Source organism: Microcebus murinus, chromosome 3 (assembly GCF_040939455.1).
Source record: "Microcebus murinus isolate Inina chromosome 3, M.murinus_Inina_mat1.0, whole genome shotgun sequence".
Lineage (NCBI taxonomy): Eukaryota > Metazoa > Chordata > Mammalia > Primates > Cheirogaleidae > Microcebus > Microcebus murinus.
In genome coordinates this window covers 19,952,573-20,095,869 of record NC_134106.1, presented here as the reverse complement: position 1 = coordinate 20,095,869, position 143,297 = coordinate 19,952,573, and the positions used below count along the sequence as shown (strand labels likewise).

The following is a 143,297-nucleotide window of genomic DNA, read 5'->3' as shown; positions in this document are numbered from 1 at the left end:
AGAGCAGCGCTCCCTGGACCTGGCCGGGCCTCTCCAGTGGGCATCTCTGGAAGGGCCTCCCAGGCCCTGGTTGTACTAGGCCTGCGACAAGCCTGGGGAGAGAGGCAACAGCGGGGCAACATGGAAGCGGGAAGGTCCAGAGACTTGGGAAGGCCGGGACAGGGACAAGGGACCTCTAGAAAGAGGGGAAGGCTGGCGGCAGCAGCAGGGGCCAGGGTCATGACACATGTCAGATGTGACACAGAACCCTGTCTGGCTGACATAAGGTGGCTTGGCAGAGCTTGGGGTAACTATGGAGGGTTGAGGGGTGGGAGGCAGAGATGCTTGGACTGACGTGGGGTTTATGAGAGAGACAGGTCCCAAGAACTGCCATTTGGATCTCTGTGTAGCTGGAGCCCGAACCAAGAAGGTCTGATAGGTGTCCCTGGTCTCCGGGTCTGGCTGTGTAGAATGTGCTGTCCACGTGCAAATTGCAGAGAGAGAGGACAGATCAAACGCTGGGTGGTAGAGCAGGGACTGTCCTAGTTTCCAGCATGAAGATGGGGCCGGCTGGCACCATGACAGAAACTTTCTGATCAGCTCATCCTCCACCACTGAACCCCAGGAGGTGAATCATGCTGCATTCGTCATGGTGACGTGTTACGGAACCACGTGCTTTACAAAAAGGAAATGGAGGCTCTCAGAGAGTTTGGAAGGATGCCAGGATTGTTCACAGAATTGAACAGACCCTAGGAACTGGAACTAATACTCGGTGCTTTCTCTCTCTTTCTCCTTACAGGTGGGGCAAGATGGCCATTGACAGCCCTGAATTTACATGCGCTTAGCTCACGCCCTCAGTGGAATTTCCACGATAGCCTTCTATCTGATCCAGAGACGAATTCTGATTGGTCCTGCTCAATCCCGTACCATCTCATCATGGGGTGTGCTGATTGGCCAGGCTAGAGTGATCTGGCATAAGCGTGGGAGGCTGCCTATTTCCAGGAGGAAATGGGATTGAAAGAGGCTGGCCGATTCAAAACAACAGCAGCCAGAGATCCTACACATGGTTGTCAGGATAAAGTAAAAAATTAAGAAGGCAGAGGCCCTGCATCAAAGAGCACAGGGTGTAGTCAGGGAGACAGACTTGTAAACAGCTGAGGTCGATAGAAAGTACTGGCGGCTGGCTACCCTCGGACTGCTCTGAGGCTGCTCAGCTCTTGGAAAAATTAGAATATAAACATTGACATCGAATTTCTACAAGGGTAATAAAACTTGAACATATTCAAGTGCTGATATGCTGATAAAAAAAACAAAACAAAACAAAAAAAACATTGACATCCTTGCTCTGCAACTGATTAACTTACATTTACAGGACCACAGCAGCTAGAGGACTCAGACGGGGGCATATGGATCTTAATTGTGGTAGTTCAGTGTGGCAAAGCAGAAAAAGCAGACAGGGCACAGTTCAAATCCTACCTCTTTACTAGCTCTGTGATAATCAACTCAACCTCTTTAAAGACTCAGTTTGTAAAATGGACCCAATTAATAGCCTCCCTCTGGCAGGCATAATGGCTCACACCTGTAATCCCAGCACTCTGGGAGGCTGAGGCCAGAGGATCACTTGTGGCCAGGAGTTCAAGACAGCCTGGGCAATATAGCAAGACCCTGTCTCTACAAAAAAAATTTAAAAATTAGCTGGGCATGGTGGCATGTGCCTGTAGTCCTAGCTACTCTGGAGGCTGAGGCAGGAGGAGGAATTCAAGGTTGCAGTGAGCCATGATTGTACCACTGTACTCCAGCCTGGGCAACAGAGTGAGACCCAGTCTTGAAAAAGAGAAAAAGCCTCCTTTCTAGGGTTGCTGTGTTGTGAGGATTAAGATATGTATATCAGGTGTCAATAGAGGACATATATGTGTCCTCAATAAACCAAATCCAGTATTTTAATTGAATTAGTACTCATTACTAATGACCTATTACTATTACCTGTGAAATTGCTAGAATCCCAGCCCCAGCTACCTCCCTATTTTTTTTTTTTTTTGGAGACAAAATCTCAATCTGTTGCCCCAGCTAGAGTGCAGTTGCATCATCATAGCTCACAGCAACCTCAAACTCCTAGGCTCAACGATCTTCCCACCTAGCCTCCTGAGTAGCTGGGACTTACAGGTGTGCACCACCATGCCCAGCCAATTTTTTCTATTTTTTTTGTAGAGACGTAGTCTCACTTTTGCTCAAGCTGTTCTCGAACTCCTGACCTCAGGTGATCCTCCCGCCTCAGCCTCCCAAAGTGCTAGGATTACAGGTGTGAGCCACCGTGCCTGGGCTCTCCCTTCCTATTTTCTGAGGGAGCCTTGCTTTCCAGAAGTCACCCCAGATGCCTTCTCCTGGGGAGAAGTAAGGAATCCCAGTCTGCAAAGCCAGGTGAGACCTCTTTGGATGGGCAAGATATTTTGAGGACCTACTTTGGGCTGGGTCCTTCCTGCCTTCCTATGAGCCTGCACCATGGCAGCTGGTTTGGCTGCAAGGCCCAGAAGCCCCACTAAGCTGCTTAGGTCACAGGGGACTTGGAATACCGATCAGGGCATTTCACGGAACCCAGCGTAGGAGGCAGGGCGGGCGCCAGAGTAAGCAAGGACTCCCAGACGGCTCTCTCTGTCCTTCCTTCCCTTCCAGGGCTCTGTACACTCTGCCTCTCCCCTTTTGCTTGTCTGGGTCCTTCCCTCGCCTCTGCACTCCCACGTCTACACGGCCCCCTCACAGCCGACGCCAAAGGTCTCGTGTCTCAGCCTTCATAATCCTCCAATCCCTACCCTGGCGCTGGCTGACTTGTCGCTGACTCTGCTCAAGTTTCTGGGACAGAGACTAGGTGCCCGGCTTGGCTCAGGGTCACCCGAGTTCAATGAGCTGTGAAGGGGACTGGCTCATGTGTCACTGAACCCTTGTAGCGGTGGGAGGAGGAAAGGCCAGAGAGCCCTCATTCCAGGAGCTGTCCTCGGCTGTGCTCAAGCCCTTGCTGGATCTGCAGGCTGCCTCGTGTTCCAGCCTGACCCATGACAGCGGGAGAATATTCAGTGACCTGTGAACGCGATATGAAATTGAAGTTTTAGTGTTGTATGAGTTTCCCAGGGCTGCTGTAACAAAGTACTACAAATTGGGTGGCTTAAAACCACAGAAATGTATTGCCTGTTGCTTACAAGTCCAAAACCAAGGTCATGGCCATCTTCCCTACATATCTGTGCCTTCATATGGTGTTCTCCTCTTTGCATGTGTCCATGTCTGAATTTCCCTCTTATGTGGACACCAGTCATGGGGACTATGGCCTCTAATGACTGCATCTTAACCTGATTACATCTGCAAAGACCCTGTTTCCAAATAAGATCACATTCACACTTATAGGACCTCCCCCTATATTTTGTCTTATTGTATCTTATTTATTTCTTTAGCTGTTGGAAAAATTCATTATTGCTAAACAGCATACATTTTCAAATTGTAGCACAATATTTATAGACAATGAAATATAAAAGGTCACTTATGTGATTAAATAACATTTACAAACCACTATCCTGACAATTATAGTTTGACAAATTTTTTTTCAAAGGATTACAGGAGTACAAATATTTTTGGTGACATAAATTCCTTTTATAATGGTTGAGACACAGTTAAGTGTACCCGTCACGCAGATAGTGTTCATTGTACCTGATGGGTTATCACCGACACCCCCACCCCCATTTGATTTCCATCAAGATTTGCTTCCCTCTGTGCACATGTGTGCTCATCAGTTAGTTCCAACTTAATAGTGACTCACCCTATATTTTAGGGGGACACAATTTGTCCCCTAACAAGTGTCCATAAATCAAATGCAATGGGGACACAGTCACACTCATTGTATGGTTAATTGTGACTAAGACTCTACACACAATTTAAAATATTTATTATTTGGCCCTTTACAGAAAAAGTTTGCCATCCCTTCCCTTAAAGAAACAGGTGGGAGGTCACAAGGCAGAGAAGGCCAAGGGCATCCTAGGCTAAGGGGACACCAAGGCTAAGCACCGTGCAGGTCAGGAATGCAGCTGGTGACAGCGGGCCTGAAGCTCTCACAAACAAGACTTGTCATGAGCTGGAGATAAAATCCAAGGCATCTGCAGTTGGAACACCCTTGGAAATGTGCCCTCGGTCTTTCTCCCTGCTGGAGAGGAGAGTGTGGGAAGTGACACCCCGCTGCACGTGCAGCCCAGGTGCACCCGGAAGGAGAGGCCTGGGAAGGAGCCCCAGCAGGCCCCACGGGAGGGAAACCAAGTCCGGCAGACTTTCTTTCTGTAGGTGCCAGAGGGGCCCAGCGAGCACTGTGTTATTTGCTCCTTTCCTATCTGGTGTGTTTGTCCCCAGCTGTCGCAGGAGACTCGATATTTGAGCCTGATGGTCCAATTCTAGAGACCAGGCCTCTTAGCTCCTTGTCACGACTCCTGCGTGGTGGAGAGATGTCCCTTTTTGGTAGTAGCTGGGCTGTGAGTGGTTAGGAGACTGTGAGAGACAGCATGGAGGGGTCCTCTTCCGCAGGGCGGTCAATTGTGCTCCGGGCCTGGATGATGACTTGGCCTGAGTTTGGCGAAAGTGACCTCATAGTAACCCTTCTTAACACATTTCTTTATATGCACGTGTGTTCTTTAAAAAACGACTCTGATAAAATTGTAATTTACGATTGTGATAAAATCGTATAGAACTAACACACATTATCAGTAAAATCAGGGCAATCTGAATGGCATGGCAGATCACATCACTGTCAACATGCCGGTGATGTGGTACTACAGTTCTGCAAGACGTTCCCATGGGGGGTGGGGGCTGGGCAGAGGTGAGGTCTCTCTCTATTATTTCTTATAACTGCATGTGAATCTGCAATTATCTACCTAAAATTTTCAATAAAAGAAAAAACAATTCTGGAGGATGTATTAATACCATCTCATGTTAAACCATTTTTCATTAAGATCACATTATAAACATACCCCGCACCCCCATGTTTCTGCAGACCTTGCAATAATCCACTTAATGACGGCTCAGCGTTCCATTCTGTGGGTGTAGAGTCGTTTACTCAATGTTGCTCCTTTTTCCTAGGTTGTTAGGTTGTTTCCAACTTTTAGCTCCTGCCAATAACGCCACAATGAAACTGGTTATGCACGGGGCACTTTTATTCTTTTGAACCATTTCATAAGGATACGTTCCCAGGCAGTGGGGTCCTGAGCACAAGGTTTTGGATCTTTATGACTGTATTATGTATTATTAATTTAGTATTATGATATTTTTATTATTGCCCTTTCTAAGGCACAGATTGGCTTTTCCCCAAGTGAGCAAAAGTTCTCTGCTGAGCCTTTCAGTATTCAGATTGTGGGGAAAAAACAAGGAGCCCCACCTGTTTCTGCCTACACAGTGTCATACCTGGGGTTTGAGTGGCAGAATGACAGGAGCAGCAGAGTACAGCTAGAGGAGCTGTCACGGGCGTCGCTCTCCCACGGGGCCCTGGCGAGCGTCCTGGGACCTCATGGGACACGAGTGGCGCCAGGGACCACCTCTGCAGCAAGACAGAGCAGCGGAGGACGGGAGGGGTGGTGAGAGGTGCAGCTCCATTGAAAACAGAGCCTACTCTGCTCCCTCTTCAGGTATTCCTTCTAGAGCCACAGAAAGCCATTTCTGAACACATCGGATTCGGTTAAAAAAGCAGTTTAGAAATCGCTATGTCCTTTAGGCGCCCAGTGGGAAGGGCCCTGGGGGACGGACAGACCCTCATTTCTCGCTGGCCATGGCAGCCAGGCAAGCCCTGGGCCCCGGCGCCTCCAGGGCTGTCTGCCGCTCTGTGCCCCTCTCCCTGTGTCCAGGTCCAGGGCGAGTGCAGCCATAGGATCCAGGGGTGCACGCTCTCTTTACCTGCTGGTGGCATTTAAAAAATATTTTAGGCCGGGCACGGTGGCTCACGCCTATAATCCTAGCACTCTGGGAGGCTGAGGCAGGCAGATCACTCAAGGTTAGGAGTTCAAAACCAGCCTGAGCAAGAGTGAGACCCTGTCTCTACTATAAGTAGAAAGAAATTAATTGGCCAACTAAAAATACATATAGAAAAAAATTAGCCGGGCATGGTGGCTCATGCCTGTAGTCCCAGCTACTCGGAAGGCGGAGGCAGGAGGATTGCTTGAGCCCAGGAGTTTGAGGTTGCTGTGAGCTAGGCTGACGCCATGACACTCTAGCCAGGGCAGCAGAGTGAGACTCTGTCACAAAAAAAAAAAAAAAAAAAATTTTAAATTTAATTTTTATCTTTGAAATTTAATATATTTCATTAATTAAATTTTAAATTTCATTATTTTAGGTTTTAAGTTTTTAATTATTTATTTATCTTAGAGACAGAGTCTCCCTCTGTCACTCAGGCTGGAGTGCGGCGGCAGGATCATAGCTTGCTGTGACCTGGACATCCTGGGCTCCATCCATCCTCCCACTTCAGCCTTAGTAGCTGGGACTGCAGGTGGGAGTCACCAGCCAGCAATTTTGTTTTTGTTTGTTTCCATGGGATTGCCAATTCAATTTGAACTTCAGATAAACAACGGATAATTTTTGAGCATATGTGTGCTCTGTTTAGGATGTGCGTCTCAAATGTTCTGCCCTGGGGTTTTTTTTGAGACAGAGTCTCGCTCTGTCACCCAGGCTAGAGTGCTGTGGCATCAGCGTAGCTCACAGCAACCTCCAATTCCTGGGCTAAAGTGATCCTCCTGCCTCAGTCTCCCAAGTAGCTGGGAATAGGCATGCACCACCATGCCTGGCTACTTTTTCTATTTTTAGTTGTCCAGCTAATTTCTTTCTATTTTTAGTAGAGACAGGGTCTCGCTGTTGCTGAGGCTGGTCTCGAACTCTTGACCTCAAGCCACTTCGGCCTCCCAGAGTGCTAGGATAACAGGCATGAGCCACTACACCCAGCCTGCCCTGGGATTTTATTTGCTGAATCTGGCAACCTTGTTTTCCATGTCACGCCTTCTTTGGAGGAACCCTAATACCTACCCCATGAAAGCAGGGGTGTCTGTGTGAATTAGGAGGGGCAGAAATGTGAGTGTCACCCAGTGTCTCCCAGACCAGCCTGAGGAGCCTGCTGAGCAAAACCTACCCACAGAACCTCTCCTGCAGGGGCTGAGCTCCCTGAGGGCAAGACAGAGCAGCCACAGCTGGGTGACCTCTGCACGGTGGCTTCTCCTAACCCTGACTGGCTCACGTTCTCTAAATGTCCTTCAGGCCCATATCCTGTGAACAACAAGCTCTGTGGGAGGGTCCCAGGCCTCCCACTATGGGATCTGGGCAAGTCACTGGCCTCAGTTTCTCCATCTGTCAAATGGGGCTATTGTTTAGGTTACAAGAGATAAGTGAGGTGAAAGTACCTGGGGAACCCAGGGATGCAACCGTGTGTTTTCTCTTGCTGGCTTTGCTGAAGCCACAAACAATGACATTCCCCAATTTTAAGTATATAGCTCAATGAATTTGACCTATGATTACAGCTGTGTGACCACCACAATTGCATATATATATATATATATATATATATATATTTTAAGATAAACACGCATCTGCTGGGCATCTGCTATACCTTATATCAGGGGTCCTCAAACTTTTTAAACAGGGGACCAGTTCACTGTCCCGCAGACCATTGGAGGGCTGGACTATAGTTGAAAAAAAACTATGAACAAATTCCTATGCACACTGCACATATCTTATTTTGAAGTAAAAAGACAAATGGGCAAAGACCCGCATGTGGCCCGAGGGCCGTAGTTTGAGGACGCCTGCCCTATATCCTGGGGTGTGCCAGGCACTGGGGCACAGAAATGAAGGCCATGGCCCTTCCTTGAGGAACTCAGAGTCTGGTGGAGAAGGCTGACCACACGGACTTGACAGCCACATACTTGTGTGGGCAGCATGTGAAGGAAGTGCACCATGGCACGGGAGCCAGTGAGGTGTGAGGTCACTCTTATGACTGTAACTCTCTAGAACGTTTCACAGTTTGCCTGCCTCTAACCCAGACACGCCAAGCTCTCAGTCTCACCCTGCAAGAAGCTTGCTGGGTTCAGCATACCCTATGCATACCCCCATCCTCTTTTTTCTTTTTATATTTGCTTATTTATTCATTAGAGATGGAGTCTTGCTCTGTGGCCCAGGCTGGAGTGCAGTGGCATCATCATAGCTCACTACAGCCCCCACCTCCTGGGCTCAAGTGATCCTCCTGCCTCAGCCTCCTGAGTAGCTGGGACTATAAGCACTAGCCACTGTGCCTAGCTCTTTCTTTTCCTTTTTTTATCTGGCAGAAGCTCATTCTTCTTCATGTTTCAAGGCCCAACTCAGATATTAGCTATTTTGAGAAGTTGTGCTGACTTCCCTCATTGTCCTGGGACAAATTTGTGGCTCCTGCTCATTTGATTTGGGCCTAAAGGGAGGCAGAGTCTATAGAAGGTGGTGGCCCAGCCAGAAGGAGCAGTGGGGTGGGCCAGGGAAGGATCACTTCCGATAAGCAGGAGTTGCAAATAGCAGGCAAGGTGCGGAGGGCAGGGGCAGGCAGGGAGTGTGGGCCAGCGCTCAGAGATGCAGACTCGGGTCTAAGCCGCCTTCCTTCTGGACCAGTCTGTCCAGCCAGGGGAATCTGCCAGTGCTTCCTGCTGCCCAGGGTTTGGGCAGGGAGAGGATGCAAGTGTGCACAGCAGGTGGTGCACCCGCCAGGAAGGAGCCCTGCATACCCTTCCGGATTAAGGTGTTAACAATCAGTTGCAAAATACCCATTCAAATACTGGTTCAGCAAGTGCCAAGCAGGATCCTACCTGTGTCAAGGTCCGTGCTGGAGGGTGGGTAGTGGGGGTTGATGGGTAGAGCTGGCTCAAGCCGGCTGTCACCTCTGGCATCCCCTCATGTTCTGTGCCTTTCCCTATGGGAGTCGACTCTGAGGCTGAGGTCTTAGAGAATGATGATTGTCATGAAGCAGAAAGGTGGGATGGAAAAGTGGCCGTGGGAACAGAAAATGGTTCTGTTTTTGCCACGCTTCCTGTCAGTTTTGCCTTTTAGGTAAATCTGGAATCCAGTCGTTTCTTTTTAGCCTGCAGTGCCACCATCCTAGCCGTGTGATGTCATACGTGGATGGCCACATGTCTCTCCACAACTCACTTATGCCCCTGTGGTCAGTTGGGGCCACTGCAGCCTGAGTGATTTTTTTTTTTTTTTTTTTTTTTGAGACAGAGTCTCACTCTGTTGTCCCGGCTAGAGTGCCATGGCGTCAGCCTAGCTCACAGCAACCTCAAACTCCCGGGCTCTAGCAATTCTTCTGCCTCAGCTTCCTGAGTAGCTGGGACTACAAGCGTGCGCCACCATGCCTGGCTAATTTTTTCTTTATATTTTTAGTTGGTCAATTAATTTCTTTCTATTTTTTAGTAGAGATGGGGGGGGGCGGTCTCACTCTTGCTCAGGCTGGTCTCGAACTCCTGAACTCAAATGATCGGCCCACCTCAGCCTCCCGGAGTGCTAGGATTACAGGCATGAGCCACCTACTAAAAAAAAAAATAGAAAGAAAATAGCTGGACCCCGTCCGTCCGGCTGAACCTGAGTGATCTGAACAGCATCAAAAGCAGCTTTGGGTACTATTACAAAGGTCATACATTCTTATGGTAAAAATTCAAATAGTCAAGGAGGATATTAGGTGAAAGTCAAAGACAGTCCTTTCTCCCTATCCTCAACCTCCAGGCCTCCTTCTCAGAGCCAGTCTCTTCTATATCCCTTCCAAATTTTTTCAAAGCATATATGTGCTTTCATATGTGTGTGCATATGTAACTGAATATATATGCATAATTATTACTATATAGGTATGTATGTAACCTTAAAAACCAAAAAATCCTCTTGTAGTTTTCACTTGAAAGTGCATGCTGGAGCTCTGTTCATATCACCAGCTCCAAGGGCTGCCACCCTTGTTCTCAGTGTTTTGCTCTCACAAATAATGCTGCAGTGAAATCAATCCTTAGAAGTGGAATTGCCAGCTTAAGGTGGATGTGCAGTGAGAGTGTTGATAGCTATTGCCAAATTGCCTCCCGTAATGGCTCTACAATTTCCGCTTCCACAAACAATCTGCTTTTTCTCCTCACCCTTACTAGCACTTCCCCATATCTTTGTCAATCTGATCAGTGAAAAACGGTATCTCGTTTAATTTGTATTTTAAAAATTAGGAGGTAAGCTGAGCTTTTAATATGCCTGCTATTCATGTGAATCTCTTTTTCTGCTATGTGTTGTCTTGCCTCTTCTGCTGGTTTCTCTATCTGTGGTTTATTGATTTCTAAGCATTCTTTGTAGATGAGGAAATTGGCACCTTGTCTCTCATACTGTTGCAAATATTCCTACCAATTTATCTATTGTCTTTATTTTTGCCGTGAAGGAGCTTTTCATTTTTTAGATTCAAATTACTAATATATTCATGCTTTCTTCTCATGCTTTGTGGTTCCATTTTTACATTTACATTTTTGATCCACCTATAATTTATTTTATTGTAAAGGAGAAAGGTATGGATCCACATTTAATTGTTTTCTAAGTGGCTAGCCATTTCCCCAATACTATTTACTGAATAATCGATTTCCCCAACTGATTTAGTGCCACCTTTATCATATTCTAAATTTCCACAGGCATTTGGGTCTATTTGGGGTCTCTCAATTTTATGCTATTGATCTCATTCCTACTTTTTTTTTTCTTTTGAGACAGAGTCTCATTCTGTCACCTGGCTAGAGTACAGTGGCATTAGCCTAGCTCACAGCAACCTCAAACTCCTGGGCTCAAGCAATCCTCCTGCCTCAGCCTCCTGAATAGCTGGGACTACAGGTGTGTACCACCACACCCGGATAATTTGTTTTTCTATTTTTAGTTGCCTGGCTAATTTTTTCTATTTTTAGTAGAGACGGGGTCTTGCTATTGCTCAGGCTGGTCTTGAATTCCTGACCTCAAGCTATCCTCCTGCCTCAGCCTCCCAGAGTGCTAGGATTATAGGCGTGAGCCACTGCACCTAGCTCATTGCCTACTTTTGTATGTGTGCCAAACTGCTTTATTTGCTCCAACGTTATAATATATTTTTACTGTGTAAGATTACAGTTCAGAGATTTACTGGCTATTTTCACTTATATATTTTCCAGATGAAGTTTAGTGTTATTTTATCAGTCTAGTGGGAAGGCAGCATGAAACATATAATTATAAAAATAATTTAGTCACATTGTTATACATACTATGGAGGGAATGTCCTGGGAGTCAGGAAAGGGAAAAACAGGGCTCCAGAAAATATAGAAGTAAATGTAAGGAAGCAGCATTTTTTTAAAAATTTCAGAATATTACAGGGTTACAAATGTTTTGGTTACATATATTGCTTTTGTACAATTGGAGTCAATATTATAAGTGCGCCCATCACCCAGATAGCACTGAACCCGTTACGTGTGAATTTACCCAACCCCTTCTCCCCGCTCCCACCTGCTTGATTTCCATTTAGTTTTACTTCCATATGTGCATATGTGTTGATCGATTGGTTCTAGTTTAATACTGAGTACGTGTGGTGTTTAGTTTTCTATTCTCACCATACTTCACTTAGAAGTATGGTCTCCAGTTTCATCCAGGTTATTACAAAAGGTATTAGTTCCCCATGTTTTTTTTATGACTGAGTAGAACTCACATATATCACATTTTATTAATCTACTCATGTATTGAGGGGCACTTGGGTTGATTCTACATCTTTGCGATTGTGAATTGTGCTGCAATAAACATTCTAGTGCAAGTATCTTTTTTATAAGATGCCCTTTTTTCTTTTGGGTAAATGCCCAATAATGGGATTGCTGGATCAAATGTATCTACTTTTAGTTCTTTGATGCTAGGAAACAACATTTTTACAATACTGATTAAGACAAAAACGTGTCTTTCCATTCAGTCTGGTCTTCTTTTATGTCCCTTGGTAAAGCTGACAACTTTTCTTTAGTGACGTATTGCATATTTCTTGATGAATCCATTTCTAAACAGTTTGTTCTTTGTGCTGCTTTATGAATGGGTCTTTTCTTCCAGTGTATTTTCTAACTGGTTATGTTTGTTACAGGAGATCTTTCCAAAAGGCCAGTGGAGACACTAGCTGGAAACCCTGCAGTGGCTTCCTGTTGTGCTGAGGATCAATTCCACACTTCCTAGCTGGCCGTGTCCCTCCTCCCCTGTCTTCCGTGCTCCAGGTCCCCTCACGGCCAGGCCAGGAAACTCCTACCCACCCCTGAGCTCTCAGCGAAAGGAGACTTCCTCAGGAACGTAGATTTAGCTGGGGCTCCTGTCTCATGCTTTAACGTATCGCAGTGTAATGGGTTATTTCTGCGGTTGTGGGTTTCACACCACCTCCCAACTAGCTTGTACCCCTAGAGGGCACAGGGCTCTGCCTAACTTTTTCACTGCTGTATCCCCAGCCCCCTAAAATCGCCTGGCAGGTGATGTTGCTGAGTAAAGTCACTGTGTTTGGAACAGAAGTTGGACACCTGTCTTCCTGTTGGGAGCTTCCTGGTATCTGGGACTGGGGACATTGGGGGGGGGGAGGGCGTGACAGCCCACCTGGTGGCAGGTCGGGGCCACTCAGTCAGCTTCCCTCCTTCTTGCAAAGAAAGAGTCCAAAAGCAAAAGTTCCTTATCCTGCCTCACTCTGGTTTGAAGAAGAAGCCACCGTAGCAGGAGGCTGAGGACGTTCACACAATGGGCTGCCGTGCGGCCACTGGCAATGATTTTTCCGAAGAGTATACAGCAACATAGGTTATGATACGGAGAGAAGACATCAGGACCAAACAGTAGAGACTGGTTACAGCTAGCATTTGAGCTGTGCAAACAGCGCACAGACGCTGTGATTTTTATTTGTTTTGCTCACGGCTGGTATCTGAGACACGGTAGGCGCTCTGCAGCTACTTCATTGAATGAATGAACTAGGTATAAAACAGGCACACGATTGGAGGCTCCAATAGCATCAAGGGTATTAAGGTGATGGTATTACTTTTTATTCCTGTATTTTATGTCTCCCAAGACGTCCGTAAGGGAGTTAGGGAACTTGGACAATGAAAAGAATTTTCCCCTAAGTTTTGGCAAAGCTTTCTGGCGACAGCACCGCACCACACCAGGTGGCCACCAGAGGGCAGGGCTGCCCCGCTGTCGGGACTTGTAACCACCAGCCCAAGTGCTTCTAAAGCCTTAAAAAATGCAGAGGTTTAGCTACAGGTCATGGATCCACCGGCCTGGGGACCTTCATGGTGACAAGAGCCAACCCCATTACTCCCTCACCCAAATCTCGGATTACCTGACTAGGGCAAGAGCATCTCTTTCGTGCTCTTGTGTGAAGGACACCACCTGTGTCATGGTGGCCACATTTTGTCTGAACCAGCTGTCTCTTGAGTGCTGAGCCCCTCTGAGTGCTCTCCCTGGGATCAGCACGAACAGGAGCTGGGCTCTGCCCTCACCGAGCTCGTCCCAGCCTCACTCACCTTCAGATTCACGCAGGAAAACTCAGGCCCCGAGACACGCCAAACCCTGCAAAGAAGTCGAGAGCTTACCTTAGGGAACAACCCAGCTTTCATTCACGGTGCATCCACTCAGAATCACCTGGTACTGACTCGTGTGGCTGGGACTTGTGCGAGGGGTCACGCACTCTCCCCAAATACGTCTTGAATGCCTGTTCTGAACGGTACCATCCAGGCCCTGGGAGGCAGCAGCCCCTATTCTCATAAAGCTCACAGTCAGAGGTGGATAGGGATTTGTTTCTTTGTTTAGTGTCCTTCCAACTTTTACCCACTTTTTTTTTTTAGTAGAGATGGGGTCTCGCTCTTGCTCAGGCTGGTGTCGAACTCCTGAGCTCAAGCGATCGTCCAACCTCGGCCTCCCAGAGTGCTAGGATTACAGGCGTGAGCCTCCGCGCCCGGCCTCCCACGTTTTGGCTATTAAGAATGATGTTGCTGTGAACATTCATGTACAAGTTTTCACATGAACAAGTGTTCAATTGTCTTGGGTACATACCTAGGAGCGCAATTGCTGGTCATATGGTGACTCCATGTTTTACTTTTTGAGGAACCACTGGACTGTTTTCTGTAGCGGCTACACGTTTGCATCCCTACCAGAGGCTTCCTGCAGTCCCCTCCCCCCCAGAGGTCCCGAGGCTCTCACTCTTCACGTGTCACTGTCCCAACAAACTTCTCTCCTTTGTCTTGGTGAGCAGCACACGGCTGTTCAAGCCAGACACTTGGGGTTCATTCTTCAAACCGCCTACATTCTTGACCCCTCCAGCTGTCAACAAGCCTCTCAATTCTATCTCCCAAATAAATCTCAAACCTGTCAATCTCTCCATCTCCACTGCTAATCCTGTCCAAGCTGCCAACATTACTTACTTGATCTACCTCAATAGTCTCCTGTGGGGCCCCCATTTCCAGAATTAATCCTACTAATCTACTCTACAGCAGTTATTTCTTTAAAATAAAGTTTAAAAAATTTAAATCAAAGTTATATATGAATATATATATATACACACACATATATATAGTGAAAAGAGTCAGCTATTCCCAGAAGGAGCAGTGGCCCACAGCCCCCCCTCACCCCCCACAGATCTGACAGCCAGTCACCTGCCTAACCTCGTCTCCTCCCTCTCCCTGGGTCACTCCACTCCAGCAGCACAGGCGTCCTCACTGCCTCACTGTTCTCAAACCCATCAGGACAGTCCTACCTCAGGGCCTTTGCACTTTCCATTCCCTCTGCTTGAATGCTCTTCTCTCAGACGTCCATGCAGCTCTCTCCTTTGCTTCCTTCATGTTTGTTTTGAGACAGAGTCTCACTCTGTTGCCCAGGCTAGAGTGAGTGCCGTGGCATCAGCCTAGCTCACAGCAACCTCAAACTCCTGGGCTCAAGCGATCCTCCTGCCTCAGCCTTCCAAGTAGCTGGGGCTATAGGCATGCACCACCATACCTGGCTAATTTTTTCTATATATATTTTCAGTTGGTCAATTAATTTATTTCTATTTTTTTTTTTTTAGTAGAGACAGGGTCTCACTCTTGCTCAGGCTGGTCTCGCACTCCTGAGTTCAAATGATCTGCCTGCCTCGGCCTCCCAGAATGCTAGGATTACAGGCGTGAGCCATCACACCCGGCCATCCTTCATGTTTTTACTCAAATGTTACTTACTCTGTGATGCCACCTCTGGCCCATCTATCTAAAATTATCACCCCTCCCCCTTATCCCATCCTTCTCTCTTGCCTTTTTTTTTTTTAATGTCACTTGCCACTCTGTAACAGCATGGATTTTACTCATTGCATTAATATTCATCATCTCCCCTTCTAGAACACAGGCCCCATCTTTTGACTGTTTTACTTCTGTATTCCTAGCTCCTAGAACAAGGCCTGGCATCAAAGTGCATCACCAAATATGTGTTGAATGAAAGAATGAATGAATGAAAAACAGCAGTGCCCTATTCATCTCTCTCTCAACCTCCAGTCTTCTTCCTCACAGGTGACCACTTTTCATTGTTTCTCTTGGGTTTTGAGACTCAATTTCTCTAAATAACATGTGATTGCTGCTTTGCTTTCTCCATTTTAAACATCTATTGTCTTGCTCTGACTTTACTACCCCTTTGTGTCACCCCAAAACTGATATTTTACATTAGTTAAATCATTAGGACTATGTAAATATTGTTCACTGCAAAGACAGATTTGTACTCTGATTGTATTTCCTTCCTCATACAGATTTTTCTCTCCCTAGAGCTTCTAATTGCCTGTTTCATCCTCTGCAATGCTTATTATTACCATCATAATCCTGATAATTTTCCAATGTGGCACCATATTAGAGATTCTTGGGAGTATTTTCCCCCCTCTATGGTACTTACCACAATTTGTAATTACATATTCATTTGGCTGTTTACTTTCTTAAATCTTTCTCTCTCTCTCTCTCTCTCTCTCTCTCTCTCTCTCTCTCTCTCTCTCTCTCTCTCTCTCTCTCTCTCTCTCGTTGGAACATAAGCTTTTAGAACAAAGCCTGCTTGCTTTACTGGAGCATTCCAGCACCTGGAACTTCTTTCTGTGCCTGGCATGTAGTGTGTCTTAATACATATTTATTGAATAAATGAAGAGTAAGAACTAGGAACATATCTGGCCATTAGTGGATAGTTGGTTGGACAAATTGTAGACTATCTCTACAGTGGAAAAGTATTCAGCATTTAGAAGTGGTGAGCGGCAAAGGCTGAATACTCTTCCATAGCATCGCTGTTTGGTTACAGTTACTGCTAATACCCCGAACTTAGCATCTTCAGAATAATCATTATATTTTGCTCAAGAATTCTATGGGTTGGGAATTTACCTCCACATCGTTGTTTTTAAAAATTAACATAACTTTGTGCTTTTCTTGTAAGATCAAAATGTGCTTATTGCAGAAAAGCCAAAAAATGTACACAAAAAGAATAGAAAAGACCCCACAATCTAATTCATCCAGCAATAAGCACTGTTCATGCCTGCAAAGTACCCTTTTCAAAACCTGTGGTTTTATTTTCATGTAAATTTTTCCAGGCTTAAACAAATGCGTATACAAGTCCACCCTACTGCGTTTGACCTGTATTTTCTCCTTAACAACATATTGTGGGTAACTTTCCTCATCAGTAGTACTAAATCTCAGCAGCATTCTTTGAAAGTGCTGCAAAACATTGCTTTCCTCTGTGTTCATTTGGCCCTTCCTTCCTTCTTTGAACAAATGCCTACTATGTGCCTGACACTGTCGTAGATGTTAGGTGTCGATGAAGTACCCCTGGGGCTTTATATTTATTTTAGCAAATGGAAGCATCACGATTTATTAAACTAATCCCCAGTTGGTGGATATTTATGTTGTTTCCATTTTTGTTGTTGTTGTTTTACAAATACAAGAACTCTTCTCCATATATCTTCAAGCACCTTTTCATGTTTCTTAGGATCAAGTTCTAGAATGGAGATACCTGGGTTAATGGACCATTGAAATCCAGATATGTAAATCCAGATTGCTACCAGCAGAGTCCGTTCGGTTTGTGTTCGCTGCGCCATACATGAGAGGGTCAGTTCTGTTGCCTCTTCCCTAGCCCTGGGCATTAGCACACTTAATGTTCTGTGTGCATCTGAAAGTTGGGAAGTGATTCTCTGGGAGTTGGCTTGTGTGTCTTGCGTGGGATGCAATGGCCAGGGCTCCTGAGGCATTTCCGACTCAGTGGGTGTGCCTGGTTCTGTTTTTGTTTTGCTGTCTGTCGTGGTGGTACTCAGTGGTGGTACTCACCAGTGCTTTGGTCTCCCTGGGCACTCACCATCCGACCCATTAGGGAGCAGACTGTCTTTCTGACCCCTCTAGCTGGGTGTTAGCAGAGAGCCTGGCCCGTGTGAAACACATGGCCTTGCCCTTTCCTCCCTGTTCCTTTCAGACTCTCCCTCTCTTGTAGGGCTTACTGTCACCTGTAGCCTTGAAGGCTGACATCATGTGGCACCCTCTCTTCAAGGTCATGTATAAAAGTGGTTCAAAGCCCCGTCCTCGAAGGGGCCCCAAAGAGCCCCACTGTTTACATTTCTCAAGGAACAAACACAATGCTGAGCCCTTTGATCTTACTGTCACACTGGTTCCCTGTAAATGACCAACCCCAGCCCCACACCCCCAGCCCAGTGACACCTTCTTGCAGAGGCACCTTTGGTAGCAAACCTACTTGTCAACATCGAAAGTATGAACAAATGGGACACTCAACTGCAGGGACACCGTTCCCTCAAAGCCTTGTCCTTTAGTCCCTAAGACACGGCCTTAACCTAAAGGATTGTTTTTGGGATGTGGGAGTTTCAGATACCGTGGCAGGATGGATGTAAGAGACAGAGATTTGTATTCCTTTATCATTCATTTAAAGCTTTATTATCAATAAAACATATTTTTCCTTACAAAAGGACTATATGCCTATTTTAGAAAATTTGGGAAATAGAGACAGGCAAAAAGAGAAAAACAAGAATCCCTGACAAGCACTGTTGACATACGGTGCGTTTCCTCCAGAATTTCCAACATTCTTATATTCAGTCTTTTATTATTTATTTATTTATTTATTTTTGAGACACAGTCTCTCTCTGTTGCCCAGGCTAGAGTGAGTGCTGTGGCGTCAGCCTAGCTCACAGCAACTTCAGACTCCTGGGCTCAAGCGATCCTCCTGCCTCAGCCTCCCGAGTAGCTGGGACTACAGGCATGCACCACCATGCCTGGCTACTTTTTTCTATATATTTTTAGTTGGCCAATTAATTTCTTTCTATTTATAGTAGAGACGGGTCTTGCTCTTGCCTGGGCTGGTCTCAAATTCCTGACCTCGAACAATCTGCCCTACTCGGCCTCCCAGAGTGCTGGGATTACAGGAGTGAGCCAACGCACCCATCCTATCCAGTCTTTTAAAACAGCAAAAATAGGATCATATAGATGCTGATTTACAACCCACTTTTTATCACACTGTGACAAACACAGTGTGAACGTCTTCCTGTGACATCACACATTTCTCTACAACATGGAGGTACCCAGTGCAATTAACCTGAGGGAGAGACTTCTGGGGGCCCATGTTGGCACTGGTCTCGGGGTGGCGAGTAGGAGAACCCCCTCTTTGTTCTTTTTTTTTTTTTTTTTTTTTTTTAGAGACGGGGTCTCGCTCTTGCTCAGGCTGGTTTCGAACTCCCGACCTCGAGCGATCCGCCCGCCTCGGCCTCCCAGAGAGCTAGGATTACAGGCGTGAGCCACCGCGCCCGGCCAGAACCCCCTCTTTGGCCCTGGCCTGGGCTGACCCCTCTGGGCCACGTCCTCTGGCCAGTCTCAGGACGGAGGGACCGTGCGTGTCCTTGCCCTTCCCTGACTGTGAAGGACGCAGCCCTGCCCACCGCCTGAGCCTTGGCATCTTCGGTCCGTCACTGCAGGTGGCGCAGCCGTCCCCAGCGGGCAGCGTGGGAGGCCGGTTGTGGGGGAGCGTCCTCAGGTCCCCTGAGAGTTTCTGGAAGGCGCCCCCACCCCCAGCCTCCCTCCGCCCCTTCTTCCTCCCCAGGGCCGCTCTCATCCCATTACCCTGGGCTGGCCGTCATTAGCGTCTAAAACACTGAGGGGCCCGAGCCGCTGGGCCCGGCGCCTTTGTGTTCCACCCACTTCAGCAGGAGCGCGGCGGGCTGAAGGCCGCGGGCACAATGGCAAATGGCCGCGCCGCCCGCGCTGCCGCCGGCTCCACCAGGGAAACCTGCCTCTTCAACCCCGCTCGGAACAAACATTTCCTCTCAGATCCTCAAGCTTTTTAAAAGCGGAGAGAGATGCGACCACCCGCTTCTGCTTCGACCTCCCTCCCCGCCCCTCCCCGCGGGGAAGCAGAGCCCCCACCCGCCTTCTCGCTTTTCTGTCCCCGCTTGGCTGAAAAGGCGACCCCCTCCCCCATCGGTATTGTGTCCTCTCAATGACTATTCCAGGCAACCGGTCCTCCAGGCCAGGCCACCAGGCGCCCTGGGACCAGTCACCTCCGGCCATTGGTGGGGGTGGGCTGGGTGTGGTGGTGGGCAAAGCTTCTCTGCCCTGCGGAGGCCGCCGAAGAAAGCAGCTTGTGGAGGCAAATGAGGGAAGGATCCACTTCTTTTCAAAATTAGGGTCTAATTTGCACACAGTGAATTGTACGTGTGGTAAGGCTACCTTTTGTTCACTTTTGACACATGCATACACCTGTGTACTCCATACCCCTATCAAGATATGGGACATCTGGCTCCCGTGGTGCTCCTAGTCCCAAGATTTTGGGAGGTGGCAGGCAGAGGATCACTTGAGGCTGGGAGTCTGAGAACAGCCTGGGCAATGTAGTAAGATCCACCTCCCGCATCCTCTCTGGAAAAATAAAAAGATACTGAAAATAAAAAGATACTGAACATTTTTCTGATCCCAGGAAGTTCCCTTATGTCTCTTCGCAGTCAATCTCCCTCAGTGTCCCCAGAGGTACCTACTCATCTGATTTCCTTCATCATGCACGAATGTTGCCTGTCCTAGGATGTTATGTAAATGGAATCTATGTGTGAACTTTTCTGACTTCTTCCACTCAATATAATTTTTTTCCTTTTTAGTCCCTTTCTGTCTGATCAATATGTCTCTGAGAGTCACCTGTGTTACTGCATGCATCAGTGGTTTGCTTCTTTTTTTATTGCTGAGTAGTGTTCTGTTGTGTAAATACACCAGAGCTTATCCACTCACAGGCTAAGGGACATTTGTTTCCAATTCATGACTATTGTAAGTAAAATTGCTATAAACTTTCCTAGACAAGGCTTTTGTGGCCATAGAGTTTTCATTTCTTTTGAATAAATGCCTAGGAATAGAATTACTAAATCATATCATAAGAGTATGTTTAAATTTTTAACACATTAAATTCTATGTGACTTGTATTTAACTCACACTAGTTTTGAGCCCAGGGCCTCGTGAAGCACATGTAACTCATACGTGCACCCACATGGTGCACAGGAAACTCACACTGTTGTGCTGTAGCGTGCATGTTACGTGATAGGTGGCCCCCTGGGGAAAGCCCTGAAGTTGGTTTGTGAAAATCTTACTTTTTGATGTTCTTATTGTTACAATTAATATTGACAATTTTATTCTAAAAACGTGGATTAAATAAATAGAAGTTAATAAATTTTGTTTTTCTATTTATGTTTACTTTTAAATTATACTTAAGCCTGACAAGTCAAGAAAACACTTTACCCTTATGAGCTATTGTTTTAAGTTTTCTTTCTTTCTTTTTTTTTTTTTTTTGAGATAGTGTCTCTGTTGCCCTGAGTAGAGTGCCCTGGCATCAGCCTAGCTCACAGCAACCTCAAACTCCTGGGCTCAAGCGATCCTCCTGCCTCAGCCTCCCGAGTAGCTGGAACTACAGGCATGTGCTATGACACCTGGTTAATTTTTCTATTTTTAGTAAAGGCAGGGTCTCATTCTTGCTCAGGCTGGTCTTGAACTCTTGACATCAAGCCATCCTCCTGCCTTGGCCTCCCAGAGTACTAGGATTACAGGCATGAGCCACCGTGCCCAACCCACATTACTTTTTACATTACTAATTTTCAAGTTTTGATATTACTTTTTAATTGAAAAAACACAGAAAACAATAAAAATGACAAATTTTTCATTAAATTAAAAAGGATAATTTTGTTTTTGAAGTTTTTATTCTATTTTTGTAATAACACACCGTGGCCCTAAGGAAAAAAATTTTTCTAGTGTGGCAGTCAACATGTTAAGAAACTGCCAATCAAGGCCGGGCGCTGTGGCTCACGCCTGTAATCCTAGCTCTTGGGAGGCCGAGGCGGGCGGATTGCTCAAGGTCAGGAGTTCAAAACCAGCCTGAGCAAGAGCGAGACCCCGTCTCTACTATAAATAGAAAGAAATTAATTGGCCAACTGATATATATATAAAAAATTAGCCGGGCATGGTGGCGCATGCCTGTAGTCCCAGCTACTCGGGAGGCTGAGGCAGGAGGATCGCTTGAGCCCAGGAGTTTGAGGTTGCTGTGAGCTAGGCTGACGCCACGGCACTCACTCTAGCCTGGACAACAAAGTGAGACTCTGTCTCAAAAAAAAAAAAAAAAAAAAAAAAAAAAAAAAAAAGAAACTGCCAATCTGTTTTCCATAACACCATGTGATTTAACATTTCTACCATCAGGGTATGAGACTTTCAATTTCTCCATATCCTTGTCAACACTCATTGTTTTCTGGTTTTTTGTTTTGTTTTGGGGTTTTTCACTTATCATCTAGTGGTTTTGATTTGCATTTCCCTGATGACTGATAGTGTTGAGCATCTTTTCACTAGCTGACTGACCAGTTGTCAGTCTTCTGGAAAATGTTTATTCAGATCTTTTGCCTATTTTTAAAATAGGTTGTCTTTTTATTGTAAAAGTGGCTTATATATTCAGGATACTAGACTCTTACCAGCTACATGATTTATAAATATCTTCTCTCATCCTGTGAGTTGTCTTTTCACTTTCTTAATGTTGTGCTTTGGCAAGTGAAAAGTTTTTAATTTTGATGAAGTCCAATTTCTCTGTTTTTAATTTGTTGCTTGTGGTTTTTTTTTTTTTTTTTTTTTTTTTTGAGACAGAATCTCGCTTTGTTGCCCAGGCTAGAGTGAGTGCCGTGGCGTCAGCCCAGCTCACAGCAACCTCAAACTCCTGGGCTCAAGCGATCCTCTTGCCTCAGCCTACTGAGTAGCTGGGACTACAGGCATGTACCACCAGGCCCAGCTAATTTTTTCTATATATATTAGTTGGCCAATTAATTTCTTTGTATTTATAGTAGAGACGGGGTCTCGCTCTTGCTCATGCTGGTTTCGAACTCATGACCTCGAACAATCTGCCCACTTTGGCCTCCCAGAGTGCTAGGATTACAGGTGTGAGCCACCACATCCAGCCTGTTGCTTGTGTTTTTGGTGTCATCACTAAGAAATTATTGCCTAATCCAAGGTTGCGAAGATTTACCCTGGTGTTTCCTTCTAAGAGTTTTAGTTCTTAAATTTACGTCTTTGATACATTTTGGGCTGTTTTGGGTTTTTTGGTGTATGGGAGGTGTCCAGATTCATTCTTTTGCCTGTGGATATCCAGTTGTCCTGGCATGATTTGTTGAAAAGATTAATGATGTCTTTGGGTGAGCAAAAGTTTTTAATTTTAATGAATTCCAATTTATTACTTTTTTCTTCTTGGATTAGTGCCCTGTGTGCCTTCTCTAGGAAATCTTTGCCTACTCCAAGCAATGATTCAATTCTTTATAATCTGCTTTATTCCTGACCTTCCACTCCCTGACACTCTAAGGCGAACCCACCTTACCTATCCAGACTCCGTTCCTAAACCAGCATGATGCCCTCAATGGGAAACAGGCTTTGGAGACATATGGACCTGGGTTTGAACCCTACTTTGTCACTCACCAGCTGTGTGTGCTTGAGCAAGCTACTTAACCTCTCTGTGCCACTGTTTCCAAATATGGAAAATGTGATAATATTCATTTCTGTCATAGGCAGGATAATCATTCCCCAAAGATGTCCATGTCTCAGAACCTGTGAATATATCCTCTTACATTGCAAAAAGGACTTTGCAGATGTAAGTAAGGTTATAGATCTTAAAATAGGGAGATTATCCTAATTATCCAGGTGGGCCAATGTAATCATGTGAGCCCTTAAAGGCAGAGAACTTTGGAGTCAGAGATGAGGAGTACGAAGAGGGAAGAAAAACGCAGCTGTATTAGTTTGGCAGGGCTGCCATAACAAAATACCACAGGCTGGGAGGCTTTAACAACAGAAAATTATTTTATCACGGTCCAAGATCAAGGTGTTGGCAGGTTTGTTTTCTCCTGGGGGCTCTTGCCTTGGCTTGTAGGTGGCTGCCTTCTTCCTGTGTTCTCATATGGCCTTTCCATTGTGCACACAAATCCCAGGTGTCTTGTCTTATAAGAACACCAGTCAGATTGGATTAGGCCCAGTGACCTCATTTAGCCTTAATTACCTCTTTAAAGGCCCTATTTCCAAATGCAGTTACATTCTGAGGCATTGGGGGCCTAGAACGTCACCATAAGAATTTTGGAAAACCATAATTCAGGCCATAACTGCGGCAGAAGGGGAGTCAGAGAGATTTTAAGCATAAAAGGGATTCTGGTTGGCTTCAAAATGTAGGGGCCAATGTGCAAGGACTTGAGAGTGGTTTCTAGGAGTTTAGGGTGGCCCCCAGCTGATAGCCAGAAAGAAAACTGCGGCCTCAGTCCTATAACTGCAAGAAGCTGGATTCTGTTACCGACCTGGATGAGTTTAGAAGTGGATTTTTCCTAGAGCTTCCAAATAAGAGCCCAGCTGGCCAACACCTTGACTTTGGCCTTGTGAAACCCAGTTCAAAGAAACCAGTTGAGCCAATCTAGACTTCTGACCTACAGAATTGTGATATAATAAATGGGAGTTGTTTTGAGCTTCTAAGTTGGTGGTAATTAGTTAATAACCACAATAGAAAATTAACCACTACCTTATAGGGATTCTCTCCTCTTCAGCTGAGCTTCTGTGCACAGCTCGGCCACATCTGTCCTCAAGCTCTCCAGAAGTACCTTCTGGGCTTTTTCCTTGGAGCCACAGTGGTCCCCCAAGTTCCCACCGCATCCACCCTACCCTTCCCACCCCCAGCGCCTGGTTAAGGAGCAGCTCATAAGTAGCCAGCCTTTATACCATGTGATCCTGACTTCTCTGGCTCCATCTGTCGATTAGAGCAAGGGTGCGTGCCTCCCCAAGGGGAGCCCTGGTCTGTCGAGGACCTATGACCCGACCTAGTGATTGGCAGATTCTCTGTTAGGAATCTGTGCAGAAAGCATGAGGTGTCAGCAGGGGGAACTGAAGTTGAAATATCTGTGGGTGCAGATGAGGCCACAAGGGGAGCAAACCCAAGAGTGAGTGAGCAGACTCACTTTAATGTGCATTAAAACCATAATGAGAGACTACACTCACCAGAATGGCTAAAATGAAGGAGCCTGACAACACTAAGTGTTGGCAAGAACATGAGCAACTGGGTCTTTTATCCACTGCTGGTGGGAGTGTAAATTGATACAAACACTCTAGAAAATTGCTTGGCAGAATCTACAGAAACTGAACATGAGCATGTAGGATTAATTCCACTCTTAGGTAGACACCCAATAGAAATGTGTACATGAGTGTACGGAAAGGCATGTATCAGGATGTTCATAGAAGCAGTATTCATAATAGCTCAAAATTAGAAACCATCCAAATGCCCTTCAACAGTAGAATGTATAAATAAATTATGATATGTTCATACAATGGAATAAACATAGAAATGATAATAAGGGAGATAAAACTGCAAGAAACAACATAGATGAATTCACAAATAATATTGAGTGAAAGAAGCCAAAACAAACAACAACAAAAAAGGACCATATCAAGTGATTATATAAGACTCAAAAACAAGCAATACTAATCTGTGGTGCTGGAAGTCAGGATATGGGTTACCCTTGGGGGTGAGAGCAAAAGGAGGCTTGAGAGTGTGTGGTGGGCAGAGTTCTAAGAAAACTCCCTGTAGTGGTTCAAGCACAGACTATTTTAGATACTTCTGTGAAGGGATTTTGCAGACGTAATTAAGATCCTAAATCAGTTGACTTTAAGAAAGGGAGACTACCCAGGGTGAGCCTGACCTTATGCAGTGGCCCCTTTACAAGGGGCTGGGCTTTTCCTAGTGATAGAGATTTGAAGCACGAGCCTGATCCAGTGTGCGAGTCTCCACCTGGTCTAAGGTGGAGGAGGCCCTGTGCCAAGGAATGCAGGCAGCCCCTGATAGCAGAGAGCCACCCCTACCTGACAGCCAGCAGGGAAACAGGAAGCTCAGTCCTAGACTGCAAGGAAGTGAACTTGGCTAAGGCTTTCAATGAGGTTGGAAGTGGAGTCTTCTCCAGACCCTCCACAGAAGAGCCTGGCCCGGCCGACACCTTGATTTCGGCCTCTTGAGACCCTGAGCAGAGAACTCGAGGTTATGCTGGGCCTGGATTTCTGACCTACAGAACTATGAGCTAATCAGGGGGTGTTGTTTTAAGTTACTACATTTGTGGTCATTTGGTATCCAGCAGTAGAAACTAGTATAGGAAGCTTTTGGGCGCTGGTCACATTCTTTTTGTTGATGTGGGTGCTGGTGACATGGATGTGTTCAGTGAGCTACATGCTTCTGATCTGTGTGCTTTTTAAATAATTATGCGTATGTCAATAAAAATTGTATATAATAAGTTATATAAAATCAAGAGAGGAAAGAAAACCTTTACTAATTAGGTTGGTTGCAAATGAAATTTCATTGTAGTTTTAATCTGCATTTCTTTCATCACCCCCCTAAGGCTTCTACATCTGGATGTCCATTCTGTCCTGGGCTTTGAGTCTGGATGCCAAGGTAACTGGGACCCTGTTCCTCATTCTGGCTACCCTGGGGCAATCACTTTCCCTCTGGGGAGGGAACAAACGATGACTTTCTTAGAGGTGTCACCAGAACTTTCTTCTCCCAAGGATCGTGTATTCCTCAGGGAGCTGAGCGTGGGGTGGGCTCACTCTCTGTTGCCAGCCACCAGGAATAAGGAAAGAATGAGCCTCAGCTGCCATCCTTCTGGAATTTACATTTGAGTTGGGAAAAGATACACTTGGGCCATAAGAAATAGAATGTGGCTTTGGTTTGCAGGAGACATTTTTTTCTTTTTTTTAAAGGTATAGCTTTGTTTTTCTAGAGAGGAATTCTGGTCCTAACCTAGGATCCACAAGAGTTAGGAACATACCTGGCAAGAACTTCAGAAGTGCTAAGGAAAGGACATGAGCCAGGCTAATATTCTGAGCTGCTGGAAGAACAGGAGTGAGGAACACAGACAGGGAAGTTCTGGAGAGAGACAAGAACTAACATTTAATGCATCAAGTGTTTATTGTGTAACAGGCATTTTACAAAATCTACCTCATTTAATTCTCAGGAGAGAAAAATAGCATCATATTAAGTGTCCACACTCTTAACTGCTATACTAGGTTACCTGTCTATCACAGAATGAACAGGAGCCAAAGATACACAGAGAAGGAGAAATATAAAGAGAGGGCAGAATCTCATTAATTAAAAGGGTGACTGAGGTTAATTGTAAATTGGGTGTGAAGTCCTAAATCCCACTTGGTCAAATTAAGTGGTAAAGAGCTATGCAAAAGGTCACAGTTAAAAGTAGCTGGAGGCCAGGTGCGGTGGCTCACGCCTATAATCCTAGCACTTTGAGAGCTCGAGGTGGGAGGATCACTTGAGGCTAGGAGTTCAAAACCAGCCTGAGCAACATAGTCAGACCTCATCTCTACAAAAAATAGGAAAATGCCTAGCACTCTGGGTGGCTGAGGCGGGCGGATTGCTCTAGGTCAGGAGTTGAAACCAGCCTGAGCAAGAGCGAGACCCGTCTCTACTATAAATAGAAAGAAATTAATTGGCCAACTAATATACATAGAAAAAATTAGCTGGGCGTGGTGGTGCATGCCTGTACCTGTAGTCCCAGCTACTCAGGAGGCTGAGGCAGCAGGATTGCTTGAACCCAGGAGTTTGAGGTTGCTGTGAGCTAGGCTGATGCCAGGGCACTCACTCTAGCCTGGGCAACAAAGCGAGACTCTGTCTCAAAAAAAAAAAAGGAAAATGAGCCAGGTGTGTTGCTGTGTGTCTAGAGTCCCAGTTATTGGGGAGGCTGAGCCAGGAGGATGGCTTGAATCCAGGAATTTGAGGCTGCAATGAGCTATGGTGATGCCACTGCATTCCAGCCTAGATGACAGGGCAAGATTGTGTCTCAGAAAAAAAAACAGTTGCTGAAGACTTCACAGGAATACCTGTGCTAGAGGTTATGGAGACAATTAGATAAGAGAGAAACCCGAGGGTGCTATAGAAAACCATAAGGCCCAGAGTTCTGTGACTATGAAAAGGGGCCTAGGGTCATGAATGCCTGGATAGACTCCTCCTGGATCCTGGTCCAGAGTCTCTGATGATACCAACAGCCTCAGTTCCCAAAATGAATCTGGGGTCTCATCAAGTGAATAAAACTTAACAGGTGAGTAATATTAGTAACATCAGAATGAAGAAATGAATTTGATCTGTGATATGATGGTTTCAAACAATGGCTGCAAATTCTTTGGTGCTCCTTTCTTTGATATGTGGGGTTACATGTTCCTTCCTCTTGAATCCTGCTGGGCTTAGGACTTCTTTACCAAGTAAGAATGGCAGAAGTGATGCTACGTGACTTCCCAGGATGGGTTATTAAGCTTCCACCTTGCTTTCTGGAACACTCGTTCCTGGAACTCTGGGGTGTGTATATAATAAGTCCAATTACCCTGAGGATGCCATGCTTTGAGGAAGCCCAAGGCACAAGGAGAGGCTTGTGCTCTAATCCATAGACCCAGCTAAACCTGGTCTTTCTTGGATTTTTTTTTTTTTTTTTTTTGGGAACGGGGTCTCCTAATCTTGCTCCCAAAACTCACTCCTGTCTTTCTCATCTCAGTAAATGGAGAAACTTTGTCTTTCCAGTTACTCAGTCCAGAAGCTTGGATTTGTCCTAGACTCTCCTCTTTCTCTCGCACTCTTCATCCAATCCATTAGTGGATCCCACTGGCTCTGCCTTGGTGACGGATCCTCCTCTACTCCTCTGCACCGATCCTGGTCACCATCAACTGCCGCCTGGGTGTCTGCAGTGGTCTCCTGGTGGGCTCCCTCCCTCAGACTACCCTCAAGCCCGCAGCCACGGTGACCCTGAGGAGACGTTATCAGCTCAAGCCACTCTTCTACCCAGCACATGGCAAAGGGGTCCCCTGTCACTCAGAGTAAAAACGCAGGCCCCTCAGAGGAACCACAAAGCTCTGCCCACCCCCTCTGCTCCATCTCGAGCACTCTCACCCCCTTGGTTCCAGCCACACACTTGATGTTCGAACGTGCAAAGTCGCAGCCACCGTAGAACTTTGTACTTGCTGTTTCCTCTGCCTGGAGTGCCCTTGATCCAAGATCTGTGCCGCTTGCTCCCTCACTTCCTTCAGGTCCCTGCCCCAGTGTATCCTTGTCACAGTGTCCGTCCCTAGCACCCCATCCTCACTGCACCCCTAGCAATGCTTCGTGGTTCTGCAAAGCGTGGCTCCCCATCCAGTGCAGCGATGCTCCCCTGACCCTGTGCTACGGCCTCCCTCCCCTGCCAGAGCGGAAGCCCCCGGAGGACAGGGCCTGCGTCTTGCTCCCTGCTGAATGCTGTCTCCAACGCGGAGCCTGCACAGGTCGGAGATTTGTGAACACTTGTTGAATGACTGGGGGATCTTAACATCGTGCATCTTCCGCTCAGAGACCCAGTCTCATTCTCAGGTCAGAGGTCCCCCCAGTGTAGCCCAGGCAAGTCCCCTCATGTGTGCGCAGCCCACACTGGAAGCCCAGAAGACGTTTGCATGTGGAGCCTCTGGCTTCCTGTCAGGGTGGTGGCCCCCCCTTCAGGGTAAGACCCCTGGTTGCTCTGAGCAACTTCTAGAATTTCAAGGTAAGGGGTCGCCAGGCCACGCAGGAGCAGGCTTAACCCTGCAGAGGCTCAGAGTTTTTCTGGGAGGGGAGTGAGTGAGGACAGAGACCAGTAAAGGGCATCATCTGAGTCACTCCTTCTGTGGTTCATGAGCCGGGTGATCGGGTTTTGCCTTGTCATGTGAGATGTGCCTCCCTCAAACCTTGTCACCACATCAGCATGGTACCCATCTACGTGAACAAAAAAAAAGTGCTCCCAACAGAATAAATGACATAAAAAAAAGACGGGAAATTGTTACAGATCCAGAAAAACCTCAGAAACATAGCAACCCAATGCCATGTATGGACCTTGTCCGGATCCAGATTAGAACAAAAGCAACTGTGAAAGGGCATTTGAAACCACTGGAAAAAACTGACCATGGTTGACGTCATTGAGTTTGGTCATGAGTATTGTAGTTATTTTTTAAAAGTCCTCTCTGTTACCAAGACATACAAAGTATTTATAGGTATGATGACGTGAGGTCTGGGATTTGTTTCACATCTTCCAGGAATAAAAAAACAAAACAAAACCCAGAGGGAATAGTTAAAACAAGAATAGCAGAAGGCTGATGGGCACAGGAGGGCTCGTTGTATGATTCCCTCGACATTTTGTGTGTCTGAAAATTCCATAATAAGTTATTAGAAAAAAAAAAGGAAAGGGCAAATACTCAAAAGGGGAATTTGATTTCTGAAGAGAGAAATTTTGTTTTCCATAGTCTTTCAATTAAGTGTCTAAAAGAGTGATTATCCGCTTTAATACATATCCCCCTTTTGTGACCAAGGTGTATTCACACACATTACATGGCACAGATCTAAGCTCACAGTGCAGTGAGGGTCCCTTCCTACCTGTCAATCAAGATATAGAACATTTCCATCACCCCAGAAAGTCCCTAGGAAATTTTCTAGTCACTTCCCCTCCCTCCTCATTTGAGTGGGTTCCTTTTACCTGTTCTTCATGTTTTGCATGTTCTACTTCATGAAAAGGTAATCACATGCTACATTGTCCATGGTGTCTGGGTTCTTTCACTCAACACAATGTTTGGAGACTCATCCATGCTGTTGCACTATCACTGGCTCCTGCCTACTGCTAGTTAATATTCCATTCTGTGCATGTACCACGATTTGTTTATCCACTTTCCTCCACAACCATCCCTTTTTAAGTAATAGTTTGGGGATATAATTCATACACCGTACAATTCACCTATTTGAAGTTGTCAAAACCCCAGCGGGGTTTTGGTCTAGGTCTAGTTGCTTATTGCACAAAGATCCAATTATTGAGACAATGAGGATTGATACAGAAGAAAGGAATTTTTTTTTTTTTTTTTTTTTTTTGAGACAGAGTCTCCCTTTGTTGCTCAGGCTAGAGTGAGTGCTGTGGCTGCACCCTATCTCACAGCAACCTCAAACTCCTGGGCTCAAGCGATCCTCCTGCCTCAGCCTCCCGAGTAGCTGGGACTACAGGCATGTGCCACCATGCCCAGCTAATTTTTTCTATATATATATTAGTTGGCCAATTAATTTCTTTCTATTTATGGTAGAGATGGGGTCTCGCTCTTGCTCAGGCTGGTTTTGAACTCCTGACCTCGAGCAATCCGCCCACCTCGGCCTCCCAGAGTGCTAGGATTACAGGCGTGAGCCACCCTGCCAGGCCAAGAAAGGAATTTTTTTTTTTTTTTGCATTTTTTTTTTTTTTTTTTTTTTGAGACAGAATCTCGCTTTGTTGCCCAGGCTAGAGTGAGTGCTGTGGCGTCAGCCTAGCTCACAGCAACCTCAAACTCCTGGGCTCCAGTGATCCTTCTGCCTCAGCCTCCCGGGTAGCTGGGACTACAGGCATGCGCCACCATGCCCGGCTAATTTTTTATATATATATTAGTTGGCCAATTAATTTCTTTCTATTTATAGTAGAGACGGGGTCTCGCTCTTGCTCAGGCTGGTTTTGAACTCCTGACCTTGAGCAATCCGCCCGCCTCGGCCTCCCAAGAGCTAGGATTACAGGCGTGAGCCACCGCGCCCGGCCAAGAAAGGAATTTTTAATAGACAAACATCTTGCCAGGAGAAAGGGAGAAGCTGCCTCAAATCCCCCAAGCCACGTGCCTTGGGGCAGGGGGAGGGGGAGGAGGAGTCCTGGCAAAAGGAAGTCTGCCCTGGGGCTTTCAGAATCTCAACTCCTTTGTCTTGTAGAAAATCCACCATTGCAGGCTGGGGTGGTGACTCAAAGCAGCGATTTGGGAAACTGAGGAAGGAGAATCACTTGAGACCAGGAGTTTGAGTCCGTCATTTTTGGGAAACAACTAAAAGGGTCAAGGAGTTAGTCAAGGGAGGGGTTTATAAAAAACATATGGAGGTTCACGGAACAGCTTACAAAATGTACAATAAAATGGATTTTAGTATATTCACAGAGCCGGCCAACTATCACCGTAGTCAATTTTAGAGCATTTTCATCACCCCAAAGGAATCCTGTATCCATCAGCAGTCACTGCCCATTCCTCATCAACTCCCCCACCCTGGCAACCACGACATTCTGCTTCCTGTCTCTATGGATTTGTCTACTTTGGGCTTTGCATATAAATGGCATCATCATAATAAAGTGGCCTTTTGTGTCTGGCTCCTTCCTATTAGCATCATGTTTTTAATATCCATCCACTTTGTAGCATGTGTCAGTGTTTCATTTTGTTACCACACTGGGATCTGCTCACCCAGCTCAGGAAAGCCGGACACTGAAGCCAAGAGGTGTAGCAGGAGAAAGAGGCATCTTTATCTCGGGGCGCCAAGCAAGAATGAACAGCCAAGTTTGTAAAGGCAGGAGCACATTTTGTTAATCAGTATATGGAGGTTATACAGTGGCCTGACCCCAAAAGGTGGGACATCCTGAAGGGGGGACATAGGTGGATTCCGAGATTCTTGGACTAGTGAAAAGGAGTGTTAGGATGAGTGTGACAGGAAGTTTAGAACAAAGCATGGTGGTCAGAGTTTAATTCTTCAGTTCCCCCTTATCTGTATTTTCCATCCTGTGGAGGTTTCTGAAAAATAACTCAAGAATATTAAGATGCCATCTTTCAGTTTCCATAGGGAACAGGACACCCCATGACTCTGGCTAGCCTGGAGGGCCATCGTTACTCCTGGTCACATTTAAGGCCAGCCAGGTGCCTGGAACGTCCCCTGAAGGGACTCAAGATTTCCCTTTAGGTCCATTTTGGGGGGCTCAGCGGGCCCCTCAGAGGGGTCCCTGCTCTTTCTCAATTTCTTTTTATTGTCAAGAGGTATTTCATTTTACAGATGCGCCACATTTTATTTATCCATTTCTCAGTTGATGGGCATTGAGACTGGTTCCACTTTTTGGCTATTATGACTAATGCTGCTATGAAGAAATTTTGGGACTGGAATCGCTGGAGGATATGGTAACTCCACATTTAACATTTTGAGGACCTGCCAAACTGTTTGCCAAAGTGGCATCATTTTATGTTCCCACCAGCAGCAAAATTCCCTTTTAAGAATAAATAAGTAGTAAGATCTCATTTATTATTATTATCTTGAAATGAGATGGATTGATAATATAACCACCTCATACCCATAACGAATAGAAAAAGAAAGCTGAATATAAAGATTGAACTATAATATAAAGGAGAAATAAAAGAAACGTAATAGACCCACTCTTTAAAAAGGTGACTTTGGAGTCAGAGACTGGCCTCTCCAGGGGGCTTAGCCCTAGCCCGAAGATATTTCCCCCAAAGGGGCAGCCGAAGGCTCCAGCCCCCACTGGCACCCAGGACAGCTGCCCAGGGGGCTGCTTTGAAGAGGATCTCTTTCAACTGGACATGAATATTTTGGCCAGTTTGTTAAAAACAAACTAAACTCCCTTTCGGATGTCCTTGCATCCCTCACCCCCCCCCACACACACACGTGCACACACAGTGTGCACTTTGAGATGCTGCAGAGCAGGTGCACCTGCTCTGCCCAGGCCTGGCGTCACTCTCCAGGGGCAGCAGGTCTGAGGGTACAGTGCAGGCGACTTGGATGCATGTCCCGGCTGCAGCATTCCTCTGAGCAACAGGCTTGAGGATGGAAGGCAGGTGCCCAGCGGGCGGGGCTCAGAGATGAGGATTGAGCCGAGTGCCTGTAAAAAGGCCATTTCAACCCCCCTCCACGCAGCCATTGTTGGGTCTGCAGGAAGGAGGACAGCTCCTGAATGCTCTCCGGTGTTCCACTAATGGATGTGCATTAGCAACATCCTTCCTGGCCTCCGCTGCGCTCTCTCTACCTCAACCCCTGGATGGAGAGCTCTGCTTTCTTCTGGAAAAGCCACAGTCTAGCCTGAGGCCCTAACAAAGGCATTTTCTCCACAAAAGAACCATTATGATCACTGCCGAGTCAGAAGGGTGGCTGCTGGCACCTGGGCTCTTTCTGGAAAGAGCGTGGCAGCAGGACGTCATCTGGGAGAGCTTGGTGTGTCTGTAGTGTCCACATCATCTTTGGCAAAGACCCCACCTCCAAGGAGTCCACTCTGATTGCACAGAAACGAACCCTTAGTTTGGAAAAGGGATTGGGATAGAGAGTGGCTCTGAAAGAACACAGGTGTGGCTCCAATGGCAATGCACCCGAGTGCCAGCTCAGGGTAAAAGAGCATCTGACATTTCTAACGCGGGACTGTGCACACAAACTCACAGGCCTCTATGCTGGGGTGTTGCCCTGAAATGGGCCCTGTGTGGAGGAGCAGTTGCAGGGGCTCTTTGACCAGGGCTGGCCATCCGCACTGCCTGGAGCCCGCAGGCACTGCCGGCAGCTGGAATGGTGACGATTAGTCAAGCCTGGTGTTGACTAATTGGCTTCATCTCAGACTGAGAGTGGACAGAACAGAGAACTGGCTGGCCACTGGGACACTCGAGCGGTTATTCAGGAAGAAACTGGGTTGAGAAAGGCCCAAGGAACAGAGGGACAGGGCTGAGCGCCTCTGCCCAGAGAGCTCTGCTGTGCCCACTGGGGCCGCATTCTGCAAGACCAGTTTACTATCTCAGAGCTCAGTTCTAGATCTGAGCTTAAAACCATAGACCTCCAGGCCTGGAAGGGGAGCTAGGGCTAGAACCAGGTGCCCTCACCCGGCCACTGTGTCTTCCTCCACTTTCGACTCTTCCCAGGACCCCGAGGGGCTGGAAACCAACTCCAGGGAGGGGCGGCTCTGGCGCCCCCGCCCTGCAGCACCCACGCGACCCAGACTCGGGCTGCCGCACTAATGCACCATTAGCGGATAAAAGCAGTCTCAAGGGTCTCTTCACGAGGCCCCTTTGGCTGTAATAAAGCAAATTAAAACCTCATTCAAAGGTCAATTGAAATCTCTTTCATTCTCCTCTCTGCACAAATTGATTCTTCTTTGCCCTTGGGGTCAAACTGCCGGGGAAGCGGCCCAGCTGCAGCGGAATGGGAGCCTCAGTGAAAGGGCTGCAGCTGGGCGGATGGCGCAGGGATGGGGGACAGAAGGACCCTCCCCCATTCCCTGGGTCATGTGCGTTGTCAGGGACCCTCTCCTCCGCTGTGCCCCAGGCTTCAGGGCCCTTTTCTGGAGACCAGTTCCACATCTGCTCCCCAAGCCCCATCAAGCCCCCTGAGGGATTCTTAATTAGGGTCTTTGTGGACAATGGCTGGGGCCAAGGGGAAGCTTCCTCTCCACCCTCTGACGGTTTGCTGACAATAGAGTGAAGGAGAAAAAGGCAGGCAAATGTATTTATGTATATAGCATGAGGAACATTGGGAGGATGATTGCCCCATAACCCAAGAGTTTTTAAATATTTTTTTAGAGATGGAGTTTTGCTATGTTGCCCAGGCTGACCTTGAACTCCTGGCCTCAGGTGAGCCTCTTGCCTCTCCCCTCCCACAGTGCTGGGATTACAGGTGTGAGCCACTGCACCCAGCCCCACATGCTCATATACCCTTCTTCATGGGGAACCGGAGGTAGGGGTGCAGGAGAAAGTGATTTTCAGGGGAAATGAATGAGCCCAAAGAACAAAGGCCTGGACGGAAGTTCCCCTGGGGGAGGTGGTGTGAGGTGAGGGAGGGAACTCACTGTTCCCCCTTCACTCCTACAGTTCCATATTTTGGGCTATTATTTTCTGAGTCCCAAAACAATCTTAATAGTAGTTAGGATTTCTTGAACATGCTCGTGAGTCTTGAACATGCACACGAAAGGGCAGATGCCGGGCTGTTTCTCATTTAGGCACAATGAAGGAGGGGTGGGCACAGTAGCTCACACCTGTAGTTCCAGCTACTTGGGAGGCTGAGGCAGGAGGATCACTTGAGCCCAGGAGTTTGAGGTTGCAGTGAGCTATGATCATGCCGCTGCACTGTAACCCAGGTGACAGAGTGAAACTGTCTCAATAATAAATAAATAAATAAATAAATAAATGAAAGGGCTCCCTTCCTCATTCACTGCCCCCTTCCCTGGCTCTGCAAATATTTCTTGAGCACCATCTCTCTACCAGACACCTTGCAAACAACTTTCCACAAGCTGAGTTTGGTAGCTGTGCCCTGGCAGGCAGGGGAGCAGGCTAGGCCACCCAGAGGCCCCTCTGCTCCAAACAACAGCAGGAATGAAGTGTTCTCTCTGACAGAGGCCCTGGCTGGGCCCAAGAAACCCTGAGAAGGGGCAGTGGTTCTTCCATGGGGCAGGCGGGCAGCCACTGCCAGCTTGTCCACCGAGACTGGAGAGTGAGCACAGAGGGCGGGCCGGATGGAGCTGGGTGCCTCGCTGTGACCCTCAAGGCTTGAGTCAGTGCTTACGCCAGCACAGCCCACATAATGCACACAGACGGCAGCCTCATGCCTGAATGTTCTAGTGAGATGCCCCCCTGGCCTGGCGCCAGAACCTGGAGGCTGAGGGCAAGGCCACTCTCCTCATGCCTCCTCACCCCCACCCCATGTTGGGCTGTCTGCCTCCCCACCCCTGTTGCTGTCCTCCCAGCCTTTCGCCTCCCCCAAAGAGGCCACCTCTGCACCTGCCTCTGTAACGCACTCACACCTTCGTGACATCTCTTTTCTAATTAAAGCCTCAAAGGTGCAAAGCTAGGATGATGAAAGCAGCCGTGGCCCTGTGCCTGCAGCCACCTGGCGTGACTGAAGCCAGGCATGGGTGACTCATCCTGGCCCCAGGAAGCCGCACACTCAGGGTCTCCAAAGGAGCCCATCAGCTAACCTGTCCAAAAGACCCATGCCTGCTCCTGTCTTCCCTCCTTCCCTCTCTCCTTCCTTCCCTCCTTTTCCTTCTCTCTTCTCTCCTCTCTCCTGCCTTCCCGTAGCACTACCGTAATACTAAGGCCAAGGGCTAGCCCCAGTGCGGGCTAACTGGGGCCAGGCTCTGCGCTGAGAGCTTCGCATACAGTACATGTAGTCCAGTGGTCCGGTGGTCTTTTCTTATTTCTTTCCACACATAAGATTTTGGGAAGAATTGGAGGTATTGAGGAGATGAATGAGCTTATTTTGGATCTAGGAGGGATTTGAATCGTTGTGACTGTAGGTTGAACTCTGGCAGACTATTTTCCCAAAGAGCTCCACTAGCCACACCCCACTCCATACACCCCACTAGCCACATAATCTTCTCACACTGTGAAAGCAATGCTCCCTCCTTGAGCTGGGGTCTGTATTACTTTCCCTTGAACCTGGGTGGAAGGAACTTCGTCACTACCCAACCAGTATAATTCGGCAGAAGTGATGCTCTGCGACTTCCGAGGCCAGGTGGGAAAGGCAGTACGGCTTCCGCCTGGCTCTCTCTCTTTCTGACACACCCTTGGGAAGCCTGCGCCCATGCGTAAGAGTATGGCTACCCTAAGGCTGCCATGCTGCAGAGATCACGTGGCAGACTACACAGAGGCAGGGAGAGGTGTCAGGGAGCCCAACTCCTCCTGCCCACAGCTATTTGAGCCTTCCCAGCCCAGGAACCAGACCTGTGAGTGAGTAGTTTCAGCTCATCATAGACCCCAGCCTGCCTTCAAGCTGCCCAAGCTGGTGCTGCTGAGCCCTGCTCATGCTACAGATTTGTGATCGAAAGAAATGTTGTTTTACTTTTTTATTTATTTATTTATTTATTTTATTTTATTTCATTTTATTTTATTTTATTTTATTACAGGCGTGAGCCACTGCACCCGGCCTACTTTTTTATTTTTTATTTTTATTTTTTTTTATTTTTTTTTTTGAGACAGAGTCTCGCTTTCTTGCCCAGGCTAGAGTGAGTGCCGTGGCGTCAGCCTCGCTCACAGCAACCTCAGACTCCTGGGCTCAAGCAATCCTCCTGCCTCAGCCTCCCGAGTAGCTGGGACTACAGGCACGAGCCACCATGCCCGGCTGATTTTATATTATATATATTAGTTGGCCAATTAATTTCTTTCTATTTTTATGGTAGAGACGGGGTCTCGCTCAGGCTGGTTTTGAACTCCTGACCTTGAGCAATCCGCCTGCCTCGGCCTCCCAGAGTGCTAGGATTACAGGCGTGAGCCACTGCGCCCGGCCTTACTTTTTTATTTTTGATGACAGGGTCTCACTTTGTCACCCTGGCTAGAGTGCAGTGGCATCATAGCTCACTGCAACCTCAAATTCCTGGGCTCAAGTGGACTACAGGCACACACCACTGTGCATGGCTAATGTTTCTATTTTTAGTAGAGATGGGGTCTCACTCTTGCTCAGGCTGGTCTCGAACTCCTGTCCTCAAGCCATCCTCTGGCATTGGCTTCCCAAAGTGCTAGGATTACAGGCAAGAGCCACCACATCTGGCCAATATTGTTTTAATTCACTCAACACTGGGATGGTTTGTGACTTAGCTTAGATAACCAGAACAACCATCATTAACACTTTGGTATCTTTTCATCTGTATCTCTAATTTCTATCTATAGCAACATCTATGTCTGTATCTGTATCTTATACTTCCCTCACTTACCAATACATAGTGGTCATTGTTATGTCTAGAAATAAAATATCTACATTATTGTTTTAAATGGTTGTAAAGTATTCCATTATGGCTTTACCACAATCCTTATACCCTACTGTAGATGTTTAGTTCATTTTGTTTTATTGCTCCTATAAACAATGTTGCATGAATAGCCTTGAACAGCATTTAGTGTAATTGCTAGATAATTTCCTTGGGATAATTCCCAGGAAATGCTGGGTCAAAAGGTAAATCCTTTGGTATAGACAGAAGCCTCCTGTGGCTTATCCTACAAGTCTCCTTGTGTCTGCACCTCCTTCTCCTCCTTCACCCCTGTCATGGCAAAGGAAGCTCTCTACCTCTGAAGGACAGGTTCCTTCTCTGGCTCCCATCTCTGTTCTACCGAACACTCGGATGATTTGGCTTCTCCCACTCTCATCTGTAGCATTGGTTTCTCCCTCTCTGCTGGGTTATTCCATCAGGTCCTGTGCTACCATGTCTCTGCCATCTTCACCCTTGATCCTATATTACCTCCACCACTGCCCACATTCACCATTCAATCTCTAGAAAGAGTTGTTTTGGAGGCTGAGGTGGGAGGGTTGCTTGAGCCCAGGAGTTTGAGGTTGCAGTGAACTACAAAGACACCACTGCACTCTAGCCCAGGTGACAGAGTGAGACCCTATCTCCAAAAAAAAAAAAAAAAAAAAAGGGTTTTGTGTGTGTGTGCCAGGATCAAATAGAGAAATCGTAGGGAGTGAACGCCCCCAGCTCCCTAAAGTTTGGTGAATAAACACTGACAAAGGGCAGATTAATTAATGGGAGAAAAGACATACACATGTATTTAACATGTGTACACAGGAGTCTTCAGAAAGCCCAAAGATATAGGGAAAATTGTCCATTTTTATGCTCAGGTTCAACAAAGTATGGTCAGCTATGTATAAATATGATTGGATAAAAAAGAGTATGATCGAATGCTAATGGACTGAGTGGGGAAACCCAGCAAGGCCTGTTTGTCTAGAGTCTTCTTGGCCTCTCTGAGCATGTATTCCTTCCTTCTGGGTGTGAGGCAGGGCTCTATAGTCAAACAAGGTGGGTCAGATGATTACTCTGTGGCCAGTTTTCACACAGGTTAATTTTAGGTTTTATGGCTGGCTTTCAGAGAAAAGAGGTTCTGGATTTTATCATCTGCGTTGGAGAAAGAAGGATTCTAGTTTCTATGATTAATCTCAGGGAATAATGGGACTGAGAGCCAGGAGGACAGAAGGTCAGAGAGCTTTTGCTTCTGAGGCCTTCATTCTGGGGTACTGATTCCGGAGCCCCATTGAAACAGATAAATCCACAAAAATCAGGGGAAGATTTTAAAAACATACTTCTCTCAGTAACTACTGGAATAAGATGAAAAATAATCAGTCAAGATATAGTTAGAGAAAGGATCTGGAATATCTGCGCAAGCACAGAATATTCTCTGTGCTTCTCTTTTAAAGTGCATGTGAAGCACTCATCAAAATGGACCATCTGTTCATCCATTAAGCAAGCCTCAGAAAATTTCTAAGGACTGAAATCAAACAGATCATGTTCTCTGACTACAGGAGAATTAAATTAAAAATTAGTTTCAAAATACAACTGAGAAATCTCTAAGGTTTAGAGGTTAAACAAAATTTCTCAATAACTTAGAGGTCAAGGAAGATATTTCAATGAAAATAAGAAGATATATTCGGCTGGGAGCGGTGGCTCACGCCTGTAATCCTAGCACTCTGGGAGGCCGAGGCGGGCGGATTGCTCTAGGTCAGGAGTTCAAAACCAGCCTGAGCAAGAGCGAGACCCTGTTTCTAATATAAATAGAAAGATATTAATTGGCCAACTAATATATATAGAAAAAATTAGCCAGGCATGGTGGCACATGACTGTACTCCCAGCTACTTGGGAAGCTGAGGCAGCAGGCTTACTTGAACCCAGGAGTTTGAGGTTGCTGTGAGCTAGGCTGATGCTACGGCACTCACTCTAGCCTGGGCAACAAAGAGAGACTCTGTCTCAAAAAAAAAAAAAAAAAAAAAAAAAAAGAAGATATATTGAACTAAATGGTAATAAAAACATAACATATCAAAACTTGTGGATTACAACTAAGGCCATACTTATGTTACCAACAGTTCAGTACTTGTCCCCATGGCCAAAGGAAGAAGGAAGATACGCAGTTTGAGGAAAAAGAAAGAGCATTTGCTGGCAAATGAGGAAAATGGAAGACTCTTGTCTTAAAGAACCATGGCACTCCCTTTAAGCAGAAATACAGAGTTTTAAAGGGGGTTCTCAGCTTCAGGCTATTATTTAACTATGGTTGGCTTGGCCGTCCTGATGACCTTATCTCTAGAGAAGATGGTCCATGACCTTCGCCCAGACATTTTGGTGGAGTCATCCCTTGTGGTTTTAAAAAAAAGAACAAGGAACACTCTTCAGCCTCTCTGATTACTGGCCCTAGCCAGGAATGCAGGTTTTAATTCCTCAAAAAGGGTGAGGGGGGCCGGGCGCGGTGGCTCACGCCTGTAATCCTAGCTCTCTGGGAGGCCGAGGCGGGCGGATTGCTCGAGGTCAGGAGTTCGAAACCAGCCTGAGCAAGAGCGAGACCCCGTCTCTACTATAAATAGAAAGAAATTAATTGACCAACTAATATATACAAAAAATTAGCCGGGCATGGTGGCGAATGCCTGTAGTCCCAGCTACTTGGGAGGCTGAGGCAGGAGGATCGCTTGAGCCAGGAGTTTGAGGTTGCTGTGAGCTAGGCTGACGCCACGGCACTCACTCTAGCCTGGGCAACAAAGCGAGACTCTGTCTCAAAAAAAAAAAAAAAAAAAAAAAAGGGTGAGGGGTTTTAAAGACACAACTCATAAAACATTTTGCCCATTTTTCAGACCCTTACTTTTGTTACGCTTAGAAAGAAACTTATGGCTATAAATACATATGTAAAAAAAGAATAAAGTGTGAATATAAATTATCTAAGTAAAAGCATTTAATGTCCAACTCAAGAGTGTAGAAAAAGAGTAGCTGTCAATGGAAAAGAAAACCCAAACTCTGTAAAATAATTTAGAGATGTTTATTCTGAGCCAAATATGTGCGACCATGGCCCATAGAGCCACGCACAAGAAGCCTTGAGGAAATGTTCTTGCCATGTCTGAGTTATAGTTTGGTTTTATACATTTCAGGGAGACAAGAATTACACATAAAGTCATAAATTGATACGTGGAAGGTGTACATTGATTTGGCCTGAAAAGGCACGACATCTTGAATAATTTACTGCATTGCCTTGAATAATGGGGAAATCATATCCTTTTAGATGATCAGAGGCACCCGCTCCAGGCTTTCAAAGAGGAGCTAGTGATGCACGGACACAAGTGCAGCGATGACTCCTTTCTGGTGGCATCAGCTAAAGTGAGGATGGCAACTTTCCATCCTGGGGACAGAAGTGATTTTTATGTCTGGTGCCTGTGGTGTTGGCAGTGCCATTTGTGGCTTCTTATTTCCACTAGTGGCCTGGTTTTCTTTATCCACTGGATCCAATGGTCTGATTTTGGCCATGGTCCCAGCTGCCCTTCGTTCCCGCCCATTTTAGACCCTGGTTCCCCAACCTGCCCAATGATTCTAAATGTGGTTTAAGAACCTTTCAGTTCACACTGGGCAAAGAGGTTCTGCTGCATGTAATTAAGAACCTGGCTGGCAGAGGAGGACTGAAGCTAGGTCAGTTTGAACTTTTCCTAATCTGACTTTTCTGCTGCCACCTGCTGATGTTGAAGTTATAAAAATGACATAAAGAGGCCGGGCGCTGTGGCTCACGCCTGTAATCCTAGCTCTTGGGAGGCCGAGGCGGGCGGATTGCTCAAGGTCAGGAGTTCAAAACCAGCCTGAGCGAGACCCCGTCTCTACTATAAATAGAAAGAAATTAATTGGCCAACTGATATATATATATATAAAATTAGCCGGGCATGGTGGCACATGCCTGTAGTCCCAGCTACCCGGGAGGCTGAGGCAGAAGGATCACTCGAGCCCAGGAGTTTGAGGTTGCTGTGAGCTAGGCTGACGCCACGGCACTCACTCTAGCCCGGGCAACAAAGTGAGACTCTGTCTCAAAAAAAAAAAAAAAAAAAAAAAAAAAAAAAAAAAAATGACATAAAGGAAAATAAGACAAAATCCTCATCTGCTTGAAAGAGCTTACATGCCTGGTGGTGGTAGAGGTGGGGTGTATGAAAGATAGAAGATGGGAGTGAATGGGTGCAAGTCACATGCACCCATGAGATGGTGACGGGCTTCTATGGAGAGCAGAGAAGGCCACGCCTCATGGCCCTGGGAGGAAGGGTGGCCAAAGAGGGCTTCAGAGAACAGGTGATGATGGATGAACTACATATTGATGTGAGCCCAAGCTTCTCTGATGGCTGGAGGGAGGCAGAATATGCTAGTTGGGGGAACAGCGTGGACAAACCTGGGCCTGTGGCAGGTGGCTGAAGTGCCAGCATGTGAGATGGAGAGCTGGGAGACCACCCTGGAGCGAGGCCAGGTGATAAAGCATCTTGTTTACTGTTAAGGAGCCTGAATCTCTCTTTTGGCCCAAAAGGAAAGGGCTACTAAGTGTAAAGTGAATGTCACCAACCAGAAAAGCTGGTCACCAACCAGAAAAGTCCAAATGAGCATCTAATTGGGAAGAAAGAAAGTTCCTGTGTTTGGCAGATTAAACAAGCACCTTGATTTAAAGTTCAGTTTAGTGCCAGTACTCCCTCCCATGCCACCATACCTCCCAATATAGTTTGGTTTCTTTAGTCCAGGTTACAGTGGGGTCTCTTCCGATGCAGGCATGAGTGCTATCCTCTTCTCTCTGGCCTGACATTTGGGACTAGAGCCAAGCCAGAACGCCGGGGCCAGGCAGGACATTGAAAACTATGAGTCCCCAGACCACTCTGCCAGATCAAGGCGCAGAGAGGGATCAGAGCCTGCAGGGGAAGTACTTCAGCTGCTTTCCACAGAACATCACCTGCCTCCCCATTAATGGGCTAAGGTTAATGGGAGTATTTCCTTGGGGTCTGGCTCTCGGAAGGGAGCCTGCCCTGGACCAGGCCCTGGGGGAGCAGACCTGAGAGAGGGGCCATGCAACTCACTTTCCCCCCTCCAAGAGGGCAACCTGGCCTGGGCCTCAGGTGAGTGACTCCTGACCTTCCCCGCTCCCTCCTCCCCAAAGTGGAACAAAGCGATGTCAGTCCCCACACATCTGCATCGCAGCTCCCAAGCATCTCCGGCAAAACTGCGGCATCCACGCACTCCCCTTGTCCTGATATTTACCTCCAAATGCGATCGCGGCAGATGCCAAGCTGAGCAGCTCACAGGTAACTTGACCCTCGCCTCAACGACCTCAGAGGCGCCCAGGCCTGCCCGCCCCGGGGTGCTAAGCCTCCTTTGTGGAGACCCAGACCCAGCTGTAATTACGCTCTTCCTGACGGGCCGCCAGGTGCGCCCTTTGGCTGGACCGTGCTAATTCCAGCCCCCTTTCCAAGCACGTCCGCCCTTGCGCCCAGCCCCTTTCTGGAAGCGCCCCCCCCCCGCCCGCGCCTCGCAGCCCCCCTGCCCGCCGCCCCCCTCGCGGGTTGAGCTGCAGAAGCGCTGCCTGAAAGGTCACGTCTAAGCGCCCACCCGGAGAGCCCAGCAGGTATATAAGGACAGAGAAGAGCCACGGACCAAGCGCGGCGAAGGAGGAGAAAGGGGAAGAGAAGTGACCGAGAGAGGTCGCCGGGCATCTTCGCCCCCAAGGAGCAGCCTCCCGGCGACAGGTAAGGGCGCCCTTCCCCCGGGACCCCTGCCCGGCCTCGGGATGCTCTCGGCCGGCTCGGCCGGCTCAGCCAGCTCGGAAGGGGATCCTGAGTTCTTTGCAAACTTTCGGTGCCGCCTGCGGCGTCTGAAGTCGCCCAGCGCAGCGAGACTCGGGCCTGCGTCCGGTGCCTTCCTGGGGGCCGGCGGCCTCGGCTCCCCCTGGGGTGGCCGCCGTCCGGGGTCGCGGCGCTCGGGCGGGCAAACCGGTCGGCGGGCTGCGAGGAGCCCCGAGACTCCGACCGCCTTCGAGGGAGATCGCGGTCTTTTGACTCCTCTCGCTCCAGATGTTCGGGAGAGGTGTCACTTCTTCCAAGTCAGGTACCGTATACTCCAGCGCAAATTCACGTTGGAAATGGGAGCAGGAGAGAAAAGGCTAGAAGTCACAACAGACTCCCTGCATTCCAGATTTTTTTGAATTCAGACCCCGGAATCTTCGTTCCCCTGCCCACCTTAGCGCACCTGGAGAGGCCGCGCTCTGATGATTACTGGATTCTTGGGTCGATTACAGGACTGGCCAGTCGGGTCCCTCCTCTCTAAGACCCAGCTGGGGTTAAAAACAGGTGGCGGGGTGGGAACTGTCCAAGGTCCTGAAACGCCGGGTCTAGTTTCGGAAGCCCTCAATGGGACCTCAGGGCGGACTGTTCATCCCGAAAACCCTGGTGGGTTGCGGGCGCCGGGAGCCTTTGAACTGACCAAGGCTCAGGCGAGGGGCGTTTCCAGTGAAGGAGAGACGGTCCGCTGGGACTGTGGATCCCCAAATTCTTCATGTATAAATGGGGCTGGGCTGGTTCTCACAGTATGGCTGGAAGGAGCCAAGGAAAATAACAGCATGTGTTTGTTTTGTCAGTTCATAAGATATGTACAGATGATGGCTAATTTAATGACAATATTTCTTTCACACTTCTGCTATAGGACTTGACACGTGTGTCATGGTGCAAAGACAAAACTCTGCATCTCTGCTCCTCTCATCCTTACAGAAGGGCATGGACAGTGTGCAGTTTTTGAGTAACAAACAAAATGTTTTGCTTAGTTCGTAGAGAGTTCCCCTACACGTATGAAGTTCTAATCAATGTGGCTCTATTATGAAGTTAATGTAAAGATTAACAAATTGCAAGTTTCTATTTTCCCATGGGTTTCAATTATTGGATTATGACACCTACCCTACTTACAAAAAGCACATTTGACATTTCTCCATTAATGTGTTGCTTAAAAACATGACACAAATAAGGTAATATTTGTTCATTGTAGAAGAATGGAAAATACGCATAAGCAAAAAGAAATTGCTTTCAGGAATCCATCTAATATTTTAGCAATAGAATCGAAGCTCTGAGAGGGTGGAAGGGAGCCTGTTGTCACGTTGTACAACAGCCAGGGGGGCAGGAGAGGAAATGCTCTCTGGGGGCTTTCCAGGAAGGCCTGAAATTATGATGAAGGCTCTTAGCAAATGCCAATCATTTCAGAATGGTCATCTTTGAGAACTGAAATATAGTTGAGGGGACTGTAAGACCTGTATTTTTTTTAATCTTTCTACTAATATGTTATTTTACACTTGCCTTCAGTGACATAATTACCATTTTTTCCTACTTCTCTTGTAACATCTGGACATTTTATGGACCTGGATGTGCTGCTGTGTGGTCTTAGAGCTTTAATCTAATTGCTCTGTCCACCAAGTTCCGGCTTCGTACTTGACCTGGCACCAGCAGGCTACAACAGGTGGAGACTCTCCCAGTCGCCACTTCAGCAGAGGCGTCGCTGGGCCGGTCACCGGCTGCTAGCGCCACCTAATGGCCGCTCAGAGAATGCTCAGCCGTGGCAGGCCACTGTTCGGAAGCCAGCCCGGAGCTGGCCCGGCTCCCCGCAAATGGGGTGGAGGTGGGGCAGAGAGAAGGAAGTGGCTCCCTGAGGTGCACAATGAAGGCCTGGAGGACTTTCACTTCCAAAGCCTCCCCTATAAAAAAGATTTGGCCCTCGCCTCCCCAAATGAGAGATTTCTTTTAGGCAAACTTATTTTAAAATGCAAATGTTCATTAGGAATGACAAGACACTTACTCATCCACACTTTAATGAGAATTACTTTTCTCATCTAATTAGATTTCTTCCCAGCAGCTGGCTGAGAAGATCTGAAATCCAGAATGGTTGCAGGGTTGGTGATGAGCTGATCACAGACCTCCGGGCGGTTTCAGGGGGCCGACCTCAGTAGGGGAACTTGGTAGAGCTCACTGTGCTGAGAAAGGGGGTGGTGGTGGACACAGGGGCCAAGGGCACCATGGGGTGCTCCCTCCCTACTTCCTCCTGGCCTCCTGACCTCAGCATCTGCCCAAAGGCACTTCCTGGATTCTCTGCAAGTATCTGGCTGCTCACACCCGAAGCTAGTTCCCTTCTGGTCTCCTGTCCATCTCTTTTCCCGAGAGGCCTATGTCCTCTTCAAGTCCAGCTATGTTAGACCACATTTGAGAGACCTAGAGAACAAGAAGTCTGACATGTATTGTGTTCAGAAGATGAGCCAGTTTTAACAGAATTGGGACTTGATTTAAAAATAAATCTCTCCAAAGTTACTGGGCTCTGGGTAGCAGAGATCATCTGAATGATTTATGTATGGGTTATCAATTCAGGTTGCCTGAAATTGTGACTAAATTGGCCAGTGGTTTTATTTGCTTTTATGCAAACCTAATATTCATAGGAAATAGAGTTTCAAAAGAATAATAGGATCCTGATGGAAGAAAAGGGGAAAAGATCACCTTAAGCTGGAATTTCAGAATCCTTTTGTCTTTCTCAAGTGACTCCCATCCCTTGGATCTGGAGTGTCTGAATATTACAGCTTCGTGTAGGTAGTGAAGGAGAAAAGCTCTGTGCTGGGAACAGGAGAACTTAGCTTCTCTTGTCATGAAAACCAAAGTAATTGTCTCTCTCTGGGCTTTGATTTTCCCTATCTCTCAAATGAAGGGCTGAACGAGGTGATCCCCCAAATAGCTTCCAGTCCTAACCTCTTTAGGGATCTCATTTTAACCAGAGATAATGGGATAGTTTACCCAGGTCCCTCTCCCTACCACAACTCATACCACCCTGCACACCTCCCTTCTCCTGAGCACAGCTCCTGTCCTCAAAAAGCCTTGAACTCCACAACTGAGTGTGTTGTTAATGTTGGCTCAAGGTCCTTCCTGGTGAGTGGCCAGCATTGTTCTGCTCCTCGCAGGGGTCCCTCTAATCTTGTTTGCCTCTGCAGAGCCTCAGCCTGTCTGGAAGATGCCGAGATCATGCTACAGCTGGTCGGGGGCCCTGCTGCTGGCCTTGCTGCTTCAGGTCTCCATGGAAGTGCGTGGCTGGTGCCTGGAGAGTAGCCAGTGTCAGGACCTCACCACGGAAGGCAACCTGCTGGTACGTGGGCTATGGCTGCCATCTTGGCTTAATTGTCAGATGGGACTGGGCTGGGATAGCTCAAAGGAAAGGGGTGTGGGGAGGGGGAAATTCATTCCCAGTGGTGGGGTGATCCAACCCAGGGTGGAAGCAGAACTTTGTAGTGAAGTCAGATTTGGGCCAATGAGGGGAGGAAGCAGCTTCAGGGAGATGGGTCTGGTCCACAATTCCTGCTGGATTAGCCTTACTCCCTGCTCTGTCTTCTACAGAGACCCCACACCATTTAAACTATTTAGAGACAGTGGCATAATACCAACAATTGTTACCTCAATCATTCCTATATTTTCAATCTTTCAGCCCCCAAATTATTCCATTTTAAATAACCTCAAATCACTTGACATTTTCACTCTATATTTCTTCTTTTTTTATCTACTACCAGTTACAAAGTCTGCTAGGTAGTTCCACAAATCATCTCTAGAGGAAGAAAGAAAAACCAAGACACCATGTTTTTGTAACTGGTGTCAAATATCTTATGCTTCTTTTGGAGGACTGGTCTTCTGTCAAGTTCCTCTGCAGTCTTTCCAGAAGCAGAGGCCCTTGTGCCAGGCTAGAGTTTCCTCCAGGTCATCCACCACACGGTGTTCGTGTGTGTGTGTGTGTGTGTGTGTGTGTGTGTGTGTGTGTTGGGGGGGGGCATAAATGAGAAATGATACCAAGTCCAAGGATTAAAAGACAGTACTGATGTCAGTGACTGAGATTCCATCTTGCTGCCAGCACCTGCCAGGCGAGGGTGGAATGTATGTCATTACATTCTGTATGTTTTGTCAAAGGAGGAGCTGAGTTAAGGTGAAGGGACAGACTTCCTCAAAGACAGAGCAGGTTTTATGTATAATACAAAATAGAAACAAAGAACCCAGGAGATTCTGTGAGTTCCAGTTCAGAGAGACCCAAGAGTTTCTTGATTGGAGACATCCACTGCATAGTCTCTCCTGGTGAGAGCTCACCTAGAAACTAGCACCATAGACAGAACCCATGGGTTCCAGTTCTGTCACTAATGAATGAGTTGTGGGACCTTGACCAGGTCCTTTCACCTCTCTGAGCCTCTTGTTTCATTATCTTTCCAGAGAAGGTGGGTGTAAATTAGATAATTTTTATTTTCCACTGTTAACATTCCATAGTATTATAATTCAAAATCCCTAGAGTAGGAAATTCCCAACTCAGCAGAGTGGGTGGGGTCCTTGTTTTCTCCTCTGCAGTTCCCAGGTCACTGAAAACTCAAGGCTGTAGCCTATGGGTCATTTTCCTAAGCAAATGTGTACCACAGTTGAGTCCTTTAGGGACAGGGAGAGGAGACACAGGCTCCAGGGGGTGTGCAATGGAAATGACCAGAGAAAGAACCAGAGAAAGTGCCTGGTAGGTGCAGGAAAGTTTTGAGGCATAGTGCAGGGATAGGACTTGGGTAGGGCATGAAGTGGGCTTGAAGATTCCAGAGGTAAGGCTGAGGCATTATTGAAAATATGGGCCCTAGAAGCCAGACTTTTGTCACATGGAGACAGATTCTCCCCCAAATTTCGGCAACACCCCGTCAGGGTCTTGAATTAACTCATATGTATTTATTCAGTATTCACCTGCCCTTCTGGGAGCAATTCCTACCTATCAGGCATATGACGGTAAGACGTTGACTCTGCTAAGGAAAGCTATGGGGGGACAGACAAGTAGACCCCTGATTGGGATGGGGGATGTTGTAGTTGCCAGGCAGAAGTATGCAGGGGTACAGGAATAAGAGGCGATGTGCCAGGTGAGTCTTAGGAGATGTCCACCAAGGCCAAGAGGACCGGGTGGGCTGACATGCTCGGCATGGGAGGGGGCCTCGCCACGCGCCATGGCGCCTGTTCCCTGCCGCACGCGGTGAGGGCCCGGGCGCCCAGGCGCCCAGGCGCAGGCCCGGCCGCCCTCACGCGCCGACGGCGTCTCCCCCAGGAGTGTATCCAGGCCTGCAAGCTTGACCTCTCGGCGGAGACGCCAGTGTTCCCTGGCAACGGCGACGAGCAGCCACTGACTGAGAACCCCCGGAAGTACGTCATGGGCCACTTCCGCTGGGACCGCTTCGGCAGCCGCAACAGCAGTAGCGGCGCGGGGCAGAAGCGCGAGGAGGAGGTCGCGGCGGGTGAAGGCCGCGTCCCGGTGCCCGCCGGCGGCCCCGGTGCCCGCGGGGATGGCGCCGAGCCGGGCCCGCGCGAGGGCAAGCGCTCCTACTCCATGGAGCACTTCCGCTGGGGCAAGCCGGTGGGCAAGAAGCGGCGCCCGGTGAAGGTGTACCCCAACGGCGCCGAGGACGAGTCGGCCGAGGCCTTCCCCCTCGAGTTCAGGAGGGAGCTGGCCGGCCAGGGGCACGAAGCGGCGCTTGGCCCCGATGACACTGCCGAGCGCGAGGCGGCGCTGGCCGACCTCGAGCACGGCCTGCTGGTGGCAGGCGAGAAGAAGGACGACGGGCCCTACAGGATGGAGCACTTCCGCTGGGGCAGCCCGCCCAAGGACAAGCGCTACGGCGGCTTCATGACCTCCGAGAAGACCCAGACGCCCCTGGTGACGCTGTTCAAAAACGCCATCATCAAGAATGCCCATAAGAAGGGCCAGTGAGGGCGCAGTGGGGCACAGGGCCTTCTCCTCCTGGGAAGTCGACCCTAAAGCCCCCTGCCCTCGCCCACCCTGCTGCTGCAGATATTCAACCTCTTAAAGCTGTCTGTAGTTAAGAAATAAAGCCTTTCAAATTTCACATCTGACTCTGTGTAGACTGTGAATAAAATAAACATACATAGCATCAAATGAAAGCAGCATATATTTGAGAGGAAACATAATGGGTTCCACGTGATCAAGTGGTAGAATATTTCACGGGACGTAGATTGTGAGAATGGGAAGAAAATGTACTTCCTCCCCCTTCCCAGTAAGTGGATCTTCTGGGGACCCAATAGTTGGGTGATGGCTCAGGGTGGCTCCAGCACCCCTAGGACGGCTACGTTTTCCACCCTGCTGCACTGAGCGGGAAGGACTGCCCAGCTAGCAGACATGCTAAAAGGCAGGAGTCCTACAGGAGTGAGCTCGCCTCCCGCCCCCAACTCCCGTCCAGCTCCAAAGGCCTGTGGGGTGTCTGTTGAGGCCCATCCACACCTGGGAAGGCTCTGGGCTGTCACATGGGAAGCTGTGGTACTACCTCCCTGGCTCTAGTCCTGACTGTTCTAGCAATTTGTGTGACCTTAGGCAAGTTCTCGAACTTCTCCAAGATTTAGTTCTCTCATTTAATCTTCCCTTCCCAGCATGAGGATTATAGGAGAAAGTGGATGTGATCATTTTTTAATCACTGACAAGCTAAGTGTGAGAGCTGAGAGTTGGTACAGTTCCAGTTTGACTGCACCCCCAGGCTACTCAGATCTTCTCAAACACAGGGTCTCTCTCTCTCTCTGTCACCCCCAACTCCATGGAGACACACACACATCTGTTTAAATACAACATAACAGGCCGGGCACGGTGGCTCACGCGCTCTGGGAGGCCGAGGTGGGTGGATTGTTTGAGGTCAGGAGTTCGAAACCAGCCTGACCAAGAGCGAGACCCCGTCTCTACTATAAATAGAAAGAAATTAATTGGCCAACTAATATATATAGAAAAAATTAGCCAGGCATGGTGGAGTATGTCCGTGGTCCCAGCTACTCGGGAGGCTGAAGCAGAAGGATTGCTTGAGCCCAGGAGTTTGAGGTTGCTGTGAGCTAGGCTGACGCCACGACACTCACTCTAGCCTGGGCAACAAAGCAAGACTCTGTCTCAAAAAAAAAAAAAAAATACAACACAATATACACAGGTGCTTCTTCCAGCCCTTCAAGCTCAAGCCTTGATTGAGGTTCTCTGACCCTCTCTGTTCCTCCCAGCTGTGCCAAAGTTCCTTCCTCCCCACATTACCCAGCTCCACCTCTCCCTCCATAACAGCTTCCTAACCAACTGCTCTCTCCACCTCTAGTCGCTCTCCTCCGCAACCCATCATATGCAAATTCTTCATATTGATGTATACAAAGTCTTGCTTTCCCCACATTCCCTGGTTCAAGAGTCAAAACAGTGTCCTCACTCCAGTTTTCCATCAATTCCAAACCACTACTGGGCATGGCATGCAGGGCCCTTGTCAGCAGTTAGCAGGGCTCACTCTGCTTACCAATCCCTGTTCCCACGTTCGCCCACATGAAGGCTCTACCTCACACCTACTGCTCTTCTCACTGTTCTCCATCCTCCTGCACCTCCGCCTGGTGCCCCTGCCTTCCCCTGCCATTTTGAATGCTGCCCTTTTTTCCTTATGAGCCCAGGCTCAGGTCCTTTTCTGCTGGCAAAGTGGTGACCTCTCATTGTCAGTGTCTGTGCAGTCATCCCCCCTGCGCTGGGTGGCAAACTCCTTGCTGCGTGTGTGTCTTGCCCTCTCCTCTCTGGGAAATTCCAAGCTTCTCATGGCGTTTTCACAATGCTGGGGCCGCAGGTTTGCACATTTGTGCACATTTACAAAAGACTCACAGAGATGTATATGTCTACTACATGTATATGTTTACTACAACAGATAGACCAGTGGTCGGTATAGATTCAAGTTGGCTGAGAAGCATTTGTTACACTCACCCTTGCACTTACACATATACTCCTATATAATTTTGATGCTCTGGGAGTTCACAATGAAAGAAAATTGGAATGCACCCTGGGAAGTCCCGATGTGAAGAGAGTCAGAAAGCCAGATTTCTTATGACAAGGTCTCCCCGAGTGTGGGTTACATGAAATGGGCTAGAACGAAGAATGGCCCAGGTCTTCCTAACCGAGGATGCTCCCCTGCTGGGTATCCTGCGCCCTAGGTTCCCATTCTGGTGGCAGCCTCTCCCCTACACCCCCTCTCCGCTGAGGCAGGTAGAGTGATGGTCATGGGGGTGGCTAAATGTCAGTGGTACCGGGTTGCCATTTTCAGATTCCATTTGCATCTCAAAAAACCATTTACTTTAAAGAAATCAAATAGACAACCATGTGGTGACAACATTAACATTTATTTGAAAAGGGCATCACAGAGGCTCATTGGGAAATCACGACTAATAGTCCTAAAGAATGAGTGTGCTAAGAGTCCTTCTACCTACACTTCTTCCCACTCCCCTCTTTCCCTAAAATAAAACAAATGTGATTCAATGAGTTTGAAATACAGAAAACTGCCACAGGCACTAATTCTGCACTCACATATAAATACATCAGCTATTATATACATATATTGTCAACTACAAACTACATTACACACACATGCACACACATGAGCATGTACACACTCAGCCAGGCTGTGAAGGTCTAAATGGACACAGGCACGTTACGTCTGGGCTGCAGCATTTGCGGATTTACAACCCTGCACTCCCCAGAATCGACAGTCATGGAGGAAGAGCTCAAAGGGGCAGGAGATGGGCTGTGAGGCCCCATGGTCCCTGAAGGAGAGGAGACCTGGTCAACCAGGTGGTGCTAAAGGACAGCACAGAAAACTGCCCCAACATGGCCACAAAGCACTTCCCGCTCCCCAGTCTCTTTCCACTTCCCCAGCTAGCTAGGACAGGCCCGCCATGGCCATCCCTCCTCAGACTTCTAGAGTGAATGGGACAATGCAGCAACAGGCTGCCCTAAACCTTCTCCCCAGATGTGAGGATGCCTTGTTCTAGCACAGCCTGCCTGCCAGGGTCTGGGGTCATGGGAAGTGAGCATGGCCTGCCCTGATGAGATGACCTCCCTGTCTACCTTTAAACCTGATACTCAGCCTAACAGCCCAAGTCCAGCTCTTTCCCATGGGCCCCCAGCTGGCTGGCGGCCACTTTCTGGTCATGAAGAGGATTTGGGAAAAATAGCCTCACTCTCAATAGCCAGGTTGGAAGGCAAGTGGAAGGCATCGACCCAGGGCCCCTATAAGAGCCCACAGGTCTGGCCCTTGGGCCATTGAAAGGAGCCCCAAGGCTGTTTGATTCTAAGTCCAGTCAAAACATGTTCCATGGGATCTGGAACACGCCAGGCAAAGGGGAGCACAGACACAACACTTGTGCTTCTTCAAGTACTTCAGTGGGTCCCAGGCCCACCGTCTCCTGCTCATCCACTTACATCTGTGTACAGGGGTGGGGAAGCACACAGAGAGTATCTGAGACTTTTTGGTTCTTGTTCTGTCCTGCTCGGGCTCTTTGTCTGGTGAGGAGGCCATTCAGGAGTCAAGAAAACACTTATTTCTGCTTTTCAAAGAGAGAAAGATGGAAACAGGACCCATTTTGAGGAAAACAGCAGCAACCCACAGGACCGCGCTGGCGCTTTCTGCCCGTCTGCTGCTCGTGCATCCATGTGACTCGGCCAAATCAACAGGCTCTCCAGATGTCAAATGCAATCCTGCCTGCTGAGTTCTGCCAGCAGAGTGCTACCCGTCCTGCCCCTCCCCACAAAGCCAGTCCTCGGTGGCTCTGGGGAGCAAACGGTCTGCATGGGCTTGCTGGCTCCTCTTGGTCAAAATCACAACAGAGAAGGAAGGGTGCTGCCAGATGCCAGGGGCCTTGGAAGGCAGGACATAGTGCTGCCAGACCAAGGGCCTGGCACCTTCCTCCCGCTAGATCCCATCAAAGTCGGCTTTACCCCATAGTAAAGGGATTATTTAATTTTCCATTCGAGTCACCTTAACCTTTCTGATTCTGAGGTGTGGCCAGAATCCAGGTTTTACTCCATGTCAGCAGGCAACCTGTTATTCTACTGAGTGTAAGTTTGAACTGAAACTGAGAAGAGGGCACTCAAAAAAGAAAAAGAAGAAAAAGGCCAGTCTTCCCAAAGCAGCACGTCCTTGCCAGGCAGCGGTGCCGCAGGAAAGGCTGCCCTGCAGAGATGGAAAGGAAACAGCAGTCGGGTCTGCGCAGAATGGGAACCTGGGCTTTTTATTTTCTCTCTATTCCCAGGGTGGGGAAGAGGGACAGAGACAGCTGGGGGGCGCTGCAGTCTCTGATTCTAATGTGGGTTCTAGAAAGATGTTCCAGGGAAGTGACTCCCAAGTTCAAGAGCCCCACAGGCCGTGCTCGGGTGAAGCTGCCATGGGGGCGGACGCTGACATGGAGCAGGCACGAGAAAGAGACAGAAGGTCTGGTGTGAAAGCGAGCATATGATGAAACACGGGAGCCTCCAGGGAGGAAAGGCATGTTTGTTCCTCAAGATTTAGATTTTCTTTAAAGTTTCTTCCAAAGGTTATTTGCCTTCAAGTTTGTTTAGTTATTTTAAATTTGGTTTCTTAATATGGAAATATTAAAGAGAAATCTAAGTTCATGCTTTTAAAGTTGGGTTCAGCATAAGCCAAAAAGCCATAAAGCATACCCAAAAAGCCACGGGGGCGGGCAGGAGCCTCCACGCCCGGGCCCTGCAATCACACAGGCCACCTGGCAGCCAAGTGCCCACAGCACCGAGACGGTGACCAAGGGGAAGAACTTCATCTGAGGTGTGGAAACTGTAGCAGTGAGGGTCGGATAACCCCTCTCCCCAGGAAAATTATTGTGCATGTAATGGGAAGTGCGTGTGCTAAGGTTCTCCTTGATTCTGGAAAGTACACCCATCTGTCCTAGTAACCGGGCTCTCGCTGTGCATCAGTGGGACCGAGTGTACCGCACGCAGGGCTGTGATCTGACGGTGTGCTAAGAAGCCTGCCCTCCTCGTAGCAGAAACAAACCGCTTCTGGCCCCAGGCACGCTGCCTGAAATTGTACTCTAAAAGGGGATTCTCAGCTGCTCAAAAGGCTGAGATGGAAGGATTACTAGAGCCCAGGAGTTCGAGGCCAGCCTGGGCAACATAGAGACCCCATCTCTAAAAAATTAAATAAAATTCCTTTGGGTCAAGAAATGTACTCACTCTCTGCCTGTTTACAAAGCAAACCCTCCAGGGAAGGGATATTTGACCATTCACACCTTACTGAGTTATGTGGGCTCAGGAAAGTCGTGGGGAGTTTGACTGGAGGAGAAGGTAGGGCCACCTGGGACCACAGCGTGCTGCCACGGGAGGAGGCCCAGCTGAGGTTCTGCCGGGGGTGCCCTGGGAAGCCCTGGCTCTGTGTCATCTCCTTTCTGCACACACTAGTTACACAGAGACAGGGGATGTGGGCCGGCCTCCCCTCTGTGCCTCATCTAGAACCACATTATCGTGTTCTGCCTTCCCTCAACCCAGAGGCTCCGGGAAAACCTTGGGACCCTCAGAAGAAAGAGACCCGAGAGAAAGAACCCAACTCAGAAAAACGTCCAGAAGGCAGAGAACCAAGGCAGGGCTGATGACAGCTCCCTCTGAACAATGCAGGTGAGAAGATGCTACAGCGGGACGGGGACTCGCTCTATCCCTGCTGCCTGCACCCCGTCCCCGTGCCACCCCCGTGCTGTCTCTGCCCAGCTCCTGTTATCAGGGCTCAGCATTAATTAACAGTGGAAAGAAATGTGAATGGATAACTGGAGAGTGAACGAGAAAGTGGGAGACTTGAGCAAAGACTTGAGCCAGCGGCAGGGGGTGCTCGGATAAGAGCAGCCGTCCCCTCTCCCAGCTCTCGCCCTGCCACTTCTTTCGGAGGGGAGCTTTCCTTGGTTCCTCCTGAGTACAGTCTACAGCTTCCTTCGACCAACCAAGTCCCCATCTAGTCCCCTCCTTTGGGGAGTGGCAGGTGCACCCCACTGCACCCCGAGTGGAAGCCCTTTACTCAGCACACGGAGCAGGAGCCTCTCAGGCCCTCAGCCTCTCTGGAGACACCCCCGGTTCTCTGCCCCGGCTGACACAGAAGAGAAGACAAAGGGCACAGGTGAGATGCTTATTGGCCTCAGAGGGGCGGGTGGCTGGGTCTCCCTCGGGGAAGGCGATGAAGAGGTCGGAGGGCCAGGAGGGACCAGAGCGTCTCCACCTTTGCTCAGCTGGGGAGCAGCTGCTGCCCTCCAGGGTGACTTTTTCTCAGAGATCCCAGCTAGGTTTCCATGTGGTCAGGCGAGTGTGAAGGTGAGCCTGTCCCTCGGAATCCGTCCCCCCGAGGGGCTCTGCCTCTTGGAATTCAGTATACGCACAGATCGGGAAACTTCATCTCGTACACGGGGATGGAGTGGTTCTGCGGCTGACCGTAGGCTGCTGTGATGGTTCCTGACGGACTTGGTGGGGGCCTAGGGGCAGGAACACATAGAGGAGAAAGGCATGGAGAGGAATCTCGGGGTCCCACCCCTGTGCAACTCAACAGAGGAGCTCACTTGGTTTCTCTTTGCACAGGGACCAGAGACTTTGTCACTTCCCAGGTTCTTAGATTTTTTAATTGTTCTAGAATCTACAGCTTGCAGTCAAGCTTCTCTGCAGGCTCCGTCCAGCCCTGGGGATAGACGCTAGAAAGGATAGCTTGGAGGGGAGAACTGGAGACAGGTGTGAGCGAGGAGGACTCAGGACAAGGGGTCCCAACAGTGGGTCACAGAGGTAGGGGTCCCCTGCCCATGGCTGCCACTTACCGGATGGTGATTTCAAAGATCTGATTGAGTTTGCTCTGGAGCAGTGATGCCTAGACACAAACAGAAGGGGAAGTGAGCTGGGGCCCCCAACCTCTGCTGGCTGACGCAGGGGCCCACCTGTCTAGAGCACACACTGGAGGGCAGGGCAGCCACAGCCTTAGGAGGGCAACCGGGGTGAGCACATCCTAGCACTTATCTGTCAGACCCTGACTGTAGATTCAGATCAGGGAAAGCCACCCACTGCAGGCTGGCTGGGGACAGGACAGAGGGACAGAAACACCAGGGAGGACATCAGCAGGCAGTTCTCGAAAGCCCTTGTTCCTTAACGCAGGGCAGTAGGGTGTGCTGGGCCTGGAGCCGGGAGATTCGGAATGAAGTGCCAGCTCTTTCATTAACTCACAGGAGCAGCTCTGCAAACTGCTGGGTTAGAGAGGATCACTCTGGTCCCTGCTGGCTCCAGCTGAGTGTATTAATGCAGAGTGAGACTGCGTGTGCTCAGTAACCAGGCCCCGACACCTGGCTTGTGAAATGGGCCACATCTGCCTCTCGAGGTGAGATGAGCGATTAGGACAACACATGCCCAGGAAAACCTATATTTTGTATATGTACATAAATATTATATGTAAAACATATATGAAATAGAAAACTACATGTATTATATTTTTTTGAGAGGAAAAGTTGTTTGTAGATTTTGAATATTTACAATTATGTTTCATTGTTACTTAGATAGCCATTGTGGCTAAGAAATCCTGGCATGTAATCAGTTTCGAGAACTGTTTGAGCTCCTCCCTTAGGACCAGACACGGTCCTCATTTCTGCTTGTCTGGCTGCATCTCTCCCAAATCTCTTTTCCAAGGCCTGGCTGTTCCATCCCCCTGCCAGGGTCCTGTGGTGGGAAGAGGGCCCTGCTACAATGCTGACCCTCTTTCCTTGACCTGACATCCTTCTCCCATCACTCTGTAAGGCAGGAACCACCATGGCACTAGCTGCACAGAGATACCATGAGGATGAAATAAGCTAACTCGTGGAGACGCCATGGCACATAGTAGGTGCTATTTACGCACCTGCAGTAATGATTACTATGAGTATAATCTGGTTGTCTGATACAGGTGCTCCTGAGGTCAGGACTTTTTTTTTTTTTTTTTTTGAGACAGAGTCTCACTTTGTTGCCCAGGCTAGAGTGAGTGCCGTGGCGTCAGCCTAGCTCACAGCAACCTCAAACTCCTGGGCTCAAGCAATCCTCCTGCCTCAGCCTCCCGAGTAGCTGGGATTACAGGCATGCGCCACCATGCCCGGCTAATTTTTTCTATATATATTAGTTGGCCAATTAATTTCTTTCTATTTATAGTAGAGACAGGGTCTCGCTCTTGCTCAGGCTGGTTTCGAACTCCTGACCTCAAGCAATCCGCCCGCCTCGGCCTCCCAGAGAGCTAGGATTACAGGCGTGAGCCACCGCACCCGGCCAGGACTTCTTCTTAGGTGAAAATTGTAAGGTCTACAAGAGTGTCTGACCAAGACCCATGTCTTCTGGTTCACGGGGAGCAATGTAGCACTAGGGTGTTGGGGGAAACCTGGTGGGTGCAGCAAAGCTCTTGCTTTTGGAACAGAAACCCTAACTTCCAGGGTCTAAGAGCCAAGACCTCCTAGAAACTGAATCCTGCACTGGACCCAAATCCAGTCTCCGCTTGGCCCCCAAGGACTCGCCCTTGTCATCCTCACTCACCCGGGCTCCACAGTGTGCGGCGATCTCCTCAAAGGGTGCCTTCTGGAACTTCTCCACCACCTGTCGCCGTCGCTCACGCTCCTGCTCCTCCACTGCTACACTGTCCACTGCGACAGAAAGCTGGGTTAGCAACAGCCCCCACCCCACTGGTGGGGAAGGGGAGGGACTTGAACAGGTGTAAAGATGGATGGACTCTCGAGAGGGGCACTGCCCGTGAGTGCTGCTTAGGCTCTGCCCTCTTCACCGTCACTCTAGGGGATGGTGGCATGAAGCTGTGGTGCCCTCACCTGGCCTCAGCAAGGCTGCACCTTTTCCTGATTCTGCCTGAGGGCTCAGTCTTCTTCCTCATGTGAGAGTTTAAGAACTAGTCAAGTGGGCTTTTAAAGCCCCAAGCAACTGCTCTGCTACTTGAGTCTAGTTCTTAAGAGAGTTTGAGAACTAGACAAGAGAGTTTGAGAACTAGTCAGCTGGGCTTTTAAAGCCCCAAGTAGCTGCTCTGCCACTAGTACTCTTAAATAAAAGGTCCTGGAATAGTTGATCCTTTGAGTACTCTGAGGATAATTTGAAAAAGGACATCAAAAATGGACAGACTACATACAAGAGCCAGCACAGAAACCCTGTGTCAGAACAGTCTGAGGCTGGTTAGTTTGAGGCTTCTACGCATGTCACTTGGTATCCAAAATGAATTGGCACCAAAAAGAAAAGGGTGGAGGTTCATCCTACTTGGTTTAATAAGGCAAGCAGTGTGTACACTCAGAGAGGTACCATTAATGACAACAAAAATAAAAAAAGGTTTGGCATGTACAGGCATAATTTGTCAATAGAAAAATTCTCTTATTGGGAATACTTCATTGCCCAATAATCCAGATAGATGAGGTGACAATGCATTTTAAAATCTATTACCCTTGTTAAATCAATAATCATATGATGTCTTCTTAGTATCTTCTACTGGTCAGCTTGTTGTTTTGTATTACACTCTACCAAAAATGAATCAGAATATTTACTCCAAATTTCTTTTTACCTGTAGCCCTTAACTGGTTACTTTTAAAAGCAGCTGTCATTTGTAGAAAAGAGTTGCCTGATGTAGGACACATACACCACTGACCCCCACCAGGAGAGCAGGGAGTTTCGACGGCAGCTTTGGCAGCTGAGACGAGTTTGTTGGAAGCCATCGGCCCCTCCCCTCATGTCGCTGCCGGATCACACGGAGGAGGGCAGAGATTAGGCTGCATCTGCCTGGGAGCAGGTCCCAGGGCCCCACCCCACCCTCCCTCCTAAACAGAGTCCCTCAGAGCCCCCAGCTCACCAATGGCCTTCTTCAGCGTCTCATAGGTGATCTCTTCAGCAGGCACTCGCTGAAGGAGAGGGGACAGATATTCAGCAAGGTTGGGGGGAGAAGGAGGTGGCAGCCCTGGTGTTCTCAGCTACCTGGTAACCCCTTTGCTACTTAGAAAAATGTCCCAATGGGCAGAAAGTCCCTCAGACACCCACATTCCCACCAGGGTCTCTAGAAGCTCCCTGAACAGGCACAGGGGAGAGCAAGTGAGAAGTGGGTGGAGCAGCTCATTCCTCATCAGATTCAGACTCAGAAGAAAGTCCTGAGTCTCACCTAAAAGAATTCACTGTCCTCCGCAAGTCTGTCTCATCAAGCCCCTTGGGAGGAAAATAATGCGATTTTTAAAAATCCTCAGAGAACATAGAAAACATTGAAGCAAGAGGAGACAGGTGGCAAATATCATCTCAGATGTAAATTTCAAGTAAATAACATTTTTGAAAACTTATGATATTAAATTATCCACCAAGGTGATCTGAGTATTTAATAAAGGCAAGAATAGAAGATTAGCATTGAGCCCCAGCCCTGCTGAGGTTGGTCCAAGGACCTGGGTCATGGGATCTCTGTCCTCCACAGAGTCTATAAAAGAGGTGGAAAGTAATAAAACCCAGAGAAGGGGACCCCATGGATGCGTGGCTTTAGGTCAGAGGCTGAAAACAGTGAAGGAGTTTGGACTAACTTCCAGGAATTCCCCACTGGACGATGAGTTACTTGAGCTAATACCCATGCTTTACTCTTATCACTTAAACAGAATATTAAGCTGAATAAGTAGACACAGAAGAAAATGATTTCATTGATATAAAGTTCAAGAAGTGACACAACCAGGCTAGTGGCTCCCTTGGGGGAGGGCCCCTGGGCAATGATGATGTCCCATTCCCTGGTCCAGGTATGATCACACGGGTACACGCACTTTGTGAAAATTCATCAAACTGCACACTTTTGGATTTGTTTGGCTATCAGTAAATTCTTGTTTGAGTAGGAAAGAACAGACGTATGGGAATGGGACAAAGTCATTCCACAAATATCAAGTGGGCACCCATTACCCGCAGGACTCTAGGTGAGTCAGTAGAAACTGCAAAGTTTGTCAGCAGAGGAATGACACGCAGGAGAGAGCTGTGCTGAGCTAGAACTTGCTGAGGATCATCCACCCTCTACATCCACCCACCATCCACGTGGGCACCGACCAATGCCAGACGTTCACCTGCGGGTTGCTGGGGAACTGTGGCACAGAGACAGTCCGAGAAAAGGACGCTCACCGGGCAAGAGCAGGTAGACAGAAGCTTAAGGAGGAAACGGGACAGGACCAGGGCACTGAAGAACAGGCCACGCACAGGGCAAAGGTGCGCCCGTGTGCAGAGGAAGGCGGTGGCATACTGTACCAGCAAAGACCTGGCGCTGACTCAGTATGGCATGGGTGAGGCTTGGAGCATGCCCCCTGGAGCAGGACGGTGGAGGTAGGCCAGTGGGGCAGGAGGAAATGGCAGGCTATAAATAACTTTGAATGCAGGCACCAGGGCTGGGATCTGACCACAGCACAGTGAGCCTGGCATTTAAGGCCATAGGGGGCTAGGATTGACTGGGACATTCGGATTGACTGGGACCGCAGGATTGACTGGGACCGCAGGATTGACTGGGACCGCAGGATTGACTGGGACATTCGGGCTGAGGGTGGAAGGAATTGGCAGAAGGGAATGGAATGGAGGCCCCACACCCTGCTTTGCTACCAAGTCACCTCTGGGCTAAGCTGACTCTTGAATGGAGGAAGGAACCAACATGTGTGGCCCAGGAGGCCACTAGTAAGTAGGGCTCTGTAGCCAGGTAAGCATTCCTCCTTGTCCTTGTGTGTCGCTTTACCCCTCAATTCCGGGGGGTGTCTCACCTCCTGGGAAGGGAGGATCACCACTGTAGGGGAGACAGCAGCCGACTCACCCTGAGGCCTAACACACTGGAGGTTCCCAGTCTTTGGAGCTGGAGGCCTTAGAGGACACCCAGCTCAACCTCCTCATTTACTTATCTAATTAGCCCAGGTCAGAGGTTCCTTCCTTCCACCTCGTCTGGAAGGTTCCAGACGAGCTTTCAGAGCCCTGGACTGGAGGTCTGCGCCAGTGGACGAAGCATCTGAGGGCAGAGTTAGAGGAAGACTTGATTCAGGCCCTCAAAGACATTTCCTAGCTCTGATCCCATCTGGGGAAAGGCTTGGTGTCGCAGCTGTCCTCCACGTGCACAGACTCGAGAACGCCAGCCTGCACGGCCCAGGGACCACGAGAGTCTGCCTGTCCTGGTCCCACCCACATGCGTGTCCTTTGGGCTTCTCTGAGGCTTCCCCACGCCTCCGCCAATCCCCTTAAGCGGGGCAGTCGGCATTAAACAGAAGCGTGAAGCTTCTTTCTCCCGCCGCTCCGCCCTCTCCCTGCCTTGCTTTCTTATTTGGTGGAGTAAACTGGCGTTTCCATTGTGATTCCCTAATCTCCCTTACTCACGGGCACATCTGCTTTCCTTGCTGAGGTAGAAGAAAGGAGATAATGGCAGGGGGGACATCACATGTTAATTTGAACATAAATTAGATATTCCCGCACCTCATCGGAGGGTGGAAGGAAGAGGGATCTTTGAGGCCCTGCTGCAACTGTCTCTTAAAAAAAGAATCTGGGTTGTCAGGGGTTAGGGATGAGGGATGGACAGGTGAGCACAGACGGTTTTTAGGGCAGTGAAGATACTCTCCACGATACTGCAATGGTGGACACGACGACAGTGGAGACATTTGTCCACACCCACAGAACGTGCAACACCAAGAGCGAACCCCAGTGTAATCAGACCTTGGGTGACAGTGATGTGTCAGTGTAGCCCCATCAATTGGTGAGGGATGTTCCTGATAAGGGAGGCTGTGCATGAGTGGGGGCAGGGGGTACGTGGGCAATCTCTGCGCCTCCCTCTTAATTTTTCTGTGATCTAAAATGCTTTAAAAATGATCTTAATTTTAAATAAAGAATCTTTATTGATGTATCTGGAAGAAACACTATGAAAGCTGATCTCACCCTCATCTCTCATGTTAACCCTTCCAACTTCCAACATGGAGCACGCCTGCCCCCATGTGAGCAAGGAATGCTGACCAGAGAGCCTTTCAGGAGTGATTTGTATGCTATTCTCACAGGAGCAGAGGACAGAAGCAATTGTTCCAGATGAAAGCATCTATGATCTATACCTACATGGTAAGAGTCAGTACGAACATGGATGTTCTCCATGTAACTGAAGCACATTGTGCCATAAGCGAGCCTGGAGTCAAACGTGCAACCCACGGGCACTGGGAGCTGTGCCAGGACAGCGGTGAGGACACTTACCTCCTCCTTCTCCGGACTGTTCCTCGATTCCACCTCCACCTGCAGGGAGATGGTCTCTCCAATGCTCCTCCTCTTGGATAAGCGGTCCTCATCTGGGAAAGAAGCAGCCCAGAGCTGGAGTCTCCAGGCCTCGGAGAGACAGGACCAAGTCACCGCCCCACCTCCCAACCCGTCTGCCTCCACTCGCTCCACAGTCCTCTAAGGCTCAGTGCACACTCAGGGTATATCTGGAGTTTCCAGAAGCTTCCAATTGCTGTGTACTTTCTTCATCTATCTTAGGGTAGTTAGTCTTGCTCTTTAGGGCTAAGATTTTGGAATCGTTGATGAGCACAAGGAAGCTGCTTATGACCAGAATGCATATCTGAGCTTGTATAAGCATCATCTGCTAACAGCACTGGCAGCTGTCATTCGTGTAGTATTTTCTAAGTGCATTTGCATTAATACGGGCACGTCATTTCATGTACCTCTCACATCGACCCTCTAAGGCAGGTATTACTAATGTCCCTATTTTACAGTCAAGGACACTGAAACTCAGAGATGCCAAGGGACTCATCTAAGATTTTACAGGCCACAAGTTGCACAGAGGTCTGGAGCTGGCTCTCTGGTTCCGTAGCCCATGCGTGCTCTTTCCAGCCCAAGGGAGCCTCTCCCGTCCACAGGCCAGGCTGTCTTAGGGGACAGTTACTTTCAAGAATCCGCACTAAGGAGGAGAGGTGGGGACATCAAGAGAACTCACCATAAACTTCCACCGTGTCTTTCAGCCCTCGTGCAATATCCAAGGTGCCATGGAAGGCAATGTAAGGGCCCGCAAGTCCCTTACACTCAGGCCCTTAGCTGGCTAACAAAGACGGAGGCCGGCTTGGTAGTCCCTGCACAGAGCTCATACCTGTCAGCTGCGGGATGTAGGGCAGACAGAGCCGGTCCGCATTGTAGCCACTGCCCCCCAGGACTTCGCTGATCTTGCTCTGGCGGAAGAGGAACTCAATCACCACTCCGTCAAGGTTTTGAGACAGCCTGGACGACAAAGGAAGGAGAAGGCATGTTAGAACCGTAGGTGCCTAGAATGATTTCCTAATAACTTTCCTTATTGTAAAAGTAAGCTGGGTGCAGTGGCGCGCGTCTATAATCCCAGCCATTCGGGAGACCAAGATGGGAGGACTGTTTGAACCCAAGAGTTAGAGACCAGCCTGGGCAATATACAATATACCAAGACCTCATCTCAAAAAAAAAAAAAAAAAAAAAAAAAAGGTAATATGTTCACTATGCAAGATGACAGAGAAGCAAAAGGAAAAGAAAATCACCCAGACTGAAGTGCAGTGACTGTTTACAGCAGTGGTCATCGTGCACTGCAGTCTAGAACTCCTTGGCTCAAGCAATCCTTCTGCCTCAGCCTCCCAAGTAGCTGGGACCACAGGTGTACGCCACTGCACCTGGTTCAGTTACATACTTTTATGTACAAATATCCCCATCTCACGCACTGTTTTGTGATCTATTTCTGCCCGTGATTCCACAGGCGCCTGCGCTCCCCGGCGCTGACCTCCCCTGGCGCCAGACCACCAGCCTGCTCCCCCAGCTGCCTGGGGATCCCTGACCACGTGCCCGCGCTCTCCTCACCTGGGCCTCTCCACAAACACGTCCTCAGGGAGCATGTACGGAGCCTCTTTCTTCCTGGTCTCTATCACCTGGAGTTTGGGAGGAATCAAATGACAAGAGCCCGGTTCAACAGCGAGAGGGAGCTTGGAGCGGCAAAAAGAGGCCCCACCCGTTTCAGCATTCACCCCTCCCACAGCACACTCAGCCGGGCTTCTCAGTAGGAAACCCCGACCAACAGAGACCCTCAGCCGCCTGAGAAGTCCTGCTTCCCTTCGGGTGGTCTCTGGCACAGTGACACAGCACCCTCCCGACACCCCTCAGCCAAGCTGAGACCTGGGGTTTCTTGCTCTGTTTTGATAGTGTGTGTGTATAGTATTATTTTTTTTCTTTTTTGAGACAGAGTCTTGTTCTGTCACCTGGGCTAGAGTGCAGTGACATCATCATAGCTCACTACAACTCAAACTCCTGGGCTTAAGTGATCCTCCTGTCTTAACCTCCCAAGTAGATGGGACTACAGGCGCGTGCCAAGATACCTGGCTAGTTTTTCTGGTTTTTGTAGAGACAAGGTCTTGCCTCTTGCACAGGAAGGTCTTGAATTCCCATCCCAGCCTCCCAGAGTGCTAGGATTACAGGCATGAGCCACCACGCCCGGCCTTGCTATTAATAGTATATTTTAAAGTTAATTCTAGACATTGTACAATTCCACCTGTAAATGCTTCAGTGTGTTTTAAAATATCTTTATGCAACCACAGAGAACATTTGACTATAGACTGGGTCCAAGGCATTATTGATAATGTAATTAGCTACGTTACTAGCACGGCAATCATGTAGAGAGGTGCCCGTGTTGTTTTAGACATATTTGTTATATACATAAGGTCAAAGGACAGGATAGCTGGGATTTGCTTTAAAATATTTTAGCAAAGAAAAAGAAAAGGAGGTAGATATCTTTATAACTTTATTTAATCTACACGATAGCTAATGGATGTTCGTGGTTTTACTACGCTTTTGCAGTACTTTCGAATGTTCACAGCAAAAGCTCCAAGTGGCTTCCGTCCACCTGATCTGAGGGGTGTGGGCGTGCGCTGGTGTGCGTGGGGGAGCGCAGAAGGCAGTGGATGGGCGGCAGCAGGTTAGGAGGGGGCACAGGCCACCCTCATGCCCGATCCCCCCCCCACTCTGTTGACGGAAGGCAAAGCTGCCGCAGTAACTGCTGTTACCAGTTCTCACGTCCCCCCTTCCCTCACTGCCAGGGACTAAGGTCAGCACTAGCACAGTGGAAGGGAAGCTGCTCCCAGGAAACCCCGAGTCGAGGGCCCCGAGCTCTCAGGGCCGTGGGACACCGACCTCGTGGATGTGCTGGCAGAAGGCAGGCACCGTGGTGAGCTGGCTGATGAGGTTCAGGTAGGCGGCACCCAGGGCGTAGAGCGCGCAGCGGTTGTACACAGGCAAGTTCTCCTCGTTGACCTGCGCCACGTCCTGGGGCAACACAGACGGGCCTCCTGCGTCAATGACAGGCTCCACCAGCGCCCCCACCCTCCGCCCAGCCTCTCCCCAACCTCCCTGACACATGGCTCACTTTTCTAGACCAAGCCTTCCTCAGCATTTGTCCCATGACTTCCCGGGGGATATTAAGACAAGTCATCCTCGTTAAAGCGGAAGGGAATGTTCTCTGGAACAATCTCTCTAATACTCACTGAGCACGAGGCAATGCACTAAATGCCCAGTCTGCAGTCGCAGCCTTGCGACCTGTACTGTCCAAACCCCACCACTAATCCCGCCACAGGGATGCCGCCGCCTCCACCAGCCGATGCTCGGAGGATGGGCCGGCTGGCTAAACTGGGTTTCTGTGTTAAGCTGAGAGAGCTGTGGGAGTCACCAGGGGACTGGGACACAAGAATCCCGAATTCTAGTTCTTGAGGGTAAAGAGAATTGAGACAGTTGTGGCGTCCAGGTTGGCCCTGCAGGATGGGGCGGCGTCAAGCTGTCACCTCAGACTCGCCATGGCTGCATTCCCAGGTTTGCCGCAGTTCAGGAACACGATGCCTGCCTGGCTTCAGGCCCTGGAGACCCCAGGTGCCTTTGAGGTGTGAGGGAGCCACCGGGATGCCCAGTGTCCCTGGGAGCACGCCCATGCGGGCAGACTGTGACTTCTCGAGCCCTGTCCCATGCCCCACTGGCGCCCACGAGCCACGCAGGAGGCTTGGGGCACACACAGGCTCCCAGGCCTGGGAGACCCTGACTCATGCATTTTTAACAATACGCATTTTTAACAAACGCTCAGCTCAATTCTGAAGCACAGCTAAGTTTGGGAGCCAGAGGATCCTTAGACAGACAAGTTTGTTGGACCTCTCAGGAATCACGAGCAGCCTCTTAGGAATCCCTGGAGCCTCACTCGGACCCTGCGAGAGACCTGGAGCACTAGGGGCGCAGAAATGTTTCCGAACCACCCTGCTCCCTGGGTCTCCTTTAGCTCGAGGCTGGGCCCAAGCCATGAACAGAGCATTCTTTGAGTTTCCCCAAACAGGAAGGGTTTGAGGTCTTCATGGAGGAATGACCAAGAGTGCAATATTCCTGGGCTCCAGAACAATCATTAAGCAGCTGCTACTCCCTGCTCTTAGAAGCACTAGACCCAAACAGTCCCCTGGCCCACCCTCGCCCACCTGCACAGCCAGCACCAGGCGGATGAGGTCCACCACCACCTCCTCGTTGGCCAGCTCGATGCTGATGAGCGCCAGCAGCCCGTACAGGGCCTCGTAGTGCTTCTGCACGTTCGTGTCCTCCTTACAGCTCAGGTAGATGTGTCTGTAGAGCTGCTGGGAGTGCTGGGGGTAGGAGCGGGCAGGAGGGTGTGGAGGGGACGGGGGGGGGGCAAGGAGAAGGGGGAAGAGGGCCGATTTGAGGAGGGGCAGGTGGCGTGTGTACCCTACCCCCACCCTCAGGGGCGGCGCCTTTCAAGCAGACTCAGTGGGAGGGACGCACGTGGGGGCTTGCTCGGGGAAGGGTGCGCTGCAATGGAACCAGCAACAAAAGCTGCTGCCCGTAGCCAGTTTTAGGAGCAGAGAGCAGTCGATGGCCCTGGACTGACTCATCGCCCTGGGCTTGACCCCCCAGAGGGGCCAGCTGGCCAGCCTGGCCACACAGAGCCTCGAGGGCGGAGGCAGGCTCTGGGGGCAGGGAGCGTCCGCAGTGACTGGGGCCACAGGCCTGGCCCGCCTGGGTCACGGGGTCCCAAGGCCGTGTTGCCTACCTTCTTCATGAAGACCGTGTCCTGTCGGGAGCATTTGTCCACTTTCAGCTTCAGGACAGAGATGTCACTGAGGGTACTGGGAAGGGACACAAAGGGCCTCCTCAGCCCTGTGTGGGGCTGGCCCAAGTTCACACGCTGTCACTGGGCTTTATCCCCAACATGGTTAATTGGCACCAAAGCCTCCCAGGGCTTCCCGGCCCTGGTTCATAGCCAATCTCCATCTTCTCCCAGGTTCTCACGTTCCTGCCCCTTTCTCTTAAATCTCAACCCTGATTATTCTCTTCCTCTTCTTATCCCCCCAGTCTCTCAGTCTCCACTGTGGCCCTGTAGTCCCTCCCTTCCCCCCAGCTGAAAACCCCCTTCAGTGCCTGCTCTTCTGTCCCGAATCTCCAACACCTCTCGCCCAGGCACAAGCGCCCTTGGTCTCCCCTGCCCTGCAGGACCCCAGGGTCAGAGTGGTGATCAGCTCCCTGGTGGGGCTCACTGAATATCTGAATTGTCCTCCCACCTGGTGTGGGGCCACTGGCCAAGAAGACAGGCTCTACTGCGCGTCCCTCCCCTGACATCCACTGGAGGAGAGACCCCCCATGGTCACCTGATGGTAGAGAACTTGTGCCGGTTGCCATGACGATCAATGAAACTGATGAGAATCTCTAGAACGAAGAGACGGATTTCTGCGTCCTCCATGAGGGCAGTGGAGAGAAGGCGGTCAAGGAAGTTGCTGGGCAGGGCTGACATCATGTTGTAGCACTGGAAACCTGTGGATACCTGCGAGGGAGCCCAGGACAGGTGTGCTCAGAAACCACGATCCCGCTGGGGGCAGGGAGGATACGGAGGAGCAGCCCGCAAAAGTTGGGTTTAAATCCATCCTCTCCCGACAGACAGCTCCCAATCAGCTTCCCCAATCTCGCCCCAGGCCCCGGATGCCACAGCAACTTTCTTGAACACTCTAGTATCCTTCTAACAACCTACTCGGCTCAGCTCAGAAGACTGTGAGTGGACAGGGACAGTGTGCAGAAACATTAAGGTGTTAAATGCAAGCAAGGGACGAGCACCCAGGGAAGCAGGAGCCAGGGAGCCTCTGAACCTAACGTGCCAACCTGCCCGGGCACAACTGACGAACACCTTTCATGAACACTATGCGTCATTAAGAGTATGACAGTCACGAAGAATTGGACAGTGGAAGGACTTACAGCTGGGCTGAAGAATCGGAACTCACACACATGGCAGCAGCCACAAAGCACACACAGACAGCATTTGGTCACATCTCTTCTAGACTAAAGCAGGTGGCATAAGGAGACACATCATGTATGACATTGCCAGAGCATTCAAAAGCAGCAGAGCGCAGTCACTGTCGGGCCCACATTGCAGAACAATGCCTTTGATGATTCAGAAGGCCACTGAGGATGTGGCACAGCCTGGCAGCATCAGTAGTTCACTGAAGGGGGGGGGTGGATGCAAGTGAACCCCAAACTATCAGCTTAATAAGATGCCATGCTGGGTACAAAGAACAGCATACGCTTGGCAAAGAAGTGGCAGGAATACGGAGACCAAGGAGATATCTAGATGTGGACAGTGTCAGAGCAAAGGGGCTTTACAAAATACAGTGCTGAAAGGGGTGAGGAGAGGAGGGAAGGGAGGGCATGAGTGGGCGAGTCGGGGGGTCTGAGTAGAAGGGCGTGGCCGGAACAGAGAGACTAAGAGATGAGACTGGGGTCGAGGGCAGGAAAGGGGGAGGGGCACCTCCCAGCTTCAGACAAAGAAATTCAAAATCCAGATGTGCACACCCATTAGAAACTGAGATCTAGGCCGGGCGTGGTGGCTCACGCCTGTAATCCTAGCACTCTGGGAGGCTGAGGCGGGAGTTGCTTGAGGTCAGGAGTTCAAAACCAGCCTGAGCGAGACCCCCATCTCTACTAAAAACAGAAAGAAATTAATTGACCAACTAAAAATATATATATAAAAAATGAGCCGGGCATGGTGGCGCAAGCCTGTAGTCTCAGCTACTCGGGAGGCTGAGGCAGCAGGATCGCTTGAGCCCAGGAGTTTGCGGTTGCTGTGAGCTAGGCTGACGCCACGGCACTCACTCTAGCCTGGGCAACAAAGTGAGACTCTGTCTCACAAAAAAAAAAAAAAAAAAAGAAAAGAAAAGAAACTGAGACCTATTCTGAAATAAGACGCAACACATGGAGAACAGTGTTTCTAGACAATTCTTCTTGTGGTTGAGTTTATGACAGGTGAGGAGAGGTTGGGGGACTGGGTTTAGGCTGTGCATAGGAATACCTGGGCACTCATGCAGACCGACAGCTCAAAATCGCTAAGGCATCTACGTATTTTATCAAGTTGGTCACCGGAATGGTGTTTGAGAGCGATGGATCTAGACTCCAGTGACAGGTGCACAGGTGTAAAGAAGAGGCATATAAAACGACGATGAAGGGGAAGACAGGGCTGGGAGACTGAGGCACACACGTGACAGGGGAGAAACGGAAAACAGAGGGAAGGACCTGGGGGCACCTGGAGGGAAAAGGTGGTAGGAACCAACAGATTCCATCTCAAGACAGTAATGTTTGACTGACAAAGCTATCAGTAGTCAACAAGGAACCTTTAGGAAAATTAGAAACAGGTGCCCTGTCTGCTCCGGATGCCCGGCTCCGTGGTGCCCAACCTGGCTAGTGAGTGGAGCACAGGCTGGATTTCAGCCCCCACTCACCCTTCCGGCGGGCGTATTTGTGCAGTGTGCAACCTGCATGCCTGTATGGTGGTGGCCTTCTCTTGGTCCCTTGGAAGGAGCTGCCTCCTGCAGAGGCAGAGCAGGAATGGGGATGGAAGAGGCTCACCTGAAGGAGGGATTTCAGCAGCATGATCTGGGTCAGACGGTTCCTGTTCTCCCTGTAGACGAGACACACTCCGTCACCAGGATGGTGCTGAGGGCGGAGGTCCCACACCTGCCTGCTCATTCTCCCTGGGATTAGTTCCCCCACAGGCTCATCTTGTTGGGTTACCCAGGACAGTGGCTTCCAGACGCAGGAGGCAGACCAGGCATTAATGGCTGCCCCCAAGGCGGGAGGTGGTTACTGGCGGGGCAGCCTGGGAAACTGTCCCGTGAAGGGCTGCCGAGGGACTGGAGAGGGAAAGGGAGCAGAGGGCAGAGCCAGGAGAGCCAACACGGACCAGGAGAGAGCAGGAACATGGAAGGGGAAGTGGGGAGGGACCTGGGCAGGGAGGGGCGGGGACTCACCCTGTCCTCCCCGCCTCCACGGGGTGCTGCAGGGAGGGCAGCGGGACCTTGCTCATGATGAACAGGATCACCTCCGAGCGCTGGTAAGTGGGCAGCGTGCTGGCAAAGGAGCCTGCGGGAGCAGGGCACAGAGCGCTGGCCCAGAGGAGGCCGTGGCCCCCGGGGCCTCTCCTGCCTGGCCCTTCACGGAGAGTGGGGCTGCCCTCTCCCAGCCAGCCAGACCCGGGAGAGGAGCCGCCCAGAGCAGTCTGGGTGGGACTCGGCCTGGTGCCATTCCTTCGCTTGTTATCACCGAGGTCGTCTTTACGGTCTCAGCTCCGTGACCAGAGCAGGGTGGACCCGGGACGTCCCGGTTGGCAGGAGGCATTTTCCCCAGCGGCCCTCCGGGTGCCCGTGGGTAGGTGGGGAAGGACCATGGCTCCACCGTCCCGCCCTGCCCTCTTCGCAGAGCTGAGGGAGGCTCCGGAAGCGCTGGGCCTTCACACGCTCCTGCGTGGCTTTGCAGTCCTCCACACCCAGGCGCACACCCTCCACCACCCGCTGCCTTTCCGCTTTTCTCCCTGCTCTCTTCCTCAGTCCCACCACCCTCCAAGGGCCCTACCCTGGAGGCCACAGGCCTGAGGACGGTGGGGCTCGGCTCTAATCTGAAGCCTGGGCGGAGAACCCCGGGGACTGTCCTGTGCTCCGTGGAAGGATCCTATTTCTCCACTGTCCGTGCACAGCATGACAGGGAGTGTGTGATAATCCTGCAACGCCCAGACTGATGCTGCTGTGGGCCCGTCCCTACACCTGGCCTCGTCCTGCCCGGCCCCCACTCTTCCTGGCCCCGTGCCGGCCACGCTCCCTGTCCCCACCTATGGTCTTGATCACCGCCTCCTGGAACATGCGCTCCTCGTGCTCCTTGATGATCTTGGTGCCCAGGCTGACGGCGCCGTCGTAGCTGCCGGTCAGGGCGTAGTCGATGCTGAGCCGCAGCTGCCTCAGCAGCGTGTTGAACATCTCCAGCACCGTGGGCCCTGCGCAGCGGGGAGGGAGACCCCACATGGAGGGCTGGCACCCGTCTCGCATCCCCTCCCTGGCTGCATTCCAGGCAAGCCCGGCTCCCATCCAGGTAGGAGCTGCTTCCGTCCCCCAACTTCCCCGGCTACCTTCTCCTCTGGAGGAAAACCCACCCGGCAAGGGCAGTTCTGTCCCTGGGGCTCCCTGGCCCCCACTCCCTCGCTCAGGGCCCCCACCCCCTCGCTCAGGGCCCCCACTCCCTCGCTCAGGGCCCCCAATCCCTCGCTCAGGGCCCCCACTCCCTCGCTTAGGGCCCCTTACCGACAGAGCCGGTGGCCGCGATGACCGCAGCCTCCGACAGAACCTCCACGATGCCAGCGCGCACGGTCGCGGCACTGCGGCTGTTGGCGTCCAGGTGGCCGAGGAGCTGCTGGATGACCAGGTGCGAGTGCTGCGGCTGCGGGGAGGAAGACGTGCTGGGCCCCCGTCGGGACCTCGTGTGGCCTTGGGGTCAGATGGCCCTCTCCTGGGACTCAAAGGCCAGGGCTAAGCTAAAGTGATGTCCCCAGGCCAGCAGGCACTGCAGGTGGCACCCACACCCAGTGTCCTTTCTGGAGCTCCTCGCACCACTGGGTCCAACAAAGAACCAGATCCCAGTGAAGACCTGGGTCTGCACATTGCTCCTGGGCCCTTTTACTTGAAATGGGTCCGAAGCCCATTTTAAACTATTGTCTTCCTTTTCATTTTTTCCCAGCCTCAGGCCTTACTGGCAAGGGCCATGAGAGGCCACATGGTTTAGTCCAGTGCTGTCAAGCAAGGTGTGGCCTGTGGGCTGGGGCCAATTCAAGACCTGTTTGACGTGGGTTTACACAGAGATAGTAAGTTCGGAGAGTCAGCGTTCGGCAATTTGACAGTGCCGCAGCAGCCGAGGGTCTCATCTGTGGGCTTGTATGTTCCATGAGTTTTTCATTTAATTTTTCTGGGAATTTGTTTTAACTGTATTTTATAAAAGTATTGGTCTGTGATGGGCTGGAAATTAAGCTGGCCCTTCTCCACATTTGCTTAAGCAGCACTGGTTTAGACAGCTGGGGGCTTAGGAGAAGTCACAGAGGACACCTGGCTTCCTGCCTTAGTGCACTGTCCTGCTCCCAGGGTGCCCTCGGTAGGGGACAAGCAGGACCCGGACAGCCGCCGTACCTGAATTGAGTACATGATGATTTTGAAGCAACGGATGGCGAACACCTTGGGCTCCCAAAGAGAGTGGTTATCCAGATGGCTGCGAGGGAGAAAACACGGGGTACAACCGTGAAATGCCGATTGACGGTAGGGAGGAGAGACGCCCTTGGAAGGACAGTGACGCCTCCTGAGAGCCCTTGCAGTTCCCGGGTGGGTGAGGAGGGGCTTACAGGTGTGGCTGAGAGAAGAGAACCATGAAGGGCCCTGGGGCAGCCCCAGCCCCAGAGCTGGAGAGGGGCGCAGGGACCGGCTCCGTGGCTGTGGACGTGTGGAATGAAGCTGGGCACCCTCGTCCAGCTTTGGGCGCCTTCCTTCCAGCTCCTCTCCCCACTGCGCTTGGCCACTGTGCCGCAGCTCTTACTGTCATAGCGCAGGGAACACGGGCACAGAGAAGGGGCCGGCTTGGCCACAGCGCCACAACTGTAATATCCCTTCCCTTCTCCCCAAGCCGGCAAGGAGATGCCGGGGGCCTGCAACAGTTCAAGGCTGAAGGCTGGGGCAGGGGACAGGGACACTCACATGAGAACAGGCTTGATGGCGTTTTTGATGTTGCCAAAGGCAGCCCGGCCCAGCAGCTCCCGGAGGCACCTCTCGGCCAGCTCTGCAGGGTTCTCCTTTTCCTTCTCCGGCGCTTGGAGGGGTGAGGGAGACCGGCTGGGGAAACAGAGGCACACGGTCAAGGACAGAGTGCAAAGTTGGGAGTCAGTGCCTCAACCCTGCCAGTGGTGACAGTCGGGCAGGAAGGAATTTGACAGGGGCTGCACTAGGTAACAGGGAGGCACCATGTCTTCAGAAAGTAAATGAGGCAAAGACGCCCCCAACTGGGGGAAGAGGAGGAAGGTGGTGGTGGGGGGGAAGGGATTAAGGTCCTTTTCTGGAAATCCTTAAGGGTAGGCCTGGCGTGCCCTTGTGGGAAGGACTCTCTGAGCCTAAGGGCCTTGGGGGGGCTCCATGCTCCTAAGGCCTCAGAAGGAGATGGGATATGGAGAGAGGTAGGGGGCAGACAGAAAAGGGAGAGAGAGCAAAAGGAAGGGGGAGGAAGGAGAGGCAAGGAAAAGGAAAGGCACGGTGGCTGGCTCAGGCATGGCTCAGTGGTACCCACATCACAGGGAGTGGGCCCAGACAGGGACAGAACCAGGAGCCCTGGCCGTGAGATGCCAGAGACCAGAGGGAGCCCGTCAGTGAGCTGCTATTCCAGAAGCAGCCACCAGAGGGCAGACTCACTTCCCAGCCAGTCTCCAGCAGCCTGCACTCCCTTGACTGAAAGTGAAAAACCCAGTGTCCCCAAACCAGCATCATGCACAGATGGCCAAGGTGGGACAGCAACATGAACCTCCCCCACCATCCCATTTCACAGAGGGGAACAGTGAGGGGCAGGGAAGGGAATGACTCCCATGCTTAGGGGCTCCAAGATTAAAACCCCGTATCTGCAAGTCTTGCCGAGTGGCTGCAGGCTGGTCAAACATGCGTGTATTTTAAGGGCCTGAAATAGCATCAGGAAGCGCGGGAGGAAGGTCCGGAGGAAAGTCCTAAGTAATTGGAGCCATGAAAGGCATTTTAAAACCTCCTTGGCCACTGCTTCCAGGGAGACAAAGGTAACCCGACTCTTGGCTCCTCGAGTCCTTCCAGCACCCACCACTTGCCCCAGGGAGCCAGCACCACGGCTGTCCTTCCTTCGCTAGGGCAGATGGTGAGGGGCACAGCGGGCTGGCACAAGGCCAGCCCCAGGCTCCTGGGGGGCCAGCTTTGGACTGATCGCAGAACAAGCCACGATCCCTGGCCTTGTGCGCCCAAGCCACGTGGCTCCTGAGAAGCCTGGGAGGGCAGCCTCAGAGGACCGGTCATGTCCGCAGTCCGAGCTCCATCCGGCCGGCTTACCTTTCTGCTTCCTCTACGTGCTGCAGATTGAAAAGCAGCGACGGGACGATCTTGTCCATGTGCTGTGGGTCCCAGATGTTGGCCTGCAATTCATCATTCACTGTCTTCCTCACCACCCCTTGCAGACCTTTGATGCCCGACATTCGAATTCTGTAAGGAACAGGGTGAAATGGGACTATGAAGTCCTCGAGCCCCGAGAAGACCAGCTTCTGTGGCAAAGAGAGGAGCACAGTTTGGGGGATGGGGATACCTTCGTCCACCGGAAGGCAGAATGGAGACTACCTGTTACACTTCACGTGACCTGACCTCCCGGCCGGCCGGCTCTGTGGACACGAGTCCAAGAAGCCATGTCTTCTGGCTGGTCGTGGAGACTCCCAGACTGCCCTTGCCCTGGTCCCATCCAGGCTGCATCCCTAGGGTGCTGGCCGCTCCAGCTCTCCCCCTTTAGTACTTAGCTGGGCCCAAGATATAAAAGCTCAAAGTGCTGCCAAGGACTTATGAGGCCGAATCCAAGGCTGTGGACAACTTACAGGGCAGGGAGAGGGCCAGAGCTGCAGGCTCTCAGGTGCAAAGGAGTTCCAGCTGGGGCTAAGCTGGCTGAGAAATTGGAGGGGACACTGAGTAGCAGCACAAAGGGGGTCCCTTTTGCACACTCCCAGTCCCTCTGTGCCAACTCAAGGAGGATGCCTTCTTTACTGGCCATTAATAAAGGCTGGTATTTCAGCCTGAAGTTTTTTCTTTTCCTTTTTATATCAAACTTTTTTCCTGATTATAAAATAATAAATGTTCATTATAGAAAAGTATAGAGAAGAAAAGATTTAGCCCTACCATCATTACTCGAAGATAACCATTACTGGGCATTTTGGTGTTTTTCCTTCTATATATAATATATAACAGAATTAAGAACCTATTGCATATTTAATTTGTATTGCCCCCTTGCCCTCTTTTTAAGAGACAGGGTCTCACTCTGTTACCCAGGCTGGAGTGCAGTGGCATAAGCATAGCTCACTGCACCCCCCAACTCCTGGGCTCAAGCAATCCTCCTACCTCAGCCTCCCAAGTAGCTAGGACTACAGGTGTGCGCCACCATGACTGGCTAAGTTATTATTTTTATTTTTTGTAGTGATGGAGTCTCCTATGTTGCCCAGGCTGGTCTCAAACTCCTGGCCTCAAGCAATCCTCTTGCCTCCGCCTCTCAAAGTGCTAGAATTACAGGTGTGAGCCACCTCATCCAGCCATGCATTGACTTTTTGTCACATAAATTTTGGTTATAAGCATTTTTTCTTTATCATTGACTCCTCAAAACATGTTGAATGACTGCATGATCGCCTATAATAACTTTCTAAACTAGTCCCCCATTGATCATTCATTTCCCGATATTTTGCTATTATAATAATGCTATGATGGATATCATTGTATACAATATTTTATGACGTTTCAAGTCCTTGCCATGAGTGTAATCACTGAATCGTAAGGTAGGACATGAAAGAAAGGCTCCCGATACTGCCAAGTGACACTCCCCTCCCCCACCCGTGCAGGCAGCAGGAGACCCGGTTCTCACTGTGCCCGCCCCAGCACCGAGGATCTCATTTTAAACATCTGTTCTAATTTTATGACTCAGAAACATCCACACATCTTGTAGCTATTTCGGTTGCATCCTTTTGATGATTGTTGGAGTTGAACAGCAGTTTTTCTGAATGTTTAGTTGACAGTTGTATTTTCAGCCTCAGTTTTACCCTGGGCCTTACCGAGTGACCATCACTGAGGGGTGGCAGGAGCTTAGCACCAGGATGCCCTGGCCAGGACCCTTCAGGGCTGCTGGCAGCAGTCAGAGATGTCCCGGGGGAACACTTGGCCACTCTGACCCTGACCCCCACTCAAGCCCCTGAGCCGGAGTCTGTCGAGACTTTTGAGTAAACTAACTGGAATATTATTCCACGTGCTATCCCCGGCTCCTGGTTAGAAGGCACTCCTGAGTGCACACCCGAAATACACCCTAAACACGCCGGGCTCATTCGTCCCACCCCAGAGGGCCTGGCTGGCAAGAAACCAGGCTTGGCTGGTGGTACATTTTCTACGCAGGCCTTCCTTAGGCGTGAATGTGGATTAACTTTTCTTCTTTTCCTAACTACTTGCACTCCTTCAATCTCCCCAGAATCCTTTCTGTACACGTGCAGGTTTCATTCCGTGTCACCCAGAGCTGATTGTCCCTTTCACAATGAGTTCACAGAGATCAGGCCTGGGGAAGAGGGAACTTCTCACTGTGCCTCTTACGGGGCTCCGTGGAGACCTACCCACGGCCAGGGGCCTGTGCAGTCTCTGAACCCAAGTGGAGTTCAGAGAATACTGATCTGCTGGCTCTGAGGGATCACGCAGCACACGCACGCACACACGTGCACACACATGCACGCCCACACGCCCACACACATCCCCACTGTGCAGAGCCAAGGGTGTTCTTGGAAAGGGCAGCCACCGGCATTCAGAGGCATCCCCGGGCTCCTAGAGCGAAGCGATGCCGTGCGCACGGACAGCCCGGCACACCTGCCCCCACTCTGGACTCCGGAAAGACCAACAGGACATGAACAACACAGGGGGATCTCAGGGAAAAGGGAGGTGCTGGAAGAGAGTGAGGCAGAAGGCACAGGAAGGAAGAAGACTGATGCCCGACAATGCCTCCCCTCTCGCCCTGTGGCCTTCCTGTCATGGGTGACAACTGCTAGTCTGTGGTGTAATGGCACTGCCGGGGAAGGGACAAACCCCAGCCTCCCTCCTGATGTTCGGGACACTCTCATTGCTGCAGGGACGCGGCGCTGAGCGTGCTGCACACGTGGGCTGATCGCGTGTGGGCAGAGTCACAGGAGTGTCCCTTTCACTCTGCCTCTGGACAGCGTGGCCCAGCCTGGGCGGGCCAGGACAGTGCTTGACACAAAATACCTATGTCCTGTTCCATCACATATTTACCGATCATCAGTCTGACTCGGGGCACTGTGCTTCATGCATTTGTGTCAGTGTATTTTCATTTTAATTTCTTTGTGGTTTTGAGAGGTCTCACTTTTATATCTATGAGTATTTTCTATTTTTTTCCAGTCCTTTATTGCATTCAAATGTGCATGTTTCTGCAAGTTAAGTGTTTTTATACATTTGCGTGTGTATATGTGAAAGTGTATTCTGAAATTCAAGATGTGTCTCTGAAAGCATTCATTCACTCCATCATCCACCCAGTGAATATTCGATACTCTGCAGGCACTGGTTTAGCACTCGGGATGCATCAATGAACAAACTGATGACTCCTGCCCTGGTAGAACTTACACTGCAGTGGGAAGAGACAGGCAATGAATAAGAATGTAGTAAGTAAATGAGGAAACATGTTCAAAAGGGATGAGTACCATAGGAAACAACCAGAGCGGGGTAAGGAAGAAGTGGGTGTGTGGGCATGTGCAGAGGTCACTTCACTGACAAGGGGACATTTGAGCAAAGGCTTGACAGAGGCGGGGCAGTGAACTATGCAGATCCATGGAGGGAGCCTCCAGGCATAGGCACAGGTTGTGCAAAGGCCCTGGGGCAGGAACACCCTGGTGTGCTTGAAGCACAGCAAAGAGGCCTGTGTGGCTGTGGCCATGGGAGAATGAGCGAGTGGAAGGGGAGAGGGGCTAAAGTGGAAAGGCAGCCAGGATCAAGCAGAGCAAGGACTTTGGCTCCTTATCGGTGGGTGTAGATTTTGATGGATAATGCTGTTTCTGGAGTATCAATGCATGTAATTCTGAACAAGAGTGTGTGGAGGGGGTGTGTGTGCGTGTGTGTTCTGTCACTTGCTCTCAAGTTGAGCTCAAAGCCCATTATCTTACACTGAGTCCTGTTTTCCGGCCCCAGTGGTTTTTCCTTTAGAAACCACGTGTGGGGAGCCCGGAGCCACCGCTGGCCCACCCACGCCCAGCGCGGTGCTCCTCCTCCCCGGCAACAGGAGGGCAGACGCACCGGTGCTTCCGCCGAGAGCCGAGCAGCCACCCGTGCCGTCCCCTACTCACTTAGTCTTGATTTCCAAGTCATCATGGCTCGAGTGGCACATCTCACTGAATCGGGACACAAAGAAGTCATAGCTCCGATGGTAGGATGGGGTGTCCTCCTCGATGTTGGCGAACTTCACAAACTGTCAGGGAGGAAGGAGGAACACCGAGAGGTGACCGCCGCGCTCCTCACTTCTGAGCACCCCGGCCCCAGCTGTGGCGAAGCCACGGGAGCCACGCACCCCGGACGGCTCCGTCTGCCTCCCAGAGCACACCGGAGACCCGAGTTCCCAGCCCTGCTTCCCTCCCCGTCTACGACGCGGGACTGGAAACCGTGGCCCTGCTCGGGCCTTCCCCGCTGGGGGAGCAGAGGACAGAAGAGACGGGAAGACGAAGGGGCTCGGTGAGGGCCTGCTCTCACCCCTCCATGCAGAGCTGCGGAAACACGCCGGCTGGAAGGCTGCTGGGAATAACGTGGACCCCGAGTGAAAGCCAGTGTCAAAGCACTCGGCACCACCCTAGAATGAATTCCGGGGCCCAAGAACAAGTTTGAAATTTGATTTAAGGATGTAATTACATTTCATTGTTAAAACTTGGAGTAAATTTTTTAGTTTTGCCATTTCAGTTCAGTAAGTCTTTTTTTTTTTTTTTCTTTGTTGAGACAGAGTCTCTCTTTGTTGCCCAGGCTAGAGTGAGTGCCGTGGCGTCAGCCTAGCTCACAGCAACCTCAAACTCCTGGGCTCAAGCAATCCTCCTGCCTCAGCCTCCCAAGTAGCTGGGACTACAGGCATGCGCCACCATGCCCGGCTAATTTTTTCTATATATATTAGTTGGCCAATTAATTTCTTTCTATTTATAGTAGAGACGGGGCCTCCCTCTTGCTCAGGCTGGTTTCGAACTCCTGACCTCGAGCAATCTGCCCACCTCGGCCTCCCAGAGAGCTAGGATTACAGGCATGAGCCACCGCGCCCGGCCAGTTCAGTAAGTCTTGATCAGCATTCTCAGCTGCTAGATTCCTTCTGCGTAACTGTGCCGCGCATCTGCAATTCTAAATAGGACTTAATTTCAACTGAGTCCTGCAGAGAAGCAAGAATCACAGACTAACTGGGGTTAAATTACTAAAAATTCAATATAATTCTTATAGGTTATTTTGTTTAACGTTATAAACTTAGTATCCCAAACAACTCTAAAAAGATCAGCTTTACAGTAAAATATATTCCCCATTATTATGCCTTGAATTTTTTGCAAACAATTGCTGGTTCAAAAAAGATATACTATTTTTCATAAAAATATCTAGTTAGTGTAGTCTCATACTATTATTCAGTATTGTCAATCTATGTCCCTATTTAACTACTTAATAGTTGTTAATAACTTTTTATGGATTAAAATTAGTCCACAAACATCATTAATTATGGCATTGTTTTGTTCTTACGTTAAAAACATGGTTATTTTCTGTCAACTGATAGAATCTCAACATACAAAGCAGATAGGGAGATCGTACTTTGCAAGCTGTATCTAATCAAACACAATCAAGCAATTCTGTCTTTTTTGAGCAATATTTTTTGATTAAAAGTTTAAAAAAATCTAGCAAAAAGATAAATAAAAGGCATACATAGATTTGGGAGTGAACATTCTGTAAAATGGGCACATTTTACAGAACCCGTGTCGCAGGTGCTCACCAGGATTAAATGAGGGGACATACGCAGAGTGACCCAGGCGTGCTCAGGAAGCAGCGCCACAGCAGTCGTGGTGACAGTGGTTGTTTATGGTCAGTCCCATGCACTCTGGGCAGGGCTCGGATGTGGTTTGAGCCTTGTCCTTTTCATGGTGCCAACGTGGGCCCAGCCAAGAGCCCAGATGGGCAGCGCGGACCATGCAGGCAACGCACCTCAAGTGCAAAGCACTTGAAGGAAATGAGTTCCAGGCACGGGGGGAGGGGTGGGGGCGGAGGGCAGTGAGAGCTGGAAGGTGACAGCCAAGCACCCTGAGCACCATCCAGGGACTGGGGGGCCCGGTGCCCCAGGCCTGGGGCGGGAGGAGGGCCGAGGAGGGGAGCTCCCACTGCCACTGCCGCCGCAGGACTAGGAAGGAGGGGCTGAACACCGCCTTCCTTTCCTTTACATGGCACCTGTCACCTCCTAGCCACGTGACTGAAGTAGAGAAGCTTCAGAAAAGCTCCCTGAGCTCCAGGAATATGAGGAACTGCGTGGATCGAGGCATATTATTAGTGAGGTTCTGATTCTAAGAAGGTTAAACTTTTATGGCCCCTCAGGATTGAGCACTGAGCAAACCGCGTCGCCAGGCGACACACAAATACCTTGTAAACAGCACTGAAAGCAGCATTCTACTCCCAACACGCCCACACTCCGTGCGCCGCGCCTTCCCATCCAACCCGCTGGATCGGAAAAACAGATTTCATATATGGTCATAAGAAAGTTTGTTCCCTGCCGTGTTCTGTTGGAAGTCTGCAGAATATCTAAAAGGCACCAAAAGGCATGAGTTCTTGAAGAGGCTATTCATAGACACAGGAGTTTTCATCAGGAATGGACGCACCGGCCCAGTTAATACCTATATTCTAAGTAATGACAACATTAAACGTTTCTACGGCACTTGCAGCTTCTACTTCTGGGCTGGCTGGCTGTGACAGCGTTATCTCCGCCTTGGTCTTCATGCCATCTCCTGTCTGTCAAACCTCTCTCTGCCCGGCTCTTATACAACGCTTGTGATTGCGTTTGGGACCACCAGGCTGATCCAGGATACTCTCCCAATCTCAAGATCCTTAACTTAATCACACCTATATAGACCCTGTTTCCATACAAGGTAATATTCACAGGTTCCATGGATTAGGGTGTAGACATCTTTTGGGGCACTGTTTTTCAGCCTATGAGAACATCCATTCTCATATAATTTTCAGCAAACGAGTGAGTTTAGCAGGACATATATTGCTCCCATTGTAAAGATGAGGAAACTGAGGCTTTAAGGGAGCAAGTGAATTATTTGAAATCTCTTAGCTTGTGACAGGTGGAGCTGGGCCTTAGACTTGGTAATTCTGACACTGGGTTCCCTGCTCTTTGCTCTTCACATTTTAACATGCACCAGAACTACCTGGGGAGCTTGTTAAAAATGTAGATTTCTGAGCCACCCTGGGCCTACTGAACAGACTCTCTGGGGGTAGGGCTTGGGTATCTGCATTTTTAAGTCCTGGAGAGTCTGGGGCAAGGCGTCCTTTGCCCCAGGGTAAGCTGGTCCAGTAGCTATGGAAATGTTCTGAGGCCCAGCTGGGGGAAAGAAAGCTTTGGCAGAACCTTGGGAAAACCTAGGGAAGCGTGTCCTTGGTAATGGAGGTCGGCCAAGCCTGGGTAGATAGACCTCCTTGGAAGGGGAGAACTGGAGTGGTTCAGGATTGGCCAAGGGTTGGATGGATGACCTAGTGTGGCTCCATCTCTGGAAGACACTATGTCCCCTCTGGAGGCCAGGACTGTCTGGGAGGCTGCAGCTGTGAGGCTTGGGCTGCTGCCCATTCATCCCCTCGTTCTGCCAGGACTGCTACTCTGCCCTGGGGGCTAGTGAGATTGCACTTAATGCCAGTCCTGGACCTCCCATGCAGAGGGTGAGCGCCCCATGTATAATGTTATGGGTGGCAACAGGGCTATCTAATAAAATAAGCACCTTTCTGGTACTAGGATCAATGAGCATCCTTTTTATGTTGGTGGTGGTATAAATTTATGGGGCGCATGAGAAGTTTTGTTGTAAGTATATACCGTGTAGTGATCGAGTTGGGTTATTTAAGTCGTGCATCACCCAAGTATAATACATTTTTGTTAAGCACAGTGACCCTACTCTGCTATCAAACACTGAAATTATTCCTTCTGTCTTGCTGTGTGTTTGTACCCCTTAACCCACTTCTCTTCAGTGCCCTGCCCACCTCCCTGCTCACCCTTCCCAGCCTCTGTTACCTCTTCTTCCACTCTCTACCTGCATGTGTTTACATTTTCTAGCTTCCACACATACGTGACAACACGTGACACTTGTCTTTTTGTGCCTGGCTTGTTTCACTTAAGGTAACTCCATCCTCGTTGCAGCAAATGACAGGATTTCATTCCTTTTTTATGGCTGGGTTTGACAGCCTGACAGGAGCAGCGTCCTTCCCTGAGTCTGCGAGCGCGAATGCACAGACACAGCCACCCAGCTAGATGGCCTGCCAGGGAGCAGCGGCCTGCGGTGTCCCTGTGGGGTGGTTCCTGGAGAGCCGGCTCCATGCCACTCCCGAATCTCCCAGGGGTTGGCATGAGGGGGCCAAACTTGGGATTTTGGTGACGGTGACTCAGAGGGTCGGATGGGTGCTTCATGGGGCCCTGGTTACGGACCACACCCACTGGGGAAGTCCACCTGGGAACTGTGCCCAAACCTGGCTGAGATGGGGTTGGGATTTACCGTGAGTGAGGCCTTCATCCCTCTTACGAGAGGCAGTGTAGTGTCGCGATATGAGAAGGTGTTGGGAGCCAGACTGCATATTTGAATCCCACCTCCCCCACTTATTAGTAGGGTGACTTGGGCCAAGTTACTTAAGCTCCCTGTGCCTCAGCTGCCCCATCTGTAAAATGGGAATAACACAAGTATTTGCCTTATAGGCTTAGTATGACCAGAACTCCACCTGCCCTGCCTATCACACTTAACAGCCACCTCCTCCTTTCTTTTCCCACCACATTTTTGGCTTGCTGTCCACACGCTGTGAGTTTTCACTGGGCTCATTTACCCAGTGAATTCCTGCACTCAAGCAATCCTCCTGCCTCAGCTTTTCCAGTATCTGGGACTATAGGTGCAAGCCACCACACTCAGGTCACTATTTTTTAAATGCACGACACAGCAGGAACATCCTGTCTGCCTCACCCCTACCATTGCTAATAATTCATACATTATAAATGGCTTTTATCAAAATGCTAATTGCCTAATGCACAAGATCATGAAAAAATAAAGTTGGAATTTTTGTTTTATTTTTTAAGATATAGCCACATGAGGAAGGTTTCCATAGCAACAAATCGAAGATTCTGAACATGTGACATTTCAAAGGGCAGGGGCACTGCTAGGGTCACCCTTTCAAGATCAAAGTGCTAGCTCTTTATACATAACAAAGGGTGGCAAGTTTGCTGGAGCAGATCACCCACTCTCCCACGGAGGCAGGCAAGAGCCACCGTTGTGTGAAAACTGAGGGTTACTAAGGGCCAATAAAGAGAAAACAGGCTCCAAAGACTGACACTGCCAAAGAGCTCTGCCCTGGTCTGGAGGAGGGAAGAGAGCTGGCTGGCCTTTCCACCAGCCAAGCCTCTCCAGCAGAAGACAGGCTTTCCCTCTTCTGCAGACGGGCACTCGGAGCCAAACCGCCTCCTGCTGTCAACAACAGAACGACAGTTAAAAATACCAGGCACAGAGAGAACCCCGACTCAAGGACTGTGGGGCTTTTTGCTGTGTTTACCTGCACAAGGAGAAATGTGAACACCACATCCTAGCTGGAAAGCAAACCCTCCAGACCACACGCCTTTGACTACAACACTGCTGGCCCCTTTCTCCCGCTCCTCTTGTTTACAGCCACTCCCTGGAGCAGTTGTCACTAGAGCCAGAGGAACAGTCCCACGGTAACCTGATCATGTCCTGCAAACCTCCTGATTGTCAGCCAAGTAATTCTCTAGATCTACGACATACGCTCCCATCCACCCATCCTTCAAAACTCTTCGCAAAACTAGCTGTGGTTTTAAGGATTCCTGGGAAAGGCTAGTCCTTGCTGTCCCTGAGAAGCCACCATCCCTTCTGGCACCCCGAGGCCTGCACTCAGGCAGTACCAGCTGCCTCTGCTCTGCGATCTGGCCTTAGCTGGTGCAGAGCGTGGCCACGCCTGAGCCATCGCCCGGCTTCATGGGACCCGCCTCTGGCCCGCTGTCTCCAGCAGTGCTGACTGCTGCACTGGAGATGCAGACGGGAGCATTTCTAGTCTTCAGGTGACAGTTAAAACCACAGAGTTGATGAAATCGTCCAGGGGGAGCATATCACGTGGGAGACGGCAGAGCAGAGAGCCGTGGCGACCACAGACGTTTCAGGGGCACAAGGAAGAGAATCATTAAAAGAAACTGACTTAGTTTCCTGTGGCTGCTGTAACAAATCACCACAATTTAGTGGTTTAAAACAACACAAATTTATTATCTCGCAGTTCTGAAGCTCGGGAGTCTAAAACGGGTCTGCAGGGCTGCAATTCCTTCTGGAGGCTCCAGGGGAGCATCTGTTTTCTCGTCTTTTCCAGCTTCCAGGAGCCACCTACATCCTTGGGCTCATGTCCCCTTCCTCCACCTCCAGGGCCAGCAGCAGAGCGTCCTTAATCTTTCTCTCTGTCCCTCGCGTCTATTATCACGTCACCTTCTGCCTCCGATCCCGGTGTCCCTCATTACAGTGACCCTGGGATTGCATCAGAGCCACCTGCATTATCCAGGATAACCTCCCCCAGCTCATGATCTTTAACTTGATTACATCAGCAAAGTCACCTTTTGTCACATAAGGTAGCATCACAGGGTCCAGGGTTAGGACACAGACATCCTGGGGCGGGGGGGGCATTATTCGGCCGACCACGAAAACTAAGCAGGGCGAGCCGGGTAGGAAGAGTTGGGACAACAGGCCCATGGACCTCGAGGGAGTACAAAGGATGTAGTCACAGGGAAAAATGCCACCACAAGATAAAAACATCAGGTGAAAGGTGGGTTACTTGCATGGTTTCCACAGATTTCTAACTGCAAAGACAAAAGCATGCTTTCACAAGGGAAGGGGCCGGCTGGCACTCCGCTAACGCAGGACCATGCTTAGCGCCCATAAAAGTGGGACACCAGACATTGTGCCTGCTGGTGCACGCGTTGCAGGTCCCCGCACCCCCTATGAAGTACGTGCCCAAAAGTAGTTACCTGCATCCAATCAAACCTTCAGATCTAATTCCAGTTTGCAGGAAATACAAGAGACAGGAGAGTAAGATAAATGACACCACAGGACACAATCAGACACATCCAGAATGTGGGGCATTCTACACAGCAAGTGACTTGCTCTCTTCAATAAGTCAATGTCACCAAAGAAAGGGGGCAGATAGAGGCTGGGAACCCAGCTAAGAGAGGTGAGGACGTAGAAAACAAAGTAGACGCACCATCTTCATTGGGTCCTGATTTGAAAGAGGATAGCAATAAAGACAATTGAATTTGGGCTACATATTAAAATAATACCAGGGAATGGCTGTTGATTTTGTCAGGTGAGCTAAAGGTACTTGGCAGTTATGCAGGAGAATGTAATTTTGGGTTTTTTTTCTTGTTTATTTGTTTTATTTATTTCTATACTGAAGGAGACCTGAATGTAGATTGAGGGAGGGAATCAGAGCAAGGACAGGGTGGAGACAGGAGGTGGGGGGGATTGGATGTGGGGGTTCCTGGGGACCGGGCCCTGTGGAGAGGACAGAGAGAGACACACAGGAAGTGGAGGGAGCCCTGGCAGCCCCCATGTCCTCAGTGGGAGAGGCGGGCCAAGCCATGCCTGAAGCTGAAGCAGCAGATCTGGGAAGGGACTCGAGAGAAAATGGAAGGTTTATAACAACCACCTTGAGGGCATGAGAGGGAGGTGGTCAAAGAATGGACACAAAGCAGCTGGCCTGCAAGCTCCAGTAAAATTGTAAGGCACGTATTTGTGGAGGCCCCAACCCACGGGTTGTGTGGTTTTCTGAGATGGGACGTTCAGGTAGAGAAGGCCGATGGCCGCATGGGACCAGGGAGGGCAGGGTAGCTGGACAGTGTGGTCTCGCTGGGTCTAGAAGGCTGGCAAGGAAAGAAGCCTGGGTGAGAGCTGAAACTCCAAAGGAAGAGCCCCTGAGGGCGGGAGGTGGGGGCTAAGACAGGACGCTGCACAGCCTGTCTTACAAGAAGGGACGTCTCCAGGGTCCCTTCTCCCTCTCACACGCTGTAGGGAAGCTGCCCTTGCTAGACCAGCTAAGGGACTCACCTTTGCACCAGGCTCAGCGTGTGCTTGATCTAAGGTTGTGGCACAGTAAACACAGAAGTGCCTACGTGCAGTTGACTTTGGGTCAATTTGAGGTACAATTCACACAGCATAAAATTAATCATTTTAAAGTACCCAATTCAGTGGCATTTAATACATTTACACTGTTTTGCAACCAAAACATTTTCTTCACTCCAAAAGGAAACCCTATACCCATGAAGAGTCACTCTCCATTCCCCTCCCCCAAGCCCCTGGCAAATACTAATCTACTTTCTCTCTATATAGATTTACCTATTCTGAATATTCCATATAAACAGAATGACAGAATACGTGATCTTTTGGGTTGTGTCCACCTTTTGCCTATTGTGAATAGGGCTATGAACATTTGTGTATAAGTATTTGTTGAGTCCCTGTTTTCAATTATTTTGGGTATATTACTTAGGAGGAATTGCTAGGTCATAATATAATTCTACGTATTTAACTATTTGAGGAAGCACCAAACCGTTTTCCGTAGGAGCTGTACCGTTTTCATTTCCGCTAGCAAAGTATGTGAGTCCTGCTTTCTACACATCCTTGCTAACACGTGTCATCTTCTGTATGTGAGAGTATGTGTTCTCATTATAGCAGCCATATTAGTGGCTGTGAAGTGGGACCTCATTGTGGTTTTGATTTATATTTCCTTATTGATTAGTGATGCTAACCACCTTTTCAGGTGCTTCTTGGCCATTTGTATATCTTTGTTGGAGAACTGTCTATTCAAGTCCTTTGCCCATATTTTAGTTGGGTTGTCTTTTTGTTGTTGAGTTGTAAGAACTTTTTATATATTTTGGTTACTGCACCCTTATCAGATATAGGATTTGTAAATATTTTCTCCCATCTTTTTACTTTTGTGATCATGTCCTTTGATGCACAAAGTTTTTAATTTATCTGTGCTTTTTCTTTAGTAGCTTTTCCTTTGATTTCATATAAGAATCCACTGCCAAGTCCAAGATCATAAAGATTTAACCCTACAGTTTCTCCTAAGAGTTTTATAGTTTTAGCTCTTACATTTTTTAGGCCTTTGATCTATTTTGAGTTAATTTTTATATATAGTATGAGGTAGGGTGGAAGTATAAACTTTAAATCCACAAATCTTCATACTACTTTACTATTTATATACACTAGGCTAATATGTTACATCATTTATGTGAAGAATCTTGGAATTATAAATTGAATATTTTCAGTTTATCACTAGTGCATGCCCTTAAAATGTCAGGACACACGGTCACTTACGCTGTCCCCAAGACACACCCCTGGACCCACCATGCAATGAGACAGGTGTGCAGAAACGAATCCTGAGCAGTAAGTGAGCTTAGCTGGCCCTGCCTTCCACCTTCTCCTGAATTTTCCAGTCCTTCATCATCATCCAACACTTAAGTATTCTCATTAAGGGCTTGAAAAAACATCACTTAAATTTTTAAAATTATACTTTACTGCATGTAATGTACAGGAGTACTGTTAGCAAATTTGGATTTTGTGACAAGTCTCAGCACAACTTTATCCTTGGGGTGATCAAGCACAAGCTGGATGAATATCCATCAGGGACAAAGGAGGGAAACAAGGAAGCAGTCCTGCACAGGTTTAAGACCAGAGAGGGTGCTGGGCATGGGGCTGATGCTTGCAGTCCCAGTGCTTTGGGAGCTGAGGCATGAGGATCACTGAGGCCAGGAGTTTGAGACCAGCCTGGGCAATATAGCAAAACCTCATCTCGAAAAAACTTTAAAAATTAGCTGGATGTGGTGGTATATGCCTGTAGTCCTAGCTTCAGGATGCTGAATTGGGAGGATCATCTGAGCCTAGGAGTTCAAGGGTATAGCGAGCTATGATTGTGCCACCTCACTCCAGCCTGGGTGACAGAGTGAGACCCTGTCTCTAAAAAAACAAAAAATAAAAAGAACACTGGAGTGGGTCAGTGGTGTCCCAACCTGGCTGACAGCATCGAACAGGAAACTAAAACATACAGACTCCCAGCTCCCCTGTCCAGAGGTGATCAGTGGGTCTGGTTGAGACCTGGGAACCTGTGACTTTCCAAAGCTCTCCAGGAGACTGTATCATTGTGTCAGGTTTGGGGGCCTTGAAGCAGGTAGCAATTTTGAAGAGACACTCTGCAGAGAAGCGATTTGTTCTGAGCTGACTCAGTCAGCGAAACCAGGTCTGAGGAGAAAGCTCCAGGGAGGCAGTTGGCTCGGGGGCAGGCTTTCTCTCACCTTTCACCCCTGAGGCTGCGGCCACCGTGTGGCAGACCCAGCCCGCTTGCCGGGAGGCACCCACACTGAGGCTGGGTGCCCGTCTGGGAGCAGGGAGAGGACGCCGCAGTGGGTGGGGCCCGGCGAGGGGCCTCTGACCCGGCCAACCGTCAGACTGCAGGGCGGACAGAGGCTCAGGCCTGCGTGAGTCACCGTGGCAGCCAGCGCTCAGGCTGTGCGGGCATAGGCACGTTCCCTGGCTTCCCAGGCCGCTGTCTCCAGGCAGAGAAACCCAGCAAAACAAGGGGTTAGACGAGCTCAGTGTTTTTCTCCTTCTTTCTCTCTTTCCCTCCTTCCCTCTCTGTCTCTCGATTTCTTGGCAGCAAAACCTTTTATCCAAATAAAATGCTGCCGACTTCCACACAGATAGTCCCGAGGAGCTGGCTGCGGGACGAGGCAGGCGAAATGGCCCAGAGCCTTCTGGTTCTCCTCCCCAGGCCCCCTGTGCCCCCACAAAGCCCCGAATCCCTGTGAAGACCAGCTTGGAACTGCCAGGCTAGACTAAGATGACATCAAGCTCTAGCACGCTGGCAGGTCTGAAACGACCAAGAGCAAAAGAACACGCTTCTCGGGAAGGCTCGGGAAGGCCCAGGGCTTAGGGAGCTGGGAAGCTCCGGATGAGGGCGATGCTGGCCCACAGGAAAGGCTGCCTCCCGGGCTGGGCTGCGAGTCTACCTTAACTCACTCACGGCAGCCTGTCCTTATCTGGTCTTCGCTGTCTGTGGCACAGCCTTCGTGAGCCGACTTGCTCTGTGGCTGATGCAATGAGTCACCCCGACGGGGAATGCGCAAGACACGGAACACTCGAGGCTGGAGCTAACGAAACACCTACCCCGGGCTAGGATTTGCTGTGGGGAAGGCTAAAGCTGGCAGCCACCTGCTTCTGTGGCCCCCACAGACGCACGATGACGGCTTTATTTTCCATTCAGATGTTCTCTCCTAGACCGTAGTTATCTTAAACAGGACAACTAAAACAGCATCTGAAGCTGTTGCCAGGGCAACATGACAGTGGGTCCCCCCGCCCCAGCTCCCCGGTGTGTAATTTGTCAAAGGCAGCTGGCTCCCAGGGAGAGGAAGGAGAAGGGAATAGGTTGTTCCTCTTGGTCCTAGGAAGCGAAGTTGGACGATGCTCTTCTGATTAAACCAACTTATGTAGAACAGGAAAGGAGCTGCGATCTGTGCCACACAAATTCACGTTGTAGATGCCAAGTGGCAAACCTTAAACTTTTCCTTTGTGATATCTGCAGATAGATAAAGCCTTCACCTAAGACCTATAAAATATTAATATTTGCATCTAAACTGCTTAAAGACCTGGAGCTTAAAGCATGGCTTGAAGGCGAGGGAATGGGAGAGATGGCAGGAAATTAAAGAACGCAAACAGGACATTCGAGTGCATACAGATACACGCATGAAGCTGGAAGTTTTTTGTTTTTTTTTTTTTTTTGAGACAGAGTCTCGCTTTCTTGCCTAGGCTAGAGTGAGTGCCATGGCGTCAGCCTAGCTCACAGCAACCTCAAACTCCTGGGCTCAAGCGATCCTCCTGCCTCAGCCTCCCGAGTAGCTGGGACTACAGGCACAAGCCACCATGCCCGGCTGATTTATATATATATATATATATATATATATATATATATTAGTTGGCCAATTAATTTCTTTCTATTTTTATGGTAGAGACGGGGTCTCGCTCAGGCTGGTTTTGAACTCCTGACCTTGAGCAATCCGCCCACCTCGGCCTCCCAGAGTGCTAGGATTACAGGCGTGAGCCACCGCGCCCGGCCTAAAAGTTTTTGACATATCTGATAGCCCTTCTGCACAAAATCATAACCTCTCGTGATTGCAGGCAGCTGTGCTGGACCAGCATCAGACAGCGTGGAGGCCTTACAGAGACCAAGTTCAATCTGCTCATGATGTGGATGAAAAGGCTGAGGCCCATAAAAGGTAACCTGCTCACGGTTACACAGCAAGGGAAGGGCAGCACTACGCCAGAAGCCCTGTTTCCTGCTTCCCCGCGGTCTTTCCACTGATCTGGGACCTTTGTCCTGTGGACATCAGTTTACTCTGCCTTTGAAAGAGGCACAACCCAGACCAGCTTTCAAAGTAGCCCCATGGAGCGCTGAGTTGTGAAGGCCCCGGGAACCCTTTGCTCTCAAAAGAATGCCTCTGTTTTAATCTATTTTTTAATCTATTGAATTCCCACTTAAAATTATTTAAGGGAAAAATCGATGGGTAAAAAAAGTTTGAAGATCATCAGACAAGTCTGAAGATCATTAAGTCTGAAGATGATCTATCTAAATATTAGATAGTGTTGCTGGTTGCACGACCTTGTGAATATATTAAAACCACTAGGTTTTTAAAACATATGCTCTAAAATGGCAAATTTTATTTTATTATATATTTATATAAGTCAATCATAATATATAACTTATATGTTATTTATTAATTTTGTTGCTTATAATCATGTATTTCATTGATCTAGTTATATACTTACATATTCAATTAGGATATATGTTTCTCAACCATGATTTGTCATACTCATCTTTATATGACAATTCCCAATTAGTAGCATGATGTTGCATAAAAGACATGTTTGTTACGTAAAGAAAGAAATCAATGTGAGAACTCAAGGAGGAATTTTAAATCAAATTACTCTTGAATATGTAATCAAAATTTTTAAATAGTAAATATCCATATTATGTTATTTATTTAAATTAAAAAAACGAAACACTCCTTTGTTCACACAAAGAGGGACACTAAAACCCGCAGAGTCTTGTACTTGCAGTCAGAAACCACATAGGAATGGAACAGAACACTGACCCGGAGGTCTCCCTCGCCCCAACCCCAGGATCCCGGCGGGGAGACCCAGAGCCCCCGGGGCCGCTCCTTACCGAGTTGGTGCCGAGGATCTGCAGGTTGGGCTTCTCCGACTCCAGCAGCTTGGCCACCATCTTGAGGAAACTCTCCACGAAGAGGTTGATGCTCTGGCAGTGGCAGGCCATGAGCAGCTGGTCCAGGGCCTCCATGGCAATGCACACATACCTAGGGAAGCAGCAGCACGGCTTTCACTGGGCCTCGTGCCCCTTGCACCCCCACGGCCTCATGGGGGCAAGGTGGGTGGTGTGGTGCCCTCCTGGGCAGCAGCCAGGGAATAGGCTCCTCCCTCGGCTGCCAATGTCAGGGCAGCTGTTCCAACGAGTGCCCAGAACTCAGAAGCAGAATGAATCAGAGCTGGAAGGGAGCCTGGAGGCCAACTCATCCAGCCCCTCATTTCACAGATTGAGAACAGGAGGACCGATGAGTTATACCATTTCATGAGTAAATACAAGCAGGAAGGATTGATGCCCAGAAAAGCAAATTCTGCATCTAGACCCTGTGAGATCAGAGAATTACTCAGTGCCTAGGTCAAGATGCGTTTGCTGGGCACCTGCTAGGGAAAGGCTCCGTCCTCGTCAGTGCAGGGGGTGCAAGGATGAAAGGCTGTCCTTCAACTTAAGGAACCAAGAGCTTGGTGTTCGAGATAAATACACAGGTATTTCCTTTAAAGGGAAAATAAAAGCTACAAGAAATTCATGCATGATGTCCCATGAGGTTTCCAAAGATGGAGAGAAATAGTTCCAGTGTGGAGGACGTCAAGAACTCTATGAACAATCTGAGATGGGCCTGAGGATGAGCTAACTGCAAAGATTAAGGAATAGAAAATTTGCAAATTCTGTATTTGAAAACCTCAGAAGTTCTGTGATGAAGCACTATGCAAATGATATTGCCCAATGGTATTGCCATGCTTGGATGAACAACTCAAATGTCCAGACACAGGTGAGTGGATAAATAAACTATGATATATGCATATAATAGACTACTCTGCAATAAAAAGGAGAGAACTACCAGCAGATTCAACAATACAAATGCATCTTGAAATTAATATGCCGAGAGCAAAAATCAGATGCAAGAATGCAAACTGCTGGTAATGTATATGAAACAAGCAAATCGAATCTACCTAGCGAACAAGACAGACAAGACAGACACAGAATAAACCTGATTTTCTCCTTATGAAGAAGGTGCTCCGTGTGAACTCTAAGTCCCTAAACTACTTAAACAATTCCTTTCAAGTCTAAAACCTGAGTGAATACCTTCAGTAACTAGAAATACACAACATCCAACAGTGAACAGTTTACTAGTTAAGTCAGTTCATTCGATTTTTGACAACTAACTAAAACCTTTTTTTTTTTTTTGAGACAGAGTCTCGCTTTGTTGTCCAGGCTAGAGTGAGTGCCGTGGCGTCAGCCTCGCTCACAGCAACCTCAAACTCCTGGGCTCAAGCGATCCTTCTGTCTCAGCCTCCCAAGTAGCTGGGACTACAGGCATGCACCACCATGCCCGGCTAATTTTTTTTTTATATACATATCAGTTGGCCAATTAATTTCTTTCTATTTATAGTAGAGACGGGGTCTCCCTCTTGCTCAGGCTGGTTTCGAACTCCTGACCTTGAGCAATCCGCCCGCCTCGGCCTCCCAGAGAGCTAGGATTACAGGCGTGAGCCACCACGCCCGGCCTAAAACCTTTTTATGTTTTAATCTAAAGCATAATAACTTCTATCCTGTATTCACAAATCTACTTTTAGGAGCAGCAAAAAGAGGGCCACGTCGTCTCTTACCTGCCAGCTCTTCAAGCACTTGAAAGTAACAATCTCATTCATGATTCGCTCTTCTCTCCATGTGAAATATACCCAATCCCTCCCAAACTAGTCTTCACAGGACAATCCCTAATTATTCTGGGTGTTGTCTTCCTCAGCGCTTCCCTTAAGTCCCAAGAAAAATGCCAAGAATCAAATTCCTAACAGGAATTAAAAACATACCTCTAAGCTCAAACTCAACACTTGCTCCATGTAAGTCTTACTCCATGTAAGACCTCACTAACCAGTAAGGTCTACATCATGAAGCATTTTGCATTCTAAAGAAAACAAGGTAGATAGAGAAAAGAGGTGGGTTTTTGTTTTATTTCTAATGAGGAAGCAGTAGCAAATGTGTCAGGAATTATTTTGGTTAAAATCTTTATAGTTTTCTTTAAGGAGGCAGCTTTCTGGGGTAGAATGTTAGATGTCGCCCCTGCAATCTGCTCCCTGCATTTCCCTAATAATTTAGAATTGTACCTGTGCCCGCGCTGCTCGCGAGAGACCGCATTTCCCAGTCTCTCTTGCTGCCAGGTGAGGCCGCACGACTGTTATGAAACAATGCCATGAAAAGGAGGGGAAGTGGCGTGAACAATGTCAGCCTCTGCTGTCGTAAGACAGAACTGCCCTCCCTGTCCTCTCTTTCCTTCTTCCTGCCAGCTGGGAAGTGGCACCCACCGGAGACTCAGAGAGGAAAGCCGCGTGCTGAATTTCCTGAATGACCTCATGGCGCAGAGCCAGCCAGCCTGCATCCGACCCTGATGCGAGAGAGAGGAAAAACACTTCACTTCCCTGTTGCCGGAGCCACTGTCTTTCTGAGTCTCTTAGTATCGTGAATAGCACAGGCACCTGGCATTCAGGGTCGGGGTGCTTTGGAAACTTGCGGTGCAAATAAAGGTGAATCTTGAGAAATTCAAAGCAAATCAAGTGGCTGATCTCACAGGAAAGAGAAGGAGGAGTTGGAAATGTTTCCTATCGTGCTAGAGGTGAGATTATTGCAAGACTTTCCAGACTTACGTGCCCATTACAGGATGGTGATCCTTCCACTTGTAAAGTCAAATTATGTGGAACAGAAAAGTACTTCCTGATACGAAGAAATGACAGGGGAGACAAAGTAAGCAGAGAACTCCAAAGCCTAGCTGGGGTGCCAAATAATCAGGCTAGGGCTAAGTCAAAAGCATGTAGAAAAAGGCCTCTCTTACAAGATCGCAGTAAAAGCTGTCACTACAGGCTTTTACAACGTTAAAGTTGCCTGAAGCTCCAAGGCCAGGTTCATATGCTGTAAATGTAATAAAGGATTAGCTAAAAGATTGTTCTTCTGTATGTCTTGATCTAAATCATATCCATCACTGAATGTCGGAAAAATATTAGAAATTCTTGATTAACTATTCTGTCTCTCTCTCTCTCTCTTTTTTTTTTTAAACACAAAGCTCAGGAAAAACGACTACAGGACAATCTCTGGAGCCACTGCAAGGCAACAACATGAGGCTCCAATCTTCTTGAGACACCAGCCCAATTTCAGATACTGCATGGTCAAACTGCCTCAGTTACGAGCCAAACTGCTTCCGACCTGAGACAGCTTTGCAAATCCAAACACACAAAAGTAACAGAAGTCATGCCTTCTTCTAAATGTTCTTTTTTTCCCCTAAAGACATCAGATATCTTTTCTTAGGTAACCTTGAGCTAACTTCTATACCAAGCAACCATTAAAAAAAAAAACAGCCTCTATACTCTGCATTTTTCCTTCTAGATAAGTTGCATCAACTATTATTAAATTATTATTTAACAGTATTAAGCTAAATGAAAATATGATTAAATATTATTAAGTAGTTGTCTCTGGGCACAGTCACAAATGGATCATGCCATGTTCTATCTACAGAGCGGCCTCCAAATACAAAGGCAGCCTTGGGTCTTGGAGCTCCAATGGTGAACGCGAGCCCCTCCCCACTCTGGGGTGGGGTGGGGCGCTCCTGGCTCTGTAGCCTTGCCCTTCATGGTCTGGCACAGTCGCAGTCCAAGAGTCCTGCCGGGCCTCACAGACCCAGTCCTGGCACGTTGCAGGTCCACTGTGCAGGCCGCACGGAGGCAGAGACTGAATCCTATAGGGCTGGGGAAGCAGACTGGGCTGGAGCCCTTCCAAAGGGGACAAACTTGCCCTGCAGAGAGACCTGGACATGTTCAGGCAGCCAGGCATAGTGGGTAGGAAATGCGAGCAGGCCGCGTGGGATTCTCTTCCCTTATGAATCACGCTGGGAACCGTCTGCATGCAGGGGTCTGCGGCATTTTGCCATTATCACAGCGTTTAAGCGACACCACGGAAGGAGTGGGGTGGGGCTTGGCAAGAGAAGAAACCAGAAGGCCTCCCAAACCCCACAGCTGAGATTAATGCTTTTCCTTTTCCTGCAAAAAAAAAAAATTCCAGAAATTCCTGATATGGAAAAACCATCCTTTGCTAAGGGGGAAAAAATTGGCTACTTACCAGGAGCGGAAAGTGGAAAGTCTCCATTTTGCAGGAAGGTGAACATTATGATAGAAGTGAAACTGAAAAGTAAAGGCGTGTAAGGCCTAGTTTGAATACACTATTATCCTTTGTTCCTCATCTCCGATCTCAATACCAAAGATGGAATGTTTGCAATTATGAACTTGAACTTCTTAAAAAATCTTAGAAAATTAGAAGTCAATGGGACCTTAGGGGCCCCTAGTTCAATGCTCTCTGTGTTTGTGCTGTTTTGTTGAGTAGATCCTATCTGTTAGGCCTACCCTCTCAACAGGAATAGAGCAAGGGATTCCCAGGGTGATGTCTACCAGACAGGGTTAGGTTCAGAAGATTCCTGTCAGCAGAGATCTGATCTGGGGCTGGTGTCCTGGAAGGGTCTGGGAATCTGAACTGGCCTAACTGGGTACTTGGAGCAGGATCAGGTAGGAAGGAGCAGGGCCCACTGGGGAGGGCAAGAGCAGATTACAGACCACAGCAACAGCTGATGACAAGGGTCCCAGAGGTGACAGTGGGGCTTCCCAGCAGGTGAGAGGAGGGAAGAACCCAAGGGATCTGGGAGAGAGTGGGGTTCATGGGCAGCAATGGAGGCCAGGAGAGGACACTTGGCAGCTACAGCAAGAGGAACTCGGGGTCAGGGACCGAGGCAGAGGGGAGTTACAACAACTGAGGAAAAGACACAGCAGTCCTGGTGTTTAGGAGGGAGGCAAGAAGTACCTTGTCCTGAGTCCCAGGACAGGCAGCTGGATCTGCTTGACCCCCTTGTGCTCAGTCAGGAGCAGCCCTGGAAACCAGGAGATGCGCTGAGCTTCCATGAAAGGAGGAGCGGGATGTGACGTATGGGAACCAGACTTAGTTGAAAGGGACAGGCAGCTCCAGGGTCAGGGATCAGGATCAGTAGGGAGAGGGAGGTAGCTTTAGTAGAGCTAGTCATTGCGCAGGAGTCACTCAAAGAGCAGTGGCCTTGAAAAAGAACCTCTCATTCTAGGCAGTTTGGACATATTTGGCCAGCACACTCCTAGAAAGAACCTGTTCAGGAGCCCAGGAGTAGGACGAGGGGGCTGACCTCAACTGAGCAGGGGAAGGATGATGCTCCCCATCTAGTAGGAGTCTTGCAGTATCTCTACCCAAAGGTCAGCCTGTCCTCCAATGGGGTTCAGGGTCCTTCTGGGGAACACGTATCTCTTGCGAGCCCCACTGCGTCACCTCTGGGGCCAGGGTCCTCAGGTTAGAGTAGCCCAATTCTCTTTGGCATGGACGTCTCCATCCTCCAGGGCTTGGCCCTGGGCTGGGTGAGAGCTCCAGGCACTGGGGACCCTGACAGCACCTAATACAGCATTCTGCACCTGTCCACACTCAGCGGTCATTGTCGACTGACCCTAGTCTCACTGTCTGCAGTTTCCAGGGGTGTGCTAGCGCTTGGGCTAAACTGGAAAGGAAACATACAAAGAGGAATATATACATACAAAGAGAAAAATACAAAGAGAAACATACAAAGAGAAAAATAGAAGGACTGCTCGCTTGTCGCTGCTCTGTGTACACTGCCCATCAGATTCCATGCCAAGGAACAATACCTTAGAATTCACATCTTGTCCTCTCCACCCATATTTGACCACTCCCGACCCCCCACTAAACGCTTGAGAACCAGCGTCCAAAACACAACAGCAACGAGGTGACAATGCAGGGAGGCAGTGGGGTGGAGGAGGGTGGTTCTTTCACGGGGTCCAACACCCAAAGTTCACGTCCACATGGTCAAAACACAAATGCAGCCCCCTGCATCACAGCAGGGAGACGCAGTGCCTCCCACTGTCTGTGTGTGAATATTTTCCTCTGCCAAAGCTGCCATCCACGACGAGAAGAAAATAATGATGCATGTGGCATTGGGTAGGGAAAGGCAGGGAGGGCAAAGAGAGAGAACAAGAGATCAAATCTAACAGATTTTTCCTCTCTAAATGTTTATGAATAAAGTCCTCAGTGAGGCCTTTAGGTTTTAAATACTTACATGCTGCAATGGCTATTTTTAACAGAATGATACTAATTTTGAATTGCAATTCTAAGGGCAGCAGAATGACTCTAAGTGGCTCTGCTGGCTGCAGGAGACAACGATCACCGCAGAGAGGGCAGGCGAAATTAGTATTAAATGTTTAATGTTAGAGCTAGCAGATTAGTTTTCAGTTCAACCTAGGATAAAATCATTTTTACTTACTTGCATATACTTTACAATATGTCGAGGCCTTTTACATAATCTGCATGTGCAGTATATTCATGCTTTTCTTATTGAGCATGTAATCTAATTTTATTATATAAAATGATCATAGGAACGTATTGGTTTGAGTCCTTCTTTTACACCAGGGGAAGCTTGCTTTGAGATTAGTTGGTGGGGCCTGCACATTCTAGACCTTCCCACCTCGTCTGCACCATGCAAACCTACTCGCTCTAGTTCAAGGCTCACTCTGTCTTCCCCACCAGGAGAAAAGGGTCTTGGAGGGCAGAGGGGCTGACAGGCAGTGGAGGATGGGTCCATCAAGGGTGGTCAAGGTGAGGGACTGCCACAAAGGCCCAAGGGCAGGAAGCCCAGAGAGCCAGGGCTGGGGTAGGCTGGGTCGGCCAGTCCATCTGGAGTGGGTCCACGGCAGATGCGGCAGGAGTGGTGGCTCAGCTGGGTTAGGAGCAGGTTGTGGAAGACCCTAAGTCAAGCTGAGGAGCTTGGATTTTATTCTAAAGGAGCCAGGAAGGAATAGTGGGGTCTGTGTGTGAAGAGCACGGCTAGCAGTATTAACCCGGAAGGACCAGCATGGGCGAGACGGGATCAGGAAGACAGTTTCCAAGGCTACTGCCATAATCGCGACTAAAAGAATTAAGAGTGGGAGCGGGAGGAAGGCAGGAGCAGAGGAACACAGAGGAAGGATCAAAAAGAGTCTGGGGGGAATAGAACCAACTGGACTTAGGAACAGCTGCCCTGAATCTACGCAGCCCTCAGGCCCATGAGCAATGCCACCAGGCCATCTGAGCTGTGTCCTGACGTCCAGTCTCTCCCAGTTGTGGCGTGATGGTAGGGCACAAACTCAACGTGCCCTGTGGCTCACTTGTTCTTTTTTTTTTTACTGTGGAAGTAACATGTGCTTGAGAGAGAATATTTAGGAAACACACAAAAAAAGTAGAAGAAAACAAAACAAAAAACTTCAGTCACACTGCTCATAAAATGAATACTCTTAATATATGGGTATATAAGAGTATACCCACATTAATATATGGGTATACTCTTAATATATGGGTATATTTGTAGTTATTATATTTTCTAGTCATTGAGATTTTTTGTTATTTTTTAACTTGACTGTAAATACTGTGTACATAATTTGCATTTTATTTTTCATTTACTTAAGGCATTTTCCATATTATATGGAAAACATCTTTCTAAATACCATTTTTATTGAGTAGATAACATTTTATCATATGATATACACCATAATTTACTGAACTATTCTCCGCTAGGTGGACAGGCAAGTTTTTTTCCATTTTTTCATGATTATATAAAACATCATAATGAACATCTCTGTGTGTAAAGGTAGATTTTACTTAAGAACGATTCCTTGGGATAGCTAAAAAGAAATAGAATTACTACGTTAAAGGGCATTAAGTGTTTCTGAAGCTCTTGACGCATATTTCAAAATTACTTTCTAAAGTTTTAACCCATTTGCACTTTTTCTAGAAATGTATGAAAATGCCTCCCTTTTTATCATCTCTTGGTTAACACCAGAAATTATACCTACTTTTTTATTAATTTGGTAAGATAATATCTCAGTATTTCAATACACATGCTCGATTACAAGTCTGTTGACTATCACACCGTGTTTGCAGCGAGTTCTACCTCCCCTTGTGTAAGTTGCTTACCTGTGGCCCTTGCCTCCAATCTTTCAGGGTCTCAGTTTCCCACTAACCCTCACTGTTTGTTATGTGCTATGAATATCTAAGTTTGAATCCTCTGTCTTATTTTTTGAAAGTACTTTTTCATTGCTTGTCTTTTAAAAGTTTGAGTGTTTCTTTCTTGACATCAAAATACTTAAATTTTTAAACATTTAAATCTATTGATCAGTCATTTTCTTTAAGATTTCTTCTCTCTTCTAAACATAGAAAGTCCTTCCCTCTCAGGAGATTGATAAATATTTCACTTCAGTGTATTTTTAATGGACAAAATGCCCCAACCTTGCCTTCTTGCTAGAACGTTGATGGCTCCTCCACACTTTTTAGGGCAGTACGGGGAATGAGGCAGAGCAGGTCTGAGGAGGACAGCAGCGCATTCTGGGTAACACTAATTTTTTAAGGCCCCAGCCCCTGCGGGTGACGGCTTCTGTACAGAAATTCGAGGGGTGGATGGTGCTAAAAGAGGAAGTCTCCTAGGAAGTCAGCACTCCCTTCTCCCCAAACCGTGGCAGTGGCATCAGATTCTACCCTGCCTTTGGAAGAGCACCCGGGACACACTCCTCAACCCCAGTAACCAGTTTCTCGGTCTGTTCCATAACCCAGTCGGCTGTCATTTTCTTAAAAGGACCCCGTGTTTAGCCTAATAACATAACATAGCTCCTGAAAATCTCTCTCTCTCCTTCGCAGACTACTTACCCGTATCGATGACGACCCACATCACGGATGAGCCTCTCGGAGAGGTAGGCGCCAATTCGATCTAGCTTTTCCGGAGCTGAGAGGGCATAGAAGGTCAGCTTCTCCATGTTGGTCTTCACCAGGCCATCCTACAAGAGAAGACAGCTCACACTCACCGTGGCCACACCAGGGCTAGGCGAGTTCAAGTCTAGAGGGAAATAATAATTCAATTTCATCAGCATTCACAGAGTGTCCATTATGCGTGTGCCAGACAACATGTGGTTTTTGGGGACACACAGGTGACTAAAGCATGTTCCTGCCCTCCAGGAACTCGCAATCTAGGCCAAAGTGTGCTAGCTATAAATAGGAATAGTAAATGATATACATGTATATATACGTGTACACGTGTGAGGATATGTGTGTGTGTGTACGTGTGAGGATATATGTGTGTGTACATATGTATGTATATGCACACATGAATGTACACATCCATATGTGTGGGTGTGTGTATACATACATACGAGTGTACGTGTGTGAGGGTGTATGAATGAATGACAAGGCTTCATTAAAAGCCACTCAGAATTAAAACGTGCTGGATATCCGGCACTAAGATGTGCACAGGAAGAAGGCAGCTCTGTAGCAATTAGGGAATTCTCCAGAGGATGCTGGAAACCAGATCCTCTCCTGCCCATCAAGAAGAGGCCGTTGATTCCCAGAGAGCAAGTCGAGTTACATCAGTCCTGATGTTTCTCAGCTCACAACCCATAAGGCATCCTGACGGTGGCGTGGCAGCTTGGAAGCCAAGGAGCCAGGCCTTCCATGGTCCACGGAGCCGGGCCTTCCATGGTCCCTGCTCCCCAGACACTGGCAGGAGCCAGAGAGACACAGGCTTCTGAGCAAACCCAAGACAGGAGAGTGCTCACACCAAACAGCAGGGAAATGTCACCACCCATAGAGCTAGCAGCTCAAGGAGCATCACCCAAAGAGGCATGTGAGAAAGCTGTCTCGGTTGGACGGTAATGGCTAAAAGCAGGCCCACACGAACTTCCAACTGCCTCCCAGAGATCCTGACTTCAGAGAGATCCACGTGTCCTCTTCATCCTCATGGCCCTGCCCGGGGCTGTGGCCGAGGTCTCAGTTTGTCTGGAAAGGCCCAGTGGCTGGGGGTGCTGAGAGGCCTGCCCTCCCCACCACTATGGGGAGAGCCGAATGCCTGCCAGAGCTGTGACCCACCTCGGGATCCTCGGGGAAGATGTTGTCAACCAGCCTTTTGTACCTGGGGCGTAGGGCGCCACAGCAGCCGCACACACCTGGAACGGGAATGAGAAAAACCAGTGAGTAACGCCTCCCGGTCAGGCCGGGGAGACCTGGGAGCAAGGGCTAGGGCCAGCGCAGCTCCTGACAACGAACCCAGGCTGGAAACAGAAAGGTCCCCCCTTGAGGTGCCAGGGCCCCGCTTCCCCTGGGGCTGGCATCTCTCACTGCTTCCCTACGCCACGTGCCAAGACATCTGCCATTTTTACTTCATGTCTTTTGCTCAGGGGTCAGGCACGGCCACACATGCAAGGGTGAAGCCAGGCCACAGGAGCATTTTGAGGCTCCTTGGGTGGGAGCGTACAGAAGGTCAGGAGCCACCGCACACTTCGGGGACAGGACCATAACACAGACACAGCTTTAAGGGGCAGCTGCTCTCCCTACCCGCCCCTCATCTGCTCCCTACTTCCTTTATTCTCTGCTCCTCAATCTCCTTCTACCAGCCTGTCTCCTGGGGCCACTTCCACTATAGGATGTTATGTGAAACTATGATAAATTAACATTACCATTAATTATTAACACTTGAAAATGCATCCTTAATGCAGTAAGACCCGGTATATGAAAACAGCAGCACTTTAGGGTTGGGCTGGGCCCCACAGGCCAGCCAGCCAGTCGTTCTCCAATGCCAGCCCCCCAGTGAGGCTTTCACCAATCTGTGGCAGAACAGAAAAGCTAAGGACCACGTGGTACATTTTTATAAAGCTAAATTTACTCCATTGAGAAGACTGAGTTGACTTCCTCCTTTGTCTTTTGGTGCTGTGAGGCGATGGGGTTAGGAAATCAATGATAACACAAACTCTGGCAAAATTAATAAAAGTGGACGACTCCAGGTCTCCCCATAAAGAGCTTCCGTTAGTGAAGGAACGAGAATCATTGCTCTGCCGTCAGCATCCCGGCTCCCGCCTCGCTGCAGGGGTGTGGGGAGAGGAGGCTGTCAGGGAGGGGCCTGAAGAACAGGCAAGGGACTGGGAAAGTCCTCCCACCCCCCTGCAAAAAAATAAATGCCCCTTCACTCCACCAATTAGAGATGAACTCTGTTTGTAAGAGCCAGCGCTCAGCTTGAAATGCAAATGTGCCTTGGGACGATTAAGCCTAAGGGTCATTCAGAAAAGAATGAATTCCTTCAGTGGGAATTACTTTAATCACACAAAGAGGCTTACACAGGGCGGAGAAAAGCAGCTCTCTGGGAGTCGGGATTGGGAGGGGCGTGGGGCGGGCACCGCCAGGAAGAGGAAAGAGCAGTGGGTACTGTCAGGGGCTGGACGTCAGATAACTGATTTGTGATCCTGCACCACGGGGCTAGCTGTGCCCCTCGGCCTCCACTGCCTGCGACCAGGGAGGGACAGGCCAGAGAGTGGACAGGCTGCAAGCCCAGGCTCTCTGGGTTCAGTCTGGCTACCCAGTGTCACTCCTGGCATCTCTGCATCCCCACCCTGCCCCTGCCCGGGAGGAGGTGTTGGGCTCTAGCAGGTTGACTCCCAGGGTTATTTCTCGAAATGGGACAGCTCCCAAGGGACATTCTCCCCTTGGGCCTTAAAGCCCAGGGCTTAAACCTGGGGCTGCCCCGTCCTCTGCCTGGAGCGGCTGTCAGGACGCTTGTTCCCACGGCGCCCAGGCAGGACCCGCTCTACACTCTCCCAGCAGCCTCCTTCGTCTCTGTCCCTACAACAGGAACGTTGGCCCTTTGCATTTTAAGGGATTGAGGAAACTGAAACATGGAGAAGTTAGGACTAAAAAAATTCCAGTCAGTTCCTTCCTCACACTTCCCCAAGGGCCTATAAGCTGAGGCCTGCACTGGAGAGAGGCCAGGCTCATAGCTGCTAGAACCCAGACTTATCAAGGGCAGTGCAACACCATCTCCGGTCTCACAGCAGAAACCTCCACACTGGGGCACTCGGGGGCTGCCGGGCCGTTAGCACCAGCGGGCCGGGGAGGGTTCCGAGGGCTGCAGGCCTGGGCAGGGCCTCGTCTGAGTACTGACTTAGTCTCTTCCCAAATGGAAACCGGACAGCCTACCGGCCTCCTGCTCTCTTGTCTTCTAGAAGGGAAGCTCTTCAAGCCGCCCCTTGTGTAGACTCTACTCCACAGCCCCCTCACAGAAGGCACCTCCCCCAGCACGGAGGCCTCCGGGATCTGCCACACAGGCTCCGGTGGGAACCAGTCACACGCAGGGCCCCAGGGCACGTCCCCCCAGTGGGGGAGAGGCAAGAGGGCCTGCAGAGGAAGACATGGAGGGGGGCTTCCTGACTTACTCCCCAGCATTTCCTTCTAGTCTTCTCTTTTTGTCCAACCTCTGAGGGCAGGGGCCGGTGAGGCACAGTTGTCAACGGCCTGGACTCTTGGGTCAAATCCTGGCACTGTCACTTCCTGCATGTGAGACTTTGAGCAAGTAACGGTGTTCTCTGTGCACAAGTATCACTCAGAATAATGAAAAGTTGGAAACAACAGGGAATGATTAAATACATTAGGATCTAGTCAAAAGACAGAATAATAAGTAGCCATTAAAATCAAGTTTTGAAAAGTATTTAGAAAGAAAGTAAATGCCCACCAAAAAGAAAATAGATTTTAATGCTATCCTGTAGGATCCCAATTTCATGCATATATTTTTAAAATATGCATAAACACAAAAACAAAAACTAGAACATATACACTAAAATTTTAAAAGCTATCTCCAAGATATGCGATTATAAGTGATGTTTATGTTCATTTTTATTTTTTTCCTATTTTGCAAATTTATACCCATAAGCATGTATTCCTTTTAAAATCAGAAGCAAACCTCTCTGCTAATGATAATCTCCTCAGCACTAGCATCACCGCCTCAGCTCCGCCTCACATCACCAGGCATCAGATTCTCATAAGGAGCACGACCTAGATCCCTGCATGCACAGTTTGCAGTAGGGTCTGTGCTCCTATGAGAGTCTAATGCCACCGCTGACGGGACAGGAGGTGGAGCTTGTGCCGTGATGTCAGTGAGGGGGAGCGGCTGTAAATACAGACGAAGCTGTGCTGGCTCACCTGCCGCTCACCTCCTGCTGTGCGGCCCGGTTCCTAACAGGCCATGGACCGGTACCAGTCCACAGCCTGGGGGTTGGGGGCCAGAGATCTAAGGAACAGCAGCGACACTGACAACATGGAGAACACAGAGGCGGCTGGGGTGGGGGCGTGGGGACATCTAGATGGGATCATCTGGCAGGGGGCTGGCGAGGAGAGCTAGGGCTCAGGAGAAAGAAAGACCAGGGCTGAAGCCCTGAAGGTCATCAGCTTGGATGTGACCAGAGAGGGCCCACCTGCCCAGGGAAACAGAGAGGGAGGACAAAAGGCAGAGCCTCCAGAGACGGTCGTCGATTCCTTTCCCTCCGCCAGCTGCTTTTCTGTGAGGCATTTCACCTTTCTTCCTCATTTCTCTCCCACTAAGGCCCTCTAAGCCCACAGGATGCTTATCTGGATCTAGAAACATGCTCTTATTCCCATCCCCCTAAAACCCAAATCCCCTACCTCAGTGATCTCATTATCTAACCTTGAGATGCTGGCAGCTGATAAACAGTCTTCTAGAGGGCATGTGCATTTTTTAAAAAGCGTTAATGGCAAAGAAAATAATCCCTAACAGTTGAAGCTTAGAGGCACTTGGGTGTCAGGGTGCTTATGTGGGGAAACCAGTATACAAGTGTCTGCACATTTTTCTGCTGTATTGGGCTCTGGAGTATCATTTGTTTGCTTGTGGGTTTTTTTGTTTTTTGTTTTTGAGACAGAGTCTCACTTTGTTGCCCAGGCTAGAGTGAGTGCCGTGGCATCAGCCTAGCTCACAGCAACCTCAATCTCCTGGGCTCAAGCGATCCTCCTGCCTCAGCCTCCCGAGTAGCTGGGACTACAGGCATGTGCCACCATGCCCAGCTAATTTTTTGTGTATATTTTTAGTTGGCCAATTAATTTCTTTCCATTTATAGTAGAGACGGGGTCTCACTCTTGCTCAGGCTGGTTTCGAACTCCTGAACTCGAGCAATCCGCCCGCCTCGGCCTCCCAGAGAGCTAGGACTACAGGCGTGAGCCACCGCGCCCAGCCTGCTTGTTTGTTTTTAACCCTTTATAATCCTAGTTTTTGAGAAAAATAAAGTAGGGAGGCAAAATTAATAGTCTCGTTGGGGGAGAAAAGGTATAGAAAAAATTAACAGTCTTTTGTTTGTTTGTTTGAAGCAATTCACCACACGGCGAATCTCAAAAGAAGATGTGGTAGGTAACTATAAAACCATAGCGCTTGCTGTATCTCTCCTGGAAGAAAGAAATATAAGAGAAAAATCACTAGGAAAACAAACCTAAAGCTATCACTTTACCATCTTATCTGCTCCACTTTAGAAAGGGACCTATCATATAGCCAGAGAGATTTTTTTGGGAATCTCAGCCGGAGGACAGGAAACCACGCGTGGCTGTCCACGCTTCCTGGGTGGGCAGTCAGCGCGGAAAGCGGGAGATGAGGTTCTCCTCCCGGACGGGCAGAGCCCAGGAGGGCTTTGGCAAGACCCGGGTGGGGCGCTGGGAACCCACAGCACGGTTACACAGCTTCCAACCCAAACAAAGTGAATTCAAGGGAGCCACAAAACCTAGGCAGGAAGAAAACCAGAAAACATTAAAAAGAAACTGAAAACAAACAGTTCCCTTGTAAAAAGAGATTAAGTAATATGCTTTTATAGATTTCTTTAATCTTGCTTCTGATGGTATTTATTCTTCATGTTAGTACCTAGAAGAAGTAGGTGGACGCACAGCCATATGCCTGTAAAAGCCTCATTTAATTCTGAGCCATTTTATTTCTAAGAGAGAAGCTCTTTCCACCAGGGTCCACTCTCACTCTCTGGGGACCACGTCTGGCAGATGGACCACAGCAAGCTGAAGGTGGATTTGTAAAGGATCCTCTTCTGCCACTAGGACCTGTCTTACCTAATATTTCTATTCCTATTTTAGGGAAGAGAGGGAAAAGTGATATGGCCAATTTCACTAGTACGTAGTTGCTCTGTTACTGAAAAGCCACATCCGTAGGGATTAACCAAATGTCCAATGACAAGGTTTCAGTGGCTTCCTCCACCTTTAAAACTGTAAGATGATTAGACCTGTCCTCCTTTGCCTCTGTGGCTCATTCTGCCCCAACCGCAGGGACCTCCTTGCAGGACCCTGGCTCAGGACCCCCGAACTGAATATCCCCCCATCCAGAATGTTTTTCCCAGTATCCTCCGAACCCCCACTCTCATTTCCCTAATGTCTCTGCCCAGCTGTCACCTACCTGGAAAGAGCTTCCCTAACCAGCAATTCCCTTTGATTTTCTGGCCTGAGTTATTCCTTTTCACAGCACTTTCCACCAACTGACACATTTCATCTGTGTCTACACCCTGTCTCCCCACTTGAAGGTTAGCTCCTCGAGAGTGGCATCTTTGCTTGTCCACACCGCATTCCAGGGCTGGAACAGGGTCCAACCCACGGGTGGTGGTGGCAGGGGGTGCTCAGACTTATTTGTTGAGTGAAGGAATGACAGTATGATTGAGCTGAAAAGCAATCATGAATTTCAAGGCACTTAGCAAAAGATCTCCAGGTGTCTGCAAGACAGCACTCCTAGGGGGACCTCGGGAAAAGTTCCTATTGCAGAACGGCTGGCTCCAGTTCCTGAACCTGGTGCCCAACTCATCTTCTAGGGCTGCCACTACCTGTAGCTTGGGGCCTGGCTCACTGGGGTCAGGGTTCCTTCTGCCCCACCCGTGCCACATGCTGGCCTCCTGCCTGCCTTGCCCCAACTTCCCCACTTCCCTTGCTGACTCTTGGCTTGGCCTGTGGTCGCAATCCTGACTGATCAGAGTGAGCCTTGCATCCTGAAGATGGGCCAGAGGTGTGTAAGATGCTCCACTGTGATTCTGGCATGTAGCCAGAGGGAGAAGCACTGGCCCAGCTCTTTGCCTGGCCGGCATGTGACAGCAGATCTTGCAGGTGCTGGCAGCTCCCCACGGAGGACTCAGGAACTGGCGCCTGGGCTGCCAGCGGCGTGCATCCCGTGGCTCCTATGCACTGCGGCCCTGTTACTCCTTTGCTCTGCTTGCCTGATCTTGTTCTTGTGACTGACTGGTCCCCTTGATCAGAGCTCCCTACTACCCAGGGATTGGTGGTTTGAAACAAATACAGTCTCAAAACCCAAACACATCATGCATTTCAAAATCTAGGCCTGTTCCCCTAAATTCCTTGTTACCAACCCAGCATCATCTGCCAGCCAGGTTTGCTGAGGCACAATGTTACCCTTTGGACCCTTTCCTCCCTTCACTGCTGCTCTAGTCTCTCATGTGTAGATCTTTAACTGGTAAAAAAAAAAAAAAAAAAAAAAAAATGTCAGGGTTTACCACCTGCGCTGTGCTAAGCACTAGGCCAAGCACTTTTCAAATATTTCATATAATACTTGCAACAACCCTATAAAGTGGGTACTGTTATTTTCATTTTATAGATAAAGAGGCAGGACCAGACAGGTTACGTGGCCTGTCCAAAGTCACACTTATGTGCCTCTGTGCCATGAGGCTCCCTAATCTCCCATCCTCTTCCCAAAAATATGTCTCCAACAATTTCTCAAGTCCATCCTGTGCTCTCCTTTGCCACAGCCACCGTGCTGGAAGCCTCCTCAACACCGACACCTAGTCCTTGCGAACCCGGCCACGCGGCCCATGTCCCTGCTTTTCAATTCATTCTAGATGTAGCTTTAAGGCAAATCCTTGGTCCAGTTTGCTGCACGGTCAAGCAGGAAGGTGGCTCGCCACTGCATTAAATGTCAACCCTTCAACTTAGTATTTAACAAGGGATGGCCGATATAAAGGGAGGGTTGTTCTGTCTTTGTGAGTCTTTCCTCCACGCAGGTGGTCCTCTTGCCCCTGCTCTGCCCCCAGGAACAGTCCCCATCCAGCAGGCAGGGGGTGCGTCAGAAGCCAGCGTGAGAAGGGCTGGGAGGTCTTTAGAGGAGCAGAACGTGGTCCCCCACAGCTGTGGGTGAGAGGACGTTTGGGTGACAGGGACACAAGCTGGACATAGTGAAGGGGCAGGAGAGTCAGAGCCACAGACACGGGGGCCGGGTGGATCCCGACACCTGCTAGGCCAGTGGCTTTCCCTGCCCTGTGCCAGCTGGACCCAGGCACCTCCTCTGCACCGTGTCACCTTATGCAATCTCCACCAGGCTAAGTCATTTCCGTGACTCATCTTTTCTTCCCGCTATGTAAACTGTAAATTCCTTAGGTCTCATTTTCTTCTGACCTCGATGCAGTATCCTGAGCCCAGCAGGACTGGAGGAAAGCTGGTGACATGTGACTTCACCTGCCTTTGATCAGCGTGAGACCAAGGGAAGTCACCGCCTCTCCTTGCCCTTGGTTTCCTTTTTATAAACATCAACTCCATTATCCCCATTCCCCGAGAAAAATGCCCTTTTGCTCAAAATAGTTCATATTTATTTTCTCAGCTTCACAATCTCCTTGTAGAGACAAGGGCTGGACTTGACCGTTCCTACCAAAAGCAAATGGAATTCTTTTAAAACAATTTACAATCAAATTTAATGCAGGGCTCATGGCACAGACACCGATGTCAGATGAATTGGAGGAAATGGAGCAAAGTTCAGAGAGAAAGGTGCATCCAATCATGTGCCCCCCTCCCCAGGACCAGGTCTGTGTTCGACTGACATCAGCTGAACTCCGGCAGTTTGCAACGTACTTGTTGGGTGACGCAGGGAAGAGAAGGAAGTTTAAAATATACAGGCTCTGCCATCGAGGAACCTACTCTGTAGCTGGGCACACAAGACCTACACACGTTTAAAGTTAATGATGTGTCACGATGAGACTAAGGATCTGTAAAACTGAAGAAATCTCTAGTTCAATGAGTCCAGGAAGACTTCCTGGAAGAAGTGAGACCTGAGCCGGATGCCTAGGGGTGGAGAGAGCTAGAGCTGGTAAGTACCGGTGGACCCATGAAACAAAGAATCAACACTCTTCAACAAGGAAACATTTAAGAAAATCAAAAAGTTTCCCTCTTCTCTTTTTCCTTGCTTCTGATTTTAAAACTAATACATGCTTATGGGTATAAATTTATAAAATAGGAAAAAATAAAAATGGTATACATAAACATCACTTATAATCATATAATTTGGAGATAACTATTAACATTTTAGTGTATATGTTCTAGTTTTTGTTTCCATGTTTATGCATATTTTAAAAATATATGCAGAAAATTGGGATCCTACAGGATAGTATTAAAACCTATTTTCTTCTTCTTATATTGTGGGCATTTAATGTCCTATTAAATATTTTTCAAAACTTCATTTTAATGGCCACTTATTACACTCTCTTTTGACTAGACCCTGATTTATTGAATCATTCCCTGACGTTTCCAACTTCTCATTATTCTGAGTGACGCAGCAATTTGCCATTGGTAATTAAAGCCGGGAATCATACAGGCAGAGCCTGGTTTTGTTTCATTGGTGATGAGGAAATCACACAGTGCCCGCCCTGTGGCCTCAGGACTGGCATGTGGCACAGGGACGTGCAGGGCCAGGACCCGTCTCTTGTCGTCCGAGGAAGGTTCAGGACTGAAGAGATCAAGAGGAGGTGCTGATGAGAATGAATGTGGGAAGGAGGCAGGGTTTGAGTTTCCAGACAGATCTGACCAGGAGTACAATCAAATGGCAGCTGAATTCTCCCTGGGGAGACTGTTTGGGTGAGACGTGTCTGAATTCAGAGACAAACCAGCAGCCATCAGCGGCCTGACCTTTCTGAGCTACCGAGCTTCTAAGACACTCACCGCTTTCTGGCCAATCTTGGTTAATCTGATTTCCACCTTAATTGAGGATGGGATTTAAAAAGAGAGAAAGGTGTCCGATTGATTTAATGTCAGGGCTTCAATTCTTTACTAACCGTAGGCTTCCCTGGGCTTTGGTAACGTTCTTCAAGCAAGTAACAGATAAAAATAAACAGAATGTTTTTTTATTCTGTCTCTTGGGACCATTAACAGCAGGAAAAATTTATTCCAGTCATTTTCAGGAGCCAGAAAGCCTGGCTTCAAACCCTAGTTCCAGCTCTGACAAGCTGTACAAACCTAGGCAAGGCACTCAAGTTCTCCCTTGCCTCGGTCTACTCATCTGCAAAATGGGAATAAGGGGTTGCGGTGCAGACTAGGTAAGTTAACAAAAGTAAAGTTTTTTAGAATTGTTCCTGGCATATAATAAACACTCAATAACTGTTAGCTTTCATCATTATCATCATCATCAGTATCACTATGGTAATTATTATTAAAATCTCTTTCCCAACTTAGAAAGAAGGCAGGGTAGAAGAAAATGGAACATCAGAACAGGAATGGCCCTTAAAGTCTTTCATCTTTATATTATGCTTGGAGTGTGAAGCACCAGCAGCTATTAAAAAATCGAAATCTAGATAGAGACAGACACACCATCACCTCTCAGGGGCCCAAGGACAAAGCTCCGTGGGGAAACACACGTGAAGGGGCATCATCGTGACCACCAAGAGCGGCTAACATGTTTTGAGTTTGGCTGTGCCAGGCACTATGCTTTCTTTCTTTCATCTTTACAAAAAGTCTACGAAGTTGATACAATTATCGTTTTACAGATGGCGCCAAACCTAGGCTCTTATCCAGGCATCTTCAAACTATGGCCAGCGGGCCACATGTGGCCTGCTGAGGGCAATTTATCTGGCCCGAAGAGTGTTTTTGCCGCCACTGCCTGTCCCGCTTAGCAGCCAACTCATCCCAGGCCCACAGTGCGCATGTGTGGAATGTGCACCGCACTCTCCAATGGCCCTCCAACGGTCTGAGGGACAGTGAACTGGCCCCCTGTTTAAAAAGTTTGAGGACCCCTGCTCTTATCCAATATATTGACTTGGAAATTAAAAGACCTTAAAGAACTGAGGTCTCTGCCTGCAAATACCCTGTCTTATTGATTGGTAAAAATAGAAATGAAAATATATTCAACAGGAACATGGAGCACACAATCAGGATCGTATAAATTAAATGTTACACACAGAACAGGGTAGCTAAGGAAACTAGAGATGTGATGGGAAAGCGTCAGAGGAGACTGATTTTGAACATTATTTAAAAGAGAAAGATTCCATTGTACTGTGAGAAAAAGAGGGCTTTTGGGTCCGTTATTATTATTTTTATTTTTTGAGGCAGGGTCTCACTCTGTTGCCTGGGATAGAGTGCATGATCATAGCTCACTGCTGCAACCTCACGCTTCTGGGCTCAAGCAATCCTCCTGCCTCAGCCTCCTGAGTAGCTGGGACTACAACCATACAGCACCACATCCGGCTCATTTTTCTATTTTTTGTAGACACAGGGTCTCGCTCTTGCTCAGGCTGGTCCCGAACTCTTGATCTCAAGCAATCCTCCTGCCTCGTCCTCCTAGAGTGCTGGGATTACAGGCAAAAATCCTATGAGGTTGGTATCGTCACTCTTCACATGAGAAAACCAGAGCTCAGAGAAGTCAGCTCGTCTGCCCAACATCACACAGAAGCCAGGAACAGAGCCAGTAACACAGCAAGGGTGACTGCTCAACTTTAGAGCAATGGTGTATACAGGTTTTTTGTTTTTCTTTTTGAGACAGTCTCGCTTTGTTGCCCAGGCTAGAGTGAGTGCCGTGGCATCAGCCTAGCTCACAGCAACCTCAATCCCCTGGGCTCAAGTGATCCTACTGCCTCAGCCTCCTGAGTAGCTGGGACTACAGGCATGTGCCACCATGCCCGGCTAATTTTTTGTATATATATCAGTTGGCCAATTAATTTCTTTCTCTATTTATGGTAGAGACAAGGTCTCGCTCTTGCTCAGGCTGGTTTCGAACTCCTGAGCTCGAGCAATCCACCCGCCTCAGCCTCCCAGAGTGCTGGGATTTCAGGCGTGAGCCACCGCGCCCGGCCTCTGTATATAGGTTTTGAAAAATAAATATGTCAGGTAGGGATATGAAGAAAATGTGCTCAAGTAGAAAAAGATAATTTCAGAATGGGTTGTTTTTTAAAAGTCACGTATAACTGGTGAAATCTGAACCAGCCGTGTAGATTGCACCCATGTCCAGTGTCTGATATTGGTACTAAACCACAGTTACACAGGATGCTAACATTGGGGCAGGCTGGGTAAAGGGTACATGGGACCTCGCTATGCATTTCTTTGCAACTACCTATGAATCTATATTTCAAAATAAAAAGACTTTTAAAAGTTGGCATTTAATGAAGGCAAAGATGCTTCCTTTTGAGTAGAGATGGTAAGTGGTGGAAGACCCTAACTCAGGAGACCGATCTGTTCATGGGGGCACAAGAGTGTGCCAGCATCGTGCCAGAGCCTCTCCTGCCACTCCTTTGAGTGACTGACCAGTCCCACACTAGGCTGGCCACCAGTGGAGGGAGAAGAAATTTGCCAACTCATATACTGAGTATCCATCATGGCCTCCCACCCACTGTGCCAAGGGCTACCTGGGGATATGAAACATCACAAAGACATAGGTCTGGTTTTCAGGACTCTTCTGGTTTAGTTGGAGAGAAAAGGCCTGGATGCACTGATGTTTCTCACTGAAAGTTTCATGTATTACAGAGGGCAAAGGAGGGTGCGAGCTCCTTAGGCTGGGTTGGTCAAGGAGACTTCTCAGGTGAGACAGAATTTAGGCAGGAGGACGTGGGCCGGGCAGATGGGGAGAGAAGGGGTAGTCCTGGCAAGAGAAACGGTGGAACAAAGGTGCACATGTGGAAGAGGTTTTGGAACCTAAGCTTGTCCAGGACTTCCTTGCAGTCCAGGACTACCTGGCACCTAGTTTCCAGTGCAGAGTATGCATTCAATAAAATTGTTAAAGAGCTTAAATAATATTCACAGAGAAAATTTTAGAAGAATGATCCTCAATATTGTCACCCCAAACAGGAATCATACCAAACTGTAGATACAGTTTCATATTTTATAGCATAGAAAGAACACGTCTTGGAATTCAGCGACCTCCAAGCTCCCCGTTGGTTTCCCCGTCTGTAGAGAGGAGCAAAGCGCCTAGCACAAGCTGGCCCCAGAAGGCTCCACGAATGGGAGCTCTCCGTTGCTCTTCATCCTATTTCATAAGTATTTTTCCTGTTGTTTAACTGTCATCGTAATTATCATTTCGAATGTGTGCTTGACATTCCAGTGAGAAGATCCACAATAATTTACTGAACCTTTTCTATATGATTTGACATTTATCTTGTGTACACTTTCATGCTATTGAAAATAAAGTTGGAAAGAGTGTATGCACGTTACGGCTTTTTTCATTTTCTGGATTATTTCCTTAGGATGGATTTCCAGAAATAGAGTCAAAAGGTATGGCCATTTTTAAGACCCAAGGATTGGAAGGGTCTCTTCAGGGACAGGAAACGCCCGAGCGTATAGGACGGGAGGTTCCACAGGGCAGTCTCATCAGTTCGAAGGCTGTGAGAAGCTCTGGCTGCCCAGGCAAGCCACTCAGCCTTCATCCTGGAGGTGAGGGGAGTCATGTGACCTTTGAGAGGGCATGGGAATAGTGTTATCGGGAAGGGTAGCCAAGGGTCTGGCCAGTTGAATTTTGAGTTTGGAGGCATCAGAAGAAAGGAAACCATCGACAGGAAAGCAGAAGCCGAGGCATAAGAAAATAAGGGCCAAAGCCAGGGTGGTGGCCAAAGAGAACAGAAAGGAGGGGCCAGATGGCTCTTCCGAGGAGTAAGAACCACCCACGGCCACAAGTGGCGGCACCGAGAGGGAGATGCCAAAAGCTTGGACCAGTGACAGGAACAGTGCTTCGGTAGCCACCCGGGTCCTGGAAACTGGATTAAGAACTCACCTCCCACTGAGGAATGTGGGTAGCAATAACGTCACATCGCCAGAGTGACGTGCAAGGTTTGAGGCTGACCAGCCACGGGCAGCAGGACGAGCTGGGGCCAGAGTCCAGACACTCCCCAGTAAAATCGACCCACTGAAAATCTGACCAAAACTCCAAAGATTTGTTAAGGACCCAAAATTACAGCTAGACGGGAGGAGCTGTCTAGCTCATTCTAGTGTTCCACACCACTGTAGGACAGTTAATGACAACATATTAAATAGTTTCAAATAGCTAGGAGGATACTGGATGTTCCCAACACAAAGAAACAATAGACGTTTGAGCCAACGGGTATGCTAATTACCCTGATCTGATCACTATACCTGATACATATCAAAACATCACTATGTACCCCATAAATATGTACAGTTATTATATGTCAACTAAAAAAAAATAAAATACCAAAAAACATTCTGGAGGAGAAAACAACAGAGGGGTGCCCTCCACAATCAGCATTCTATTTTTCACATGTCTACTAATCATAGGCACAGGATACACTTCACCATGATGTTTGTAAACAAAGGAACTCTGAGTAGAATTTAGCCAGCTGGCTGAAATGTATTCAATAAATAATTTAAGCACAAGCCTCATGGCATATTTTAAAGACTAAGACAACATGGAAAAATTCCTAGACTGGAGTCTTTAATGAGAAAGGTACATCCACAGTAGGGCCCAAACTAAGCTGTCTCCACAAACTAAGCTGTCTCCACGGTAGGGTCCAAACTGCGGAAGTTATGATTACATCAGGATAGCTTGACCTATACGGTATCAAAGCACAGTGAATTTTCTCCTTTGTTTTCATTTCCATTAATGCTTTTTGGACATATGCAATTCCCCCCACCCCAAATTTGCGTGTATACTCTCGAAGCTTTCCCTGAGCCTGATTAGCGGGCTCTGTCCCTCTGAGCCTCTGCTCCCTCACTTCTTCCTGCTTCCCCCCTTCCTCCTTTTCTCAGTTCTTTGTTGGACAACGGCCCATTCCTGCCAAATGTCTGCCACTCCCAGCTGCTGGGGGGACATTGCTAATTGAAAGGATGCTACCTGCCGTTCACTTCTTTCCTTCATTTGTTTTATCAGCCACCATAACTCCTTCAGGGTTCAACTTTAAAATCATCATAAGCCCTCTATAATCACAGGGAAAAAACTTGGTATTATATTTAATAATCTTTATTTCAGCATGGTCTGAAATCAAGAGGGAGGAAAATAAAGTATTAGACAAGACGCACTGTGGCTACCGGGAGCAGGTGACGGCTTTAATTTAGGCCGTTCCCTGCCGTGCCCAAGGCCTGCGCTGCCCTCGTCTCATTTAGAAAGTGACTGTGCTGGTGAATCTTGGTTTTATTCATTGCTCAACACCTAATGTTCAAATGCTAGCAAATACATGGGGCTTTAAACCCAGCTATCTTATACTTGAACCCCAAGACGAGTGTAATGAACATGGCTTGAGAAATCTAACTTAAAAAATTAGGCTCCGAGCCTTCCAGATTTTCCTCAAGTCTGCATCTGTCGTGGCTTGCAGATGAGTGCTGTCTGTGTCTGTCATCCTCAAATTGTTATTAATGTCTCAGTATTTTCAAGGCTCATCACAGCCTGTGTGATAAAATCTAAGTTTCAGCTTCTCAGCGTGGGCAGTGAAAACAGAGATCAGAGTAGGACGTGGCTGTCAGCTTCCTTCCAAAAAATAAATAAAGGCTCCCCGACAGCGTCTCAGACATAGGGGCTTGCACCCACGGCAGCCCCGCCCCTGCACGTGCAGTCCAAGAGAAGCAGGGGTAGGAGAACCACGGGCGGAATATGGATACTGCTCCTCCCCTCACTTGGAAAATCCATGTCTCAGTGTCTGCACCTGCCCACATGCACCGGGAAGAAGATAAGAGATGGATCTGGTGCCTTTGTTTGGAAACAACCTACACATTCAATAGAGGATGGGCTAAATAAACCAGGGAACATCCATGCAATGGACACTAGGCAGCAGCTGGAATGAATGAAGCAGATCTATGAGCACCGCCCCAGACAGCTCTCCAAACACACTGTTAATTATCAAGGAGGCTGGAGAACACGCACGGTATGACACCATTTGTGTGCAGCACTCACAGGCCAAACAAACTTGGCCCGTATGTAAATACGTGTGTAAAATATGCTGTCATACACAAAGAAAGATCTGTAGGGACACACGGCAGGGTGTTAACATTGGTTACCAACCAGAGCTGGGGGCCTAGGGACGAGGGGGAGGAAGGGAGGAGGTACTTAGGCTGCGCCACCCAATATAGTAGCCACTAAACACTTCATGTGTTCAATAGCCACGTGTGGCTAGAGGCTACCATATTGGACAGCACAGGTATAGAGCATTCACATCATTGCAGAAGACTCTTAGACAGCTCTGACTTAGAGCTTCAGTTTTAGTTGCATTTCCTCTCCCAACAAAAACATTTTAAGTATTACTCATTTAATTTAAAATAAGTATAATTTTTTAATGTTTCTCCCATTTTCTCTTCAGGATAAAGCTCCTCACAAAATCTGATGGAAAATTTTTCCATTCAAAGATTTGGAATCCTAGAGTTCACACACACACACACACACACACACACACACACACACAGTTTTCTGTACTTGCTTAGCTCTGTTTCTGCCGGTATGTTGATGCCCAGGAGCTGACTGAAGATCCAGAAGTCATTTCCTTTATTCATGTGAGGGAGGGAAGGAAAGTTCACCCCAGAATATGGCTCCCTGGTACAATAGATATTTTGAATTAAAAACCCTTACAGATCAACAGGCTTTGGGAGAGACTTTCCCCCTATCTACATAAAGATAGGACAGACCCTCCAAAGGAGCACAATTGTTCTTGTTCCCATCCCTGTTATCTCATTATCCATTACAGGAAAAACCAAGAATGCAACCACATCTGAAGAAATGATGACTGTCTCCAATAATCATTTAAATTCCAAGAAAATGGAATTTACAAGTTAATTTCTGTCCCCAATCCAATCATTCTCCTAAGTAATCATTTACTGCTTCTCAGTGGAATTCCTTTTTCCCCCTCCATAACTTGTTTTGCCAGGATCCAAGCCCCCATTCTTTCTGTAACCTCAAGATGGTATATAAACTTCTGGACCCCATTGGGATTTGGGCAATCATTCTGTGCTCCTCCTCAAGCACAGGGTTAAATAAATTTGTATGCCTTTTCTCTTATTAATCTGCCTCTCTTTATTTATTTATTTTTTGAGACAGCGTCTCACTCTGTTGCCCAGGCTGGAGTGCACAGTGCGTCACAGCTCACTGCAACCTCACTTTGTGCATTCATGTGTGGGAGTCAAGGCCCTCAGCCCTCTAGAAGGTTTGCTGAAAAATCAACTCACAAGAAGGCAGATTAGGCTGGGCACAGTGGCTCACACCTGTAATCAAAGCATTTTGGGAGGCTAAGGCTAGAGGATCACTTGAGGGCAGGAGTTCAAGATCAGCCTGGGCAACATAGCGAGACCGTGTCTTTACAAAAAATAAAACATCAGTGGGGCGTGGTGGCATGCACCTGTAGTCCCAGATACCTGTGAGGCTGAGGCAAAAGGATCACTTGAGCCCAGGAGTTTGAGGTTGCAGTGAGCTATGGCTGTGCCACTACGCTCCAGCCTGAGTGACAGAGTGATACCCTATCTCTAAAAAATATTTTAAAAAATAAAATAAAAACATTATTTATCAGTATAAGTAATATATTGGGGTTACATGTATGGAAGGAAGTGCTTTGTGGGCTTTTCAAGCTCCAGGAATACCAATAAATGAGAGAAAAGGGGATGGAAAAGTTAATGCTTATGTGTGTAGCTCTCTTTAAAGTGATTTGAACTCCTGGGGGAATTCATTCATCTGAATACCTACTACTTGGCACATTGAGGCATTCGATTTTTTTAAGTGAACTATAGGGGTAAGAAATATTCCAGTAAATAACTCCTACTCTAAAAGAGCTTCTAGCATAGAGAGTAGAATCTATCTCTGAAAACAACAGTGTTAGAAATTTCAGGGGTGATTTGGCTTAAGTTTGGAGCTAAGAACTAGAAATCAGGATTTGGGATTTACAACACATTTATGCTCTCCCTTTTCCCAAAATATGTCCAGTTTCCTATTGTGGTCCCCAGGCAGCCTATAAAAAACAGGGTTATTCACCTCCAGCTTTCCAAATGAACACAAAGTAACAAAATTAGAAACACAGGAAGCTTCATTGTTATGGAGCCAAATTGGTTGAGAGCAAGTGTAAGTGCTTTAAATACACACTCACAGACTTAAGACGGCAGACTCTCAGCGGCAAAGAATCCAAAATCAGTCATTCAAATGCCCAAATGTATCATTAGAGAGACTGTCGCAGCACAAACAAGATGCCAGAACACAAGACAGGCGCCATGCCCAGAGCCTCTAAAATGCAGAGCCAGGACCAGGGTGGTCTCAGCTCCAAAGGGAAATGACAGAAGCAACGCTTTTGAAATGCAAAACAGCAAGCACCAGAACGGTGCAAAAATGCAAACAAGTACTAGGGTGAGCCCTACTAAAAATGCCAAGTAAGCAGCAGCCCAAGCAGAGCCAAGACCCATTTTTAATGAGGCAGCTCTAGTGCGCATGGGCATTCTGGGCACACCTGCACCAGGAGGACTGTCCCTGAAGCAGATTATTCTGCCCACCAAGAGAAGCAAAGAGCAGGCGGAGAGAGAGAGCAGCTGGAAAGGGACAGCTCCTTAAAAAGCTCTAAGTGAGGGGCAGAGAATCCTTCTTTCAAAGCAGATCCTCCGGCCCCTGGAGAGGCTGGCCCTGTTCCTGCTGTGTTGTCATCAAAAAGGATTGGTTGACGGTAAAATATGTATTACGAAATCTCCAATTAACATCTACATCATTTATTGAGCTAACATTTATTAAGCTCTCACTATGGGTCAGGAACTGTTAGGAGGTTTTAATGCATTTTTATGTAATCCCCCAACAATGTTGAGGTGGAGTCTGTTGTCCCCATTTTACAGATGAGGAAAATGAGGCTTAGGGCAGGTTAGTAACATTTCCAAAATCACATAACTGATTCAAACTCCAGGGTCTTCACACTCAACCCTTGCAAAGGAGACACTAAGATTTATTCATTTCAATGTGTCGTTAGAAAAAAAAATCCATTTTTAGCCAGAGAGCATAGGTTTTTGTGCAGAGATGTCACAAGCCAGCACATCATTGAGAAACAGGTGAATAATAAGGCCATTCAGGGCTCTGCATTCTTAGGAGAACGGCAATACTGTGGGCTGCAACGGCACAGAAGCCGCAAGGAGGAAACGGAAAAATCAATCCTTCACACATGCCGGGCCCTGCCTGTGATTGTCCTTAGACAGTGTTAGAGGCACGGTAGAGTGGGGCTTTGTTTTGTCATTTAAGGTCCCCTGTGAGTCAGCAATGTCAACAGCAGTGCTCAAAAGGCAGGCCTTGCACCCAGATGGCCCTGCTTCATGAGCCCTCTGTCCACTGCCCTGCTGGCACCATCAGCCTCCCAGCTGCCAACAGGCTGGCCTTCCCAGGGCAGTTTCCTCCACTTGCTGCCCAGCATGTACGCCGGCCCGGCCCGTAGCATGCGGCCTTGCCCAGCAGCTCTCAATAAGCCCTTTCACTGGGGTGCTGGGGACCGTCTTGGGCTGTGGGTCAGAGCGCTGGTGCGGGCTGGCACAGGCCCTGGGCTGCCTCCTAGCATACATACCCACTGCGAGCACTGCAAGACAGCCCGGGCTTGTTTGCATGCATGTTTTCTTCTCTTCCCGCGTTTCCTACTGTCTTACTGCAATATAAGTAACATGCAATAAGATAGATGCACAGATCTTAAGAGCTCAGAGTTTTGACAACTATTTTTATGCTTGTGTCAACACCACCCAGACAAGAGACAGGACATCTTTGATCCCCTCACAAAGTTCCCCTTTCTGGTGAATCCTCCAGCACAACCACTATCTGATTTTTATCATCATAGATTTGGTTTTGCATGCGTTCTTACATAATCATTTCTAAAACACAATGAGGAGAGTCCAGATAACCATCCATAAGGCCTTTGATGAGGAAAAACACTATACTAAGTGTGAACAATACAACATATTTTTTATAAAAAAATTAAACTCATCTGTGATCCTATCACCCCAAAATAACCACTGGCAGTGTTCTAGTGGGTTTCTTTCAGGGCTAGTACACATGCATTTACTACAGCTGGCTTCCTGGTGTGGCATTTGCTCTTCTAAAATTTTTTATTAAATACATAAAGCTTGCTGCTGCTCACTTCAGAGCAAGCCATGCAGAGCTGCCCACCTGAGAGGCAGCTCAGTCAAAAACAAACATATGATTCAGGGTGCCAACCCTGCAGCTCAGGTGCAGCCAACATCTGAATACACATTCATTTTCTTCTGTAGAACCTGTCTTGCTCTCTTCTGCCCACTGGCAGCCACACTGGCCTTTCTTGGTGCCTCAGTTTTGCTACTAAGAGGACATGGCTTGCTTTTTGAGACTGCCCCCTCCCCAAGCTGAAGCCCATTTGCCATTAACTCAAACCACCCCTCACACGGACACATGACTCCACATTTGATCAACCTCCCCCCAGCCACTTCCACCAAATGCACTAACAGACATGTCCTTAACCTTATTTACGTAAACTTTCTTCTTTTTTCTTTTAAGGCAGGATCTTACTCTGTCACCCTGGCTTGAGTGCAGTGGCATCATCATAGCCGACTACAACCTCAAACTTCTGGGCTCAAGGGATCCTCCTGCCTCAGCCTCCCCAGTAGCTGGGACTATAAGCAGGCACCATCATGCCTGGCTAGTTTTTCTATTTTTTGCAGAGTTGGGGTCTCACTCTTGCTCAGGCTGGTTTCAAACTCCTGACCTCAAGCAATCCTCCTGCCTTGGCCTCCAGAATGCTAGGATTACAGGTGTGAGCCACTGTGCCCAGCCCATTTTAGCCATTTTTAATTATATGGTTCAATGGCATCAGGTACATTCACATTACTGTACAACCATCACCACCATCTATATTTAGAACTCTTTTCATCTTACAAAACTGACACTCTACCCATTAAACAACAATTTCCCATTCTCCTCTACCCCTCACCTCCTGGTAACCTCCCTTCCATGTTCTGTCTCTATAAATTTGACTACTCCAGGTATCTCATACTAGCAAAATTATACAGTATTTGTCCTTTTGTGACTGGTTTATTTCACTTAGCATGATTCCCCCAGGGTTCATCCATGTTGTACTATGCATAAGAATTTCCTTCCTTTTTAAGACTGAATAATATTCCATTGTATGGATAGACCACATTTTGTTTATTCATTCATCCATCTATCATCGGGCACTTGGGTTGCTTCTCCCTTTAGGCTATTGTTAATAATGCTGCTAAGAACAGGGGAGTACAAATATCTCTTCAAGTCCCTGCTTTCACTTCTTTTGGGTATATATTCAGAAGTGGAATTGCTGGATCATATGATAATTCTATTAATTCTTTGAGGAGTCACCATACTGTTTTCTATAGCAGCTGCACCATTTTACATTCCCACTAGCAAGTCCCAATTTCTCTATATCCTTACCTTGAACTTGTTATTTCCTTCTTTTTTGATAGTAGCTGTCCTAATGGGTGTGAAGTAGCTTATCACTGTGATTTGATTCATTATTTCCCTAATGATTAGTGATGTTGAGCATCTTTTCATGTGCAGGTTGGCCATTTATATATCTTCTCCTTTTTTTTTTTTTCCCAAAATAAGGTCTTGCTCTGTTGCCTGGACTAGGGTGCAGTGGCATCATCATAGCTCACTGCAACCTTAAACTCCAAGCGATACTCCTGCATCAGCCTCCAGAGCAGCTGGGACTACAAGTGTGTGCCACCATGCCTGGTTGATTTTATATTTTTTTGTAGACACGGGATCTCACTATGTTTGTTGCTCAGGTTGGTCTCAAACTCCTGGGCTCAAGCAATCCTCCTGGTTTGGCCTCCCAAAGTGCTAGGATTACAGGTGTTAGCCACCATGCCTGGCATTTTATTTTTTTAAAGAGACAAGGTCTTGCTATGTTGCCCAGGCTAGACTCAATCTCTTGGGCTCAAGTGATCCTCCCACCTTGGCCTCCTGACCTCCTGAGTAGCTGGGACTACTGGTGTGCACCACCATGCCCAGTTGTGTATCGTTTTCAAAGAAATGTCTAGTCAAGTTCTTTGCCCATTTTTTTAAAGGCAAGCATGAAAATGAGGTTTATAGAGGAGAGAAAGATAGGATTATAGGCAAGAGCAAGATATAGGTTTACAGAGCATGATACATATGCCATAGTTGACAACCGGGCCCACAGTTGCAGCATAAGGAGAACAAAAGGAAGGGACCAAAAAAAAGGGGGCCTTCTGACCATTTTTTAACCAAAGTTGTCTGTTTCTGTTGAGTTATAGGGTGTTCTTTATGTATTCTGGATGTTAACCCTTTATCCAATATATTATTTGCAAATATTTTCTCTCATTCTGTGGGTTGCATTTTTGCTCTGTTGATTGTGTGATTCAATACAGAAAAGTTTTAAACTTTGATGTAGCCCAATTGATAATCATGATTTAAATAAAAGTCCATGTGGAATAGAAGAAAACAGTGTTGGAATAAAACAGACCTGGTTCTTTGCTTAGCCATGCCATTCATGGAGCTGGGTGACCCTGGGTAAAGCGTTTAATTTCTCTGAACCTTATTGTTCTTTTCTGGAAATGGGGAAAGGAATATCCACCACACAGGATTTTTGTGAAACTTGAATGTATGTAAAGCAAGCATGGTAGCACCTGGCATTTGGCAGGCACACGACTTTTACCCACTCCTACCCCAGCATACTTGTCAGCATGGGGCATGCCACTAGACAGGACCCTGGGACAGACACTGAATTAACAAAGGGAGAATTATCCCAGTGAGGAAATGGATGCATAGCAGGTTACATAAAGAAACTGAGGTGGCAGTGTCTACATTCCCACTGGGATCTTCTGAAAACTCCTGCTCCAGGGGCACCACAAGCCCCTGCTGCCTTAGCCACGGGACGGACCAGCTGCCCCAACCCCTTCACAGAATGTAAGAGATGGGAAACCCTCCAAGACCATCCAGTCCAGCTCTACCAATTTGTGGATGGTGAAACTAAAGCTGAGAGAAGTTGAGAATCTTGCCCCAATTCACAAGGCAACGAAGCCTGAGTCAGCCCTTATGGCCAGAGCCAACTACCCCCAGGTCCGGCAATGTCCTTGATAAAGCAGGACAGTGCAGATGCCTTCCCGCACTACCCACACCTCTCCAGAACACTCAGCCCTGTTCTCCCAGAGTGTTATCTGGGGGAGAGGAGTATGTTTCCAACAGTCCCGGGAGTAGCTTTTGCGCAGTCAGATGTGTTTATCGCATTTATTTACCAGCCACTGGGCTCAGACCAGCTGGCAGGACCAGGCGCTTTTAGGAGTTGGATGACGGCAATGGGAAGACCATGCTATTTTCCCCTCTTCTGCTTCCTGTGTGTGTGTGTGTGTGTGTGTGTGTATGACTTGCAGCAGAAGTGCACAAACCTGCTTTTCCACACAGCGCTCCCACCATCCAGCTCCAAGATTGACAGTGCACAAGGCTGCCCAGTGGTTTACCAGGAACATTCTGGCCAGGTGCTTCCAGGCAACGAGAAACAGACATTTATTGACTTTGTGTCAAAGGGCCTTTTCATCTTTCTTGTTTTGTGAAAGCATAACGTACAAACGGTATGAATAGAAATCTAACTGCTGGTCTAAGAAATCAAAATAAGATTTACTCATAATTACACCATTAAATAACCGTCCTTTCTGACAAAAAGACTGTGACATTTATCCTGAGCTCCACAAACCAAAGAGGAAATATATGAGCGGTCTCTCTCACTGCCTTAACTGTCTCGGCAGGTAGGCCAGGGAGCTATTTCTCATGACTAGCACCTCAAAGTGTGGAGGAAAAGTCAAATGCCTATATTCTGGCATGTTCTTTATTTAGATGGAATTATGATCAATGTGGGAAGGCACATTAAGATGCCGAAATATTGCTGCTGTCACTACAGGACTCTCTCTGACCTTGGGAGACATCCCCAGCCCACTCTCCCGGATAGCCTGGACCCACAGGCTGCTATGTATGCAGGCCCGAATGGAAGATACATAATTATTTTACAGCTCAATGCAAACATGTGCGCTCTCACTACTACATACCGAAGTTCTCTGCTAGATGATAGGGAAAACAAAAGTGATTAAGATGGAAATTGTGTCCGCAAGAGGTTCACAGATCTACTGTGTAAAGAATAAGTGACATTCGGTGTGACAAATAAATGCCAAAAAGAACAGTAAAGTGTAAGATACAGTGGGGACATGAAGGAGGTTTGGTGGGAGGCTGCAGAGCTCTGGATTTTTCCAGCATCTACCCTGTATGCTCCTGCCCTAGAAGCATCCTTCCTGCACAAGTTGCAAGAAGCTTATGAGGTGGCTGGGAAGGTACCACTTTATTGCAAGTCGTCCTTTCTAAGAGATCTTCAGGCAGGGTCTTTATAAATGTTTCTGTAATTCAGGGATTATCTTTCATGCACAGTAATGAGAAAGCACTTGAATCCAGGAATCTTAATTCTCAGATATACTGACAGACTACTCTGTCAGGCTAAAAAGACATCCTTTAGGGTACTGACCTTAAAGTCCACACAGGTGCTATATAACCCAAGTCCTAGATATAAAGCCACAAGTAAACGATGCAAAATCTACTAAAATATTCAGTTTAGAATTCTCTTATAGTGAAATTTGCTATTTGGCATAAGACACTTGCAACTGCCATCGGGTACAAAAGCAGTGTTTTCATCGTACATGAAGCTCTGCGAATGCTTGCTTAGGAGGCAATGGAGTGAACGGACTTAAACCAGCTGTGTAACCTTGGGCAAGTTATTGAACTTCTGAAGCTCAGCATTCTCCACTCAACCATAGAAATAATGACATGCACCTCCAAAGGGTTGTTCTGAATTGAGACAATGAATAGAATGGCATGGAATAAACACTGCTAAGTTTTAGTAATGCACACAAATTTAGAGGTAGGGCTAGGACTGGGCTGTAGATAAAAGGATGTAGATAAAAATGTCACATCTGTCTTCTTTGTGGTCTAAGAGATTTTTTTTTTTATCTTTCCAGTGCAGGGTTGAGAGGGTCACAGTCATGGACCACCGACCTGTGGGTGGCCCTCTAGCAGACAAGGAAGTGTTCAAGGTAATTAGTGTTATGGTTGTTCCCTCTCAGGGGCCCAATCTGGTGGGCGGACGTCACTGGGGCAGGCTCGCCAGTGTCACAGGAGCCCTCTGTTTTTATATTCTCACCACCAGACTCTTCTGTCTAAGGATTTTAACACACATGGCCTAAATATGACATACCCATCCTTACATGCAGGGTTTGTTTCTGTTTCTGGAAAGGGTATAGCTGTATCTCAGAAGCATCCAAAGAATTGCTTAGATGGCAATAATATTACTTTTCACAGCCACAGTGTTCTGCAGTGTAAGTGCATATATAGAGACGTTATCTCATTTGACCTCCTCACTACACTCACGAGTGAGGCAGACTACTTATCCCCATTCTCCAGGGGAGGGAAGGGGCTCAGAGAAAGAAGAACTAACTGTCCAGGGTCCCAGGGCTAGAAGATGGTCATCTGGGACTTGGACCACCACCCCTCCTTCAATTCCAGTCTGGCCCATATGCAGCACAGCTTTGCTGTTTAAGCGTGAGAGATGTACTCAGAATCCGGGGCTCACCACACAGCCCAGTCCTAACCTTGCCTCTTAGAGGCCATGGTGGCTGCGTCCAGACTGCCTGGACCTGAAGATGTAGGCAAGGAGCTTTAATTCACAGCCAAACTATCAGACTAGCAGAAGCTCCTCCTGCTAGAGAAGGTTTCCTGGTCGCTGCTCTTATCTAGGCCAGGCACTGACCATGGAACACGTCTCTAAGAACACTGCCAGTCAGGCATGAGTGTGACTTTGCCCTGGTTGTGACAGCCCCAATTCACTTTGCCTGCCTGTCTCTGAAATGCATGCCCCTGCTCCCTTGTTTTTCATGACATCACTGGTTCTTGCATTCTGTCTTCCACTCTCACCAACCTTCTCTCTGGCTCTTCTCTTACCTACCCTCATCTTGGCCCCCAAGGCTCTCCCTGGGCCCCTTCTCTCCTTGACAAAGCAAAGACAAAAGAGGTGGGAAAGCTGCCCAGTGGTAGAGGCTCCATGGAGAGTGAGCGCTCCCAGCTTCACTGTTCACTGGCCTGGGACGTTCCGCCCTGTCTCCTGCGTTCTCCTGCCCTTCCCAAATTAACAGCACGAGGTCTGTGAAGAACAGTAAGCTCCACAGAGAAAAGACCTGTATTCCCTGGAATATTCAGCATATTCTAAGGACAGTATGATGGGGGGGGGACAAGTTCACACTCTGGAGCTGGAATGCCTAGGGTCAAATCCCAGGCTTTCATATAACTGTGTGGCCATGGACAAGTTATTAAACCTCTCATTTCTAAAATGAGAATAATAATCCTTCCTCCCAGTGTCTGGGGGCCATTAAATTGGTTAGGACATTAGGAGTGCCTAGAACACTGTTCGGCATGTAGCAGTGCCCAGAGAATGGAAGCTACACTAATAGTAATTGTACCGTCATTCAGAACACATCCGAGGCTGAAATATGTAGATCGTAAGAAGTTACAAAGAGGCAAACAAAAAAAAGATGACATCTAGCTCGGATTCTTTCATGCAACAAGGTTTCTGAGCACCTACTGTGTACCAGGCAGTGTTCTCTGCCCTCAAGTTGCAATAGGGAGAAAGAGAAACAAGTTCCCTGCTTTCATGGAGCTTGTGGTCTAGTGGGGGAAACAAGCACAAGAAATAGATAGTGATAAATGGTCATGCAGGGAATTAAAATCAAGTACATGAATGAGAGCAACTATATGGCCTCCTGAGATTGTAAAGGCAAGAATAGCTTTCTCCAGGGATAGGCTCTCAGATCACATCATCCATTCAAAAAAGAAATTATCCACAGCTGCAAAGTGGGCAAGAGCCTCAGCGAGTTCATCTTATGGCAAACCAGGAGGGCATCTGAGAGCAGGGCCAGTGGCAACTTCACTATGGGGATCAGTTACTAAACTTCTCTACAAACTTGCCTTTGGACGAATCTTAATATCCTACAGATGGACAGGAAGCAGATTAAGGTGACTATCTTTTCAAAAGAAATATCTAATTGAGACCAAGATTTATGAAATATTGCCTCTTTTGGGATGAACTCCTCTCAGGTCTTATCATCTAAAAAAGCAGTATTTGCCCTAGGCAATTGCATTAAAATATTTTATGGTTGCTAATGAATAATGGCCTTCATGCCTCTTAATTTTGGGCTACAAGAAGCTCAAAACTGAATTTGCAACAGGACTTATTTGTATGCATGTTTTTCTGAAATAAATTCCTGACATTTTTTCTGTTTAGGATTTTCTCAGCTTTAATCTCTTTATTTATTGTAGTATGTATATGTGTAAAACATATGCCCCAAATCTTCTTTAAAACAAGTTAAATTATAATAAATTTATAGCTCTAGGTAATTTAGCACCTATTTTAAAATCAACTGTTTTTTATATCTGCTTATATAACCCATATTTTATGCACTGTGGAAATGTGGTTTATTTCAAAGTTTCAATTCACCTTATTCCCCCTCTTTATGGAGTGAGTGTGTGTGCGCGCACACACACTCACACACAGGTTTTTTTTTTTTAAAGAAGCCAACATCTTCTAGTGCATATGCACAGTAACCTGTGGTTCAGAGCTTTCTCCCTCTTTAGGCTACTACCTGTGGCTGCAACATCTGTTTCCTCCTCTGCTCCTGATCATTTTCAGCCCCCCATTCTGCACAGTGCCCCCAGCTTCATGCGCTAAAACATCACTTGAGCAAATCAATCCTTTGACAGTAACAAATTGTCAACGGTTCCTGCTGTTCACAAGGATAAGTGAAAACTTCATATCCTGATCTCACTTCCTTATCCATCTCATAATTCTCCACCTACACTCTGCCCAAACCCAGGCAGCCCCCAACTCTCCCTGGACAGGTCTTCTCTTTCCCCACCTCCGTGCACTGACACACACTGCTGCCTCTACCCGACACACACTTCCTTCTCCTCCACCCCTCAGCACCCAGCACGAGGCTGCAGCCTCCCAAAGGCTCTGCCTCACACTGGTCTCTTGCAATTCAAGATATTGCTGACTGACCGTGTGATGAGTAACTCCATTCCTCCTTGCAAAACTCGGCAATTTTATTGAACTTATCTTTGTATCATTTAAATTTTTTGCATGTTTTGCAATTTGTTTGCCCAAAATTAAATTCTAATCTTGACGGAAAGGACTTTGTACACTTTTGTATCTCTGTGATGCCCTATGTATTAGCACACACAGCTGGTACCCCACAAAAACTGGATGGCTTCTGTCTACTTCCTTTAAAACACAGCGCAGCAAATGACAGGCAAATAGGGTAACACCCTCAACTAATAAAGCACTGACACTCCTATGACAAGTTACTAAAATACAAATGCTTAAGAAAACAAAGTGTCTAACTTCACTAATTATAAAGAATATAAGTTAAAGTGATATAAGTTTTCTTTCAAATTAGCAAAAATTAGAGGAAAACAATCTCAATATTTAATGCTTTTGAGAGTAGAGGGAGATAAGCACTCTCCTAACTGCTAGTGGGAGTGTAATTGATACAAATTGAAGACAATTTGATGATATCTAACAGTCTTCAAAATATTTATACACCTTGACCAATCCATTTGGATGGCTACAGCCTATGGAAAAATTCCAAAGTTCAGAGAAAGCTTTAAGCACCAGGTACTTCTCCAAGGGTTATAATACAGAAAGTTTATGAATACCCCTAAATGTACTATAAGGAAATTATATATCCATTCGGTGGACTGTTATATGACCATCAAAAATAACAGCCAGGGAGTTTTCATTAATGTGGGGGGCATGCTTATATTCTAATGCTAAGTAAAAAAAAAAAAAATAGAATACAAAATTATCTAAAATGGATGATCCCAACCATATAAATAAATACACAGAAGAAAAGATACTAAAATAGTAGAAGTCATTGTATTTGTTTATAGTTTATTGTATTTTCCAGATTTTCTAGAAGTATTGCTGATTTTTTCAAATCACGTTTTTCCTTTGTTTAATACAAGGAACAGTACCACCAGCACTGGTCTTAATCTTATGGGGCATAAGTTTTTACGTTTGTTTGTTTGTTTTATTTTTGTCTTTAAAAAAAAGAACTATAAAACAGAGGAGAGAGTTGAAAGGGGAGGAGAAGGTGGGAGCAGCTCTTTTGTCCTGATTAATCTCTGCTATAAGGTGGACATCGTCATTATCTTTTTAGAGCCAAGAAAGAGGCTCAGAAATGCTCAGGCTCTGGTGGCTCATGCCTGTAATCCTAGCACTCTGGGAGGCCAAGGGGGGAGGATCGCTTAAGGTCAGAAGTTTGAGACCAGCCTGAGGAAGAGTGACCCCCTGTCTCTACTAAAAATAGAAAGCAATTAATTGGCCAACTAAAAATATATTAAAAAATTAGCTGGGCATGGTGGTACATGCCTATAGTCCCAGCTACTCAGGAGGCTGAGGCTGAAGGATTGCTTGAGCCTAGGAGTTTGAGGTTGCTGTGAGCTAAGCTGAAGCCACAGCACTCTAGCATGGGCAACAGAGTGAAACTCTGTCTCAAAAAAAAAAAAAAAAGAAATGCTCAGGTTCAAGGTTACCCGAGGGGCAGAGCTGGGCTTCAGACCCAGGCTGTGGGGTTCTTGGTGCTCTCCACAGCCAGGACTGAAAAAAAATACAAAAGAAAGGGCATAAGGAGGTGAGTGCAAAATCACAGCAGTGATTTATATCATAATAAAAAAGGTTGGTGTTAGTGGGTAGAATTGTGGGTGACTTTTTTTCCTCCTCTCTTCTCCAGATTTCCTGTAAGATGGTATCAACTTTTTATTTATGTGCAAGAAAAACACTTCAACCACTTGAATTCACTGAACTATAGGCAGCAAGAAAGAAAACAGGCTTTCCTCACCCAGGCCCCCTGCTATGGGGAATAAAGGAGCTGGAGCTAGGGGGTGAGAGAAGGCAGGCCACACGGCCCCCACGTGCCCAAGCCACACACAGCACCACGGGGCTGCAGAGGCCTCGGGATTTGGTGGAAGAGCACGGAGCACGTGCATGTGCGTATGTGTGCATGTGTTGTGCTGTGACCGCTGCCTGTGAGGGGCACGGTGTCTCTGGAGATCTCTGCAGAGGTGAGCCTCCGCACCCTGCCTGGCCCTGCACTTCCTCCACGCCGTTCACAACGGTCTCACTCACCAAGTAGGATGCTCTGTCGAGCGCATTTTCAAAAAGCTGTACACCTCTGTTAACCCCTGACAGCATCTGCAGTCACACAGCAGGACAAAGACATATGCTGAGGACAAGGCGACACTCGGGGTGACGAGGAATTGGTTTTGTTGGAGTGGGACCAGGGTGCACAGGCTGTGGCTGGGGCGGTCCTTCCCTGTCATTCTGCACGGCTGGCTGCTCTGATTGTGGAGGGCAGCGTTTCTCAGAGCGCGGTCTCGCCTCTGCGGGGACTCTCCATGCTCCTGGCAAGGCCGTGTGGCTCCGGCCCAGGTGAGAGGAACAGGGGAACTCTTAGTTATATAACTCAAACAAAAAGAACAACGAATGGGAAGCTATTTTTGCAGAGAATTTGCTAATCATCTTTCCACCCCAGTACAAAGTACTTTTATCTTTCCCATGTCTCTTGTCAATCCATGTTCATAGGATTCCCACACAGGTCTGTGGGTAGTCACTGTGCCCTCTTGGAGAGCCACTGCCAGAAAGCGGCTGGGATTCGGGAAGGACTGAGTAGTGAGGAGACAGCGGGGTGAATGTGGCGCAGGGAAAGAGATGCGGTGTGCTGGCTTGGCGGCTGGCAAAGTCGAGGTGATCTGCGTGGGTAAGTGGGGGTGGGAGGTGACACAGACAGGCACGTGCCAGAGCTGGCAGAGAGGAAGACAGCAGCGTAAAGGCCCAAGAGGACCTGAAGGGGACCAGCTCTCGAGCCACCTGTCTTGCGAGCACAGAACCTCTTGAGACGTGCTGTCACGTCATTGCCTAGCTTCCAGGCTCATGACATATCTGGGAGGTAGATGGGCATTTCACCATTTTATACAGATTTAATTCCCAGCGACAACCCCATTTGCCTAAGGTCACGCAGCCATGACAAAGCTCTAGGAGTGAGATGGGCTGACCCTAGATCTAGGATTCTTTCTGGCCCAGATACCACCGTGCCCTCTGGCAAGGCCAAGGGGCTCAGCCGCCCACAGGCAGCAGGAAGAAGACTGAGCTGTGGAGAGCAGAGGTAAGGTGAGGATGGGAGAAGGGAAATGAAGATTATTCCAAGCTGATAAGACGGGAAGACAAGAGTCAGAGTATATGAATTTATAATGGATTAAGTCACTAAGGTGGGTGGACAAGGGACACGTTCACCTAAAGCCCTAGGTGACTTCCAGCTGCATGAGAACTACATCTCTCTTTCCCTTCGTCAAACTCACCCTGCTATCTCCTCACTACTCAGTCATTCCTAAATCCCAGCCACTTTCTGGCAATGACTCTCCAAGAGGACACAGTGACTACCCACGGTCTTGGGTGAGAATCCTATGAACATGGATTGATAGGGATATGGGGGGGTTGGTCACCGACTATTAGTTAATAAACCCCCTGGTGGCATTTTCCTAATAAGTCCTCACCTGAGGCATTGGGATGAGTGGGGGGCTGGGGCGGGGGGAGAAGCACTGTGCCAGGAGGCCCCAGTCTTCATTTTGCCCTATTCCCTCTTACTGTGTCACCTTAGACAAACCTTTTGGAAAATGAGAGGAAGCTAAGAAAATTATAAGAAGTCCATGATCCTATGCCCACCCCCAAGACTCACATGTTTTTCATCCCCCTATTGACTCTGGACAAAGAATGATTTTCAGTATCACACAGACCCTTTATTTTCATGAAAGTCAAGAACATACTAAAATCCAGGTGGACAAGCCCTCCCTGGGGACAGCGGGCTCCCTCTCACACCTCCCAAGACAAGGCACCCTCAGGACTGACCCCCCCCCCCAGCACTGGTGTGACTTTCCTGTGCTGCGGGCAACTGCCCAGAGGATTCCTTCATTATAATCTTTCTATGAATCATTCAGGGTAAGTACCATCTGTTTGCATCTGGGGAAATAAAAACATAAAAGAGAAATGAGAATCTGTGGTGCAGCCAAAAATAGCACCCAGATATATTGGCTTCCCAGTTCACCTTTCTGTACTGTCTAGCTCTTCCTTGTCTTGCTTCACACAATGGGAGCAGACTGGGACCCTCGGCTCTCAGATATCTTGGATAAGTTATCAAGTTATCTCAGACTGAATGCTACGAGGTGGCCCAGCAGAACCAGGGTTCCCAATTCTGCCCCGTTCTGACGAGCCTGTCCTAACTCCTTCCCCACTGCAGGTGCCCCTGCAGTCACATGCTTTTGTCAAATGATCTGCAGCTTTAGGCTGCTCCCTCTGCAGAAAAGAATACAGGGAAAAACAGAGAGAGTAAAAAATACATATATAGAGCTCTTTGCTGGAAACCGCACAACCTCCCAGCTTATAACGCACAACCATCTTTTCACCTCCCTAGCCCCAAAGTCGGCACTGGACAGCAGCACAGCCCGAGGTCAGCCTCCCCTCCCAAACCCAGTTGGTCCACCCAAGAGGAATAATGCTTGCCAAGGGGACCTGCTGATGTCTCACCCTGGATGAGAAACGCAGATGTATTACCAACTGAGCAAGGAAGGAGACGGATTAAAAAGTTGAGTCTCTCTCTCTCTCTCTAAATAGGGGGGCCCACCAATTGCTGAGCCTTTCCACCACGCTCTCAGCTTCCTCTGCCTCCAACAAACTTTGTGACTCACAGTCTGTTCACAGAGTGAGGCAGCTGAGCAGCCTCAGTGATGGGTTAAATTGGGAACTTGCTCTTCTCCAGACACTCACCCCTCAGGTGCAGCTGGAGCCCCTACACTGCAGTGGGGGTGGGAGGTGAGCACAGCTCCAATTCCGGCTGGCCCTGCAATAGGGCCAGAGACCTGGGTTCTAACGGACTCAGGTCCACTGGGATCACACACACAGCGCTTGGAGAGACTAGGGGCTGGGTAATGCAGTCCATTCCTATACTGGTCTGGGTTTCCAATGCTCTACTCATGAGAGCTGCAATGTGGGTCCCAGCATGTTTTGTTGTTTTTGTTTTGTTTTTCTCACCCACACTACCTGCAAAACCGAAGAATTCCTGGGAAATTATCAAACAAAGCAGTGCATCATCAGGGTCTGGCTAACTGTTGCACAACAACTGGGGCATGGCTGTGGACGAGGGGAAGAGAGGTCAGGGCTGTGCTGCACCCTCTCAGCAGCGTCTCCTCCCCTCGCCGCCGCGGAGGGCAAATCTGGAAGTTAGGGAAGCTGGATCCCGCGGCCAGGCGGCAGGGGCAGGCGGAGGCCACGTCCATCCAGGGGGGCGAGGTGAGGCTGCCGGCACGGCTCGCTCTCCGGCCCTCTGCACCGCTGGCGCCGCCTCCCGCATCCTCGGAGCCGGGCACAAGGCCGGCAGCGAGCGCTCCGCTCAGCCCTGGACCGGCTTCCCGCATAAAACTCCCAAGCACAACCCGCTTTTGTTAATTCTGCAAACGCCGCCACACGACCTCCACCGACACTCCCCGTCTGCTCGGCTCCAAGAGAGACACGCTTTCCGCAGGGCCCCCAGCCCGCGACGGACCCCCGCCCGCCGCCCCCGGCGCCCGCACTCGGGCCCGAAGGAGGACCCCAGGGCCCCCGGCTCGAGGCATCTTTGTCTTCCCAGCACAAGGCGCGCGCACGGAGCGGCCGAAACAGCCCGGCCGGGCACCGAGTCGGCGCCCTCGCCCCGCGCCGGGGCCACGCAGGGGCACAATGGTGCGCGCCCTGGAAGTTTGCGGAGCCGGCCCCCGCGGGCCGGAGCGCGGGCGCGCAGCCCTCCTTACCGTACATCTCGGCGGGGCGCGCGCCTCCCGGAGGCCGGCGTCGCCGCGTCGTTTCCAGCCAGCCCCCGGAGGCGCCTGCCTTTCATTCACAGCCGGGGCGGGGGCTGGCGGCGGCCGGCGGAGGCCCGGGCGGGGCGCGAGCAGGCGCGGGGGCCGGCGCGGGCGGGACGGAGCCGGGCGGCGCGAGCCCATTCAGCGCCCGGCGGGCTGCGGCGCCTCCGCTCGGCTCCCGGGCCGGCGCGCGCAGAGGGCGGAGCTATGCTAATGAGCGCCCCGCCCCCCGCGCGGCCGCTCCGGCCTCCGCCCCGCCCCGCCCCGCCGCGGCCCCCACGAGGACTCCTGAACCCCGAGATGCGCCTTTTCCGAGGCTGTCTCCCTGCTGGCTGCCTCGTTCGCCTGGGGAGGGGCACCCACCCAAACTCCCTGCTCCTGTCGGGGTGCTCAGGCCGACAGCTGAGCTCTCCCCTAACCTGAGGCTCCGGGGAAGCTGCAGGTGTACCCCATCCTCAGCTTTGTCCAGGCTGCGTGGCTGAGCAGGGAGCGCAAGGACTAGGAATTGGGGGACAATCCTCCACCCTCCCTTGGCTCCCTCAGCTAAACCTCATTCTCTAATGAAGCCCTCCAGCCCTCAGCTGCGCCCCCTCAGCCACTCTCTGGCCAGGTACTTGCTCCCGAAGAGCGTCCTTCCCGCGCTAGGTACGCAGGAAACGCACCCCACTCCCAGCCCCCAAGTGCGGCAGGAAGTCCGCTTGCTTTTCCTCTCCCAGATGTATACGTGCAATTTGCAAGCTTTGCCGCCAGGCCTCTCCAGCTGTGTCTCAGGGCCGAATTGAATTCGGTTTCCACCTGCCCTGACCCTGTGAGGAACGGACACAGAGGGACAGAAGGCTCCTGCCAGCGCCCCGCACCCTGGAGATCTCTCCTAGCCTAGCTCAGGACTTCACCAGCGCTCCTCGCCCGGCTGCCTCCTCTACATCTCACGCGTTGCCCTGGCCTGTCAGTGTCTATTCCTTAGTTTCTCCTTTTGCCCCATGTTGAGGTTTTTTTTTTCTTTCCCTGACTAGTAAGAAAGGTAAGAGAGGTTAGAGGAGGGACCTTAAAGATAGTGCTATACCCTTCATTTTACTTCATTTAACCTTAAGAGGTTAATTAGTGTTCTACTTCCTAGATGCACTGGGCTGTGTGTCTGTAGGCCAGTCACCTACCCTCCCTGAGCCTCAGCTTCCTGCAGGACTGTTGGGAATAAAAGCTACATGAAAGTACACAGTGAGCAGTCATATTATATATATATATATTTTTTTTTTCCTTCCTTCATGGCCCAAGGCAGGGCCAGGGCCAGAGAGAGAATTCAGGTTGCTAGACTCCTGAAACAGTGCTCTCTCTGCTGTATCCCAAACCCATGTTTCCTATTTCTCTCTGTTCTCACCACCGCCAACCACCCCCCTTGCTGTTCCCAGGTTTTGTTCCCGTTCCTTTAACTCCTTACTTCTCTTAGCAGCATGCCAGCCCAAGGGAAACTCTGGGATGGTTCCTGGAACACACATTTAATCTAAACCCTCTGGCAACTCACAAAGAAGCTCTGTCTCTGTTCTTCAGTTCCAAGACCAGGCCAGGTGGCTTTGAGGTCTCCATAGAGTCTAATTTATCATTTGTGTCCCATGCAGTATTTGAGACATACAAAAAAATGTATTCTGTTTGTTTTCTCAAATGCATATTCAACCTATGTTCCATCTGGTGACTTTAGTTAGCGCCATCCTTTGGCAGGTGCCCTTGGATTGCCATGACTGAACCAGGCCTAGAGTAGGCCTCCCCTCCCATGCTCCCAATCTGCATTCCCAAATGGATCCCACTAGTGTGTGATTCTAAGGACACAGGGATAGGGTCCTGGCCAGCCTGCACCCTTTGGCCTGGGTGCTGTGTTACAGGGGACTGAGGCCCTGCATATGCAAGCTTCTCCAACCCTCCACATTGCCTGTGAGAACCACGAGAAGAGGCACCTATTCTCTGTTCTCCATGGGCTCAGCAGCCAACCCTGGGCCCCATGTGCCCAGTGGTGAAGGAATCTGGTCCATGCCCAGCTTCTCTGGGGTGCAGTCAAGATGTTTGGATAAAAGGCATGCAGGAAGTGGTGCCGTAGTGTTACGTATGAGGAAGCAGACTCTTGGAGGGAACACAGTCTGCTGGCTCAAAGTTTAAAACAGAAGAGCAGAACTCGAGGGTCCCAGTTTCTAGAATTGTGTGCCCACGAAGAAACGCTAAGCAGAAACCAGCTATTTAGGTGAACTATGGAAAGGAGGGAAAGTCAGAATTGGGATTCCTTTCTTAAAGTGGTTTTTACTTTATCTGCAAATCATGGTGATGGGTACGACAGGAAGGAAAGAGGAAAGGAAATCACATTTACTGAGTGCTACAAATGCAGCAGGTCTGTGCCAGGTGCTTTACAGGTTATCTATCCCAGGTAACACTCTCAGCAGCCTTGCAAGGTCAGTGCTATTATTCCCATTTTGCAGCTGGGAAACTGAGGCCCGGAGAGGTTAGACAACTCTCTAGTAAGTGGGTGGGCAGAGATCCAAGCCCAGGACAGTCTGCCCGAGACCCATTTTCTTCCCACCTCCCCGTGCTGCCTTGCAGCAGTGCACACAACAGCATTTCACATCGAGTTTAGGGTAGGCTCCTCAGCCATCTAACGACCTGCGCCCCTTCCCTCCTTTTACCTGCATTTGCTCCTCTGCCTCATCTGTATTTCGTGTCCCTGTTACCTGGGTTTGGAGGGTAGGGATTGGAGAGGGTCTCAGGCCATCCAGACCCAACCAGGTCACCTCATTTCCACCCTCCCTCCCCCAGCCTCATCAGTGGAGGCACCTGTGGCCTTGGCCTCCTGGGACTGGTTTGGTCAGTCAGAGGAGCTAAGCCTTAGAAAAAGTTAGTATTCTTGGGCCAAAGTGCGTCCTGATTAACGTGGTCACTCTGAACAGTGTCCCTTGCTGTGACAGCTCAAATGATGCCCTCTGCCGTGAGCAAGCACTGCAGGAAGGCCCGGAGTTTCCATCTGACCCGGAGGCTGAAGCTCCTGCGCTTCGGGGAAAGGGAGGCGTACGAGTGGGAGGCCGTCTACAGCCACCGCATGAAACCCAGGAAGCCTTGCTAGCGTTCCAGGCTTCAGTGTCCACAGCACCAGGGCCTGTCCTGTGGTGACAGGAGTCTGGCTTCCTGACCCTCCCCTCAAAACGCCCCAGCAGCTCAACCGTGTCTGCACGACAGCCTCTAATGTCATCAGCCCCGAGATTGCGCAGCTCCTGCTCCTGGAACCAGCCTTGAGCAGCCACCAGGCTGAAAGCTCCTCCCAAGGGAGGAAGGAGGGAAAAAGGTGACAGCCCCAGGGGGATATAGCGTCTCTCTCTCTCTCTCTCTCTCTCTCACACACACACACACACACACACACACACACACACACACACACACACTCGGGCGCAGGAGACCTAGAGAAGGGCCCAGAGAGACCCAGAGGGGAGAATGAGCCCCTAAGGATTGCCAAGTAGCTGATTAGCTGTAAGCCAGGAATGGAACTCAGGATTCCTGACTCCAGGCTGGGCAACTTGAACCCCCAGAACTTCTCCCTCGAAGCAGGTTAACTACCTTGACCTACTTCTTGGACGCCATAGGGAAAGAGCAGCCTGTAAAAGCAACGCCCAAGCATGGGAGTGGGTGGGTATCCAAGGGCTGCAGAATGCATCTCCACAGCACGCAGATGGCTCAGGAGCTCGGTCAGCAGGACACGCTCTTGTCACCAAGGTTGCTGGGAGCTGTCTGGGGCTGCAGGAGGGACACAGGAGGGCAGAGCTGCCTGCTGCCAGGAGACCAGGCCCTGGGTGGCCGGGTGTGGAGAAGGCTGCCACAGACCAGGGTTACCACAGTGTCAGTAGAGTTTGAGGTATGGAAGTTCCACCTGGTGGGCTGGGAGGGAGTCAAGAAAGACATCGGGGAAGGAATTAGACATGGAAAGGAGGGGAAGAAAGTTCTAGAGAAAATCATAACATGAGCAAAGGCAGGTGTTGGGAAGTGACAGATATTTATGGAGAAAAGCAAATGGCTCATTTGACCAGAACACATGCTAACTGAGGGGTCTGGTGAGAGGTGCAGTAAGAAAGCAGGTTTTGGCCTGGTCACAGAAGGCCTTGGGTACCAGATAAGGAGTTTGGTCTTTATTTGGTGAGGAAGATTCTTCAAGCAGCTATGGGGATATCAACAATGTGACATACTGCAAATAGGTGGAGGAGGATGAGGACCAGAAAGCGCTGATGGATATGGAACTAGAAGGTCATCAATGACCGACACATTTCCTCCCTGACTCATGACCACCTCTTTGAGAAAGATGGTTCCTGACATTAAGAGCATCAAAGGTGTACAACAGGGCTGTGTAGAGCAAAGTCTCTCCCCTCCTCGTCTTTCCCAGAAAGGAATGGGAAGAAATTATAAAATTCTTCTGCATCCCTGTGCATTCCTTCTCTCCTCCGCAGCCCACTGGGGTTTCCCACCCAGAGATTGGAGGCAGGGCCCTGGTCAGGACTCAGGAGGAGGAACTCTTCGACAATGTGTCCTGTCTCATCTCTCAGGAATCTAAGAGTGGCAGGAGGCAGCTGAACTCAAGGCCAGCCAAGAGAAGAGAGAGCTCAAACGGTGACCCTTGGGTTTAAGGGCTGTGGGAGGGAAAGGGCAGGAGAAAGGAATTAGTATTTGCCAAGTTCCTGATAGGTGTTATGCACTGCACCCAGTACCCAGGACCCAGTGCCTGGCACACAGTAGGTGCTCAACACATACATTGAGTGAAGCATCTTATTCCATCTAAGCTTTAAAATATCCTTGAACTAGATTGGAATTAGGCAACTCATTCTTTTTTTTTTTTTTTTTTTTGAGACAGAGTCTCACTCTGTTGCCTAGGCTAGAGTGCCGTGGCCTCAGCCTAGCTCACAGCAACCTCAAACTCCTGGGCTTAAGTGATCCTCCTGCCTCAGCCTCCCGAGTAGCTGGGACTACAGGCATGCACCTCCATGTCCAGCTAATTTTTTCTATATATTTTTAGTTGGCCAATTAATTTCTTTCTATTTTTAGTAGAGATGGGGTCTCACTCTTGCTCAGGCTGGTTTCAAACTCCTGACCTTGAGCGATGCTCTCACGTCGGCCTCCCAAAGTGCTAGGATTATAGGTGTGAGCCACCGCGCCTGGCCTAGGCAACTCATTTTTAAAAGAGCCTTTCCCAAAGTCACACAGTAAGTGGTAGAAGTAAGGTTCCAGTCTAGGTCTGCCTTCCTCCAAGCTCTCTTCTCTTTCTTCTGTTTCTTCCCAGATTTCAAGTAGTTAAGCTGAAAGTCTGTGTTGTGGCAATAGCTCTCCAGGAAATGGTTGTCCCTGACCAGCAGACTCAGGTGTTTCTGTCCTATGGGCAGGAATGTTCCCATGGAGAAGACGGATGCATCAGACCATCACAGCTTAATGCCTTTAGGTAGACCTGCCCATTCCGATTGCTCTAATCTCTGGCTCACCTCATCCTCAGGTTATCCTTTGGCATCCTGAAGGGGCTGCCTACCCAGCCAATCTCAACATTTTGGCCTTCTATGTACTTACATTTCTGACTGTACGTACATGAGCACTCTGGAAACACCCATTTCTTATGAACCTGCTTAGCACGATACATCCCCAAGAATAGGGTCACCTCTGTCCGTTGCTGACTTCTCTGAGGCCTGCTCCTGAGGCTGTCCTGCCTTCCAAACATTCAACACCACTTACTCTACTTCCTGTTTATCTCTCTAATGAAGCAGTAATTGCAAAAAGGGATCTCAATGAGATGTATGAGTGTGATTCAACTCAAAGCAAATCATATGAGGAATTCTCTACTTGCCTTACAGTTTCGTTTCTTCAAAAGGTAGAAGAAACAAAGGAATGCAGTCTTTGAAAATACCTCTGACTAGCTTATCGTAACTATAAAAGTTCTAGAAACATTTAGAGAGATAATATCAGCTTAGGGTTTGTAATAGCCAAGGAAGGGTAAACTGGACAAAGTAGATAAATATCCTAAGCCTCAGGAAAGCAAAGATCAAAAAATCTGAACGTATACAGCTATGATTACAGTCAGAGATTCCCAAGGGCACTGAGGCATAGAGGGCTGGCAGACCCTTAACCAGGACACCATGGCCACTACGAGGCTGTTGGATGTAGTGAAAGAACATCCTCTTTCTGCACTGAAGAAAATGGTTTTGTACCAGCCAGGCTTCCATATTACAATAGAACCAGTTCTGGCCAAGCACTGCAGAAAAAGGAGTTTACTGTGAAGATACTGGATAACACAAAGAATCAATAAGAAGGATCAGAAAAGTAAGACATAATCCAAAGGAGGTCGGATAGCCAAGAATACTGCTAAGAACATGCTCCAAACCACTTGCTTAGGTTGTGGCCGTGGGTGTTGCAACCATTGGTCATTTCTTGCCACCACCACTGGGCCAGCTGTCGATGGACTCATGCCCCTGCTGCAGCTGGCACTGCTGCTACACTTGTGGACCCTTGATCAGACGCTGTCACTGCAAATAAGCTCTCACGGCCCTAAATCTATGCTCACTCCCTCAAAATTCAAAGTCCTGGGCAGTGTCATCTGATTGGCTGAGCTAGGTCATATACTGCATTCTGCTGCCGGAGCAAGGAAAAGAAATATCTTCCTCCGTTTGTTTTTCATAGTAGGAGGAGGGGTTCCTCCAAAATAGGGAGACTTGAATCCTAGACAGCCAAAATTTATATTTATTACAGTTCACCCATATCCACATACACCCTTCTCAAATTTCTGCCACATAAAACTGTCACTTAATAGAATACAACGATCCCTCCCACAATTAAAAATAAACTTGTACCCTTCCCAAGATAAGAAAACCCTTATCCCACTGATTATTGAATTCAACTCTAAGTCTAGGATCTCAGAGTAATATCCATTGTTCCTCACTATTTCATCATGATCTTGTCTCGATACTTGCATCCTATAAATTAAATTATTATATAAATGTAACCACTAACAACATACCCTATATGCAACAGTAAAATCGTGAAGAGAGGAAAGTAGAAGGAATTTACTTAAAGTAGATAAATGAGAGTATACCAAGCAAGGAAACACAGGTAAAATTGACTTGGTACAGGAATTTCCCTGAAATTGGGTTAATGCACAGCCTCCAGCCCTACCACCAGAGCTACTTTGTTCAATCCTATGGAACAAGCATTGAGGTAACTTAGGAAGGAGCTGACTGACACCTGCAGAGTGACAGTCTGTTCATTGATTAGTAGGGTTCATTCCATTCGGTCATTCCACATTCTTTTTCCCCAAATGACTTGCCTCAAAGTAACAGCATTATTTCTGATCAACAGGTCATTCAAAATATCTCTTCCCCCAAATTATCTTACAGTCTTGTTCTAATTCCCTTGCTATATAGTCAAAGTACTAGACACTGCCCAGGACTCACTGTAAATTCTTATTTCAAGTTATCAATTCCTCAAGATAAAATGGACAGTGAGCTATGCTGTGTGCTCTGCCTAGTGAGAGGATGTCCTTTAGAACTAATCTGAGTGGGGCTGGTACTGGATCTGGCTGGCAGGGAACTCCACACGCAGCCACACATGTGGCCCGAGGGAGGGGCAGCAATGCAGCAGGAGTGGGCGTAATGCAACTGCGAGTAGATTCTCAAGTAATTTATCGTGCCTT

The 143,297-nt window shown here is 48.7% G+C and overlaps 2 protein-coding genes and 1 non-coding gene across 3 annotated transcripts; 2 read left to right on the top strand and 1 right to left on the bottom strand.

The window, feature by feature from the left end:
- The first annotated feature begins 29,150 nt into the window (after window positions 1-29,150).
- LOC142870407 (small nucleolar RNA U13) lies at window positions 29,151-29,252 on the top strand. The gene has a single exon (XR_012918808.1). It is a non-coding gene; the product is annotated as a small nucleolar RNA U13 (small nucleolar RNA).
- Window positions 29,253-48,964: 19,712 nt separating this feature from the next.
- On the top strand, window positions 48,965-49,928 carry POMC (proopiomelanocortin). Its single transcript, XM_012788064.2, has one exon. The coding sequence runs from the start codon at window positions 48,965-48,967 to the stop codon at window positions 49,790-49,792; it is 828 nt and encodes a 275-aa protein (XP_012643518.2). The 3' UTR covers window positions 49,793-49,928.
- Window positions 49,929-55,980: 6,052 nt separating this feature from the next.
- On the bottom strand, window positions 55,981-135,655 carry EFR3B (EFR3 homolog B). The gene is made up of 23 exons (XM_012788125.2): window positions 135,563-135,655; window positions 102,538-102,614; window positions 101,326-101,453; window positions 92,437-92,587; window positions 79,275-79,396; window positions 75,250-75,399; window positions 73,891-74,025; window positions 73,333-73,411; window positions 72,457-72,592; window positions 71,991-72,152; window positions 71,137-71,248; window positions 70,736-70,787; window positions 68,494-68,666; window positions 67,899-67,974; window positions 67,312-67,473; window positions 65,996-66,127; window positions 64,673-64,740; window positions 63,945-64,072; window positions 63,059-63,150; window positions 59,697-59,745; window positions 58,391-58,497; window positions 56,668-56,717; window positions 55,981-56,334 (listed from the first exon to the last, which is right to left on the bottom strand). Exons 1-23 carry the CDS (start codon window positions 135,567-135,569, stop codon window positions 56,229-56,231), a joined length of 2,454 nt encoding a protein of 817 aa, XP_012643579.1. The 5' UTR covers window positions 135,570-135,655; the 3' UTR covers window positions 55,981-56,228.
- Window positions 135,656-143,297: the final 7,642 nt, after the last annotated feature.

What these genes read in the sequence shown, in the direction of transcription:
- POMC (XM_012788064.2), top strand. Translation starts at nt 48,965, where the DNA reads ATGTCCACCAAGGCCAAGAGGACCGGGTGGGCTGACATGCTCGGCATG.
- EFR3B (XM_012788125.2), bottom strand. An exon ending in GCCATCAAGCCTGTTCTCAT is followed by an intron (nt 73,412 to 73,890) that starts GTGAGTGTCCCT and finishes TCTCCCTCGCAG; the next exon opens with CCATCTGGATAACCACTCTC. An exon ending in ACACGGTCTTCATGAAGAAG is followed by an intron (nt 67,474 to 67,898) that starts GTAGGCAACACG and finishes TCCTACCCCCAG; the next exon opens with CACTCCCAGCAGCTCTACAG.